Source organism: Dermacentor andersoni, chromosome 11, assembly GCF_023375885.2.
Source record: "Dermacentor andersoni chromosome 11, qqDerAnde1_hic_scaffold, whole genome shotgun sequence".
Taxonomy (NCBI): Eukaryota; Metazoa; Arthropoda; class Arachnida; order Ixodida; family Ixodidae; genus Dermacentor; species Dermacentor andersoni.
In genome coordinates, this window is record NC_092824.1 from 30,895,228 (window position 1) to 31,038,517 (window position 143,290).

Consider the following 143,290-nt stretch of genomic DNA (forward strand, 5'->3'; position numbering starts at 1 on the left):
AAATTCTGCTGTGAGACAGCGCTCTTGCCGTGCATTTCCTTCGTTGTCCCTTGCACTGGCGCGGATTTTTCTTAACTATGACTCATTCAATTATTCATCTGGCTCGAAGTGTTCCCAACAACAAGTATTTCGCCACATTGCACCGCACAAGCTACCCGTTCTAAATCATTAAAGCCCGATAACATAATTTTCACCAGCGGGTTTCGGTATAAAACAGCAGCAAAGATTATCATAGCATAAATTCACAATGAGGAAAGAAGACAACCGTACCACGACAACGATACATTCTACCATTTCTATGACTGGACGCAGGTCACGGAAAGCGCCAGTAATAACATTTTTAAACACTCAATGGCGAAACTAATTAACACTGCTAACAAAATTGAGAGCGTCGAAGGTACACGTGCATACGCACATGCACATAAAGAATTGACAATCCAGAGTTGCTTCACCTGAGCACCGGGAAAGAAACCTAATTCTAAACAAAATAAATCAATCTTTAGGTATACTATCAAGAGGAATACAAAATTACATTTCAATGAAAAATTACGGCTAGTAACATTGCTGCTGTTAAAAAGGCACGCCAGCAATTCTTAGCTGTCCTGTTCAGTCATCAAGCATAATAATCAATACGGGAGGTTCGTCTAGGTTCCTGCAAATTTCACCTATACTCGTGGCATTTTCGATAAAATACTATCAGGCAGGTCGGGCACCAGCCCCTGCATTTGGTACAGCCATTTACTTTTCCAGAGGCTGTGCATGCACATCAACATTGCCACATGAACGTTTAAGAAATAATCGCCGGTCACTGCTTAGTAAACTTGCTTTCTGCCGACAGATAAGACATGAGCAATGCCACCTCCACCAGTCTGCCGGCATGGCATCAGGCAATAAAAGAGAACCTTAAAAGATCTGTAGCACCTCTACCTGCTTTGAAAGGCTGACGCTCGGCATTCAGTGCTTGAATTTATATATTTTAGCCTAAGGGTGAGACTAACCCCAAGCTAGTAGTAACATATGACAGGCAAGCAGAAGAAAGAGGTCAAAGTACTGGTTAGGCTTTTCGGACGAGGAGGGCCACCTCGACAGTAAGTGCTGTGTTGCGCAGCAAGCACTTGCGAATTATTTGATTCGAACTGGTAGAGCATGAAACAGAGCAAGAATTACTGCGCGTAATGCGCCACCCCGATGCTACACACGATAGGACACGTGCTTAAGGAGTAATGATTGGCTACGACAGTGAGATTCGCCTACGATTGGCCGCTGATCAATAAAGCAACACTGACCTGAAACAACCTAAACGAAGCCTGTGATAAAAAGTGAAATGCACAGTAGGACATCAAAAACAGAAAAGCTATTTATTTCCACTTCTCCACCAGGAACACTAGGTACATGAAGCAGCAACGCAGGGTCCCGGCAGTAGGTATACGTGGTAACAATCTTGTGTGGCAGCACATCTAAAGAAAGGCACATTGGCCGAGCTAGCGTGGTTGCGTTACTTACGCCAAGTGCTCCCATTGTTTTGCTAGGGGTTTCAGTTGTCGTTTTATTAGTAGAGCTGTTCTCGTGAACATAGTGCTTAGGGGGCTCCCCCTATTTAACCATTAGCCGAGCGGTATTGAACGATGTGGGCGAATGCACTCAGTGTACTGCGGTATGTTTCTATGGCAAGTGCTAACATATTTTTCACAGCGAATGAGTGTAGTAAGTAGTGTTGTCAAAGCAAGCGTTTTACCATTTCCTTGAAAAGCCCCTCGCACTGTTTTGGAGCAAAGGAACACACTCAACATGCCTTGCGCTTGTTCAGTGCGGACTTCGGGGACATCGTTTTCATGAATGAAGTTACTTTCAAGATTGCTGGCATTATCCTATTATAACCATGCACCAACTAGCAAAACAAGCTACTCTCATGAGTGGAACGACCGACGTGGACCTTTCAGTTATTTAGGGCCGTGATTAGCGGAGCAACTTTCTTGGTTATTACGAAGAGGAAATTATTATTGAGAAAAGAAAGAATAGATTGTATCTTTTGTTTGATGCTGTGTTGGTTATGATACCCATGTGTTCAGAAAAGTTTATATTAGCAAGAGACGATACGAACACTAAGTCGCAATCACGGTAGAAAGGGATGGCCACCTTGTACCGCCAACGGAGACAGTTATTTGACCAAAAGGTTCGCAACTTGTATGCTACACGGCCACCGAAGAAAATCAGGTGTGCTGTGCAACTTTTCGACAATTTTTCACATGCTTTCAGTGCAGTCGTGAGTGTGTTCAAATATGGTAAACAGAAACTCTATGAGCATACGTCTTTAAAACAACGCCCGTTTCAATACACATTCTAGGTGCTTAGGCATTGTCAAGATGTGTGCAAAATATCCATGCACCGATCATCAAGGACACTAGGGAGTTCATGACGCCGCGCTAGCTTTGCGGACAATGAACATGAAAACTACCACGTACTGAGTGATTGTGGCACAAACGCCTTGAGCGTCGCGATATCAAAATAAATAAATACATCCAATCACAGAAGTACACGGGCGACTACATGGCAGAAGAAATATGCATATCCCACGCACTGTAGGAATCAATCTAAGCCAAGCTTTGTCTGCTGTTTGCGTCATTTGACGTTATTTGGCAGCGATATATCGACGGCATACGACAGTCGTGACGGGATGTGAAATGTTGCCTTGCCTGCTCTGCTCGAAGCTTTACGCGAGCCTTCGTCTCGTCGGCACTAAGTGCACGCTTCGCCGCCATTTTGTGTTCTAGCGCTGTAGCTCACAATACTGTCTACTCTCTCTCTCTCTCTCTCTCTATTCCCTCACTAAAATTCTCGTCACCTCCTCCCTGTCATATCGTTGCTTGTGCGGGTAAACACGGAGCTCGTCAGCTACTGCACAGAATTTGTGAGGGATCACGGCTTGTTATGGCGCTCAGAAGGCATTGTGCAGATTGGACGCGGCGTAAATCTTGACACGAGCTTCTCTGATAGTCTTCCCTTTGCGCCACACTCCTGTCGTATTCTAACGCGATAGCGTTAAGAGGAAGCTTTAGCTTGGGTGTTCTTATCTAAATACATGTAATAGGGGAATTCGTTTTTCTCGGCAACCACAGCACCAAATTTGGTAATGTTTGTTGCATTTCAAAGAAAAAAAAATGAAAGTTAATGACAGCCAGTTTCAGATTTTTGATTTAGGACGTCTACTTTTTATTAAAAAGTGGCAAAAAAACTACATTTTCAGAAAACAAAGCGATTAAGTTCACAACTGTGCAAAATGACGTCATAATTATAGCTGCAAATAATAGTACATCGAAAACGGAAGAAATTCGTATGTTACACATGAATCTGAAAGAAATTCGTCATATGGAAACACAGCTTTTGCAGAGCCCTTGTACATAACGTAAGAAATTCACGTAATAAATGGAATGACAAAGCAAATTTGTCCGCTTTCAATGACCTAGAGGATGCCGTTTACAGAACCGCGATATCTGTTATTCATGCCGATCAGTTAATTTGTAAACTTCGTGTTTCTATTCTTTCAAAATTTCGAAAGCTAGAAAACATTTTTAACAAAATTCAGGCTCAAAATCGAACTTCCGCTTCCAACGATCACTAGAATTTAACTTTTTCTTTCAAATGAAACAAATTTCATTAAACTCTGTCAAGGGGTTATCTCATAAAAATGTTTTACGTTTTACATGTATTTGAATAGGGCGCGTCGGTGTTGGGGCTCAAAGTAAAGCTTCCACTTACGGGCCCCGTGTCGCAGAAAATCCGGTGTGGAGGCGTCGCAATAGTCATTCTGAACCACAACCGCGCAGGCCCTCCAGGTGGCGCAGGCACTGTCTTAGATTCATTACAAGGTTATTCCTCGGAATTTTGAAAAATGAGAGCTCATAAAGAAAGGTCATGAAAGAAAACACCGACACCGCATGCCTTTTGTCTTTTTGAGACATGGCCATGTGACGACCACGCCCCGACCCGGCCACCGTTATTTGCGTGCGTCTCAACTACGTCCTGACGTGGCAAGCATTACAGCAGCAGCTGCAGCAGCGCGAAAGTCGAAGGATGTGGCAAAGTAAGCTTCTGTGGGATTCTGTGAGAATCGATGCAAACGTTGCTGTCTGTGCTGTTTGCTTGGATCGACGATAATTAGCGGTGGTGTTGTCGTCTAATGTTTAATTTCTTCAACGTTTAATTCAACTCGAGTGGTGATTCGATGTGAAGTTATCGTGCGTGCACCACTGCTGTCTGTCTGCGTAGTACACAGAACACACAGGGGGAGGTGTTCGCTTAAGGCCTTGTTGTGCGGCATACTTCATAACCTCTGAGAGGGTTCAGCGTATTAATTGCCTCACAAGGCGCACTGCATCATGGGAGAAGTAATAAACTTTAATCGAATTACGGGCCTACACATGATAAAATCACAATCAGTATATGACGTACGCCGGTAGTTGCAGACTCCGGATTACTGTAGCACGATGGTGTTGCTTTCTGGCGTTCCTAATTTTAACCCAGTGAAATGTGACTGCTGCGGTCGAGATCATACCCACGACCTACAGTAAGTTCATAGCCGGAAAGCTGTCGCGGCGGGCACAGAAGTGTTGATTTAATGTGTGACCACTTACGCAGTGCCGCCTACTCCTTATGTCGGCCTAAGTGGGGCTTTATTCCACTTTAACGCGGCTCTGTTTCTGCACGCCCTACGTATGTTGTGCATGTGAGAAATTTAAAATTTTGTTATTTTTCGGAAGTAGCACACACGCACCATACCGTACGTTTTTGTAAAGCTCATACCGCTTACGAGTAGCATTTTCTTGCGTTCTCACGTCACGTTTTCCGTGTCACCCTTCTTGTATGGGAACAGCGAGCATGGATTGGCAATGCTGTTATTCACTCATTTCGCGACTGCGGCTGTTCTACCTCTTGCTTCCTGCTTACGCTCTGCCTCCTCTATCACACCTATCCAAGCGAGACATAACTGAGCTAACGTGAGGATCTCAGCTCATGTTTTTATTGGAAGGTGTTGCTAGCGCTTCTACAGTATAAACTATTTCAATGTTTCAGTTGTTGCACTTTATCCCTGGTTTTACAATAAACGAAGTTTGAATCGCATGGAACACAGCTTTTTTCGGAATATATTAATTTGCAGCGCTTCATGTGCTAAGATTTTTCATAGTTCCCTCAATAACCATGATCTGGTACTGCATGTCGCTTCCTTTAAATAGGAGGCTTGTGTCATCTACATACGAAATATAACTTGCTTTGTTGCTAATGGTAGGTATACCATTTATATAAAGCAAAAACAATAATGGGCAAAGGATACTTCCCTGAGGGACTCCTGTTGGGATATTCTGGCAAGTAGACACGTGGTTTCCTATCGCAACGCACTAGCATCGATATACCAAATAATTCCAGTTTTTCCCGTAGTATTTCATAGTAGATCCGATCAAACGCCTTCGAGTAGTCCACAAATATTCTTTATAGAAGTATTCTTTACATATTCTTTAAGTGTCCTAAGTTAGGTTTTCTTGCTATGAAGATCCTCTCCCTACCCCGCCTACTGCGTTATCCGTTCCCGTCTTTTAATTTCTGAGTTAAGTATTACGGATAATTGCTTGAAGCTACGTGCATACTCGTGGAATGTCTTAGCACCAACCAAATCGAGACAAGCATATTGACGCCTGCATTCGTAGAGCCTTAATTTCGTTTTGCCTCTCCATCCTTCTACAAGCTTTGCCTAAGTCAGTTCAATAACATCATCTTCTCAAATAACCCTTCGAAAAGCCTTCATTGTGCGGTATTTTGTTACGATCGCTGGAATCTTCAAGAAGTGAGGCTACGTTGGATGGCTTTCCGTACTGCATCTTGTCGCTTGGTTCCGACAGAATGCCACCACTAGCCGTCTTCGTGATTTTATACTCTGGCTCTAGGGAGCTTTATGCATTTTACTAGAAGAAATGCGAAATCATTCAGGCTGTATTTTCTATCTTGTACTGTGCATTACATGATATCCGGGGAAGCTTTTCTTTTTCGCTGCCAAAGAACAGATAAACATCATCAGTCCTCCCGGCCTTGGGAGAGCGAGAGGAAAGTGAATTGTTCTGCCATAGATGTATGCCTGTTTTCCGCATAGTTATGAGTTACGCACCACGGAGCCCTACAAGGGGTCACGAAAAGACCATGATCTGTGTGCACCAGTCCTACAGTTCTGATAGAACTCAGTATGTGTAACCAAGGGTGGTTATGACACACAAGGCTATTAATTAAATACATTCTCGGGTTTTACGTGCCAAAACCACTTTCTGATTATGAGGCATGCCGCAGTCGAGGACTCCGGAAATTTCGACCACCTGGGGTTCTTAACCGTGTACCTGAATCTAAGTACACGGGTGTTTTCGCATTTTGCCCCCCATCAATATGCGGCCACCATCGCCGGGATTCGATCCCGCGACCTTGTGCTCAGCAGCCTAACACCATAGCCACTGAACAACCACGGTGGGTACACAAGGTTATTAACCCTTAACGGCTGAAAAGTTGGAAGTGAGGAAAAGCGTATGGAAAGCAGGAAAGGAGTAAAGTGTGAGTGAAAGAAAAGAGTTGCTGAGTTGTGACAGTGAGAGGAGATCACTGATTTCGCTCAGATGGGTCGGTCCGGCGCTGCCGTCAATTTGACGCGGAGGCCAAGAGGTGGGCTGCCACCACGGAAGCGCCATACAGGTGCAAACACCAGGCATTGGCTCCAATCTCAGTTTCCCCTTTTCCCTGGTCCCGGTGAAGCCGCGCATGGCTTATCGCGGGTGGGTCCGACCCTCATGTGCTCGGTTTCGTTCTGTCGCTACACGCCAAACGCATGCTGAAGCATACGCCCCTGAGGGGCAGCACGCTATGAGCAATAGCTGAGATATTGCACTTTGCAGGCATCATCGCTCCCCTCCTCCGAGCATATTGGGGAGTGGAGTCATGATTGCACTATGGGCAGCATTTCGTGCCGTCTTTGGGTCGCTTTTTGTTAAGGAACATTTCTAAATGTGGGCTCACCTCTCAATGTCTTCCGGAGGATCAGCCATCGTTTTTCTCCACGCCAACACGGCTTGCAGTAGGCGTGGCGGGATCGGCGCTGGTGCTGAACACCATGGACGGGTAACTGGTGCTTCCGCTGTCAGTGGTATCGGTATGGCCCGGAAAAGCAGCGGAGCTGTTTACTTAGCGCTCTTTAGAGGTAATTCATAGAGTATGAAAATTTCGCGCGGATATGGTGCCATGCAAATGGTTTTGGTTAAGCGCTCTTCGAAGGGAAACTTGGCTGCAGTGTTGCTGTTTGTGCTGTTTTTTTATGTTCTGCATTTTATGCAAGGAGGAACTTTGTAACCAAGAAAGAATCAATCACGGTCAAATCCGTGGAATGTTGACTTGTCTAAATATAAGTACGCTGTGTGTAATGCAGGAGAATACAACATGACTGTGTTCTAAGCGAAAGACGACAGGTAACTATTTTTAGTGCACTGCAAAAGTTGTATATGCGCTTTTAATTTCCAGTAAAAGCGGATTCCATGCTTCACTAAGGTGACAATCGGTGAGATGGCAAGTTCAGTGAGCTGGCTTTCGCGTACACCAAACTTGCCGTAACCAAGAAGGACGCTTTCTCGTTATTGTATAGCCTTATTTGGCAGTGCACAAAACGAAGTTCCAGCTCGGAGGCTGTTGTGTAAGTATGGATGAACAGAGATGTCGTTTCTCTCGGTCACCCCTCCACCAACTTTCACGGCACCTATCGAATACGCAAGAAAATGAAATCTGACCCGTGAAGCAAACTATATCTTTCTTTAGGCTGTGAACATCTTTATGAAAAATATTGGATGCGAAAAGTTTTGTTGAAGAAACAGTATCAAGCTTACTGCTCTGTAATAGCGCTACAAAAAGATATCACAATTCTGGAAACCTTATGTAGTTTTAATCTAAATGTACAACATACTGGTATATCTAAATATACCAGTACGTTGTAGTTAGTACTTTTGCAAAACGCTCCTAAACATTTTTGTAATTTTTGTGTGTTGTCAATTCATAAGTCGAAGTTGACCGCTATAGGTAGTCTAAGCCATGCAGTTTACATAATTATAATATTTGTTTGCGGAGCGGACTTGCTGAATTGTAGAGGCTCTGTTCAAAGTCTTTTAGAACGCAGCTCTTAAGCCTATATCTTACGTACGCTTCCAGACGCGTGCAATCTCGTGTATACGTGCCTTGCACCTGTCGCAGATCGCGAGGAAAGTGGTTTGCGTCCACAAAGAAAGTTGTAATAAACAGTTGCAATATTCCACAGGTGGCCGCGTGCTTATCCTCTTGAAGGAGCCGTGCTTTGAGAGAGGCACTGATGGTCCCACAAATGGATATCTGTGTGCGATGTGAACTGCTTGCAACGGCACAACCCATAGCACGCGAGTTCAGTTGATCATCCAATGCCTGTACACGCAAGGAGATGTGTTGTGCGGCCAAAAAAGATACGGAATAAAATGGAGGAGAGGCTCATTACGTTAACGTGACGTAGGCCCTCGGCTCCTGTCTGCGAGAGGGCGAAGAAGGAGCACCGCTTGCTGACGCCAGTCCTAATCGAGGAAAAAGCGTAGAGTGCCTGTACACGGTTACACTCGCTTCTTCGCGGCACACCAGCAGGACAGTTTCACGTCTATCGTCTCCGATAAAGAGATTGAAAAATTGTCTTAATAATACGCATCGCTGACGGCGGCTGATAATTTTCAGTGTATAAACAAAGATTGCAATGGCGCCTGGGAAGGGGCGCCTTAACGACAAACTGCTCGAGAAAGCATACAACTTGACGAATAAAACATGTGATTGGCCTGCTATGCAATGCAAGGCTCGCGACTATGAGCGCATTCCAAGGGCATATTTCAGACAAATGGCCAATCTTCCATTGCTTTTATGAATTCATTGCCTTCAAAATAAATTCATTCGGAAACTTGAGGCACGCAGATTGTGTGTAGTGTTATCTCTATTAGCACTCAATTAATCGGTATGCCTTTCACACTAAGGCTGCACAAGCAGAAACCGACCCGAAGACGCTGGTAAGGTGTCCTTATTAGCAATAAGTGCACCGCCTTCGTGATCCACGTAAATGTTCTCTCCTCTGTGTGTTGTTTGATGTCTTCGCAAGTGGTAACGATAGTGGAAAGCCAGACCGTACTCAACTTTGACATCCGTGGCATCGGCCCGGCTGTTCAACGCGTTCCATGGGTCATCGAAGAAGACGTCACAAATCCTGGAATTAGACATATGTATTGGTCTCCCACTCTTCGCGTCCCGGTAAGGCAGAATATATCTGAACAATGTTTTGGTCAAAACTAAATTTGGAATAACGAAACTGGTATTTTGTTTGCGAATGTGATCCATTTATTGTTTTATTTGACATAAACTCTCACTTTCCGGCTAGCATAGAGTGAATGACCCTCTTGACGCAAAATCTGGAGTATGGAGTTCACCAACCTTAGTAGAAATGCCTGCTTGAGATGCAAGAACTGTATCAACTTAACATTTTTAGTTCGCTTACAACGAGTTTGATTGGGACTTTGTATTTACCTACATAAGTTGTGCTCTACGTTTGTCAGTGCGTCAATAAATCGTGCGGCACAATGAATAGGCTGCAGAGAATATTTGGGAATATTTTAAACTATTTCCTTAATAAAATAGATTAAGGCCTCAAAGAATCGATAGCGGGAACTCTGCAGAACGGGAATGCTCTTTCATACGTTCCTGCAGGAATTTACTAACAGCATGCTGATATGAGCGTTTTTAATGTAAGTTCAACAACTGACCAATTCCGGCACTACGATAAAGTGAATGTATCTTACATAAAATACGAATTGAAAAACAGCCAAGATGGCTTCCACTGAAGTATACAGAATCAATGGTTGTCTCCTAGGCAAGTCTCATTTTGAACGCTTGTGAACAGGCTGACGACGACCAATGGAATGAAGCCTACAGCGCATAAATATATCGTTGAAAGCGACACTAAGTTTGCTTTACATATGCCACTCTCAGCTGCCTCTCAGAAAGACGCAGTTTAGCGTTAAAGAGGGAGGAACAAGGCGCAGTTGCTGATAAGAGGCTTACAAAGAACGTAACTGTAAGGGACGCGCTAGCGCAACTTTTCGCAAATGGTAAAGACTACTGTAAAGTGTTATAATTAGAAAGAATATAAGTTCGAGTACGTTGGTATTGTGATTTAGCCTGCAGCGCACAAGAGACACCTGGAAAGTGTAGACAGACGCAGACGAAACGCTGACTTTCAGTGATCGTTTACTATCAAAGACATCTCACACATTTGCAAGACACAAACAAGCGCCTTGCGAAGGCGCATTTGCACAATTTCATTATTCATGATATGAAGCATGAAATGATTGAAGCGTGAATGGTCAAGCATGAATGAAATGAAGCGGCAAATGATTTTAGAACCAAGTAAGGAAAGTGCTATGTTGCAAGGTAATCAGATTTTTCTGTACTGCCATCACACTTAACCCACCCGAGCCGCCCTTTGATGTGGTTAAGATAATCTAGTTCTTCAGAAAGCTCATCAAATGGTGCACTAACGAACACATCCCCCCGAGTACCAACCCTTGTTGTGTCTATGACCTCCTGTTTCGTTTGCAAGGTAGATCCAAAGCAGTCCAGAACAGATTGTCACCGACACTTCCAAGGGCAATTAGGGGAATAGCGATTGAAGCGCGGCTGTATAAGGATGAAACAAACATTCAGAAATAAAAACCAGTTTTATGGAAAAAGTCTCGCTACTTGATGTCATTCAACAAAAATAAAATTCCTGATATATTTCAAGCATTTTTTTCATTTCATTTCATTTATTTAACTTAAAGACCCCACTAGGGGGTATTACATAAGGGTTGGGTGTACACAACGAATAAATAAAACACTCAAATTTGCGACAACAGGTACTCAGTCACATTGGCAGAAGAAGATGATAGACAGGTGAGAACGACGATATTGCGAAGAAGGCTGTTCCAGTCTTTGGCTGCACGAGGAAAAAGAATTTGTTGAAAAATTAATAGTTCTCACACGTGTACGGGAAACTTGCAGTTGCCGACCAGTGCGAGGAGATATGTACGCGGGTGGTGTGAGGTAAGGCGCACTGTTAAGTGATGAATAATAAAGCTTATGGAATAGACAAAGTGTTGCTATGCGTCGGCGGAGGGATAAAGCTTGCAGCCCAGATTCCGCTTTGAGAGCGGTAACACTAACTTAGTCAGAATAAGATGAGTGAACAAATCTGGCGGAACGATTCTGTAGCGCTTCAAGGTGATCTACGAGGCATATTTGATGCGGGGACTATATGGCTGATGCATACTCTAGTTTTGAATGGATAAATGACTTATAGGCTAGTAATTTGACGTGTTGGGGCGCGTTACGAAGGTGACATTTAAGAAAACCGAGAGTTCTATTAGCCAATGATATGACGTTTGTAGTATGTGCATGCCATGAGAGATCATTGGACAAAGTAACGCCTAAGTATTTGAAAGATGTTACTCCTTGTATAGGTTCGTTAGCAATTTTGTACGGGAATGTAACGGGGTGCTTTTGGCGAGTAATGGAATGAAGTGCAGCGACGAAACGAATGAAAGCTCTCTTACTTTATCCTTAACAAGAAATGGCTCCATTACAGTGCCCACTACAAAAAGGAGGTGCCAACGCAGCTATCAATAGCAATGTAAAGGAGCGTTTGAAGGCGCGCATGTAAAAATAAGCCTGCTATTACACGCCCCCCCCCTAGCACTTTGTGTAGCTTTGCCCTCTTTTAATCTTTTCCTCACATTTTCCCTTTCCCCATTGTAGAGTAGCCAACCTGACTCACTCCTGGCTAACCTCCCTGCTTATCATTTATCATTTGCTATCCATCTCTCTTTTTTGCCTTTGAGTGTTTGTCTGAATTTTCGCCGCGCGGGGTTTGCGAGGCGGGTGTCCTGACCTACGGGCTGTGCGTCCGACAGTGTTACCAGCACTCAACGCTCAAAGCTACTTTGGCCTGTAAAAAAGTTATGTTCTCTGCGTGGGTGTCATTTCGGCGCTCGTAGCCTCGCGTTCTGCGGCATGGCTCTCAGTGCCAAAAGCTCGAAAAGCCCATCGATGTCGAACTGCGGGGCTTTAGAAATATAGCGCCAACTGAAGGCCACCTAAAGAAATATCGCGCCTTTAAAAGCAAGAATGACGTCACTCCTGTTTTTAACGAAAAGGGAGTCAGATTTTCTTTTTACGCCTGATGTGTTCTTCATCATAAAGATGGCGCTGAGCCTCATGAACTGCCGATGCGCCGCCATGTTTTGTACTTATGAGGGTCGGTGGAAGGTTCGCAACGACAAGTTAGGCTCAGGCTTACCTGTCTGCCTTTTTGCAAATAATTTTCTCTCTCTCTCTGGCTAACAGATGTGGTGAGGCGGTCATGCTTGAAAGTTTCCAGCAAGTGACCATAGGCCCACTGAAATGTAGAGAGTACGTGTAGAAATTATGTATATCACACTGAAGAATACAGTAATTTTGTGTGCTGTGCCTATATTCATAAATAACTAACAAAACCAACTCTCCGCATTTTTTAGCAAAGGTTCGGTCACAGAGGTCATCAGCGACTGCGGAAACCCGGCATCTTCAAAGTCGTCAGACTGCACTGAAACTGCTGAGAAACTTGTGAAAGCAGGAGCGATGAAGTACATTCATTAAAGTTGACTTGTCGGTGCACAGTTTCAAGAGCTCAGAGCGACCCCACGAAAACGACAGCTATAGATAATTGAATCGGGGCTCAAACAGCTACTAAAATTGGTCGCTTATGAAGCACAGCCGTTTATTTAGGAATCTTAAACAATTTCACTCCAGCGTTTCATGCATGATCAAGCGTAGACATGTACTAAGTGAAAAGTTGAAGCATCTGGGATGAAACCACCTGCAGTAGTATAGACTAGCATAATCGCCAAAATACCGTAATATTTTTTCAACTTTTAAACGATCTGACTGACTTTCCAATGTTCTATTAACACGGGCGAGATACAGGTCCCTTAATGTGGCCGTGATAGCAGAATCAATAAAAATATCTTGTTTCTGAAGCAGGATGTTTTCATCTCATTGAGCAAACGCGACTCCCAAATAAAAAAAGGTATTTCAAGAAACTATTCTACAGGTAAGTATTCGGTATTGACATACTTATATTCATCATGAGCAATAATAGATTTTGTAAGGTAGGCCAACCGCTAATTTTGTAGTAATGGGTTTGCTAAAACTTTTCAAACACGCCCGCCAGTATTCTCAATCTGATATGCGCAGAAACTGCGTGAACGCAAAAATATAAAAGAAAAAAGATGCGCGGTGGTACCATATGTTCACGATGTCTCACACAGGCTAAATAAGATTGGGAACGGCGCCAAAATGAAGGTCGTCTTTGCGCCAAACAAGCTTTCATATCTGTGCAGGGCCGTTTACCGCAAAGCTACCAAGCCAGGTGGCCAAATAAACAACAAGGAAGGCTTTGTTAAATGCGATAACAACGCTGTTTATCAGCTGCCGTTATCATGAGACGAAAATTGGAGCTGCTTGTGGGGCCGTGCACGAATGACAGGTTTCTGGAGCACGCAAACAATGTGCGAAACGGCACCGGGGACCACCTTACCCTCCTCCTGTAGAAACTGTTGGTGTGAGCCCCACTATGCAGAGTGCTGCATGAAAAGACGAAGTGACACGCAAACCACACGACAGATGATAGAAGTGACGACAGTCACTTGTTTGGGGGGGGGGGGGGCTGCGAAAGTGCACCATCTTTTGACCTTTCTAAAGAATAAATGGAAACACTCGCAGGGAGCTGCCGGCAGGGTACGGCAGTATAGTCTAATCGCGTGATCTTGAAACTTAGGTTTCAAGATCACGCGATTAACTAACTTAACTTAAGTTTTAGCATTACTTGCTGCTTTTATATTTTTATATAAGCTTTCATATATTTTACGCTTCCCATCATGTCTTAGGAAACTGTACTAGCACTTGAGAAAGCTGGCTGTTTGTCTCCTATAAACGTATGTGATGCTTGTCAAATTAACGATTGCGGGAAGTGCTCGCGTTGTCTATACCTCTCTCTACGCTGTTCAAGAGTTCATTGTTTCACAAAGTGGTTTCATGCTTTGACTGATGTGGAGTACAAGAGGACGCGCCATAATCAAATACTGTATTGGGGCCCCTACTCAGAGTGAGGTGCAGATCGGAATGACTGTACGGCAGCAAACTTAAGCAGAATCATGCTATTAATATACTGGTCATATAAATGTAGAACAAATATAAGACAGCACAAGGAATACGTACATGAATTCGAGGAGTATGATCAAGAACATCTTAGGATTATTTTTTTAAATTCTATATGTTGTCCTGCACACATACCTTCCGCCAAGGAGTTTCACAACAAAGTTCAAGAAAAATGAAATATATTATGTATCATCATTAGCGCACACTTTGGGCAAGATAAAATTTCTTGTTACGCGCAAATCTCCTAATGTTTGCATGCAGAGAAGACGATTCTGTAATTAGGTCAATTAGAAGCTGCTTCTTTAGCATCTCTTGAAAGAATATGTCCAAATTATAAACAAATAGCAGAGATACGGTGCTGGTGTCACTAGTTCGGAGCAGTTGTGTAGCACGTCATTGTAGGAGCTTAAATTAGTACCCGTGAGACTTGATTTTGATTGACTTCAAGAGAGCCAATATCACATTTAAATCTCTTTCGCTCGAGGGGCCACAGAATAGATACGTAAATGAATGAGCCAGTGAATGAGTGTGTTAAGGTTGAAATGAGAATCGACTCTGATGAGGACTTTTGCATGCCGTAAGCTATTTTCGTTTTCACATTCTATATGAGGGAATATAAAATTGCAGTGTAACCTGACTCAACGGTACCTGGCATAAGCATTCCTGGAGAATGGATGGTGCCCAATTCGTACAGGAGGTGTGCTACTTATTAGACTTTAGTCACAGTTGAAAATAAAGAAACAGCATTTTCGAGTATTTACGTGCAGTTAATTTTAATTGCACTGTTCTTAAATGTTTGCAATATCAGAGTGAAGTTTCGACATGAATGCAGAAACGCAATAGAATTTATAGTATCATCAAGAAACCACTGTAGTGTTAGTTGGGCGTGATTTTGATAGTTACGTATATTATTTTTACAATGAGAACGAGCAGAGGACCCCGAATAAACTGAGTACACCTAAATCAGTTGTTATCTTATCCGAGACAGGATCAGCTAGGCTGACAATTTCAAATCTGCTATGCAAAACCAAGAGTAGCACAGCAGGATCACCAATGCCAATTAAACGTTTTCAAAGAGTATGAACTCGTATATTGTGTCGCATGGTTTATAGAGATCGATAAATATCGAGCCGGTAAAATTATGCTCATCGATAATGTTCCTCAAAATATGAGCTCAAGAGACCAGAGCTAGGACAGTTGATCATTCCTGTCGGAATCGAAACATGCGTTCCTGAATCCAAACTGAAGTTTGTGTGCTCTTTGTTTGCTAAAGGTTTAAATAATGATTAGTACAACTTCCGGCTTCTTTATCGCTGCGATGAAAAGCATCTAAGTTTACTCTTTGGAAAACGATAGAGAACTATGTATGCTTATGACATTGAGTTCCGCTGGTAAAAGAACAAGCTTCTCAAAAACACACGAACAAATAAAATGCTTTCGTCAGGCAATCCGATAAATGGTAAGTGCGAACAAGTTCAGTGTCAGCTTGTGCAAATGTGCGTTTTCTGTTTAACATGCATGATTAGTGCTTAGACAACACCGTCAAATGAAGCATTTATACGTGTGTACAACTACGACATCATGATAGTCAATAGGAAAGAGCTCGCTCTATACTCGCGGACAACTTTTCTTGGCTATGAAGCGGTAGCTATTTCACCGCTACTGGAAGTACTGCCACAGTTGTGTATACGTTTTCTTACGTGGGAAATAGAAAACAATATTATTTTTGTTTTTTAACAGCACCTAATTTGAAACGATACATAACATTCGCCAGTTAACTATTGCTACATGTTTTATTTTTGTTTTTGTCTTTCGAGTTTTCGCACACCCCAAACCATTGCACTGCTTGCACTTTAATCAAATGCAAAATGGCGCCCATGTGTTCCGGCGAGACTCTGTCGCCTGCTGTCCAGCCAATCAACTCCCTGAGAGGCCGTTAACCAACTTCAGCTATAAAAGAGTGTTGAAGCACACACACAAAAAAAAGTGTTTGCAGCGTCTACACAGAAACCCAGCGTATCCATGTGGACATCGCAACTTTCCGCATGCACTACACAGGAGTGAGCGAGAGAGCTGACTGATGCGCCGGCTCTTCCGACGCCAGTGTCGGTTGCGTGTCCAAGTCCTAACCGATGCCATATGGCTGCTTCGCAGCTCTGACGCAGGCTGTGACAGGCTCGCTGTTAATAACTTAGCACATATCGGATGTGAATAAACATTGATTCACGCCGAGTTAATTGTATCTGTCATCACAAAAGAAGTTATGAGAGGTTTGCGAAACCGAAACCAGTGCAGAGCCCAGACTACATTGCGTACGAGTACAGTCATGTGCCGAAGCTACGCCGCTGTAATTTTCCCTTCATAGCAAAGAAAAATTGTCCGCGAGTAAACATCGCCATGAGCATGGCGCGTGAATGGTGCCCGAGAGCTTAAGACTATGCGTTAAGTAAGGCAACCTTATGTTACGGTTAGCTACGTCAGATTAGCTCTCGTAGAGGAGCAGCGCCAGTCGGCCATATTGGTCACCCAGTCATGTCCGAAACAGCTCTGAAAATTTGCGGCCAGGCTTCCTGAAATTTGCGGTGGCAATTGTTCTCGCCCTTTCACGATTGGGTCCGCACGCTCTGCTATAGCGGCTGTTCGCATTTGCACCAAAGTGACGCGGGCGTCGAGGCATCAAGATAACACTTTCCGGCTGGCCTCACATGCCGTAAAAATAAATACAGCATTCAATTAGGAGCCATGTGATGCTTCTCTTCAATCACACCCATTAGATTTCCCGAAAAACAAGTAACAGCAACAATTTCGAAATGAATATACTCAGTTCACCACATATTTCTTGCATTTTCGGCAAATCGGGATATTTGTGCGCTATTTAGCGAGCCTCCTAGATTATGCTCACTCGACCGCCGAAGGAAGCGTGAAGCACGGATATCATTATATCTTGGTGGTTTACGCTTCCAACCAAGGTCTCATTATGACTGCGTCTTGCAGGGATCTCAAATATAAATTTCGCCACCTTGGTTTCTATAAGGTGCCCAGGAATCCGAGTAACTGAAGTTTCTTGCATTTCACATTCAGTGGTGATAGACCAATGTGCGTGGAAGATTACCCATGACGTCGAGGTCAGCAGCGCAACATCCTAGCCATTGGCCTAATGCTACAGCTAAGCGATGCGATGAACTGACGCAAGCAAAAACACATACTTGGATGAAAACATTTGCTTCAAGTAGTGGCACTCGTCTTTACTGTGATAACACGCAGCCGCAGGTGCGCTGCCTAGGAGTTGTCGGCGAAAGCGTCTACTTTGATATGGGAGAAAATGCATGGCTGTCAAAGCATGCATTCCAGGTTCATTCTACAGGTCAGACTATTCCATGGAAGTTTTACAACCGAGAATACTGACGTATTGTAATCATCGAATGTGCTTGAAGCACCCTGGGCGCCTTCACGGCTTGTGCTCGGGTTTGATTCTTCGCAGAAGGCATACGCGGGAGGCGGGTGTCCACTGCTTGTTTCTTCACTCATGCCTGATGCTGATGCTCTGGAGTACTAGCGAATTTTCTAGACAGAACGATGCTGAACCATCACGCATGCGCAGTCTGTGCCAAAGATGAAAGACAACCTACAAAACGTTGGGCTTTTGGGCAACTCGAATGAAACCGTAAAGCCCATCTGAAAAATGGAGACGATAGTGCGCCACTATTCGATGTCAAAGTGCTAACATCCCAACAATAGAAGAGGCGCCCCAATGAAGCGTGCTATATTTACGCCAAGCTATCAAATCAAATTTATGCAAACCTTTCGCCCGGCCAAGAATAGTAGGCATGAATAAGTGTTTATTATTGATTCTTTGTTTCAAGGTAAGTACTATGCCTACCGGTTTAGATATTCAAAGGTGCTGCGCAATAAGCGAATACACAGAATGAATGCAAGTCGAGACAACGTTTATTCACACATGTTTAGTTCCCGAATTCCTCTTCGGAAAGCGGGCGTAGCTTGTTCCAGGTCTTTCTAGAGCCGCTACAGTCGACGGAAGTGTTGTCGCGTGGTGACGATGTTGTTGCGTGCATTTCGGCGTTTGTTGCTTGGCCAGTGTGTATAGTTGTCATCGCGTTTATTTTTAATTTTTTCTGCTGGCTGTGCGAACAAGTAGTCACCACTGACAGTTCGGTGCATTCAGATAATCTAACACTCTGGGCTCTGGACCATAGAATCTTTCCTGTAGAATGATGCCTACTTCCTTCGCAACAAGAAGTACCGGCCACCTGGTGGCGATGCATGGCAACGAGCGTTGATGAAGCGCGCCTCCTCCGCTGTGATTGGTTGGCCTATTTGGCTACAGGAAAGCCCCGCATCTCGCACGGTCGCGAAAACCCGGCGATTTTCGCAAATAAAACCAACGCATTTGAACCTTCGCCCAGCTTCCTCACCAGCCTGTCATTGCGTCGGCCTACTCTGTGACGCATTTTTTTAGTTCGATAAAATTTTCAGTGTCTGGATACCGATGACGTAGGCCCGAGCTTTTATATAGAAGCGTACGTTTATAGAAACCGTTTATTTTTGCTCGTGACTTGCGTTGCCTTCTCCAACCTATGGTGTTCTTTCTGTCATGCATAATGACGCTAGTTATTTTGGAAGCACTTCGTTGTCTTTTGCAGTGCTGTCACCTAAACCAATAAAAAGTGCTCAAACACCTAACAACGATGGCTTTACATCACGTACCTTGCAGCAATTGTCCGATTTGTCTTTTCTTGGTTTATACAATGTGTTACTCACGTGACTCTTTTTTACAGCGAAGCTGTATACCTCTGCGGTGAAATGAAATTTTCGTGTCGTTGTTGGCGTGGTAATCATTAAACTCTCCGTACGCGGACCGATCCCGGATATAGTGCAATACCGGCCGGGCACGCTGCGTTGGTGAAGCAGGCGTTAAGCATTCCCCACGCGTGGGCCGATTCCGAAGCTAGTGCAATGCCGGGCAGACTCGCGGCGGAGGTGGAGCAGGCGTTAAGCAGTCCCCATACGCGGGACGATCTCGAAGATATTGCAAAGCCGCGCTGACCCTGTGCAGTTCGCCATTAAGGGGCCTACATACACAGCTTCACTGGTCATCCTTCTTCACAAAGTGCAAGGTACCGATGTTTTTGTTTGTTTATTCTTTATTTCCCATTTTCTGTGATGGAGGAGGTCGAGGTAAAAGTTTCATGCAAGCAGCTTGTGGGGTCTTGGACCCCCGCACAAGCAACAACAGAGGGCAACTTCAGAGGGAGACACGTACAGATAGAATACGGAATAAGAATGACAGTAGAGAGAAAAATTGTAACGAAGAAGAAGCGCTGGTTAGCCCGGCGCATCTCCAGCGTATGAAATGTTACGAAAAAGTGCCGGTCAGTCATGCGCACCACCAGCGCTTGACGCACGGGTCCGGTTCTGACTGCTCGTAGGAATTTGACTACCGCACCGAGTTCGACCTCTCATTCCTTACGTATCCCCAGTCAATAAGCACCTTGACGAAATGTATTAACGAAAACTTCAAAATGATCTGATTGCTTCAAGTTAAAGTCATAGGGAAGTGCTGAAGCATTTTCACAGAGCAACAGATCAATATGGATTGAAATACACTGGAAACAAATGTACATAATGGAAGCTTCTAGATGATATTGTAGCTTCAAAGAAAGCAGTTCAGGAGTACGTCAAATAACGTGACCCGCCGTGGCAGCTTAGTGGCTACGGTGTTGGGCTGCTGAGAACGAGGACATGGGATCGAAGCCTGGCCATGGCGCCCGCATTTCAGTGGGGGCGAAATGCGAAAACACACGTATACTTATATTTAGGTGCATGTTAAAGAACCCCAGGTGGTCGAAATTCCCGCAGTCATGCACTACGGCGTGCCTCATAATCAGAAAGTGGTTTTGGCGCGTAAAGCCCCATAAGTTTTTTTTCTTCAAATAACGTGGTCATATTTATGCAGTGTTCGAATGTGTTAGGGAGTGGTGGAAAATAACGACTAGGCTTGACGGTTCATGAGCAATTTGACATCTGACATAGTTTGGTTGCGAATTTCTATGCGTCTATCGTGGAAACTATTGAAATGTTTAGTAAGCAACACTGAAGCACTTCATTGCCATAATTATTTTGGGCCCGCAAAACTTTCCACATTTCTGTGTGACGAGTAAGTCGCGCAGATTGACATTGTTCTAAATGTGTTATTTCGGCGAATGTCTCGCAGGGTCTGCGATGACTGAGATAAACATTCTTTCATAGAGTTTGGGTATATACTTGCTAACTTTAGAAAGGTTATGCTTTTCAAAGACAGGTTCCGTTGCCCCTGTATATGGTAATTTTTCAATAATACGCAATTTTTTTTTTTAGTTGCAACAGTTCGTTGATGTTCTACTCATTTGTTGAACACCATACCAAATGGCAATAGTTTACACGGGAGGAGAATAATGCATAATAAATTAAGAGCGTTTGTGCCGCAGGAAAAGTATATGTATTTCGAACTAATATGCATACAATGCGGCTAACTTTGTGGACGATGAAGTGAACTTGGTCATTCCACAATTGATGGCAGGAAAATTATACACCAAGAGTCTTATTAGTACTATCTCAATCTGTCTTGAATTGAAGTTCTGAATGCAGCACATACTCAGCTTTCGAAGAAATTCATTTGCTTGTCGAACTAAATTGCTGGGACAGGTGGAGGATAGAGACGCGCTAAGAATGTCAGCGTACATTATGAGCTTTGTTCCTTCATGAATATATGCAACCTCATTTACCTAGAGGCTGAAGAGCAATGGGCCGAGTACGCCTCCTTGAGGGACACTTGAAACTATTTACTTTAAATGTAACTTTAGTTCAGTTATTGACACAAACTGTTTGTGAGGTAGGACTAGACAAATTCTTCTGCGAGGCCTCTTATACCGTATCGTTGAAGTTTTTGAAATAATGTGTGGTGTATAATAAAATCTAAAGCCTGCGCAAACTCTATAAATATGCCAATGGTAAGAATGGTATAATGGACACGTTATGCGGCAATTGTGCGGACATCTCGAAGATAGTGAAGTAGATAAAGTCGCCCGATAGGCGACGCATCAATTGCAATAGCCCATTAGTAGACAGCCGTAGTAATTCTGGATAGCATGTTTATCGGCCGTGTAAACTTGTAAAAACTCGCTTACTAACTAAATTGCAAATCATGGTATCAGCGCGCACAGCCAAACATGCACACATCCCACTCGATAACCGCGGACGCTTGCTCTCGAAACGCTGGCGTGAGAAATCGCGGAAGCAGCAGCGAGCGAATTGACCTTCGGGCAGTTGATGCCTTTAACGTAAACTGAGCGGTGAGAACAAAGCACATGCAAAGGTACAAGCAGTCGGCCCAGCTAGACTCTGCCCCCAAAGCATATTGTTTTCAAGGTAAAGCCCGCGCGATCGCACGTGACCGCGTATGGCGCGGCCACATGCAATACAGCCCTCTGCCCTCACCCCTTCTCCCCTGGTTCCTTGCGCGCGAGGGAAAACGGTGAGCTTCCTCCCCAATTTCCTCACTTGCGCGTGCGCGATTCAGCCGTGATCGTCGGCTGACTCTCGCACTCTTTCACCGGCACATACAGCACAGCGCGCGGCGACGGTCTGATATTCCTTGGACTTTATACTTTACCTCAGGGTGACGGCGATGCCCTCGAGAACCGCGATGACGGCAGAAATGCGCCTCGAGTGTTCATATAATCGCCATCGTAAAACAAAATTTTTGAGCCTTCATCCGTAAATCACTATCTCACTTCAACTGAAGGTTGAGTCGCCTTCGAACTTCTTTCGGATACAATGGAACTCATTTTTGCCCATGAGAAGTTAATTAGACCAGAATAGAGATTATCAGTCTATGACGTCACTGTAAGCTGGCATGAGAACCCCAAGAAGACAGTGCCACCAGTATTTCATTTCTCGCCTTTTATTTCAATACCAATTCTATGGACACTCCAAACGACTTTCCACCGTCATCGTCACTATCACCGTCGTCACCGCCATGGTGTTCCGTATAAAGTCAAAGTGCAAGACGAGCGCGGCCGCGAGCCATATACAGTGGGCGCGAAGAAAAACATGCGAGGCGGAGCAGAGAACGATGGCAGTTTGTTTCGCCGGCGTCTTCTCGCGCATGCGAGGGAGCAAGACGGTGAGGGTACGCGCCGTCTTTTCATGCGAACAGAGTGGATGCGAGGAGATACCCGCCGTAGTGGCGTAGTGGATTCGGTGCAAGCCGAAGCCACTACGGTGCAAGCCCGAGGAGCAAGCCACTACGTTGCGGTGCAAGCCCGAGGACGCGGGGTCGAATCCCGGTCGCGGCGGTAACATTTCGATGGAGGCGACATACAAGAAGACCAGTGTACCGTGCATTGTGTGCACGTTCACAGGCCTCTCACCAGGGCTGCCCATTTTGAGCTGACAAGCGCAGTGCATACAACGTGCGCTTACGATCTTCTCTGCAAAGTATTACGTTACTACACGCCTCGCGAAGCGCTTAAATTTCAAACCGAACGTCGTTCGGTCTTGTCGCGGTCGCCGCTATCTTAGCAGGAGACTCAACGCATATTGCACATTGCTTGCGGGGCAGAGCTGTGACGTCGGTCACAGTGACAAGTGGCTTCGAGAATTATTGAAGGCAATGTCAGTTATTTGTTTATACTGCTACTTCAATAGACGAATTATAGTTTAGAGAAATATTAATACATCGAAACCGAATGTCCTTGCGTTTTGGCTTTACTTTGTATCGTGGCAAGAGCCGGGTTTTTCCGTATCTGCTTGTGTTCGCGGCGTGCAGTCGCGCACGCAAAGAAAGAAACTATGTCAATAGACAGTTTTAGTTGGGCGTCTGCAGTAGCTCTGGGTACGCAGAAAACCCGCGGAGGCGTCAGTGCGCATGCGCAGTGCGCAGGAGCATGCACGCTATCTTGCGTACGCCCGCAGCTTTTCAAAAGCTGCGTAGCGTCCACTGCGGGCTCAGTGGCTTTTGCGGAATTATCTCGCGTGTTCTGGCGTGTCCACGAGAGCGCATTTTTTGATATCACTCTTGCCGAATATATGACTAGGGCTTGTGGTTCGAGTTCCTGGCGGCTGATAGTGGCTACACGCTTTCAGAAGGTGGCATATGGCGGCGCTGAGTAGCACACTACTGGTTCCTACGCGTGCAAGTCAGCAATCCTCTTGTAAGCTTTTGCATTCGGCCAACTGTTGCCGTGTCGTGCGCGCGCGCTGCGCTGCGCACACACAGCCTCGGGCCCTGCGCACGTGGGTGGTTGCGGACGCCCAACTAAATCTCCCTAATTTCTACGGTCTTCCGTGGCCGTCCGCCTTCACGAGCCCTTTCATCCTGTCGCGCCTGCATCATTGCTTGTGGTTATCCCACTGATCAGGTGTTCTCATGCAGTGTGTGCAAAATTTTCCGCTGTGCGAAACGAGGCTAACGCAGCAGCTAGCGCACCAGACTGTCACCGGAAGTGCACCACTCCCCAAAAACACGACGGAGAGAGAGGAAAAAAATATAGAAGGTGGGGCCCGTGACATATTTGTCACACCATCCTCCGGCTTCGGTATGAGAGAACGCTGAGGAGGAATTTGGCTTCGGGAGTAATTGTAGTGAGTGGATTTGTTGGCGGGGACCGCCGTCTCCTGAAATCAGAGGTTCGCGCCGCTTCAAATATTTCCATCTCTGATATTAATCAACTAATTTGAAAAATTCTTACAAGGTACGTTCCAACTTCCAGCGTATTATCAAATTTGCTATGTGGCTTGGTGAGGGGTGCTGGGGAATAGTATTCCGTAGTCCCACACTATAGCGTGCCTCATAATCATATCCTCCTTTTGGCATTACGGACACGCAAGGGGCTGTCCGCTGTTCAGACGGACACGATAGGGGCTGTCAGTCGTTCAGGTAAACAGAGGTTGCCATTTTGCGTGCGCTCAACGGTATGGAGTGGATGCACATCCGACTACTATGTGGCTACGGCTTCAAAAATGGAGCGCTTGCGTTTGCATTTCTTTGGACTGCGGCAGCTTTTGCGTTGTAAGGTAACAAAATGAATTTGCTTTACGCAGCATGGAAGTCCGCTTTTAATAAGTGCCGTTTTACAAAGGAATTTGCTATACAGCCCCGGGAAAAGAGAATAGAACACGAAAGAAACATCCGGCCAATGAAGAGAGCTTCTGATTGGACGATCCAGGACACGTCGTGCCTACGTAACCACAATTTCCAAAATCGATGACGTCACGCGAAAAGGCATTGGCATGAAAAAAGGCATTTCTACAAAATCGCACCCCTGGGGCGCTATTCCGGACACGCATGGCGGCAGCGCGGCCGCCATTATCCGCCATGTTTACTCACTGATTGGCTGTCGAGAGGTCACGTGTTTTGAAATTTGTGCTGGGAAGCGGAAGTATTGCAAAATGCAATTTTGCGTTTTCATCAAGATGACGAAACCTGACGTGGAGCTGCAAATTTTATGGACTAATATATTATTTCGGTCCTTGGCAGGTATGTTATGATGTTAGCGCATCAAAAAGAATGTGAGCCGTAGCGTGCAGAAGCCAGTGCAATGCATCTGCAATCACGCGAATATGTGGCGGCGATCCAAGATATGCGCCATGCCAGCTTGCTGATTGGCTGAAGGAATATCTCGTGAGGAGCGTCACAGGAAGGGCTGTTTCGTAAACGTTATTTTGACCATGGGTGTCGTTGCGCTGGGCCGCCATTGCTGAAATTTTTCGCCATAATTTTTGCTGCGACGAGCCGCGTGAACTATGCTAATGAGAAGCCATATTCAATGGCAGCCGAGAGGAATGCGTGCCGCCACATTTTCCCCGTCGTTTGGCGCCAGGAAAATCTTTTGTTCAGGCACGTACCCAAGGGGGGGCCCGGGGGGGCCCGGGCCCCCCCCGAAATCAAGTGGCATACCCCCCCCCCCCCATCCCCACCCACGCCACCACTCCTCACACATTCCTAAAGCGCCGCCAGATCAATGTTGAGACTTGGCAGCTTTTCATCGGTCAGCATTATGCTGCCTTTTTCACTTCTTTTAGATGGCGGTAGTTATCGGCATCTCTTGCAATGTGAAGGACAGTTTTCTCATAGATTCCGCACCCGCGCGATTAACTCGAGATGCGTTCAGTTGTCACCATCTATTCAACCGTCACGCGCATAGCTGTTGCTTTTGTTAGTTCAACCTTCTTTGTTTAGGCTGATCCTCGGACCAGGAGAGGGATGCGGCTGTTACTCAGCTGGTCTGTACTCTCATGGAACGAGTTGCGGCGGGAGAGAACGCCAATTGCGCTTAACTTATCCCTTTGCTTCATTATTTCCTTGAGTTACGACTCGCCGCGACGCTGGCAGATGCCCGGAACCATATACACGTGATATGGGTTAGATAAGGTGGCAAATAAAATAATGTGAAAGAGCGTCCATCATGAAACCCTGTAATAACCCTTAAGCCCATAAGCAAGATCAATGTCGCCCGTTACCTCGTCTGTTTTTCCCTAACTGTATAGCACTTTTCGTGCAAAATTGGCAACTGGAAACAAAAATCGCAAGGAGTTGAGAAATTAAGCGATCTACTAAGGGAGAGAGCCAAGGCAACAACCGAACTGCAAGCAAAAGCGAATAATAAAAATGTTAACCGTTGTTTATGAGAATATTTATGGAGCAACATCTTTTTATTTAAAAAGGAAGTAGAGAAAACGCCGCCGGAAGTGGAGAACAATTACTTGTTTTGAATGACGCTTCTACAGTTATCGGTCGAACCGCCACACGTAGCCACTTCTCTGCTGTGCTTATGTGGGTACTGCGCTCACCGCGAAAGTTGAGCGCAGTACGTCTAGAATTGCAGAGTCCTGCGCTCTACGCGGTTATATGGGACTGGCGGCCGCACAGCGTTACGCAACTCGCGGAACTGTCCAAACTGATCAACAAGGCGAAAATAACTGATATTCGAACCTATAACATGAGAAAGGCTGAAGAAGCCGTAAAAACTGAACGCAGTCTGAAATCAGTAAAACAGAAACCTGGCATAGGACAAACCATGATGTATGTATGCACTAAAAGATAAGAAGGATAATATTATCAGCAATCTCGAAGATATAGTAAAAGCAGCGTAAAAATTCTAAGCTGACCTGTATACAGTACCCAGAGGAGTCACGATACCTCACTTAGATACAGTAATGAACAGGATACAGAAACTCTCCTATAATTAGCGATGAGGTCAGAAGGGCCCTGCAAGACATGAAACGATGAAGAGCGGGAGTAGAAGGTGGAATAACAGTCGATTTAATCAAAGATGGAGGAGACATAATGCTTGGAAAACTGGCGGCGCTTTACACGAAGTGTGCATCGACTGCAAGGGTCCCAGAAAACTGGAATGCAGACATTATACTAATCCACAAAACAGGAGACGTTAAAGAATTGAAAAATTATGGGACCATTAGCTTACTCCCTGTATTATATAAAATATTTACCAAAATAATCTCCAAACACTGGACTTTAGTCAACCAAGGGAACAGGCTGGCTTTAGGAAGGGATACTCTACAATGGATCGCATCCATGTCATCAATCAGGTTATCGCGAAATCTGCAGAGTACAATAAGCCTCTCTGTGTGGCTTATATAGATTACGAAAAGGCATTTGATTCAGTAGAGATACCAGCAATCGTAGAGGCACTATGTAATCTAGGAGTACAGAACGCTTACGTAAAAAGCTTGGAAAATATTGCTACATGCGTGTGGTATTTGTTTGTTTGAACGAGGCGCGTAGGCGCCATCACTCCAGAAAAGAGGAGGAAGAACGATCTGGGCTCGCGCTGTGAATCTAACCGGTCAGAGCTGCAACCGTTGTTGTAAATATATACTGTAAATAGTTTCTCGTCTTACTGACTCGTCCTTCGCGTAAGAATGTCTACAGAGGTTCTACAGCTACCTTAATTCTACACAAGAAAAGCAGGGAGATACCTATAGAGAAAGGGGTCAGACAGGGAGACACAATTTCTCCAGAGCTATTCACCGCGTGCTTAGAAGAATTCAAGCTATTAAACTGGGAAGGCTTAGGAGTAAAGATCGACGGCAAATATCTCAGCAGGCTTCGGTTTGCCGATCACATTGTTCTATTCAACGACAATGCAGACGAGTTACAAGAAATGTTTGGAGACCTTAACAGAGAGAGTGTAAGAGTGGGGTTGAATATTAATATGCAGAAGTTGAAGATAGTGATAAATAGCCGGGCAACGGAAAAAGAGATCAGGATCGCCAGTCGGCCACTAGAGACTGTTAAGGAGTACGTTTACCTAGGTCAATTAATCACAGGGAACCCTGATCATGAGAAGGAAATTCACAGAAGAATAAAAATGGGTGAGTTCGCATACGGCAGACATTGCCAGCTCCTGACTGGAAGCTTAACATTATCATTGGAAAGGAAGGTGTGCAATCAGTGCATTTTACCAGTGCTGACATATGGGGCAGGAACTTGGAGACTGACAGTGAAGCTTCAGAAAAACTTAAGGACAGCGCAGAGAGCGATGGAACGACGATTGCTAGGTATAACGTTAAGAGACAGAAAGAGAGCGGTTTGGATCAGAGAGCAAACAGGTATAGACGATATTCTAATTGACATCAAGAGGAAAAAAATGTAGCTGGGCAGGTCATGTAATGCGCCGGTTAGATAACCGTTGGACCATTAGGGTTACAGAATGGGTACCAAGAGAAGGGAAATGCAATCGAGGACGACAAAACACTAGGTGGAGCGATGAAATTAGGAAATTCGCGGGCGCTAGTTGGAATCGGTTGGATGAGGACAGGGGTAATTAAAGATCGCAGGGAGAGGCCTTCGTCCTGCAGTGGACATAAAACAGGATGATGATGATGATGATGATGATGATGATGGAGGTGGTGGGCCCCCCCCGAAAAAAAATCCTGCGTACGTGCCTGCTTTTGTTCATAACGCGTGCTCATAGTATTTGCATCGCTCTCGGGTGGTGTTGGCATTTGTGTTTGGGGCCATCATTTTTTAAACAACGCGTTTATACGACATAATATTGGTTGAATATAGCAAACTTTTGTGAATATTGTCCACTTTTCACTGCTGCATTTGTATTGTAATTAAGATTAATGCCTTTTCGCACAATCAAAAGTTATGACAACGGGCTCTTTCTAATTTATAAAAAGAAATGTACGGAAGGCGGCGCCTTGAAGTTTCCTCCCGCTGTGCGAGTAACCAGCGAAATGAACAAGAGATGGCAGTGCCGGCGCTTGCGTCCCGCTAGTGGATATCTCTTGCGCGCGCGATGCTGTCGGTGATATTCGGCCATTTATCATAGCGTCCTCGATCACCTTGCCCCGGAGTTGCCCCGAAACCAGAATGGTGCGCTTTGCCCCGCTGTGGTGGCGCACTGCGGAGGGTAAACATCGAGGACAAAACTGGACCCAGTGCAGGGTACTTGCCTGCAGCGCTACATTGCCCCTGGCGCGAATAACGCGCGCGAACACGCGCGCGCGCACATTTTATTGTTTGCAGGTGCTGAGTATCTGCGGCAAGCACTCGAACCTTGTCAAACTGCGTGCTCCGACATACCTGGTTGCAAGCAAACACCAATGGATATTATAATTAATCCTGACGACCCGTTCCTGACGACCCATTCAACGAACCTGTCCACTTTCGGCCGCTTTCCACCACATTGTCTTTGGACGGGGTCGATCAGCATCTCGCCTTCGCTGTCAGACGAACTTGAAAAAAGCTCATCGATTCCAGCAACTAGGAGCGCTTCCTTTCTCATTGCCGACATCTCCACTAGCTAACTCCGTCAAATTCGTTGCAACCGCAGCTTGCGCAGCTATCGGGCCAGAGCGTCCGCGGTTCTGCAGTCGGCAGTGCGCGCGCGCGTCGCACGTCCCGCAGTGCTTGCTGGGATGGCACCCCGGCGCACCGTCGATTTTCCCGGTGCTTGACGGGGCAACGGAAAACCGCTCCAACAGGGTGCGCTTCCGGTGATCGAGGATGGTCGGTGCGCACCGGTGCGGTTGATCGAGGATGAAAGTGCGCACCGAGGCGCCCCGGCGCGCACCGGTGCGGGTGATCGAGGAAGCTATCAGCCAGCCGAGTCGGGCTGAGTCAATTGCGTTTCACGAGATAGCGATAACGTGGCCTAGAAAGTGCGCGCATCACCACTGGTAGGTCGCGTATGTTGTCTCAAGCAAGAAAACATGCGCGTTGGCGCCAACATGCGATGACTCATTCCATTTTCAGGTGGCACGCATCTTAGCTATTGAAGCAGACGACGGCTTGTACGCAGCAGACGACGGAAGCAAGAAGCGCTTTCTACGGAATAATCATACGCTTTGAGATAGCTGCTTTATTTTTACTGCGGAGGAAAACTGTTTTGCTTTACCGATAACGCTACATTCAGTGCCTTCATTTCGGTTTCTTAGGCGAAACGTCAAGTTGGCGTCACGTTACGTAAACAAAACAGGTCCACCAGCGCCATTTTGTTTGCGTCACGCCTACGTCACGCATTGCAGAAAATGGCGGAATGTCCAGAATAGCGTCCCTGTTCGCATTCGATGGAGGATAGAAAGATAGTGCCCGAAAGAGGAGGCATGCCCTTGACGCGCCCGAGAAAGGCGTTTCAAGCGGCTCACGGCAAGTGTGCAGAAAGGCAGCGTGACAGTCATGGTATTGCTAAGTTGCGATAACCCGTTGATAACAATACACGGCGCTGGCGCGTTTCGTTGCGCAGCTGCGCTTGTAACGTGGACGCAGCGTGTCGCGCAGGGTGCGCTCATGTTGTCATACGCGGCTTTTTGTCTACATTGTTTTTTGCTTGTAGCTTTTGCACGTTCCGCGCTATCTCCCCTTACTGACTGCCGTCGAGCAAACTCGGGCAAAAGTCGGGTGAACGAGAAACTTGGCGCATCCTGCATAGCACCCCAGATTTCGGTTTTGAGGTGCAAACATTCTTAAATATGGACGAATCCCTTATTAGATGACTGAAAATCATATTCATTAACCAGCCTGTTTTATTCTTCGGAGTAGACTGGCCCTAGTTTCATATGCTACAAGTTGTCTTTGTAGACACATCGATTATCCCCTTAAGTGTACGTATTTGGTAGGTGCCACATGTTCGTTATGTGCGGGAGAGTACGAAACACCTATGATGACGCCTACCCAAACAATGCAAAACTTATCTCTTATTACGTTAAATAGATTATTACAAGATCATTTATTCAGTAGTAATACAAATACCATCATCGCAACAGACGCCTCACAGTGTGGACAAAAATGTGGAATTGCCAATTTCGCTCCTGCTCTAGACTAGACATTCTCAATATGAAATGCGCACTACTTATTCGCATTTCTGGCTAAATTTTTGGCTCTGATGTTCGCCCTACATAAAGTCATTAATATCGATGGGAGTTACAATAATGGATTCTTTATATTCATGTACTTTGCTCACAACAAATAGCGGTACTAACATTTTACGTACACTTCATTTTCCCGTGCCTGCCCAGATAAAGTTAAATAAATCACTTTGGGTGTCTCGTCATAGGGGAATATGCGTGAACGAAATGACTGACAGTCTCGCGAGAACTACTCTGAATAACCCTGTACTATCATTACATCCCTCATCAGCTTATCTACTTACTACTAAATTACTAGATATTAGAGATATGCAAAAGCTCACACGTTCTGAACCTAGCGATAGCAAATTTTTCAGAATATCGAGACCTTCTATTTCCTTGGCACAGAAAGAAGACCAACATTTTAAAAGTGCGAAACAATAACGGATGTCATACCTCAATGTAACGTAACGTTGTTGCCGCGATTGTGAACTACCTCCGGTATCGGCCCTGGAAAAAGTTTTGAAACATATCCTGTACGAAAAAGGTCGTGGAAAAGTGTGTAGGAAAGACGTTTACTTTATCTCACATAAATGAAATTGTTTAATGGCAGGGCTCAAACAGAGGACTCCGAGCACAAACGCTCATCTTTACCTGTACTCCGTTTCTGTACATAGCAGTCAACGCTGTGGAAGCAACGCAAAAAGTTCGTTCAAATAAGCTTATCACTCCGCGCGTTCGGTCCACGCTTCGCTGCGCTTCAACAGCGTTCGATCGGGCGAGCATGCAGTAAGGCTCCTCGCGACAGGTCGCAAATAAAAAACGCGGCTACAACAACAAAGATTAGAAAGATTAAAAATAATGAATTAGCAACCGTATACCACGTCTGGTTGTTCCGCAGGAATAAAACTTCTTTTATTCAATACTTAGATTACATAAGAAACAGTTGCGCACAATTGCGGTCCATAAACACAGAACTCTATCCTTATGCAAACGAAGCCACCGCAAGAAGTCTCTCTAGTCTTCACAGCGTTGACTGCTATGTATGAAGCACAGTGCAGACAGCTTACGTTTACATCAATTCATGCTGAAATTTCAAACCGAACGCCGTTTTCCCTTCTCGTCGCGGCCACCGCGCTTCAAGCCGGAGTATAGCGTACACGCGCTTGTGCGCCTACGTACAATTGTTCGCGCTGTGACGTCGCTCGTAGTGGCACTTGACTTCGAGAATTATTCGAGCCAACATCTCCTATGTGCTTAATCTGTTGCTTTAACAAACGAATTAAAGCTTAGAGAAATAATAAAACACGGAAACCTAATGTCTACATGTTTTTGTTTTACTGCACACCCAAGCACGCGAGAGGCACTTCCGCTTCGTCTGCTTTCCACGTGGTGCAGTCCACGTGGTGCATTTCCACGTGGTGCAGTCACGCGCGGGCACCGAAACTATGTCATTATATACCGTGTTCCAGCGAGTTATGATACTCCATGATCCGCTTGTGTGAGCCTCAGTATTCGTGTAGCACAAACTTATACCGCAAGTCAGGTTTGCTCGTGCACAGCGCGGAAAATCAAGTGCTGCCCGAAACGAGACAATCGCAACAGCTCGCACGTGAAGCCGTCAGAAGAGTGCGCGGCGCCGCAAAAAAAGTGAGGAGAAAAAAAAATGAAGGAGGGGCCCATGACTTATGCGTCACGTGATCATTGAGGTCCGCTATGGGAGAACGGAGGGAAGTAATTTCACTTGCGGAGGCTGGACGGGAAAAGTGGAGAAAGCGACTACGTTTGCGGTAAAGCTGCCTTCCTCAAATTGTGTGTTCGCTACACTATCTATATTTCTATCTTGGTTAATAATGAGCCGATTTGAAACTTTTTTTTTTCCGGCAGAACGCTCCCTAGAAGACACGTAGCAACTTGCAGCGTATAACCAAAGATTACTATGGGGTGTGGTGAGGGGTTCTTTAAAGGCTACTATTTAAATGGATGGTGTACGTATGTGTGCTTGCGCGCGTGTTTTTGTTGCTTTACAAATGTATTTGACCTTTTCTTTCTCCCTCACCTCCTCCAACGTTGTAATTTCTAATGTTCGTCGGCTAGACCATCACACATATTAAAGAAACTAGGACAGACAAGCCAGCAAACTGGAACACTTGAGATGCCATTGCACTCCGTGCCAGTCAAATAGCACTATGTCATCAAGTAATGGCGACATTTAGAAAGTGATGCTAAATGTTCCTTCTCGTCATACAGTTAGGTGTCATAAGCCAACTTCAGATATAAGAGGACTCCTTCTGCAAAATCAAGTGCATCTCGCAAGTGTCCTTGATGATCGCTGCATCGCTACTTCGCGCGCATCAAATCATAAGTCCCCCACTTTGAAACGGATGACAAGTCCTTAACATAAATATTCACCTATAACTGGAACGCTCACGATAGCACATGGAACCCTATCTCAAGAAACAACACACACTGTACACATGTATCGACACTGCACACTTCTTGATAACGGCATGTAACATGAAACTTAGGCGCGTAAAACATCCATTTAAATGGCACACCAACCACAAGTATAACGCGTCAAGATTGTAACAGCCGCCTAGCTATTGTAAAACGGCCAATATAGCCGGTATACAACCATTGAGTGCCGGAAGAGATGTACACTAATATCATTAGGATATTTTCCAGCGAAGCTGTATATAGCTAGCCGATTCCTCACTTCGTCTGTCATTCGCCTGTACCGCGAAAGCTCAGCCGGCGCCACCCCATGTGCATACCCAAAAAAAAAGAAAGAGAGGCACGCAATTGGCTGCACCAGTAGTTACGTCATTGCTCGTTGTCGCAGCCGATCGCGCGCGCAGCAGTTACCGGCTCTGGCCACGCCCCATACGTATTGCTGAGGAGTAGGCAGCTTTCGATCAACAACGTCGTTTACACCGTGACATTGTGCAGCCCAGGCACGAGAAAAGGTTCGCGCAACCGAGTGCAAACCACCAGTGCGTATCGAGGATCTGGCAGCCTACCATGCCGTTGTTTAATGAACCGTCGAGACTCACCCAGTGATAAACACCACGGCCGCACGTTTCAGTTTCGTTGGTTAACCATCTGTACGGACTGCTTCGGCGGTGATTATTTTTGTCTCAGCACAATGTGGAGCACCTGCCATTTTTGCATCAGGTAATCGTCTCTGGAAACGGATGTCACATTACTGTGACGCAGCTGAGTCACGCCATTCATACTGCTACACGAGTGTGGTATTTGTTTTAACGAGGCGTGTGGGCACCATCGCTCGAGAAAAAAGGAGGAAGAATGGACTGCGCGTGCGCGGTGAATCTAACCGGTCAGCACTGCAACCGTTGTTGCAAATATAACCTGGAAATAGTTGCTCAGCTTACTGACTCGTCCTTCTCGTAACATTGCAGTGGAGGTGGAACGTTCCGCGTCCTCGCCGGGGGGTTTCGAAGTGGCCGCACCGTCGTCTTCTCAGCCATGGGTTCCGGTGGAACCACCCCGTCGCCACATACACATGCGGCGCCATCCACAACGTACGTAGCGGTTCCCTGTATCTGTGATCCTGGGACATTCTGCGCCCAAAATGGGGCTGACGTTCATGACTGGCTCAGCATATATGAGTGTGTTACGCAAAGCCACAACTGGGACCCTACCATCATGCTTGCCAAAATGTTCTTTTACCTGGACGGGGCACCGCGTGTCTGGTTTCACACCCATGAAGTCGAGCTCTCCAGCTGGGACATATTCAAAGAGAGTCTTCGTGGCCTATACGGCAACCCATCAGGTGCGCCAACTGGCTGCGCGAAAAGAGCTTGCCACCCGTGTCCAGTCGTCGACCGGAAGTGCAGGACTAACTGGAAGTGATCGCGCTTTCCCGTAACGTCGACGAGCACATGACCGAGGTTGACAAGGTGGGCCAGATCCTAAAAGGCATCGCCGACGACGCCTTCAATTTGCTCGTCTATAGCGACGTATCTACCATCGACTCCATCGTCAAAGAATGCCGCCGCTTCTAGGTAGCCAAAAGCCGCCGCGTCGTGACACAGTTTTCCCGGCTCCCAAACACCCCTGCCACGTCCTCTTGCTCCGCTCTTACCGCCGCACGATCATTTCAAGAGAATGTGACACGTATCGTTCGCCATGAGATTGAAGCGGCGAGTCCAGCCCGCCTTATTCCACGACCCCTTCATGGTACCTATGACCAAGCAGCCCCCATTATTTCCGTTATTCAAGCAGTTGTGTGGCAAGAAACCTTGGTTCGCTACCGCCTGCTCTGACTCCATGACCATTACCATGACCAGCGTTCGCAACAGCCAACATGAGAAGCGTCATGAGCTTTACAAACAAGGGAATCTGGATCCCCGACTAGTCTCGTAACAGCCACTGATGTTAGATAGCAATGGACCAAAGGAACGCGTGTAGAGTCCTACATGGTAGTCGCTTAATAAAATGTTCGTCCCATTGACTTTGTCTTCTTTAAAGACACTGTGCTCAGGTAATAAACTGGTCGAATTGGTAACCCCAATATCGTAATTCAGAGTCACAGCTCGAAAATACCCTCTCCTTTTCTGCAATGAATAGACGACACCTTCGTGCATCTTTAGCTTCTTCAGATTCTGCATAAGTGACTACGTTTATTGAGGTAAATTTGCGGTTGTAATGAATGTGTAATCTACATACGGTCGTTACAGAGTCGATTTCACCTTCTCCGCTCTCACTACTATCACTTGATGAAGTACCCAGAATCATTGGGTCTGGCGCGGTGACTTCTGAGAGAAACAGACGATGTTTTTCTAAGTAGGCTGGCTTAGAAACAGTGAACAGTGAGGGAGCTTCGTTGCCCGTATTACCCTTCGCATGCTTCTTCCGCAACACTTGATGCAACTTCAATCGCCGTGACACAGATCATTGTCAACATTTTCTGAAGGCATCCTTTCAGTTGTTCTTCTGTGAGTCCCAATCTTATTCTTATTCGGGTCAACTCCACGGCATTCATATTTACGGTGGTGCCAGTTTTTGCTGTACAATGAAAGTCCTTTAGTTACAGTCGTCTAGTCCTGCCACGGACGCCATTTGTAACGAATTTGCTCATGTCTTATTTAACAGGCCGAGGTATTGCCTCGGTGCCAGGAAGAAACAAAGCCAGCTGCCAATTAGCAAACACAAAACACATTTTATATTGAACAAAAATAAATATTTACGAGCAGTGGAGCGGTCATAATTCACCGAACCTTGACGCCAAATGAGTAATGTCATAACACAACCTTTGAGCTCAGCAGAGTGGAAAATGATACTAAATATACAGTCATGGTTGTCCTTGAAAAAAATGTAGGAGAGAAAGTTCAGCGGTTTTAAGTTTCTGCTGGTCTGGACGATGAAGGTAGAGCAGCGACGATCGCAGACGCTCCCGTCTGGCCGAGTACTGCAGCGGTCTGCTTGTCGAAATGCTACACGCTTCGTCTTACAATGTGAGGGATGCTGCTGGTCTTCGGGGAGACAGGTTGCTCCGGGTGGAAGGCTTTGCGAGCCGGGGTCCAGGCGCCCATCAAGAGCGCGCTCCTCCGCCCCCCCCCCCCCCCCCCCCCACAACCACCTTTCTCCCATGGTTCATGTAGTGTAGTTGTCGGGAGGTGACAGGCCATCGGGAAGAGCTGAATGGACTGGGTAGAGTTCTCATGAGCTGGGACCAAGCGCCTCACAAGCTCCAACCTATGCGCTCTCGCCGTCTTTCTGGATCGCAACCACGGACGCGTACCAGACACTCTCCTTCTTCTATTCTTTTAAAGCGTAGGTTTCCTTGTCTCTTCAGTCAACTTTCCCACTGGTGGTGCTGCTGTTGGTATTGTTGTTGTTGTACTTGGTGGCAGTGGCACATACGCTGCTGCTTCCGCCACCGCTTCCGCCACCGCACTGCTGCTTCCGCTTCCGCCAAGACGTCGTCTGGCACACCTCGTCGAGGGCTGGTTCAAACACTGTGTATACATGAGAGGAGTGGGGCAGAGACGATAGCTGGCGCGAGAAGCCCGTTTAGACCTTTGTACTGCGTCATATGTGCAGGATGCCCTCTGGAGCTACATGAGTGTCACCACGTTAGCCTCTTGATAGCTGTAAGTCTCTTTGACCCCCCGCAAGAGCTTTGCAGAAATTGCAGCGCTTACTTACCTACTACAGTGCAAGTCCAGAGGGAAGCTAGAGAAAATGGCAGAGAGGAGGAGAGAGAGGAGGCAGAGAATGGGTAGAACAGGGGCACTCGCAAAATGAGTGAAAAACAGCATTGCCACTCCATACTCGCTTTTCCCATACAAGAGGGGTGATAGAAAAAACGTGACGTGAGAAGGCAAGGAAATGCCACTCGTAAACGGTATGAGCTTAACTTCAAGGTACAGTACGGTGCGTCTGTGCTACTTATAAAAAATAAACAAAATTGTAAACTTGTCACATGCACAACATACGTAGGGCATGCAGAAACAAAGCCGCATTAAAGTGGAATAAAGCCCCATTTAGGCCGACCTAAGTTCTATGCGGCACTGCGGAAGAGGTCACACATCAAATCAACACTTCTGTGCCCGCCGCGACAGCTTTCCGGCTATAAACTTACTGTAGGTCGTGGGTATGATCTCGACCGCTTCAGTCACATTTCGCTGGGGTAAAATTAAGAACGCCAGAAAATAACACCATTGTGCCACATTAATCCGGAGTCTTCAACTACGGCGTACGTCATATTCTGATTGTGATTTTATCATGTGTAGGCCCGTAATTCGATTAAAGTTTATTACTTCTCCCACGATGCAGTGTGCCATGTGAGGCAATGAATACGCTGAACCCTCTCAGAGGTTATGAAGTATGCCGCAAAACAAGGCCTTGAGCAAACACCTCCCCCTGTGTGTGCTGTGTACTACGCAAACATCAGTTGTTGACGTAGTAGTTCTGCGGAAACCCGCAAGGTGGAGAGAAGTAATTTGAGTGAGTGAATAAACTTTTATTTGGTCCAGCAAAGCGCGATAAAAAGCGCACCCGGCTAATCCCACGACGGGACTGACAGATCTAGTCTGCCGGCCCGATCGCGGGCGCGCTGGACAGCCAGGATTTGATCCTCAAAGACAGGACTTCGCAGGAGCGCGTCCCACTCTTCCTTGGTGAACTTCGGGCCCAGCGACCTGCACTCCCAGAGCATATGAGGCAACGTAGCTACCTCACCACAGGCCACGCAAGAACAATTTGGATAAATCTCTGGATATATGCTATTAAGGGACGCCGGATTTGGGTACGAATTAGTTTGCAGAAGTCTTAGTGTGACCGCCTGCGACCTGCTTAGCTTGGAGTGAGGCGGGGGGAAAACCCTTCTCTCTAAGTAAAAGAATTTCGTGATTTCGTTGTGTGTGAGAGGAGCGTCTCTGTGTCCGGGGAGAGAGGCGCCCGATCCGAGGGCAGCGCGGTCGGTAAAGCCACGCGCAGCCTCGTGGGCAGACTCGTTTTGGTTCAGAGGAACCCCCTCAATCGCCCCGACGTGTGCAGGGAACCAACGGATCGAGTGCATGGAGGTGTTGCCCTGCTTGGCGCCTTTCAGAATTTGAACTACCTGCCGGCCTACCCGGCCTTTCTGGAATGCCCTGATGGCGGCTTTCGAATCGCTATACACCCTGTCTCTCCGACCGTCTTGCATGGCGAGTGCAATGGCCACTTGCTCGGCCACCTCTGGGTTCGTCGTCCGGACGGAAGCACAGTTGATGACTTTGCCCAGCGTGTCAATGACGAAAATCGCGAAAGCCTTGGCGTCTCGGTATGCAGCTGCGTCCACGAAGCTTGCTGGGATTTTGTCTTTGTTTATTTGCTTTAGTATATTAAATGCTCTTGCCTTGCGACGACCTGCGTTGGGAACGGGATGAACGTTGCGGGGCAAAGGGGCGACCACGATCTTCTTACCTATTTCTCTGGGGATTTGGGTGTCTTCAGCCAAGTTCTTGGTTGGTGCGAGTCCGATCTCGTCGAGGATACGCCTGCCGGCTGGCGTGGTGGACAGCCGAGTTAGCTGGGCCCGTTCCTAAGCCTCGGCCATCTCCTCCATGGTGTTGTGTATGCCGAGCCGAAGGAGGTCCTCTGTATGTGTTCTGACGGGCAGCCCGAGGGCTCTCTTGAAGAATTTTCTAATGAGGGCATTAATGAGAAGTAATTGATACAGGGGAAATCAGACATCCACCCGTTCGTAGCAATTGCTACAAAGGTGGATCAGTGGTGCACACGCGATAACTTCACATCCAATCACCACTCTCGAGTTGTACTAAACGTTGAAGAAATTAAATATAAGACGACACTGCCACCGCTAAGTATCGTCGATTTAAGCAAACAGCACAGAAAGTAACGTTTGCTTCGATTCCCACAGAGCATGGGATCCCCATAACATTAATTTAAAGTTTTATTTGCCTCCTCCTTCGACTTCCACGCTGCTGCAGCTGTTGCTGTAATGCCTGCCACGTCAGGACGTAGTTGAGACGCACGCAACTAACGGTGGCTGGGTCGACGCGTGGTCGTCACGTGGCCATGTCTCTAAAACACAAAAGACATGCGCTGTCGGTTTTTTTTTTAATTACTTTTCTTTATGAGCTCTCATTTTTTGAAATTCCGAGGCATAACCTTGTAATGAACCTAAGACAGTGCATGTGCCACCTGGAGGGCTTGCGCTGTTGGGGTTCAGAATGACTATTGCGAGGCCTGAGGCGTCCACAACGGATTTTCTGCGACACGGGGCCCGTAAGGGGAAGCTTTAACTCGGGCCCCAACTCTGACGTGGCCTATTCAAATACATCGAAAACGCAAGAACATTTTTATGAAGTGGTTCCTAGACCGATTTTAATGAAATGTGTCGCATTTGAAAGAGAAAGTTAAATTAAAGTGGCCGTTGGAAGCGGAAGTTCGATTTAGAGCCTGAATTTTGTTAAAAATATTTTCTATATTTCGAAACTTGAAAAGAATAGAAACACGAAGCTTACAAATTAATTGCTCGGCATCAAGAACGGATATCGCGGTTCTGTAAACGGCATCCACTAGATCAATGAAGGCAGACAAATTTACTTTGTCATTCTATATCTTACGTGAATTTGTTACGTTGTGTACAAGGGTCCTGCAAAAGCTGTATTTACATATGACTAATTTCTTTAGATTCAAGTGTGACATATAAACTTCGTCCGTTTTAGATGTACCATTATATGCAGTTGATATTGTTACGGAGTTAAAAACAGTCGGACAAGTATATACAGATTATTTACAATTATAATAGCAGCTCACGAGATGGTAGACAGCGCGCGAAGACCAGAACATCGTCTTCATCCGACGATGGCAGTCAGGAAATCAACTTTATTCGAGGTCCTGCAGGCCACGAGAGCTTTGGGCTCTCATGGAGTGGGCGTCTCCCACGACGGAACCGGAAGGTTGAGTTTCCTGGCAGCGTCGTGGACCTGCTGGACGGCCCAGAGTTGGGGAGCGAGTTCTTCGCTTCGGATTGCTTCTTCAAACTTGCGCTTGTCCTGTTCGTAGTTTATGTGAGCTTGCGAGCACGGCCACAGTAAATGATATACGTTAAGGGATCTAATGCAATTGGTGCAATAAGACTTGTCGTAGAGCTCAGGCATGTAATGGTGTAGTTTGTTTTGCGTGGGGTATGTGTCTGTTTGTAGCATTCTGAGTGTAACCGCTTGAGCTCGAGTGAGCGTGCGGTGTTGCGTGCTATACTCTCTACGTCGTAGGTAGTAGTGTTCAGTGATTTCATTGTATGTAGTGGGGGCGTCCTTGTTCTTCGAGTGGTCGGGTGAAGCAGCGCGGTCTGTAAGCGCGCGCGCAGCCTCGTGCGCCGCCTCGTTAAGGTAGGGTACGTCGCCGATCTTTGGTCCTAAGTTGGCCGAGAACCAGTCTATGACATGTTTGTTAACCTCTTTCTATGTAACAGTTCTGACAGCCTGTGTGCCGCCTCGTTCAGGTAGGGTACGTCGCCGATCTTTGGTCCTAAATGTGCCGAGAACCAGTCTATGACGTGTTTGTTAACCTCTTTCTATGTAACAATTCTGAGAGCCTGTGCGCAGACCATGCCGTTTTGGAAAGCTCTGATAGCGGCTATGGAGTCGCTGTAGGTATGGCTAAGTTTGTCGTCGGTGAACGCAACAGCGATCGCAACCTGTTCCGCCTGTTCAGGCTTCCTTGCGATTACCGTGGCTGCATGTCTTGTGGATCCGCGGCCGTCCACAACGGCCACTGCGAAAACTTTGTTTCCCGCGTATGCAGCCGCGTCCACAAGAGCTGAGCGTTCGCGGTTCGCCGAGGCTTGGTTAATGAGGAATTGTCCTCTCGCTTGTCGTCTGCCCTTGTTGTTTTCGGGGTGTACATGTCTGGGCACAGGTCGTACCGTGATCTTGGCACCGATGTCCCGTCAGAGGTCCGCAAAGTGTTTTTCTATGTTTCCTTGAGCAAAGCCTAGCTTCTGACGATGATTAAAACATCTTCTTTGTCAGCGTGTCACATGACCCCCGGAGGCTGAAGCACCGGCTCAGTGCAGGTTAGGAGGCGGGCGAGTGATACAACATGAGACGCGTGACATGGACCACGTCGGAGCGATGCTGAGACACGGTTGGTTCAAGAGGGGCAATTTCGTACGTGACGTCAGTTACTTGAGGCAAGACACGATAAGGGCCGGAGTAGCATGAAACTAGCTTCTCCGAGAGGCTAACGCTTCGCGATGGCGACCAAAGGAGAACCAGGGCGCCCGGTGTGTAATGGACGTTACGATGGCGGGCGTCATATAAGCGCCGCTGATTGTCCTGCGACTCCACAAGTCGACGTCGAGCAATATGGCGTGCTTCTTGTGCTTTGAGGATAGCTTCGCGGGCGTACTCGGATGTGGAATTCAGACTAGCAGGCAGAACGGTGTCGAAAAGTAACGTGGGGTCACGGCCAAGCAAGTGGAAGAATGGAGAGAAGCCTGCGGTATCATGGCGAGATGAATTAAAGCGAAAGTAACGAACGGTAGCGCAAGGTCCCAGTCGCGATGGTCATCGGAGATACATGGACAGCATGTCAGTAAGGGTGCGGTTAAGGCGCTCGGTTAGACCGTTTGTTTGTAGATGGTAAGCAGTAGCAAGTTTATGATTAGTCGCCCACTAGTGTAGAATGTCATTGACAACTTTAGAAATAAAGTAGCGGCCTCGGTCGCCGAGGAGCTGTCGAGGGGCGCCGTGGTGAAGGATGACGTTTTCTAGGAGGAAGTCGGCGGCATCGGTTGCACAGCTTGTCGGAAGAGCCCGTGTCATTGCATATCGGGTGGCGTAGTCTGTTTGTAAAGCAATCGACTTGTTTCCCGAAGCAGATGTAGGAATAGGGCCTAAAAGATCAACACCTAGATGGAAGAATAGTTCTGATGGTACGTCAAGCGGTTGAAGGCGACCAGCAGGGAGTGTGGCCGGCTTTTTGCGTCGTTGACTAAGATCACACGCAGCGACATACGGCAGACGTCACGGTATAGACCAGGCCAAAAGAAGCGCCGACGAGCGCGGTCATACGTCCGTGACACGCCAAGGTGACCTGCAGTCGGTACATTATGAAGCCGGGCGAGAACAGTCTGACGCAGATGCTCAGGCACAACGAAGAGCCGGGCAGGGCCGTCCGGGCGCATGTTAGAGCGGTACAATATACAATTTGAAGTTCAAACATGCGAAGGGAAGGATCGGGCGTCGTTGAAGTGAGCCTTGAATAAGGTGTTGGAAGGAGGCGTCCGGACGTTGTTCAGCTCCAATGTAGCAAAAAGCAGCCAGAGAGAGAACGGTGACAGGTATGCTGGCCGCAGAAACGTCAGGAGGGTTGACAGGATGGCGCCACAAGCAGTCCGCATCTTGATGTAACCGGCCGGTCTTGTATACAACTGAGTAGTTCTATTCTTGGAGGCGCAGAGCCCAGCAACCAAGGCACCCTGAAGGATCTTTGAGGGACAAAAGCCAACACAGAGCGTGGTGATCAGTGATGACTGGGAAGTGGCGGCCATAGAAATAGGGGCGGAATTTACCCACTGCCCAAACGAGAGCCAGGCACTCGCGTTCGGTGATAGAATAATTGCTCTCCGCAGAGGAGAGAAGGCGGCTGGCGTAGGCAATAACACGTTCTCGCTCTTGTTTTTTTCTGTGCCAAGATAGCTCCAATACCGTGGCCACTGGCATCGGTACGGACTTCTGTTCGAGCTGAGGCATCAAAGTGAGCGAGAATGGGCGGGGACGTAAGCAGCCCAATCGGCATGGTGAAAGCACCAGCTTGCTCAGGGCCCCGAATGAGTGCAGCGTCTTTCTTGAGGAGCTGGTTGAGGGGGCGCGCAACGTTCGCAAAATTTCGGACAAACCGACGGAAGTAGGAGCAAAGGCCCAAGAAGCTGCGAATATCATTGGCACATGTTGGCACGGGAAAGTCTTTGACTGCCCGTATTTTATCTTCATCAGGGCGTACACCAGAAGTATCGACGAGATGCCCGAGCCCAGAAATTTTACGACGACCGAAGTGGCACTTGGACGAATTTATTTGTAGCCCTGCCTGACGAAAAGCAGAGAGGATCGACGACAGGCGCTCGAGGTGTGTCGCAAAACTCGGAAAAAAACGATCACGTCGTCCATGTAACAGAGAAAGATGGACCACTTGAAACCGTGTAGGAGGGCGTCCACCATTCGTTCAATTGTGGCCGGGGCATTACATAAACCGAAAGGCATCACTTTGAACTGATACCGGCCATCGGGAGTAATAAAAGCTGCCTTCTTGCCAGTAGCCGGAGCGAAGGTCGATGGACGAAAAATATTGTACTCCATGCAAGCAATACAAGGTATCGTCAATGCGTGGTAGCGGATAGACGTCTTTCTTTGTTACCTTGTTGAGGTATCGATTATCGACGCAAAATCCCCAACTGTTGTCCTTCTTTTTAACTAGTACAACGGGAGATGCCCATGGGCTGCAAGAAGGTTCGATGATGTCTCGAGAAAGCATCTTTTCAACTTCGTGTTGGATGATATGCCGCTCAGTAGGCGAGACGCGGTAGGGTCGCCGATGGATCGGGCTCGCATCACCGGTGTTCATTCGATGCTTTACGACAGATGAACGTCCTAGAGGGCGTTCTCCAAGATAGAATATGTCCGAGTATGAGGCAAGGAGGCAACGTAGTTCTTGAGCACGCTCCGGAGCAAGGTCGGGAGCAATAAATTTTGTTAGGGCATTCAAGTGTGAAAGGACAGGGGGCGATGCAAGAGTTGAACACGAGGAGCTGTCACAAGTTAAAGCCGAAATGTGGTAGTCTCTTGCTGACGTTATTTTCACCAGGGATATTCCGCGCGGGAGTACTTGTGTACAGAGTCCAAAGTTCACAAGCGGAAGGCAGGACGCGTTGTCCGAAATGGTAATGACTGTGTGAGGAAAAGCGACGTTACGCGAGACCAGGACATCCGGATTAGTAGATACAATGTAGTCACCGTCTGGTACGGGTGAAACGGGGGACACACCTATGTAGATAACGGCACGGTGAGGGAGGCGAATATGCTCTGTGGAACTTAGCCGTATCGGATCACTATCGGGAGGGTGAATAGCAGCAGGTAGAGCGAGTTGCCCAAAATCAGCAGAACAGTCTATCAGAGTGGAATGTGTAGACAGAAAGTCAGGGCCCAGGATGAGGTCGTGAGAGCCCCAGTGCTCTAGTACATAAAATAAAACAGAAGTATGATGTCCGGTGACACCCACGCGAGCCTGTCACATGCCAATAATGGCTGGTGTTCCACCATCGGCGACTTGGACCACAGGCGAAGATGCAGGAGTGAGGGCTTTCTTGAGACGATTCGGAAGCTCAGCATTCATCACAGATACGTGCGCGCTAGTGTCAATCAGAGCCCTAACATGTACGCAATCCACGTTCACGTTAATGAGGTTCCGATGTGTGGGCAAGGTCAAAAAAGGATTTTTGCGTCAGGTCGGTTTGACAGCATCACCCGTTAGTTTTCCGGAAGGGTGCGCCGGAAGGAGCTAGGGGACGGTGATCGGTGATATGGGGGCGATTGGGAGAGACGGTGACGTGGCGAAGGAGAGCGGCTAGAGCGGGAAGGACGAGAAGTGTCGCGAGAATTGGCTGGCTGCGTTTGCAGGGCGAACCGAGGAGCAGCATAAGGGCTGTGGGATGGGTGGTAGGACCATGGGGTCGAATTCCACGAAGACCGTCAGTGACGTGAAATATATCTGATACGGCCACAAGTAAAGCATATAGGCCTGTCGTCTGGAGTACGCCATTCGGCCGGGCTGCCATACCGCTTTGGTGCATTCAGGCTGCGGGTGCGTATGACAGTGCTGGACGGAGTGTAGTCAAGCCGATTAACTGAGCAGACGTTGGTCAAGCCAACGTTGGCCAATTCTTGGAGCACGACGGACTGTATCAATGAGACGGTCGCCTGGCAATTGTCGGGGCCATGGGTTGGGGTAGTGACAGGATATGCGTCTTCTATTTCACGTCGGATGACATGGAGGATGTCATCAAAGTGATTGGGTGTGGTCGAAGTGCGGAGTTCTTCGCAGGTGGACGTAGCAGCATTGTTGGGAAGCGGGGAAATGGCTGGGCAATGCGGGGACGCTGGCTTCTTCAAACCGCCGGGTTCGGTAATGATGGCTTGCACAGTGGAAGAATTCTTGAAGATAAGGAGATAGAAGGCATCATCTGCCATGCACTTAATGACATGTGCAACCTTATCAGGTTCGCACACCTTTGGATCCACTTTGCTGCACAGAGCGAGCAGGTCCTGGATGTATGTGAGATAGGATTCAGCGCACGTCTGGACACGCGAAGCGAGTTCTTTTTGGGCGGCGCGCTGACGTCGAACAGGCTTGCAAAACAAATCTTTGAGTTTCTGTTTGCAAATGTCTCAGCTGGTAAGTTCTTCCTCGTGTGTCTGAAACCACACGCGTGCCGTGCCCACGAGGTAAAACATCAGATTCGCGAGCATGATGGTCTGGTCCCAGTGGTTGCTGGCGCTCACCCGCTCATGTAGTTGAAGCCAGTCTTTAACATCAGTGTCGTTGGTGCCAGAAAAGGTTCCTGGGTCGCCGGGTTGTGCTAGAATGATGGTGGGCGTAGGTGCCGACGGGCCCAAAGCATCCTCGCATAGAGCTGGCATTATAGATGCAGCCAAGGAGCGCCCACTGCATAAATCCGTCTTGATAATGATCCCGCAACCTCCAACAAAATGTTACGGGTTTAAAACAACCAGACGTGTATGTACAGAATATTTACAATAATTAAAGGAGCTGACAAGATGTTAGACAGCACGCGAAGACTGGAACATCGTCTTCTTCCGACGATGATTAAAACCTCTTTTTTCGTCAGCGTGTCACAATATAATTATGATATCATATTGCAGAGTTGTGAACATAATAGTTTTGTTTGCTGAAAATTTTGGATTGTTGCTACTTTTTAATAAAAATCGACTTCCTAAATCAAAATTTTGAAGCCGGGAGTGAGTAAATTTAAATTCGTTCTTTTAAGTGCAACAAACCTCACCAAATTTGGTGCTGTTGTCCGAGAAAAACGAATTCCCCTTTTACACGTATTTAGATAAGAATACCCTAGCGGAAGGTTCCTCTTAACGCTATCGCGTTAGTACACGACAGGAGTGTGGCGCAAAGGAAAGACTATTAGAGAATCTCGTGTCAAGATTTACGCCGTGTCGCATCTGCACAATGCCTTCTGGGTGCCGTAACAAGCCATGAGCCGTCACAAATGCTGTGCAGGAGCTGCCGCGCTTGTCTCCATGCTCACCCGCATTAGCAACGACATTAATTGGAGGAGGTGGGGATAATTTTAGTGAGGGAATAGAGAGAAGGAGAGAGGGAGAGAGAGCAGACAGTTTTGTGAGCTACAGCGCTAGAACGCAAAATGGCGCCGAAGCATGCACTTAGTGCCGAAGAGACGAAGGCTCGCATAAATAGTCGAGTGGAGCAGGCAAGCTAACATTTCACATCCCGTCACGATTGTCGTATGGCGTCGATTTATTGCCGCCAAATAACGTCAATGAACGCAAAAGTAGACAAAGCTTGGCTTACATCGATTCCTACTGTGCGTGGGATCTGTATATTTCTTCTTGCGTTTTGTCACCCGTGTACTTCTTTGATTGTATATTTATTTTTTTTTTATCGCGACGCTCCAGGTGCTCGTGCCACACTCACTCAGCACGTGGTAGTTTTCATGTTCATCGCCCCAAAGCTAGCGCGGCGTCATGAACTCCCCAGTGTACTTGATGATCGGTGCATGGATATTTTGCACACATCTTGACAATGCCTGAGCACCTAGAATAATTAAAAAAACGGGCATTGTATTAAAGACATATGCTCATAGAGTTTCTCCTTAACATATAAGACCACCACTCACGATGCACGGAAAGGATGTTAAAAATTCTCTAAAAGCATAGGACACCTGAACTTTTCCGTGGCCGTGCAGCATACAAGTTGCGAACCTTTTCGTCAAATAACTGGCTCCGTTGGCGCTACTAGGTGGCCGTACGATTCAACCGTGATTGCGACTTAGTGTTCGTATCGTCTCTTGTTAAAATAAACTTTTCTGAACGCATTTAGTGCGCATGTGTATCAGTAACCAACACAGCACCAAACAAAACATACAATCTATTCTTTCTTTTCTCAATAATGATTTCTTCTTCGTAATAACCAAGAAACCTGCTGCGCTAAGCGCGGCTCTAAACATCTGAAAGGTCCACGTCGTTCGTTCCACTCATGAGAGTGGCTTGTTTTGCTAGTTGGTGCATGGTTATAATAGGAGAATGCCAGCAAACTTGAAAGTAACTTCATTCATGAAAACGATGTCCCCCAAGTCCACACTGAACATGCGCAAGGCATGTTCAGTGTGTTCCATTACCCCAAAACAGTGCGAGGGGCTTTTCAAGGAAATGATAAGACGCTTGGTTTGACAAGAGTGCGTACTATACTCATTCGCCGTGAAAAATATGTTAGCGCTTGCCATGGAAAGATACCGCAGTACACTGAGTGCATTCGCACACATAGTTCAATACCACTCGGCTAATGGTAAAATTGGGGGAGCCCCCGAAGTAATACGTTCTCGAGAACAGCTCTACTAATAAAACGAAAACTGAAACCCCTAGCAAAACAGCGGAAGCACTTGGCGTAAGTACCGCAACCACGCTAGCTCGGCCAATGTACCTTTCTTTGGATGTGCTGCCACACAAGCATGTTACCTCGTATACCTACTGCCGGGACCCTGCGTTGCTGCTTCATGTACCTAGCGTTCCTGGTGGAGAAGTTGAAATAACTAGCGTTTCTCTTTCTCATGTCCTACTGTGCATTTCGCTTTTTAGCACAGGCTTCGTTTAGGTTGTTTCAGGTCAGTGTTGCTTTATTGATCAGCGGCCAATGGTTATCCAATCTCGATGTCGTAGCCAATCACAACTCCTAAAGCACGTGTGCTATCGTGTGTAGCATCGGAGCGGCGCATTACGAGCAGTAATTCTTGCTCTGTTTCATGCTCTACCAGTTCGAATCAAATAATTCGGAAGTGCTTGCGGAGCAACACAGCACTTATTGTCGAGGCGGCCCTCCTCGTCCTAAAAGCGGAAACACTACCTGACCTCTTTTCTTCTGCTTGCCTGTCATATGTTACTACTAGCTTGGAGTTATTCTTACCTTGAGGCTGAAATATATAAATTCAAGCACTGAATGCGGAGCGTCAGCCTTTCAAAGCAGGTAGAGGCGCTACAGACCTTTTAAGGTTCTGTTTCATTGCCTGATACTTTGTCGGCAGAGCGGTGGAGGTGACATGCCTCGTGTCTTATCTGTCGGCAGAATGCAAGCTCTATAAGCTTTAACGTTCACATGGCAAGACTGATGAGCATGCAAAGCCTCTGCAAAACAAGAATGACTGTTCCAAATGAACCTGCTGGTGCCCGACCTGCCTGAGAGTACGTCATAGAAAATGTCACGAACATAGGTGAAATCTACAGGAGCCAAAACGAGCCTCCCGTTTTGATTAACATGCTGGATGACTTGGTGCCATTGAACTGCTTTTCATTTCAAGAGGATAGCTGAGAATGGCTGACGTGCCTTTTTAAGAAGAGCAATGTTACGATTTCTTAGCATATGCATCCATACTGTGTTTAGTGTCCACGAAAAACCGGCCGCATAGAAGGAAAAAGAACAGAGTGGTATAGAGACAACACTTCCACCTTGCAATCTGCGGGTCCGCAGTTCGAATTAAGTTTGAGCTAACTGTTTCTTCATTTTAGTTTTCCGTAAATATATAGGAGAGTTTTCTGATCCTGTTTTAGCCCAACCTAATTTGACATGAAGGAAAAACAGCGGACAGGTGACAGGATGAGCCCCAACTACCCACTGATCTTACTCCGTGATCCTAATGGGTATTGAACAGCCCGCTAAGAGCACACGTGACAGAAAAATCGAAACAGTATTACAAGGAGCACGAGACTACATTTCTCTGAAAACGCACTCACCGTCTGAGAAAGTCAAGTCCCTTGGCTGACAAAAGGATGGACCACGCGCTCCTTAGCGCATTTTGAAATGGCATCAGCCGCAAATATCTCGTGTGTCAGTTCATTGTAACGCTTCCTATGATGACGCAACTATCAAACCGTAGTTTGCATTCACAAGTTTTGCAAAGAGTGCCAAGGAACACGCTTGAGCAAATTTTGTTCGTAACATCGTAACCATGCTCACGCAAGCACTCATAGATCTGCCTTACGGTCTGCCCAATGTAGACACCTTTGCACGACAAGGGAAACTTCTATACCACTGCCAGATTGCAGTCAAGATATCTATTCACGTTACTGCAATTAAGAAATTTCTTTCTTTTATTTCTTTAAGATCACCGTGTTGTAAAGAAGACTACAGAGCACTTTCGTTGTTGTGGAAGGAATTGCCATTTTTAAACGTTTCTTTTGCCAAAGAAACAAAATTGTTTTCTTTATGTTTTCATAAATGGCATGCTACTCAACCTTTCTGTAGAATATTCATTTGGTAGGAGCGGAAACACATTTGTAGAGATGAGCAAATTTTGAATTGTTCGTTGCCAGTGGCAGTTTGAGATATTCGTCAAAAGCGTTAAAGTCGTCTGTCCCGGTGCCAACCCCCATAAGGGAACATTTCCGATCTTTAAGAAACACGTCTTGTTGGCTCATGGATTTGCATTAAAACAAACGCGGCTGCACACCAGAACTCTGCAAATGCTCTGTTCTGCAAGCAAGCAACGACCAAACATCGTGTCAACTAACAGACGTGTTTTTTCATTGGGAAACCCAAATGCGCATGCGTCAGTCACGAACCACTATCCTTACACGACACGGTGTATTACTAGATTGATAATTTGTTAAAGACTGCTTGTGCCGATCGTGAGTGCGTCACGTCTGCTGTTTTTGTATCTTCATTGATTGCTGCATGGTGGTTCGTTCTGTCTTTTTTTTTCTGTGCTCATTCCTCTGTTCTCTTTACCTCCTTTTGTATGTGTATATGGCCAGGGTAGATACGAATGAAAATTCTGCTGTGAGACAGCGCTCTTGCCATGCATTTCCTTCGTTGTCCCTTGCATTGGCGCGGATTTTTCTTAACTATAACTGATTCTATTATTCATTTGGCTCGAAGTGTTTCCAACAACAAGAATTTCGCCACATTGCACTACACAAGCTACCCGTTCTAATACATTAAAGCCCGATAACATAACTTTCACCAGCGGATTTCGGTATAAAACAGCAGCAAAGATTATCATAGCATAAATTCACAATGAGGAAAGAAGACAACCGTACCACAACAACGATACATTCTACCATTTCTATGACTGGACGCAGCTGACGGAAAGCGCCAGTAATGAAATTTTTAAACACTCAATGGCGAAACTAACTAACAATGCTAACAAATTGAGAGCGTAGAAGGTACACGTGCATACGCAGATGCACATAAAGAATTGACAATCCAGAGTTGCTTCACCTGAGCACCGAGAAAGAAACCTAATTCTAAGCAAAATAAATCAACTTTTAAGTATGCTATCAAGAGGAATACAAAATTACATTTCAATGAAACATTACGGCTAGTAACATTGCTGCTGTTAAAAAGGCACGCCACCAATTCTTAGCTGTCCTGTTGGAATGGAAAGCACTTCAATGGCACCAAGTCATCAAGCATAATAATCAATACGGGAGGTTCGTCTAGGTTCCTGCAAATTTCACCTATACTCGTGGCATTTTCGATAAAATACTCTCAGGCAGGTCGGGCACCAGCACGTGCATTTGGTACAGCCATTTACTTTTCCAGAGGCTGTGCATGCACATCAACATTGCCACGGGAACGTTTAAGAAATAATTGCCGGTCACTGCTTAGTAAACATGCTTTCTGCCGACAGATAAGACATGAGCCATGCCACCTCCACCAGTCTGCCGGCAAGGTATCAGGCAATAAAAGAGAACCCTAAAAGATCTGTACCGCCTCTACCTGCTTTGAAAGGCTGACGCTCGGCATTCAGTGCTTGAATTTATATATTTTAGCCTGAGGGTGAGACTAACCCCAAGCTAGTAGTAACATATGACAGGCAAGCAGAATAAAGAGGTCAAAGTAGTGGTTAGGCTTTTCGGACGAGGAGGACCGCCTCGACATTAAGTGCTATGTTTCTCCGCAAGCAGTTGCGAATTATTTGATTCGAACTGGTAGAGCATGAAAGAGAGCAAGAATTACTGCCGTAATGCGCCGCTCCGATGCTACACACGATAGCACACGTGCTTTAGGAGTTGTGATTGGCTACGACATCGAGATTCGCTAACCATTGGCCGCTGATCAATAAAGCAACACTGACCTGAAACAACCTAAACGAAGCCTGTGGTAAAAAGCGAAATGCACAGTAGGATATCAAAAACAGAAAAGCTATTTATTTCCACTTCTCCACCAGGAACACTAGGTACATGAAGCAGCAACGCAGGTTCCCTGCAGTAGGTATACGAGGTAACAATCTTGTGTGGCAGCACATCCAAAGAAAGGTACATTGGCCGAGCTAGCGTGGTTGTGTTACTTACGCCAAGTGCTCTCATTGTTTTGCTAGGGGTTTCAGTTTTCGTTTTTTTAGTACAGCTGTTCTCGTGAACATACAACTTAGGGGGCTCCCCCTATTTAACCATTAGACGAGCGGTATTGAACTATGTGGGCGAATGCACTCAGTGTACTGCGGTATGTTTCTATGACAAGTGCTAACATATTTTTCACAGCGAATGAGTGTAGTAAGTAGTGTTGTCAAAGCAAGCGTTTTACCATTTCCTTGAAAAGCCCCTCGCACTGTTTTGGAGCAAAGGAACACACTGAACATGCCTTGCGCAAGTTCAGTGCAGACTTGGGGGACATCGTTTTCATGAATGAATATTACTTTCAAGCTTGCTGGCATTATCCTATTATAACCATGCACCAACTAGCAAAACAAGCTACTCTCATGAGTGGAACGACCGACGTGGAGCTTTCAGTTATTTAGGACCTTGATTAGCGCAGCAACTTGCTTGGTTATTACGAAGAAGAAATCATTATTGAGAAAAGAAAGAATAGATTGTATCTTTTGTTTGATGCTGTGTGGGTAATGATACCCATGCGTTCAGAAATATTTATATTAAGAGGAGACGATACGAACACTAAGTCGCAATCACGGTAGAAAGGGATGGCCACCTTGTACCGCCAACGGAGACAGTTATTTGACCGAAAGGTTCGCAACTTGTATGCTACACGGCCACCCAAAATGTTCAGGCGTACTGTGCAACTTTTAGACAATTTTTCACATGCTTTCAGTGCAGTCGTGAGTGTGTTAAAATATGTTAAACAGAAACTCTATGAGCATACGTCTTTAAAACAACGCCCGTTTCAATACACATTCTAGGTGCTTAGGCATTGTCAAGATATGTGCAAAATATCCATGCACCGGTCATCAAGGACGCTAGGGAGTTCATGACGCCGCGCTAGCTTTGCGGACAATGAACATGAAAACTACCACGTACTGAGTGATTGTGGCACAAACACCTTGAGCGTCGCGATATCAAAATAAATAACAATATACTTTCACAGAAGTACACGGGCCACTACATGGCAGAAGAAATATGCACATCCCACGCACTGTAGGAATCAATCTAAGCCAAGCTTTGTCTGCTGTTTGCGTCATTTGACGTTATTTGGAAGCGATATATCGACTGCATACGACAGTCGTGACGGGATGTGAAATGTTGCCTTGCCTGCTCTGCTCGAAGCTTTATGAGAGCCTTCGTCTCGTCGGCACTAAGTGCACGCTTAGGCGCCAATTTGTGTTCCAGCGCTGTAGCTCGCAAAACTGTCTACTCTCTCTCTCTCTCTCTCCCTCCCTCTATTCCCTCACTAAAATTCTCGTCACCTCCTCCCCGTCATGTCGTCGTTTGTGCGGGTAAGCACGGAGACAAGCGCGTCAGCTACTGCACAGAATTCGTGAGGGATCACGGCTTGTTACGGCACTCAGAAGGCATTCTGCAGATGGGGCGCGGCGTAAATCTTGACACGAGCTTCTCTCACAGTCTTTCCTTTGCGCCACACTCCTGTCGTGTACTAACGCGATAGCGTTAAGAGGAAGCTTTAGCTTGCGTGTTCTTTTCTAAATACATGTAAAAGGGGAATTCGTTTTTCTCGGCAACCACAGCACCAAATTTGGTAATGTTTGTTGCATTTCAAAGAAAAAAAATTAAATTTAGTGACTGCCGGTTTCAAATTTTTGATTTAGGACGTCTACTTTTTATTAAAAAGTGGCAAAAAAACAAAATTTTCAGAAAACAAGGCGATTAAGTTGACAACTCTGCCAAATGACGTCATAATTATATCAGCTGCAAATAATAGTACATCTAAAACGGAAGAAATTCGTATGTTACACATGAATTTAAAAGAAATTAGTCATATGAAAACACAGCTTTTGCAGAGCCCTTGCACATAACGTAAGAAATTCACGTAATATATGGAATGACAAAGCAAATGTGTCCGCTTTCAATGACCTAGTGGATGCCGTTTACAGAACCGCGATATCTGTTCTTGATGCCGAGCAATTAATTTGTAAGCTTCGTGTTTCTATTCTTTTCAAGTTCCGAAACAGAAAATATTTTTAACAAAATTCAGGCTCTAAATCGAACTTCCGCTTCCAACGGCCACTTTAATTTAACTTTCTCTTTCAAATGCGACACATTTGATTAAAATCGGTCTAGGAACCACTTCATTAAAATGCTCTTGCGTTTTCGATGTATTTGAATAGGCCACGTTGGAGTTGGGGCCCGAGGTAAAGCTTCCTCTTACGGGCCCCGTGTCGCAGAAAATCCGTTGTGGACGCCTCAGGCCTCGCAATAGTCATTCTGAACCGCAACAGCGCAAGCCCTGCAGGTGGCACATGCACTGTCTTAGGTTAATTACAAGGTTATGCCTCGGAATATTGAAAAATGAGAGCTCATAAAGAAAAGTCATAAAAAAAAACCGACAGCGCATGTCTTCTGTGTTTTTGAGACATGGCCACGTGACGACCACGCCCCGACCCAACCACCGTTAGTTTAGTGCGTCTCAACTACGTCCTGACGTGACAGGCATCTGACAGCAACATCTGCAGCAGCGTGGAAGTCGAAGGAGGAGGCAAATAAAACTTTAAAATATTGTTATGGGGATCCCATGCTCTGTGGGAATCGATGCAAACGTTACTTTCTGTGCTGTTTGCTTGGATCGACGATACTTAGCGGTGGCGTTGTCGTCTAATGTTTAATTTCTTCAACGTTTAGTACAACTCGAGAGTGGTGATTGGATGTGAAGTTATCGTGTGTGCACCACTGATCCACCTTTGTAGCAATTGCTACGAACGGGTGGATGTCTGATTTCCCCTGTATCAATTACTTCTCTCTACCTTGCGGGTTTCCGCAGAACTACTACGTCAACCACTGATGTGTACGTAGTACACAGCACACACAGGGGCAGGTGTTTGCTTAAGGCCTTGTTTTGCGGCATACTTCATAACTTCGGAGAGGGTTCAGCGTATTCATTGCCTCACATGGCACACTGCATTGTGGGAGAAGTAATAAACTTTAATCCGAATTACGGGCCTACACATGATAAAATCACAATCAGAATATGACGTACGCCGTAGTTGCAGACTCTGGATTACTGTAGCACGATGGTATTGCTTTCTGGCGTTCCTAATTTTACCCCAGCGAAATGTGACTGCTGCGGTCGAGATCATACCCACGACCTACAGTAAGTTCATAGCCGGAAAGCTGTCGCGGCGGGCACAGGAATGTTGATTTAATGTGTGACCACTTACGCAGTGCCGCCTACTCCTTATGTCGGCCTAAATGGGGCTTTATTCCACTTTAACGCGGCTCTGTTTCCGCACGCCCTACGTATGTTGCGCATGTGACATATTTACGATTTTGTTTATTTTTCGGAAGTAGCACAGACGCACCGTACCGTATGTTAATGTAAAGCTCATACCGCTTACGAGTAGCATTTTCTTCCGTTCTCACGTCACGTTTTCCCTATCACCCTTCTTGTATGGGAACAGCGAGCTTGGATAGGCAATGCTGTTAATCACTCGTTTCGTGACTGCGGCTGTTCTACCTCTTACTTCCTGCTTAGGCTCTGCCTCCTCTCTACCCAAACCCAAACCAAGAACCAATAGCTAAGGTGTGATAAGAAGAGTCTGTTATAAATTGACAATTTTTTACGGATACGGGAAGTATTTGCGAAATTTTGCCAGCCCACCAACACACCTATCCAGGCGAGACATGACTAAGCTAACGTGAGGATGCCAGCTCATGTTTTTATTCAAAGGTGCTGCGAGCGCTTCCACAGTATCATCTATTTCAATGTTTCAGTTGTCGCACTTTAACCCTGGTTTTAAAATAAGCGAACTTTGACTCGCATGGAACACAGCTTTCTTTTCAGAATATATTAAAAGACAATTTACAGTGTTTCATGTGCTAATATTTTTCATAGTTGCATTAATAACCAAGATCTGGTGCTGCATGTCGCTTCTTTTAAATAGGAGGCTTGTGTCATCTACATACAAAATATAAATAGGATTGTTGCTAATAGTTGGTATACCATTAATATATAGCAAAAACAATAATGGGCCAAGGATACTTCCCTGAGGGACTCCTGTTGGGATATTCAGGCAAGTAGACACCTGGTTTCCAATCGCAACGCACTAGCATCGATATTGTAGGTATGTTTTTAGGAGGAGCGCTGCGATTCCAGAAATACCAGATAATTCTAGTTTTTCCGATAGTATTTCAATGAAGATCTGATCGAACGCCTTCGAGTAGTCCACAAATATTCTTTATAGAAGTATTCCTTACATATTCTTTAAGTGTCCGAAGTTAGGTTTTCTTGCTATGAAGATCCTCCCCCTACCCCACCAACTGCATTATCCGTTCCCGTCTTTTAATTTCTGTGTTAAGTCTTACGGATAATTGCTTGAAGCTACGTGCATACTTCTGGAATGTCTTAGCACCGATGAAATCCAGAAAAGCACATTGACGCCTGCATTCGTAGAGCCTTAATTACGTTTTTGCCTCTCCATCCTTCTACAAGCTTTGCCTAAGTCAGTTCAACAACGTCACCTTCTGAAATAACCCTTCGAAAAGCCTTCATCGTGCGGTATTTTGTTACGATTGCTGGGATGTCCAAGAACTGAGGCTACGTTGGATGGCTTTCCGTACTGCTTCTTGTCGCGTGGTTCCGACAGAATGCCACCGCTAGCTGTCTTCGTGATTTTATACTCTGGCTCTAGGGAGGTTAATGCGTTTTATTAGAAGAAATGCGAAATCATTCAGGCTGTTTTTTTTTTGTCTTGTACTGTGCATTACATGATATCTGGTGAAGCTTTTCTTTTTCGCTGCCAAAGAACCGAAAAAGATCATCAGTCCTCCCGGCCTTGGGAGAGCGAGAGGAAAGTGAATTGTTCTGCCTAGATGTAGGCCTGTTTTGCGCAGAGTTATGACTTACGCACCACGGAGCCCTACAAGGGGTCACGAGAAGACCATGATCTGTGTGTACCAGTCCTACAGCTCTGATAGAACTCAATATGTGTAACCAAGGGTGGTTACGACACACAAGGTTATTAAATAAATTAAATTATGGGGTTTTACGTGCCCAAACCACTTTCTGATTATGAGGCACGCCGCAGTCGAGGACTCCGGAAATTTCGACCACCTGGGGTTCTTAACCGTGCACCTAAATCTAAGTACACAGGTGTTTTCGCATTTTGCCCCCATCGAAATACGGCCACCATCACCGGGATTCGATCCCGCGACCTTGTGCTCAGCAGCCTAACACCATAGCCACTGAGCAACCACGGTGGGTACACAAGGTTATTAACCCTTAACGGCTGAAAAGTTGGAAGTGAGGAAAAGCGTATGGAAAGCAGGAAAGGAGTAAAGTGTGAGTGAAAGAAAAGAGTTGCTGAGTTGTGACAGTGAGAGGAGATCACTGATTTCGCTCAGATGGGTCGGTCCGGCGCTGCCGTCAATTTGACGCGGAGGCCAAGAGGTGTGCTGCCTCCACGGAAGCGCCATACAGGTGCAAACACCAGGCATTGGCTCCAAACTCAGGTTCCCCTTTTCCCTGGTCCCGGTGAAGTCGCGCATGGCTTATCGCGGATTGGTCCGACCCTCATGTGCTCGGTTTCGTTCTGTCGCTACACGACAAACGCATGCTGACGCATACGCCCCTGAGGGGCAGCACGCTATGAGCAATAGGTGAGATATTGCACCTTTCAGGCATCATCGCTCCCCTCCTCCGAGCATATTGGGGAGTGCAGTCATGATTGCACCATGGGAACCATTTCGTGCCATCTTTGGGTTGGTTTGTGTTAAGGAACATTTATAAATGTGGGCTCACCTCTCAATGTCTTCCGGGATCAACGTTGCTTTCTCCACGCCAGCAGGGCTTGCAGTAGGTGTGGCGGGATCGGCGCTGGTGCTGGACACCATGGACGGGTAACTGGTGCTTCCGCTGTCAGTGGTATCGGTATGGCCCGGAAAAGCAGCGGAGCTGTTTACTTAGCGCTCTTTAGAGGTAATTCATAGAGTATGAAAATTTCGCGCTGACATGGTGCCATCCAAATGGTTTTGGTTAAGCGCTCTTCGAAGGGAAACTTAGCTGCAGTGTTGCTGTTTGTGCTCTTTTTTTATATTCTGCATTCGATGCAAGAAGGAACTTTGTATCCAAGAAAGAATCAATCACGGTCAAATCCATGGAATGTTGACTTTTCTAAATATAAATAAGCTGTGTGTAATGCAGGGGAATACAACATCACTGTGTTCTAAGCGAACGACGACAGGTAATCATTTTTAGTGCGGTGAAAAAGTTGTACATGCGCTTTTAATTTCCAGTAAAAAGCGCATTCCATGCTTCAGTAAGGTGTCAATGGGTGAGATGGCAAGTTCAATGAGCTGGCTTTCGCATACACCAAACTTGCCGTAACCAAAAAGGACCCTTTCTGGTTATTGTAAAGCCTTATTTGGCAGTGCACAAAACGAAGTTCCAGCTCAGAGGCTGTACGGATGAAAAGAGATGTCGTTTCTCTCGGTCACCCCTGCACCAACTTTCACGGCTCCTATCGAATGCACAAGAAAATAAAATCTGACCCGTGAAGGAAGCTATATCCTTCTTTAGGCTGCGACCATATTTATGAAAAATATTGGATGCGAAATGTTTTGTTGAAGAAACAGTATCAAGCTTACAGCTCTGTAATAGCGCTGCAAAAAGATATCACAATTCTCGAAACCTCATGTAGTTTTAATCTAAATGTACAACATACTGGTATATCTAAATATACCGGTACGTTGTAGTTAGTACTTTTGCAAAACGCTCCTAAACATTTTTGTAACTTGTGTGTGTTTATATTCATAAGTCGAAGTTGACCGCTATAGGTATTCTAAGGCATGCGGACAGGCCGCCATTGGAATATGAACCTGGCAACGTTTAACGCTAGAACGCTATCTAGTGAGGCGAGTCTAGCAGTGCTATTGGAAGAATTAGAGGGCAGTAAATGGGATATAATAGGGCTCAGTGAAGTTAGGAGGCCAAAAGAAGCATATACAGTGCTCAGAAGCGGGCACGTCCTGTGCTACCGGGGCTTAGCGGAGAGACGAGAACTAGGAGTCGGATTCCTGATTAATAAGAATATAGCTGGTAACATACAGGAATTCTATAGCATTAACGAGAGGGTGGCATGTCTTGTTCTGAAACTTAATAAGAGGTACAAAATGAAGATTGTACAGGTCTACGCTCCTACATCCAGTCATGATGACCAGGAAGTCGAAAGCTTCTATGAAGACGTGGAATCGGCGATGGGTAGAGTGAAAAGAAAATACACTATACTGATGGGCGATTTCAATGCCAAAGTAGGCAAGAAGCAGGCTGGAGACAAGGCAGTGGGGGAATACGGCATAGGCACTAGGAATAGCAGGGGAGAGTTATTAGTAGAGTTTGCGGAACAGAATAATATGCGGATAATGAATACCTTCTTCCGCAAGCGGGATAGACGAAAGTGGACGTGGAGGAGCCCGAACGGCGAGACTAGAAATGAAATAGACTTCATACTCTGCGCTAACCCTGGCATCATACAAGATGTGGACGTGCTCGGTAAGGTGCGCTGCAGTGACCACAGGATGGTAAGAACTCGAATTAGCCTAGACTTGAGGAGGGAACGGAAGAAACTGGTACATAAGAAGCCGATCAATGAGTTAGCAGTAAGAGGGAAAATAGAGGAATTCCAGATCAAGCTACAGAACAGGTATTCGGCTTTAACTCAGGAAGAGGAAATTAGTGTTGAAGCAATGAACGACAATCTTGTGGGCATCATTAAGGAGTGTGCAATAGAAGTCGGCGGTAACTCTGTTAGACAGGATACCAGTAAGCTGTCGCAGGAGACGAAAGATCTGATCAAGAAACGCCAATGTATGAAAGCCTCTAACCCTACAGCCAGAATAGAACTGGCAGAACTTTCGAAGTTAATCAACAAGCGTAAGACAGCTGACATAAGGAAGTATAATATGGATAGAATTGAACAAGCTCTCAGGAACGGAGGAAGCCTAAAAGCAGCGAAGAAGAAACTAGGAATTGGCAAGAATCAGATGAATGCGTTAAGAGACAAAGCCGGCAATATCATTACTAATATGGGTGATATAGTTCAGGTGGCTGAGGAGTTCTATAGAGATTTATACAGTACGAGTGGAACCCACGATGATAATGGCAGAGAGAATAGTCTAGAGGAATTCGAAATCCCACAAGTAACACCGGAAGAAGTAAGGAAAGCCTTGGGAGCTATGCAAAGGGGGAAGGCAGCTGGGGAGGATCAGGTAACAGCAGATTTGTTGAAGGACGGTGGGCAGATTGTTCTAGAAAAACTGGCCACCCTGTATACACAATGCCTCATGACCTCGAGCGTACCGGAATCTTGGAAGAACGCTAACATAATCCTAATCCATAAGAAAGGGGACGCCAAAGACTTGAAAAATTATAGACCGATCAGCTTACTGTCCGTTGCCTACAAAGTATTTACTAAGGTAATTGCAAATAGAATCAGGAACACCTTAGACTTCCGTCAACCAAAGGACCAGGCAGGATTCCGTAAAGGCTACTCAACAATAGATCATATTCACACGATCAATCAGGTGATAGAGAAATGTGCGGAATATAACCAACCACTATATGTAGCTTTCATTGATTATGAGAAAGCGTTTGATTCAGTCGAAACCTCAGCAGTCATGGAGGCATTGCGGAATCAGGGTGTAGACGAGCCGTACGTAAAAATACTGAAAGATATCTACAGCGGCTCCACAGCCACTGTAGTCGTCCATAAAGAAAGCAACAAAATCCCTATAAAGAAAGGCGTCAGGCAAGGAGATACGTTCTCTCCAATGCTATTCACAGCAGGTTTACAGGAGGTATTCAGAGACCTGGATTGGGAAGAATTGGGGATAAGAGTAAATGGAGAATACCTTAGTAACTTGCGCTTCGCTGATGATATTGCCTTGCTTAGTAACTCCGGGGACCAACTGCAATGCATGCTCACTGACCTGGAGAGGCAGAGCAGAAGGGTGGGACTAAAAATTAATCTGCAGAAAACTAAAGTAATGTTTAACAGTCTCGGAAGGGAACAGCAGTTTACGATAGGTAGCGAGGCACTGGAAGTGGTAAGGGAATACATCTACTTAGGACAGGTAGTGACTGCTGATCCGGATCATGAGAGTGAAATAATAAGAAGAATAAGAATGGGCTGGGGTGCGTTTCGCAGGCATTCTGAGATCATGAACAGCAGGTTGCCATTATCCCTCAAGAGAAAAGTTTATAACAGCTGTGTCTTACCAGTACTCACGTACGGGGCAGAAACCTGGAGGCTTACGAAAAGGGTTCTACTTCAATTGAGGACGACGCAACGGGCTATGGAAAGAAGAATGATAGGTGTAACATTAAGGGATAAGAAAAGAGCAGATTGGGTGAGGGAACAGACGCGCGTTAATGACATCTTAGTTGAAATCAAGAAAAAGAAATGGGCATGGGCAGGACATGTAATGAGGAGGGAAGATAACCGATGGTCATTAAGGGTTACGGACTGGATTCCGAGGGAAGGGAAGCGTAGCAGGGGGCGACAGAAAGTCAGGTGGGCAGATGAGATGAGGAAGTTTGGAGGGTCAACATGGCCACAATTAGCACATGACCGGGGCAGTTGGAGAAGTATGGGAGAGGCCTTTGCCCTGCAGTGGGCGTAACCAGGCTGATGACGATGATGATGATGATGAAGGCATGCGGTTTACGTAATTGTGATATTTGCTTGCGGAGCGGACCTGCTGAATTGTAGAGGCTCTGTTCAAAGTCTTTTAGAACGCAGCTCTTAAGCCTAGATTATACGTACGCTTCCAGACGCGCGCAAGCTCCTGTATACGCGCCTTGCACCTGTCGGAGATCGCGAGGAAAGTGGTTTGCGTCCACAAAGACAGTTGTAATAAACAGTTGCAATATTCCACAGATGGCCCCGCGCTCATCCTCTTGAAGGAGCCGCGCTTTGAGAGAGGCACTGATGGTCCTAGAAATTGATATCTGTGTGCGATGTGAACTGCTTGCCACGGTACAGCCCATAGCAAGTGAGGTCAGTTGATCATCCAATGCCTGTGCACGCAAGGAGATGTGTTGTGCGGCCAAAAAAGATACGGAATAAAATGGAGGATAGGCTCATTACGTTAACGTGATGAAGGCCCTCGCCTCCTGTGTGCGACAGGGCGAAGAAGGAACACCGCTTGCAGACGCCAGTCCTAGTCGAGGAAAAAGCGTAGAGTGCCTGTACACGGTTACACTCGCTTCTTCGCGGCACACTAGCAGGACAGTTTCACGTCTATCGTCCCCGATCAAGAAGAGATTGAAAAATTGTGTTAATAATACGCATCGTTGACGGCGGCTGACAATTTTCAGTGTGTAAACAAAGTTTGCAATGGCACCTGGGAAGGGGCGCTTTAACGACAAACTGCTCGAGAAAGCATACAACTTGAAGAATAAAACATGTGATTGGCTTGCTATGCATTGCAAGGCTCGCGACTATGAGCCCATTCCAAGGGCATATTTAAGACAAATGGCCAATTTTCTATTGCGTTTATGAATTCATTGCCTTCAAAATAAATTCATTCGGAAACTTGAGGCACGTAGATTGTGTGTAGTGTTATCTCTATTAGCACTCAATTAATCGGTATGCCTTTCACACTAAGGCTGCACAAGCAGAAACCGACCCGAAGACGCTGGTAAGGTGTCCTTATTAGCAATAAGTGCACCGCCTTCGTGATCCATGTAAATGTTCTCTCCTCTGTGTGTTGTTTGATGTCTTCGCAAGTGGTAACGGTGGTGGAAAGCCAGACCATACTCACCTTTGACATCCGTGGCATCGGCCCGGCTGTTCAACGCGTTCCATGGGTCATCGAAGGAGACGTCACAAATCCTGGAATTAGACATATGTATTGGTCCCCCACTCTTCGCGTCCCGGTAAGGCAGAATATATCTGAACAATGTTTTGGTCAAAACTAAATTTGGAATAACGAAACTGGTATTTTGTTTGCGAATGTGATCCATTTATTGTTTTATTTGACATAAACTCTCACTTTCCGGCTAGCATAGAGTGAATGACCCACTTGACGCAAAATCTGGAGTATGGAGTTCACCAACCTTAGTAGAAATGCCTGCTTGAGATGCAAGAACTGTGTCAACTTAACATTTTTAGTTCGCTTACAAGGAGTTTGATTGGGACTTTGTATTTACCTACATAAGTTGTGCTCTACGTTTGTCAGTGCGTCAATAAATCGTGCGGCACAATGAATAGGCTGCAGGGAATATTTGGGAATATTTTAAACCATTTCCTTAATAAAATAGGTTAAGGCCTCAAAGAATCGATAGCGGGAACTCTGCAGAACGGAAATGCTCTTTCATACGTTCCTGCAGGAATTTACTAACAGCATGCTGATATGAGCGTTTTTAATGTAAGTTCAACAACTGACAAATTCCGGCACTACGATAAAGTGAATGTATCTTACATAAAATACGAATTGAAAAACAGCCAAGATGGCTTCCACTGAAGTATACAGAATCAATGGTTCTCTCCTAGGCAAGTCTCATTTTGAACGCTTGTGAACAGGCTGACGACGACCAATGGAATGAAGCCTACAGCGCATAAATATATCGTTGAAAGCGACACTAAGTTTGCTTTACATATGCCACTCTCAGCTGCCTCTCAGAAAGACCCAGTTTAGCGTTAAAGGCGCAGTTGCTGATAAGAGGCTTACAAAGAACGTAACTGGTAAAGACTACTGTAAAGTGTTATAATTAGAAAGAATATAAGTTCGAGTACGTTGGTATTGTGATTTAGCCTGCAGCGCACAAGAGACACCTGGAAAGTGTAGGCAGACGCAGACGAAACGCTGACTTTCAGTGATCGTTTACTATCAAAGACATCTCACACATTTGCAAGACACAAACAAGCGCCTTGCGAAGGCGCATTTGCACAATTTCATTATTCATGATATGAAGCATGAAATGATTGAAGCGTGAATGGTCAAGCATGAATGAAATGAAGCCGCAAATGATTTTAGAACCAAGTAAGGAAAGTGCTATGTTGCAAGGTAATCAGATTTTTCTGTACTGCCATCACACTTACCCGCCCGAGCCGCCCTTTGATGTGGTTAAGATAATCTAGTTCTTCAGAAAGCTCAACAAATGGTGCACTAACGAACACATCCCCCCGAGTACCAACCCTTGTTGTGTCTATGACCTCATGTTTCGTTTGCAAGGTAGATCCAAAGCAGTCCAGAACAGAATGTCACTGACAATTCCAAGGGCAATTAGGGGAATAGCGATTGAAGCGCGGCTGTATAAGGATGAAACAAACATTCAGAAATAAAAACCAGTTTTATGGAAAAAGTCTCGCTACTTGATGTCATTCAACAAAAATAAAATTCCTGATATATTTCAAGCATTTTTTTCATTTCATTTGATTTATTTAACTTAAAGACCCCACTAGGGGGTATTACATAAGGGGTGGGTGTACACAACGAATAAATAAAACACTCAAATTTGCGACAACAGGTACTCAGTCACATTGGCAGAAGATGATAGACAGGTGAGAACGACGATATTGCGAAGAAGGCTGTTCCAGTCTTTGGCTGCACGAGGAAAAAGAATTTGTTGAAAAATTAATAGTTCTCCCACGTGTACGGGAAACTTGCAGTTGCCGACCAGTGCGAGGAGATATGTACGCGGGTGGTGTGAGGTAAGGCGCGCTGTTAAGTGATGAATAATAAAGCTTATGGAATAGACGAAGTGTTGCTATGCGTCGGCGGAGGGATAAAGCTTGCAGCCCAGATTCCGCTTTGAGAGCGGTAACACTAACTTAGTCAGAATAAGATGAGTGAACAAATCTGGCGGAACGATTCTGTAGCGTTTCAAGGTGACCTACGAGGCATACTTGATGCGGGGACTATATGGCTGATGCATACTCTAGTTTTGAATGGATAAATGACTTATAGGCTAGTAATTTGACGTGTTGGGGCGCGTTACGAAGGTGACATTTAAGAAAACCGAGAGTTCTATTTGCCAATGATATGACGTTTGTAGTATGTGCATGCCATGAGAGATCATTGGACAAAGTAACGCCTAAGTATTTGAAAGATGTTACTCCTTGTATAGGTTCGTTAGCAATTTTGTACGGGAATGTAACGGGGTGCTTTTGGCGAGTAATGGAAAGAAGTGCAGCGACGAAACGAATGAAAGCTTTCTTACGTTATCCTTAACAAGAAATGGCTCCATTACAGTGCCCACTACAAAAAGGAGGTGTCAACGCAGCTATCAATAGCAATGTAAAGGAGCTTTTGAAGGCGCGCATGTAAAAATTAGCCTGCTATTACACGTCCCCCCCCCCCCCCCTAGCACTTTGTGTAGCTTTGCCCTCTTTTAATCTTTTCCTCACATTTTCCCTTTCCCCATTGTAGAGTAGCCAACCTGACTCACTCCTGGCTAACCTCCCTGCTTATCATTTATCATTTGCTATCCATCTCTCTTTTTTGCCTTTGAGTGTTTGTCTGAATTTTCGCGGCGCGGGGTTTGCGAGGCGGGTGTCCTGACCTACGGGCTGTGCGTCCGACAGTGTTACCAGCACTCAACGCTCAAAGCTACTTTGGCCTGTAAAAAAGTTATGTTCTCTGCGTGGGTGTCATTTCGGCGCTCGTAGCCTCGCGTTCTGCGGCATGGCTCTCAGTGCCAAAAGCTCGAAAAGCCCATCGATGTCGAACTGCGGGGCTTTAGAAATATAGCGCCAATTGCAGGCCACCTAAAGAAATATCGCGCCTTTAAAAGCAAGAATGACGTCACTCCTGTTTTTAACGAAAAGGGAGTCAGATTTTCTTTTTACGCCTGATGTGTTCTTCATCACAAAGATGGCGCTGAGCCTCATGAACTGCCGATGCGCCGCCATGTTTTGAACTTATGAGGGTCGGTGGAAGCTTCGCAACCACAAGTTAGGCTCACGCTTACCTGTCTGCCTTTTTGCAAATAATTTTCTCTCTCTCTCTGGCTAACAGATGTGGTGAGGCGGTCATGCTTGAAAGTTTCCAGCAAGTGACCATAGGCCCACTGAAAAGTCGAGAGTACGTGTAGAAATTATGTATATCACACTGAAGAATACAGAAATTTTGTGTGCTGTGCCTATATTCATAAATAACTAACAAAACCAACTCTCCGCACTTTTTAGCAAAGGTTCGGTCACTGAGGTCACCAGCGACTGCGGAAACCCGGCATCTTCAAAGTCGTCAGACTGCACTAAAACTGCTGAGAAACTTGTGAAAGCAGGAGCGATGAAGTACATTCATTAAAGTTGACTTGTCGGTGAACAGTTTCAAGAGCTCAGAGCGACCCCACGAAAACGACAGCAATAGATAATTGAATCGGGGCTCAAACAGCTACTAAATATGGTCGCTTATGAAGCACAGCCATTTATTTAGGAATCTTAAACAATTTCACTCCAGCGTTTCATGCATGATCAAACGTAGACATGTACTAAGTGAAAAGTTGAAGCATCTGGGTTGAAATCACCTGCAGTAGTATAGAATAGCATAATCGCCAAAATACCGTAATATTTTTTCAACTTTTAAACGATCTGACTGACTTTCCAATGTTCTATTAACACGGGCGAGATACAGGTCCCTTAATGTGGCCGTGATAGCAGAATCAATAAAAATGTCATGTTTCTGAAGCAGGATGTTTTCATCTGATTGAGCAAACGCGACTCCCAAATAAAGAAAGGTATTTCAAGAAACTATTATACAGGTAAGTATTCGGTATTGACATACTTATATTCATCATGAGCAATAATAGTTTTTGTAAGGTAGGCCAACCGCTAATTTTGTAGTAATGGGTTTGCTAAAACTTTTCAATCACGCCCGCCAGTATTCTCAATCTGATATGCCGCAGAAACTGCGTGAACGCAAAAATATAAAAGAAAAAAGATGCGCGGTGGTACCATATGTTCACGATGTCTCACACAGGCTAAATAAGATTGGGAACGGCGCCAAAATGAAGGTCGTCTTTGCGCCAAACAAGCTTTCATATCTGTGCAGGGCCGTTTACCGCAAAGCTACCAAGCCAGGTGGCCAAACAAACAACAAGGAAGGCTTTGTTAAATGCGATAACAACGCTGTTTATCAGCTGCCGTTATCATGAGACGAAAATTGGAGCTGCTAGTGGGGCCGTGCACGAATGACAGGTTTCTGCAGCACGCAAACAATGTGCGAAACGGCACCGGGGACCACCTTACCCTCCTCCTGTAGAAACTGTTGGTGTGAGCCCCACTATGCAGAGTGCTGCATGAAAAGACGAAGTGACACGCAAACCACACGACAGATGATAGAAGTGACGACAGTCACTTGTTTGGGGGGGGGGGGGGGGGGGCTGCGAAAGTGCACCATCTTTTGACCTTTCTAAAGAATAAATGGAAACACTCGCAGGGAGCTGCCGGCAGGGTACGGCAGTATAGTCTAATCGCGTGATCTTGAAACTTAGGTTTCAAGATCACGCGATTAACTAACTTAACTTAAGTTTTAGCATTACTTGCTGCTTTTATATTTTTATATAAGCTTTCATATATTTTACGCTTCCCATCATGTCTTAGGAAACTGTACTAGCACTTGAGAAAGCTGGCTGTTTGTCTCCTATAAACGTATGTGATGCTTGTCAAATTAACGATTGCGGGAAGTGCTCGCGTTGTCTATACCTCTCTCTACGCTGTTCAAGAGTTCATTGTTTCACAAAGTGGTTTCATGCTTTGACTGATGTGGAGTACAAGAGGACGCGCCATAATCAAATACTGTATTGGGGCCCCTACTCAGAGTGAGGTGCAGATCGGAATGACTGTACGGCAGCAAACTTAAGCAGAATCATGCTATTAATATACTGGTCATATAAATGTAGAACAAATATAAGACAGCACAAGGAATACGTACATGAATTCGAGGAGTATGATCAAGAACATCTTAGGATTATTTTTTTAAATTCTATATGTTGTCCTGCACACATACCTTCCGCCAAGGAGTTTCACAACAAAGTTCAAGAAAAATGAAATATATTATGTATCATCATTAGCGCACACTTTGGGCAAGATAAAATTTCTTGTTACGCGCAAATCTCCTAATGTTTGCATGCAGAGAAGACGATTCTGTAATTAGGTCAATTAGAAGCTGCTTCTTTAGCATCTCTTGAAAGAATATGTCCAAATTATAAACAAATAGCAGAGATACGGTGCTGGTGTCACTAGTTCGGAGCAGTTGTGTAGCACGTCATTGTAGGAGCTTAAATTAGTACCCGTGAGACTTGATTTTGATTGACTTCAAGCGAGCCAATATCACATTTAAATCTCTTTCCCTCGAGGGGCCACAGAATAGATACGTAAATGAATGAGCCAGTGAATGAGTGTGTTAAGGTTGAAATGAGAATTGACTCTGATGAGGACTTTTGCATGCCGTAAGCTATTTTCGTTTTCACATTCTATATGAGGGAATATAAAATTGCAGTGTAACCTGACTCAACGGTACCTGGCATAAGCATTCCTGGAGAATGGATGGTGCCCAATTCGTACAGGAGGTGTGCTACTTATTAGACTTTAGTCACAGTTGAAAATAAAGAAATACAATTTTCGAGTATTTACGTGCAGTTAATTTTAATTGCACTGTTCTTAAATGTTTGCAATATCAGAGTGAAGTTTCGACATGAATGCAGAAACGCAATAGAATTTATAGTATCATCAAGAAACCACTGTAGTGTTAGTTGGGCGTGATTTTGATAGTTACGTATATTATTTTTACAATTAGAACGAGCAGAGGACCCCGAATAAACTCAGTACACCTAAATCAGTTGTTATCTTATCCGAGACAGGATCAGCTAGGCTGACAATTTCAAATCTGCTATGCAAAACCAAGAGTAGCACAGCAGGATCACCAATGCCAATTAAACGTTTTCAAAGAGTATGAACTCGTATATTGTGTCGCATGGTTTATAGAGATCGATAAATATCGAGCCGGTAAAATTATGCTCATCGATAATGTTCCTCAAAATATGAGCTCAAGAGACCAGAGCTAGGACAGTTTATCATTCCTGTCGGAATCGAAACATACGTTCCTGAATCCAAACTGAAGTTTGTGTGCTCTTTGTTTGCTAAAGGTTTAAATAATGATTAGTACAACTTCCGGCTTCTTTATCGCTGCGATGAAAAACATCTAAGTTTACTCTTTGGAAAACGATAGAGAACTATGTATGCTTATGACATTGAGTTCCGCTGGTAAAAGAACAAGCTTCTCAAAAACACACGAACAAATAAAATGCTTTCGTCAGGCAATCCGATAAATGGTAAGTGCGAACAAGTTCAGTGTCAGCTTGTGCAAATGTGCGTTTTCTGTTTAACATGCATGATTAGTACTTAGACAACACCGTCAAATGAAGCATTTATACGTGTGTACAACTACGACATCATGATAGTCAATAGGAAAGAGCTCGCTCTATACTCGCGGACAACTTTTCTTGGCTATGAAGCGGTAGCTATTTCACCGCTACTGGAAGTACTGCCACAGTTGTGTATACGTTTTCTTACGTGGGAAATAGAAAACAATATTATTTTTGTTTTTAACAGCACCTAATTTGAAACGATACATAACATTCGCCAGTCAACTATTGCTACATGTTTTATTTTTGTTTTTGTCTTTCGAGTTTTCGCACACCCTAAACCATTGCACTGCTTGCACTTTAATCAAATGCAAAATGGCGCCCATGTGTTCCGGCGAGACTCTGTCGCCTGCTGTCCAGCCAATCAACTCCCTGAGAGGCCGTTAACCAACTTCAGCTATAAAAAAGTGTTGAAGCACACACACAAAAAAAAGTGTTTGCAGCGTCTACAGAGAAACCCAGCGTATCCATGTGGACATCGCAACTTTCCGCATGCACTACACAGGAGTGAGCGAGAGAGCTGACTGATGCGCCGGCTCTTCCGACGCCAGCGTCGGTTGCGTGTCCAAGTCCTAACCGATGCCATATGGCTGCTTCGCAGCTCTGACGCAGGCTGTGACAGGCTCGCTGTTAATAACTTAGCACATATCGGATGTGAATAAACATTGATTCACGCCGAGTTAATTGTATCTGTCTTCACAAAAGAAGTTATGAGAGGTTTGCGAAACCGAAACCAGTGCCGAGCCCAGACTACATTGCGTACGAGTACAGTCATGTGCCGAAGCTCCGCCGCCGTAATTTTCCCTTCATAGCAAAGAAAAATTGTCCGCGAGTAAACATCGCCATGAGCATGGCGCGTGAATGGTGCCCGAGAGCTTAAGACTATGCGTTAAGTAAGGCAACCTTATGTTACGGTTAGCTACGTCAGATTAGCTCTCGTAGAGGAGCAGCGCCAGTCGGCCATATTGGTCACCCAGTCATGTCCGAAACAGCTCTGAAAATTTGCGGCCAGGCTTCCTGAAATTTGCGGTGGCAATTGTTCTCGCCCTTTCACGATTAGGTCCGCACGCTTTGCTATAGCGGCTGTTCGCATTTGCACCAAAGTGACGCGGGCGTCGAGGCATCAAGATAACACTTTCCGGCTGGCCTCACATGCCGTAAAAATAAATACAGCATTCAATTAGGAGCCATGTGATGTTTCTCTTCAATCACACCCATTAGATTTCCCGAAAAACAAGTAACAGCAACAATTTCGAAATGAATATACTCAGTTCACCACATATTTCTTGCATTTTCGGCAAATCGGGATATTTGTGCGCTATTTAGCGAGCCTCCTAGATTATGCTCACTCGATCGCCGAAGGAAGCGTGAAGCACGGATATCATTATATCTTGGTGGTTTACGCTTCCAACCAAGGTCTCATTATGACTGCGTCTTGCAGGGATCTCAAATATAAATTTCGCCACCTTGGTTTCTATAAGGTGCCCAGGAATCCGAGTAACTGAAGTTTCTTGCATTTCACATTCAGTGGTGATAGACCAATGTGCGTGGAAGATTACCCATCACGTCGAGGTCAGCAGCGCAACATCCTAGCCATTGGCCTAATGCTACAGCTAAGCGATGCGATGAACTGACGCAAGCAAAAACACATACTTGGATGAAAACATTTGCTTCAAGTAGCGGCACTCGTCTTTACTGTGATAACACGCAGCCGCAGGTGCGCTGCCTAGGAGTTGTCGGCGAAAGCGTCTACTTTGATATGGGAGAAAATGCATGGCTGTCAAATCATGCATTCCAGGTTCATTCTACAGGTCAGACTATTCCATGGAAGTTTTACAACCGAGAATACTGACGTAGTGTAATCATCGAATGTGCTTGAAGCACCCTCGGCGCCTTCACGGCTTGTGCTCGGGTTTGATTCTTCGCAGAAGGCATACGCGGGAGGCGGGTGTCCACTGCTTGTTTCTTCACTCATGCCTGATGCTGATGCTCTGGAGTACTAGCGAATTTTCTAGACAGAACGATGCTGAACCATCACGCATGCGCAGTCTGTGCCAAAGATGAAAGACAACCTACAAAACGTTGGGCTTTTGGGCAACTCGAATGAAACCGTAAAGCCCATCTGAAAAATGGAGACGATAGTGCGCCACTATTCGATGTCAAAGTGCTAACATCCCAACAATAGAAGAGGCGCCCCAATGAAGCGTGCTATATTTACGCCAAGCTATCAAATCAAATTTATGCAAACCTTTCGCCCGGCCAAGAATAGTAGGCATGAATAAGTGTTTATTATTGATTCTTTGTTTCAAGATAAGTACTATGCCTACCGGTTTAGATATTCAAAGGTGCTGCGCAATAAGCGAATACACAGAATGAATGCAAGTCGAGACAACGTTTATTCACACATGTTTAGTTCCCGAATTCCTCTTCGGAAAGCGGGCGTAGCTTGTTCCAGGTCTTTCTAGAGCCGCTACAGTCGACGGAAGTGTTGTCGCGTGGTGACGATGTTGTTGCGTGCATTTCGGTGTTTGTTGCTTGGCCAGTGTGTATAGTTGTCATCGCGTTTATTTTTAATTTTTTCTGCTGGCTGTGCGAACAAGTAGTCACCACTGACAGTTCGGTGCATTCAGATAATCTAACACTCTGGGCTCTGGACCATAGAATCTTTCCTGTAGAATGATGCCTACCTCCTTCGCAACAAGAAGTACCGGCCACCTGGTGGCGATGCATGGCAACGAGCGTTGATGAAGCGCGCCTCCTCCGCTGTGATTGGTTGGCCTATTTGGCTACAGGAAAGCCCCGCATCTCGCACGGTCGCGAAAACCCGGCGATTTTCGCAAATAAAACCAACGCATTTGAACCTTCGGCCAGCTTCCTCACCAGCCTGTCATTGCGTCGGCCTACTCTGTGACGCATTTTTTTAGTTCGATAAAATTTTCAGTGTCTGGATACCGATGACGTAGGCCCGAGCTTTTATATAGAAGCGTACGTTTATAGAAACAGCGTTTATTTTTGCTCGTGACTTGCGTTGCCTTCTCCAACCTATGGTGTTCTTTCTGTCATGCATAATGACGCTAGTTATTTTGGCAGCACTTCGTTGTCTTTTGCAGTGCTGTCACCTAAACCAATAAAAAGTGCTCAAACAGCTAACAACGATGGCTTTACATCACGTACCTTGCAGCAATTGTCCGATTTGTCTTTTCTTGGTTTAGACAATGTGTTACTTACGTGACTCTTTTTTACAGCGAAGCTGTATACCTCTGCGGTGAAATGAAATTTTCGTGTCGTTGTTGGCGTGGTAAGCATTAAACTCTCCGTACGCGGACCGATCCCGGATATAGTGCGATACCGGCCGGGCACGCTGCGTTGGTGAAGCAGGCGTTAAGCATTCCCCACGCGTGGGCCGATTCCGAAGCTAGTGCAATGCCGGGCCGACTCGCGGCGGTGGTGGAGCAGGCGTTAAGCAGTCCCCATACGCGGGACGATCTCAAAGATATTGCAAAGCCGCGCTGACCCTGTGCAGTCCGCCATTAGGGGCCTACATACACAGCTTCACTGGTCATCCATCTTCCCAAAGTGCAAGGCACCGATGTTTTTGTTTGTTTATTCTTTATTTCCTATTTTCTGGGATGGAGGAGGTCGAGGTAAAAGTGTAATGCAAGCAGCTTGTGGGGCCTTTGACCCCCGCAAAAGCAACAACAGAGGGCGATTTCAGAGGGAGACACATACAGATAGAATACGGAATATGAATGACAGTAGAGAGAAAAATTGTAACGAAGAAGAAGCGCTGGTTAGCCCGGCGCATCTCCAGCGTATGAAATGTTACAAAAAAGTGCCGGTCAGTCATGCGCACCACCAGCGCTTGACGCACGGGTCCGGTTCTGACTGCTCGCAGGAATTTGACTACCGCACCGAGTTCGACCTCTTATTCCTTACGTAGCCCCAGTCAATAAGCACCTTGACAAAATGTATTAACGAAAACTTCAAACTGATCTGATGGTTTCAAGATAAAGTCATAAAGAAGTGCTGAAGCATTTTCACAGAGCAACAGATCAATATGGATTGAAATACACTGGAAACAAATGTACATAATGGAAGCTTCTAGATGATATTGTAGCTTCAAAGAAAGCAGTTCAGGAGTACGTCAAATAACGTGACCCGCCGTGGCAGCTTAGTGGCTACGGTGTTGGGCTGCTGAGAACGAGGACATGGGATCGAAGCCTGGCCATGGCGGCCGCATTTCAGTGGGGGCGAAATGCGAAAACACTCGTATACTTCTATTTAGGTGCATGTTAAAGAACCCCAGGTGGTCGAAATTCCCGCAGTCACGCACTACGGCGTGCCTCATAATCAGAAAGTGGTTTTGGCGCGTAACGCCCCATAAGTTTTTTTTCTTCACATAACGTGGTCATATTTATGCAGTGTTAGAATGTGTTAGGGAGTGGTGGAACATGACGACTAGGCTTGACGGTTCGTGAGCAATTTGACATCTGACATAGTTTGGTTGCGAATGTCTATGCGTCTATCGTGGAAACTATTGAAAAGTTTGGTAAGCGACACTGAAGCACTTCATTGCCATAATTAGTTTGGGACCGCAAAACTTTCCACCTTTCTGTGTGACGAGTAAGTCCCGCAGTTTGACATTGTTCTAAATGTGCTATTTCGGCGAAGGTCTCGCAGGGTCTGCGATGACTGAGATAAACATTCTTTCATTGAGTTTGGGTATATAGTTGCTAAGTTTAGAAGGGTTATGCTTTTCAAAGACAGTATCCGTGGCCTCTGTATATGGTAATTTTTCAATAATACGCAAAAATTTTTTTTTGTAGCAACAGTTCGTTGATGTTCTACTCATTTGTTGAACACCATACCAAATGGCAATAGTTTACGCGGGAGGAGAATAATGCATAATAAATTAAGAGCGTTTCTGCCGCAGGAAAAGTATATGTATTTCGAACTAATATGCATACAATGCGGCTAACTTTGTGGACGATGAAGTTAACTTGGTCATCCCGCAATTGATGGCAGGAAAATTATACACCAAGAATCTTAATAGTACTAACTATCTCAATCTGTGCTGAATTGAATGTTGCACTTAAGCGCGATTGAATACATGTACCCTTAGTATGGATGACAATGGCTTTCGCGTTGGTGACATTGACTTTAAGGAAGTTCTGAATGGAGCACATACTCAGCTTTCGAAGATATTCATTTGCTTGGCGAACTAAATTGTTGGGGCAGGTGGAGAATAGAGACGCGCTAAGAATGTCAGCGTACATTATGAGCTTTGTTCCTTCATGAATATATGCAACCTCATTTACCTAGAGGTTGAAGAGCAATGGGCCGAGTACGCCTCCTTGAGGGACGCTTGAAACTATTTCCTTTAAATGTAAGGTTAGTTCAGTTATTGACACAAACTGTTTGATTGTGAGGTAGGACTAGACAAATTCTTGTGCGAGGCCTCTTATACCGTATCGTTGAAGTTTTTGAAATAATGTGTGGTGTATAATAAAATCTAGAGCCTGGGCAAACTCTATAAATATGCCAATGGTAAGACAGAGTCCAAGTTCACTGAGGACGCATTCTTTTTGGTCAAGAAGCGTAAGCTCCGTTCACTTCCAGGGGCAAGCTTTAAGAAATCATAGGCGTTCGCTAAGGTTGGTATCCAATATACCACTTCGCAGATGTTTACATCTTCCAATAAATAACGACCACCCAAAACATAACATCAACAGGAGAGTTGCGCGAGCCAGGGCGTTAATGAAGAAAATGGATAAAGGGGGCAGAGGAGCCTGCTTTGTTGATTCGGCTGCTTACAACGATCGAACTAAGTTCGCGGCGGCAGTAGTGGATCATCAGGGCAATTGCACCAACTGCGCCACGGTCTACACTAGCAAACCTGAAGTCGCTGAACAAGTCGCCATTGCATTGGCACTAACAGACGATAGATTTACAGAAATTTATAGCGACTCGAAAACAGCTATTAGAGCTTTCAATAGGGGAAAAATTGCCCCACAGGCTGCGAAAATAATTAACAAAAGGCAAACAAATGTTACGCGTTTCATTTATTGGTTCCCGGCGCACCTTGGTTCACTTGATGGTATTCCTGTCAATCCAAATGAATCGGCCAACAGCGTCGCCCGCGACCTCACAGACCGGGCCGCTTCTACATATGGTTTTGATTCTGCTGGATTGGAGAACTTACAGAGAGATACCCTCATTACATACAATGAAATTACAAAACATTACTACATGGGAAGGAGGGAGTTTCCACCCCCTCACTATAGACTAAACAGAGCACAAGCAGTTACACTTAGGCAATTACAAACAGAGTCTTATTATTCACCTGCACAAATAAAGGAATGGTATGACATTGCAGATATGAATATTATATGCAAAGCATGCAAAAAGGAGATATGCACGCTTGAACATATGCTCTGGGAGTGTGGGTCGCTCGGCCCTGGCATTTCCCGGAATCGGTTTTTAGGAATGATAAGATCTCCAAATCACATCCCTCAAGTCCTGGCTGTCCAGTACGCCCGTGATAGGGCTAGGAGGCTTGACCTCCCGGTCCCAACATGGGACTAGCCAGGCGGGTGGCAACACCTTGTACAGGACAAGAATAAAGTTTATTCCTCCTCCTCCTCCTCCTAACGACTACAGCATGTGTTCATCACTGAAATAAAAGGGTGTCTGTCCGCATACACTCCTTCCAGGATATATTGCATTATGCTCCATGGCACGTGAAATATAGTTTCTTTCATTTCGCTTTACGATTGACGATAAGAAATTGGCGCACGTGGTAAGCACGTGTTGTGGAGAAAAATTTACTTTAACCGTGACATATCGTGTGAAGGATAGCCAGAAGAATGTTTCTTTTTCATGTCAGCGCCTCTAAATAGCAACATAACGATTTCCGTATCGAAGAAAAATAATGTTTCCTGCGTTATTACTAGATTGAACGTGGTTTCCACATCTCCAAGTATAGTGTAGCAAACTTCGCAAAGCCCAGTTAAGCGTCTCGTTGCCTTTCATTGCATTGTGGGCACTGGCAGCAGAGGTAGTATGGGGGCCAGGGCGATCGGGAAAGTCGTCGGGCTCTCTCCCGATTTGCAGTGAAGTAGTTAGGAATTTAACATGGTCGCGCGCTTCTCTATGGACGTGGAGATTTAGCGCACAAAACATGCTAGTCCTATCTCACGGTATGGGTATCGACACTAGACGTGGCCTGCATTTCCGTTGTGTCAGCAGAGCGGGCGGTGGTCGGGTTCAAACCATACGTGTGTCTTTCTCGGGGAATTGAGCGAGCTGGTGGCCGGCTAGGTTTGCGGCTGCAACTGGCGACGGAATAAGAGTTCCAGCACTCTGGTGCTGGCATGGAGGGAGACGTCGACGTCGGACGACAGCGACGTAGGTCATGACGTCCTGCTTGAGCTGCGAACACCCATGGACTCAATGAATGCTGGATATGCCCTCGGACGATGTCCGGAATTAAGGCTGCTTGAGACAGCGTCGAACAAAACATTCTACGTGCTAATTCGCTTACAACGGCTCCAATGAGTTTTGGGAGCATGTCGGAGCCTGTGCCTGTATTCTTCACTTCAGCGATAGAACTAGGTGGCTATGTTGCCGAGTACGCCTTTCCAGCGTCTTATCGATGTGGCTTCTGTTAAAAATTTCGCGACGGTCTTGGCCAAAAGTTTACGGGTCAGTCTGGCGCGCATGACGGAACACACTTTCTTCGCGGACATGTTCGGGTCGGCGTGAATAACATACCGTTCATATCTTCCGTGAAGATTGCAATGTGCTCATTCGGTAGCTGCACACAGGTTTATAGCAGTTTTGACCGGCTCCTTGCGCACGGCCCTCGTGAATGCTTATAGGAAGCCCCTGCAAAACAGCTCCCACGCTGGTACCTGCACCCTCGCTTTTCAAACCACGTCCTAGCAGTGTCTTTCATAGAAAAATAGTCCTGACACAGCTTTCAATTCTTACACGTGGCGATTCCTGCGTAGGTTTCCAGCCAGCTTTCCGGGTCTTAATCGATGATCTCTGGAAAAACGGCGGCTCCATTGGCTGTTACAACGCGATCATTGCTGGCGACACAAGGATCGTCATTGGGAGTGCTGACTGGGCCATGATCTTCCTAGTATTCTCGATCTGGCGACCGTACTCGGTCGGTAGTCCTGGGTTGCACCAAGCTCGCTGGCCGTTGACAATACTTACGTTGTTTTCATGGTTTGCAGGCTGTATCCGGTCACAACTAAACACCTCGACGAGAAGCCACGTTGTAGCGACGTTGAACAATACACTAGCAAGAACCGTGAGTCACGAATCTAACTCTTTATTCGTGGACGGGAAAGCACAAAACGATTTGCACTCGCGCAGATAGTTCCGTGAGTATGCGCCGATCGTCCAATAAGTGATAGGGGGTAGCGATCATGGGATATTCATGCATGTTTCGTTGAAGATTCTAGCATAATCGTTGGTTCTTGCATGCCTTTAAGGATGCACAATTTTATTCGCATTGCGCATGCAATTTGACTACAAAAGATTCGACTGCAGCATTGAAAAAATGTATAATCGGTGAGAAAGATGGACAATGTTCTGATACACCGGTGATTTGCCGGTGAAACGCGTTCAGATAAAAAATATATTCACGATAGCATGTAAACGTATGTGAAGACACACTTGTCGAACCTTCATTCGTATTGCACAGAGAGCTTTGTCACATCAGACTAAAGAAGAATCCACGCCTGCAATCAGACAGCAGTGCGAGTCAAAACAGACGTCTTCCGACTGGATAAGAAACAGTCACCTAAACTTCAAAGATTCCACCACAACAGAACATGACTAATTAAAATTTTCTAGTGGGAAACCATATCATATTGTGAACATCTAAATAATTTGAATAATACAGTGTGACTGCCATCATCAGCTTAGTTTATGGTATAGAATAAACATTTGCGGTGTGAATACACGCACCAAAGAAAGAACAAAATTTCGAGGGAATAATTTTCATACGCGCACAATTTTGCTGTACCTTCTCGTAAAAGCATCTACAAGTGCGGCCTCTCGAAGGTAACTTGGCCTTTCGACCTCGAATAATGGCAGAAATTACTTTTGATTGACAAGAGCACAGTAACTCCTTTCTCAAATGCTTCCTAATGAGAGATATTCCATTCTGTGTACTAAAATAACTAGGAATATGGTTCAAAAAAGCTTGTTTGCTAGTACACTGTCAAAGCACCTGCAGAATAGTTTACCTAACTGAATATGGAGTCTAAGATCTTTTGTGGACATTTTACCCATCTAGTTACAGAAAACAAAAACATGCAGCCCATTAGGGTTTGTCTTGAAATCACTGATTAAAAAACGTTCACCAACAACGCACTTGATGGAACAGTGAGCGCTGGCCAGCACCGGCATTATTTTTCGACATTGAAACACCCTGGCGACGACCTCTTGCCACGTAATTTCAAAAAAACCAGACAGCATTGTTCACATCTTGCATTCTTTCTGGCACACATGCCTATAGCTTGTTTCTTTGTCTGCAAAACGACATCCGCACTGCTTACACATGTACGGTGTTTGATCCACGTGCTTTGTTCGGCGGTGACGACAGATATTTTAATTCTTCTGAAAGGATCGATCAAAGATTTCTCCTACGAAAGCGTCGTTTCCACATTCAGAGTCTACATGTCTCTCGAGATCATATTCGTTTTTGAATGACTTAGCACATTTTTGGCATACGCAACGTTTCTCCTCTTCGTGAGCCTGCTCATGTTTTAGGAGATTCGCCACCCGCGTGAATGATTTACCGCATGTTTTACAAATGTACACTTTCTCACCTGTGTGCGTGAGCTTGTGGCTATCTAGATGAGTAGCCCGTCGGAACGCTTTATCACATGTTTCGCATTTGTATGGTCTCTCGTCTGTGTGTGTGCGGTAATGTTCAGCTAGATGACCAGCCCGGTGGAAGAGTTTATCACAGGTTAGGCATTTGTGTTTTCTGGTAGTAGGGTTGTGGCCATGATCTACAGACTTAGACACCTTCACAGACGACTGATCACATGCTTTGCAGAAGTGGGCTGTGTCGACCGTGTGTTCGTTAGCGTGCCCCTGTGAGGCGCCCCGTCTGCTCGAAGCATTGCCGCAGATACCGCACAACTCTTGCTGTTTCCTTCCTCCTGTTGCAGTAGAGTTCCTGCAAGTAGACGGACAAAGGAGCTCAATATGGATGACTTGTTATGGGAGGATAAAAACACTTCTTGCCAATCGAGAGATTGACAAACTAAAACGCGCGCTAATGGTAAGGCGACTTTCTGAACCTGAGCGCTAACTTGCTGTATTTAATCTTGGCGATCGATTAGGGATCGAGTTAAACACAAATTCAACACTGCCGCTTTTTATGGTGCGTGTGGCTAAACTTGAAAATAAGAACGATCTCAGTTGGAGTGGGAAGAAATACAAAAACCACACTTTAATTATTGCATTATGTATATCCTAAATAAAACAGGTACGTGTAAGAAGAAATGGCTATCAGTGATGGTTTGGTAAGGAGCTTAGCAAGTCTAAATATTTAAAATACACGTGCCTCTTCGACACGCTCAGATGGAATATTCAGTCAAAAGAATAGACTGTTTTGCATCAGCTAAGATACGTCTGCGTTTTCAGGACATCTTGTATGTTAAGAAGAGTGGAAAAAAGTTCGACAGCATGTTACACTTCTGTAACAAGTGAAGGCGAAAGCTTGCGGCACTCGTGGTGATGCAGTTAGTTATGCGATCGGACGGTCAGACTTCTCTCAAAACATAACCAGTCACTGTGGCATATGACGCTGTATGTCGTCCTCATCAACGACACACGCGAGAAGCTAATGCGGTACCTAAAGGTTCTATCGTTGTTTCTCTCATTCTTTTTTCTTTTCTTAACCAGTCATGGTTGCTTAGTAGCTATAGTGTTGGGCTGCTAAGCACGAGGTCGCGGGATCGAATCCCGGCCACGGTGGCTTCTTTTCGATGGGGGCGAATGCGAACACCCGTGAATTTATATTTAGGTGCACATTAAAGAAACCCAGGTGCTCTAAATTTCTGGACTCCTCCACTACGGCGTGCCTCATATTCAGAAAGTGGTGTTGCACGTAAAACCAGATAATTTAATTTTCCTTCCTTCCTTCGTTTCATTTCTCAATTATTATTCAGCCATTACATATTTGCTTGATTACGCAGATGAGCCTCATCATGATACCTTTTGCGTCTCTGGACTAGCGCCGCTTTTTCCGGGTATATATCTACCCAGCTTCCATGTCAGGCTTTTGTCGGGGTCGTTCCTCAATTGATAGCCCCATTGATGTAACAACGTTTGTGCAACGCGAGAAAAGCCGTTAGCGATATCAGTTGCGCTCTTTGTCGACGTGAAATGCACATATGGCAACGTTGCACATGAGGCCGTCATCAACTCCCTGGAGACTATTGGAATTGGCGGCCGCATGTCTTGCTGGTTATCTGACCATGTAACTCGCCGGTAGTTATTTGTGCAAATAGAAGGTAGCCCCACAGCTGAATATTAACCTAATACGAGGTGCTTCATGGAGGAGTATTCAGTCCCACGTTGTTAAATGTGACACTCATTGGGCTAGCTGAAATTGTACCTAAAACAATGTACATCTCGATATACGCAGATATCTGCGTTTGGATTACTGCGGTAACTCGCCTTCAGGTTCGCGTGCGATCGCAGCGGGCAGCAACTTTGACATCAGCATACCTTCAAACACAAGGCTTGACTTCGTCGACATAGCAATGTGAGTTGATTTCATTCACACGTAAACCTATGACACCATACCCAGTGTCCATTAATGGACACACTATCACCTATCGAAATACCCATCGATTCTTGGGTGTAATAATGTACCGAACCATTTCCCGGAGCCCTCATTGCACGTGCCTGAAGAAAAAGCAGTTGTCGATTGATCAGGGTCTGAGATTCATATGCGGGAAAACATGGGGCACGTCTGTAAGCTCCACCCTTCAGCTGAACAGAGCTCTATTAAAAAGCTATTTACACCACAGCCTTCCAGTGTGGCCAGTACGTGCAAGTCAATTTCGCTCATTGTAGAGCTTACAGGGCCAAGCATTCCTCGCTGTGCATCAACAGCTGCAACAATTGTGCTCGCCAAAGATCATTATATTCAAACATACGTTGCTGTGGATTGTCTCAGGATGCATATCCGCCATCTTTCCTGCGTCCCTGATAATCAGTTGGCGTTCTTGCCATCGCAGAGACCGCGTGCAACCTTTTCTGAAGTTATAATCAGCCATACTGATTGTCTTTCATTAGCATACATACCAGCAGCAAGGATTTCATTGCCCTTATGGTGTCTCCAACAGCTTCGGGGTGCGTCTAAGTATTACGGATGGGAAGAACAAAGCCAATCACCCAACAACAGCTCTGAAACAGATCACGCTGCTATAAGTCAATGAGACATACGGGTCACGAATACACACCTATAGTGATGGTTCGGTCTGACCTACCACCTCTTCATTTGTCGTTGGCATTCCGGCTACGAAAAAAGTCCACATGACAAACAGTCCCACATGACAACATCAACGGCAGCAGAGCTTGCGGCCCTGCCTGTTGCTGTCAAATATCTCCTGCAACGGACACCTCAGAAATGGGTCATATTTTGCGACTAAGGCAGCACTTCAGTGCATTTTGCCATATATCATAGGACTCGCGAGCAGCTAACATATGAAATAAAAGAACATCACCAGGAAATGATCGCTACAGGGCATGAAATTATATTCCAGTGGCTACGTGAACATACCGGCATTGCTGGTAATTACCTTGCCGAGGCAGCCAATCTGGATGCCTGACAAGTTCCAATCCCCTTATCAAGAACCGACGCTTGAAGAATGCTTCATATTGTGGCTAAAGCTATGACACACAAATACTGGTCTTCTCCCAACCTCCCGAAGTGTCATCTTCATCGGCTGGATCCACCCTTAAAGCTACAAGTGCCATCAAAAATTTCGCGTATTGAGGCAACAGTATTGTGCCGTCTCTCGCTCGGGGTTGCATTTACGAAGGCCTACTCGTACCGCATTGGAATGGCGAATACGCTCATGTGCAACTTTTGCGGAACCACAGATACGATCGAACACATCTGATGCATCTCTCCCCAATGCGACGCCGAGCGCAAAGTTCTCCGGGCAGCACTAAGCCAGCTGGACTCCAGACCATTTTTAGTAATGAAGATCCTTGGACCCTGGACGTTCGCATTTATGGGACAGAAAGCTACTAAAGTGCTCTTGAAATACCTCAAGTCCACAGGCCTTGTGAACCGTGTGCAGACTGTGAGAAGCTACCACTGTGCGCCAAACTGTGCTCTCTCCATCCCTATACCCCCTTTCCGCAGGGCAGGGTAGCAAACCGGACGTGCTTCTGGTTTACATCCTTGCCTTTTATTTCTCTGACTGTTTTAAAATATTGCGCGAAAGTCGGCCAGAGTGCCCATTAGCTCCGCATGATTAACTGAACTACTGAGGCGATCGAGAACGTGCGCGCATGCGCAGAGCGTAGCCCAGAACAAGTGTCTTCGGTTAGACTTTCCTGCTATGAAAACCCTCCCCCTACACCTCCTACTGCGTTATCTGTTCCCGTCTTTTAATTTCTGTGTGAAGTCTTACAGATAATTACTTGAAGCTACGTGTATAGTTGTGGAATGTCTTTGCACAGGCGAAATCGAGACAAGCACATTGTCGTCTGTATTCGTTGAGCATTAATTACGTTTTTTGTCTCTCCATCCTTCTAGAAGATTTGCGTCAGTCAGTTCAATAACGTCATCTTCTGAAGTGGCACTTCGAAAAGCTTTCATTGTGCCTTGTTTCGTTACAGTCGATAGAATGTCCAAGAATGAGGGTGCGTTGGATGGCTTTCCGTACAGATTCTTGTCGCGCAGTTCCAACAGGATGTCACCGCTAGCAGTCTTCGTGATCTTATACTGTGGCTCTAGAGAGCCTAATACATTTTGCTAGAAGAAATTGGAAAACATTCAGGGAGTATTTTCTTTCTTGTAACTGTGCATTACATGATATCTGGAAAAGCTTTTCTTTTTCGCTGCCAAAGAACAGCAAAACATCATCGATCAGCCCTGTATTGTTTGGGTGAGAGGAAAGTAAATGGCTCAGCCATAGATGTATGCCTGCTTTCTGCTTATATATCAGTTACGCACCACGGAGCCCAACAAGTGGTCGCGAAAGGACCATGACATCTGTGCGCCAGTCCTACAGCTGTGCTACAACCCAATATGTGTAACCAAGGGCGTTTACGATCGGCGAAACGAGAACGAGGTGAAAGCAGGAGCCAACGTTTCGAGAAGTGAACTTGTATTCTTCAAGGCGACATATGTTTTCCTCGCCACAGTATATAGAAGTGGCGTTCTTCTAAAGGGGAGAGGGCGTAAGGAGGGTGGGCACAGCAACGAGTGAAGGTGTGTCAGCGTGTCGAATTGAGAATAAAGCAGTGCAGTGGACAAGGCCAGGGACACGACCATCTGACAATCATGCGTCAACGCCCCTATGTCAGCCGGCGTGTCAATGGCGTGCACAGCAGCCCTCTATAACCTGTTTGACTAGTGGCCGTAGGCTATCCTGTCTCTGGAAGAGATAACTGAAGGAGTGGCAGAAACCGGTGCTCGTAAAAAAAGAAAAAGAAAATACTGAAATGGTACAAATAAATAGAGGCAAAAAACAGGAAGGAAAAAGTAAGGAAGAAAAAGAATAACAAGCAAGGAAACGCTAAGAGACCAAACTAAGTGTTGTTGCCTATAGCTTGAAATTTAGCATATCGAATATGTAAAGCTCCCTTTGAAACGTTTATGCCTATAAGTTTCAATGTCTTGAACATATGGATAGGGTATGATTCGCTGTAATTTCTTTCTCGTTCATAGCTGAAATTTCACTGCAAGATGTACAGTTTAAGTTCAAAGTTATGACCTGGTTGGTAATGCTCGGCGACGTCTTTGGGAAGCTTTTTAGCTGTGTCCGCGCGATGTCCGCTTAATCTGACGTTCATTGGTTGTCCTGTTTCACCAATATATTTTTTCTTACAGAAGGAACATTGAAGCATATAATTCACATCCGTACTTGTACAAGTGAAGCTACATTTGACTTCGTGTGTACAACTATTTGTGGTGCTGTTAATTTTAATGTCACTTTGAAGGTGCCTTGAGGTGTTGCTCCTGGGGCGACAAATGCTTTCATTATGGCGGAATGCTGTTGGCTGACTTTTGCGTGCACTAACATGTGTTTAATGTTCCTGTTGCGGCGATAGGTACCCTAGGTACATTCGGGAACGCGTTTCTTAGACGCTTGTTACTTGATAATGTTGGGTGCTATTTTCGTAGGAGGTTCTTTATGTTTGGGAGTGCATGGGAATATTTTGATATTAAGGTCGGTGGTCTGTAAGATTCAGGTGTAGGCTGTTACTTCGCCAATGCCGACTGTCTCTCCAATCTTTACGCGACCTCATAAGCTCTATCGAGTGAAACATGGGGATAGTCGCTTTCTGCTAGCGTTTTAAGGTCATTTAGTTGGTGGATATAATCGTAGTCTTTGCTGAAAATTCTTCGTATTCGTTTCGCTTGTCCGACAAACATTCCTTGCTTGCAGTGTCGCGGATTATCACTGTTGTGTAAATATTGCTGGCTATCCGTAGGCTTCAGGTAAAGTGTCGTTCTCAGTTTTCCGTTTTCTATGTAGACCACCGTGTCCAGGAAGTTGACCTGAGTACGAGAGGGCTGAGCAGTAAATTTATTGCTCGGGTGAAAGCAATTGAAATGGCTCATTAAGTCGGTTAACGTGATTGTGCCATGTTCCCATATTATAAATATGTCGTGAATGTAACGAAGGTAGGTGTGGGGTTTCAAAGGGTAGAATTTCAACAAGTCTGCTTCAAGCTGTCCCATGAAAATGTTCGCATACGTGAGAGCGAATGGTGCCCCCATGCTAGCGCCGAAAGTTCGCAGGTAGTGAGTAGAATTGATTTCGAAAAAGTTGAGCGTGAGAACTAACCTAAGCAACGACAGGTAAACTTCAGGAGCGCGCGCTTGGGGATTGATTGCGAGGGATTTAGAAACAGCTTCGATTCCTTCAGTCATAGTTATATTGGTGTAAAGGGCAGAAACATCCTTAGTAACTAGAATAGCGTGGTCAGACAGAATTTGGTTGGCGTCGATGCCGCCAATAATTCGAAGAAAGTGCGGAGTGTCTTGAACAAAAGATGGGAGGGTGGTGGGTATGTTTGACATGTGGTGATTTAAGAACTTACTAGCTGAGTAGGTGTGTTGTTATTAGACACAATAGGCAGACCTGGGATTTCTGCTATAAATATTTTTTCGACTGGATATTTATATATTTTAGGGAGGAGATAAAAGCGGTCTGCTTTTTTGTTCTTGGGCATCATGAAGCGATGTTCAGATTGCGTGATTAGTTCCCTGGATATGAGCTCCGCTATTTTGTTTAGCACAGTATTGCTGTAATCTGAAGTTGGGTTAGAGTCACGTTTCGTGTAATGGGTGGGGTTGCTCAGTGGTTGGGCGCCACATTATTGTACTTTTCTATAGACCAGATTACAATACCGCCGCCTTTGTCTGCTGGCTTTATTACAATAACATTTCTTTTCACAAGTTCTTTAAGGATTTGGTGTTGATCGAGGGACAAATTTTTGCGTTTCCGGTAATGCCGCGGTGACGAGACCCAAGGTTAGTAACCCTTGATGGCTAAAAAGCTGGAAGTGACGAAAAGTGAATAGAAAACAGGAAAGATGTAAAATGTGTGTGAAAGAAAGTGTTGCAGAGGACCGACAGTAAAAGGTGATCACTGCTGTCGCTCAGATGTGTCGGTCCGGGGCTGCTGTCTAGTTGAAGCGGAGGCAAATAGGTGTGTTGCTTCCACCAAAGCGCCATGCCGGTCCAAACATCCGGCATTGGCTCCAATCTCAGGCTACCCTTTTATCTGAACTCAGCGAAGCCGCGCACCGCTAATGGCGGGAGGGTTCAACCCACATCTGCTCGGTTTCGTGGTGTCGCGACACACCGAACGCATGCTGACGCAAACGCCCCCGAAAGGCAGCGTGCTATGAGCAACAGCCGAGATATTGCACTTTCAGGCATCCGCGCATTTGTTTGCTAAGTAAATGACATAAATTGAAAATACAATTCCTTCAATACCTATATTATCACATTTCTTTAAATGCCACTCACTTCCCCAAAGTTCATGCTATGTTTGCAGAGCAAGGCGGTTTCTCAGTTCGCATGTGCTACCTAGGTAGTAGAGCCTCAGCTGAAGGTTTCCGATTACGCGAGCGCCATATTGTCTGAACAGTAGCTGACATCTGACATTTCAATCATCAGAACTTGAATCACTCGCAAAATTTGTAAGTGCGAGCATATTGTTTCTTGGAATTTAGTAATAATGGCATTCTTAGAAAAATTTGTCTCACCTAGGGTCGCTTCGCGAAATTCCCGATGCTGCTTCCATGCCAACGTAGCTTTCACTAGCCACTGCTTCGTCGCCGCTCCTGCTGTTGACCGGAATCGTGTAACCGGAGCTTCCGCTTTCTGGCTCGTCTGGTTGTCCTGAAATCAGAGGTGCCGATTCCTCACTGCGCGACATTCTGGGCTAGGAACGCGCGGGAAGCGAGAAGCTTTCGTAGTTTATTGATGCCAAAAAACCCCAACACCCCTGATGCCGTCTGAAGTGCCTCTTCATGCAAGCAGGAAGCCACAAGGTGATGTCACGACGAAGACATGTATGCGTTTTGGGAGTTTGTTTATTTACTTGCTTTTTTTGTCTAGACAAGGGCTTGGATGATTTTGCAATGCCCCATTTTGCTTTGTCGCTTCTTGTGGCGTTGTGACTGTGGATATGCGCTCTGATTGGCTACTCTGTGTTAGATGCCATATGCACGGACCATTCGGTACAAGCAGGTTCGCTACTGTTATTGAAAAAAGTCATGGCGGAATATATTTTATCGACGGGGTTTTTTATCCGAATTTATTGTATACGAATGGCTGGTTTTGGTCTCTAAATGCCAAAGGTTTTCCGACAATTATCGGCTGTCATTTAGGTACAGGTGAAAAAATCAAAGTGCACTCTGCATCTTTTAAATTCTAAATCGCTTGATCAAGATTGCACTCTTGACAATTCAGTTGATCCCGAAAGGCGGTGAAAGGTTCGTAAGAGAAAATTGTCATCCGCCTAGACAAGAAAAATTCGTGCTTATCCGGCATGCTGTAAAATGAAAAAAAAAATTATTTACTGCAAAGCTCTTATTCTGAGAAACCCACGGGGGTTCTCTATGATTCTATAGACATTCGTGGAATGGGCGGAAGCATAGCAATTTTTTGTTTGGAAATTTCACCTTAGCTTCGGATAGCTGATCATGTCAAGTGCGGATCGAGGGTAGCATCCAGATTTGTAAAACAGTTTTATCTCTACAAAAAAAAAAACGAGCGCAACTTGCACTACTGGTGCAAGGCTGTAATCAACAGCGGAGCTTTTGATCACCGAGCTTTTACGTACCTTGCCTAGGTTTATAGGCTCTGCGAGGTTAAGCGAGGTTTTGCTAGTTGTTGGTAGGCTCGGCTAAGTCGTTTCTAGTGAAGAACGTACACGATAGTGCAGTGGAACATTCCGACACATTTGAGCCAGAGCAATCACTTTACTCTGACTGGTGATTATTTAGAATAGCTTTGTCAATGATACATAATAATATGAACCTGACATATTGCAGACTGTATGACAACGTGAAATTGGTAACGCCTAGTCACAAATCACATATTAGAACTGACGGACAAATAGACAAAGAAAACGCAAGTTCAAGCTTGCTGTTACGTGTGCCACTTGAATATTGCTCAGATCGGTAAGGAAAGGTCAAAGGTTAATTACAGGCTATTTTAATAATTCGCAAATGTGCTCACATTATTAGCGATGGTTCGATGCAGATGGAATCACGAACATGGTTCGTTTTTTTACTCTGAATTTTTTCGTTCGTGCTAAAATATCCTTTCGAAATTTTCGAGTACATTTACTCGTAAAAGCATATTTTCGATTTTCCTTTGGCTAAAATCAATTAGGCCGATGCGTACATTCTACATCACCTCTACCTGGAGCCCATTCAGTTCTCCCATACAGCAAGAAAGAAACTTAGATGGGGAAAGTTCCACAAAATAGGCCAAATGATTTGTTGATTTGAATTCAGTGACATGTACGATCTCCCAGCTAAACGCAACTAATGTTTTCAAAACCAGGGAGTGTGCTAGGTGTGAAAGCACTGAGTTAGTTTCAAACCCATAGCTCGCTGGGTCATTTTTAAATCAGGGGTTGCTTTTAGCTGGGACACCCTGCATTTAAAACTTAGAGAATGTTTTGTTTCACTCGAGGTTCACGACTCACAATTACATGGCGCCAAACAGACGAGCACAAATAATATGCCTGGCTCGCCAAGTTCCACTGGCTTTAAATGAAACGCGAACAGTGCAGCGCGTGGTCTAATAACAGAAGGTATGTTTCAGTCATCACGATTGAAAGGCGGAGACATCCAGTTTGACAGCACTGCGGGAGGACACTCCCCCTATACATCGATATTGTCGTTTATGTTCTGGTTCTCATATCTGATAGCGCGAAAGAAAAAAAATGACAGAAAACAGGACCTAGATTATCGAAGTATAGAACGAGTATGACCCCACTTCGGTGACACCGTATGCGATGCAGGCGTCAAACGAAACGTTTACGCCTCGATCATTGCCATGTCCTCATATTTTTTTCTCGCATTCAAATAACAGATACACATAACGTGGAAGGCAGTACAGTAGTATAGGGGGAGCATCATCGTGCAGCGTCTCAAACCCGACGTGGCACCATGCCAATGGTAATGACAACGCGCGGAAAGTACGTTCAGTTACGCACCCTGTAGATGGAGTCTTTTATTTTTTTTTTTTTGACGCCGACAGTACATACCCTGTCGTAAGTAGTCTTCGTTAGCGTCTGTTATTTCGCCGTTCCGTTGAATAATTACCACTATCTTCCAGCACATTTCTTTTTATGTACCGTCGAAGGTCAGGACAAGAAGCGCCACCCCATTGAATTTTTCATGTAGTTATCCACTTCAATACAGATCCCCCCAAAAAGGTACTGCAACTAATGGCAAATGATTAAGAGCCTTACTATGGTTGATATTTTTTCTTGCAACGTCGACACGATACCTCTAATAGCACACTGCGACTACCTGCTTCTCAGGCATTACTAACGCTTTTCACATATCCAGAAAAAGGTCTTCTGAAACATGTTGAATTCTGGCTCTCATTTTTCGCCCTACTCTCCTAAATGCAACTATCGCTTTCTTATCCCCGTCAGATGTGCGAAAGGGATTGCTCGCAGATAATCGGTGAACCGTCCTGGAGACTAGTATGGAATCGCACACGGACGAGAAGCTTTATGGGCGCAGTGATTAACCTAATTCCGAGAGTCAACAGTTCAATGCTGTCAGTAAGAAGCCATCCAGAATGTACAGCGTATATTGGCCTCGTAGACTGTGTGTAGATTGGCTGTAGATACGGAAGCAGGCGTCAGCTTACTCCATAGCCTGCAACGCGAGGCGTACGCATACCAGTGGCCTGAAATCCTACCTACACCTACCGCAGATGGTGGATCTGCTATGAGCCGGGTGGTACTGCCTCCTCAGTGGGTCAACCAAGGTGGTCTCAGGAATTCTAGAACAAAGGAGAGATATCCGTGTGAACACTGAGGCCCCGGGTGGTTAATACTCGTAGAAGACATTGTCTTCTACGACACGTTTGGGCAAGGGAACGCAACTTACAAGGACAAGTCCGTTTGACGAAACGCTTGCTTCCAGAATCCTTCAGGCATACCCAAATGTTGCTCTGAGGCACTTTACAACGAAGTATGAGATCAAAATTAAAAATATCTTGCGCCACTATAGACGGAGTCTTCGCCGAAGGGCGTAAGTAATACACCTATCGCATGACATTAGAACAATTAACAAAAGTAAGGCTCGCAGTATTATAGACACTGTATATTTGAGTAATAACCAGTATATTAAAAAAGCATTTGTTGTACGACGTGTCTAGTCACAGGCGTCAAACTTATCCTGATGGCCTCGAATACCCGCGGTCACAACGATGGCCTGATGGGGAGTATAGGCAAAGGAGACTAGAGCTGCTTGTCCCGAAGCGGTTGTTCCCGAATGTGGCTCCATATTACACACGATTTCCCAAGCACACATCAGGCCACCTACAACACTGGGTGAGCTAGAAGCCAGTGTGTGCCAAGGTGTTCTCTGCTCACCGTCTCTTGGTCAGCCTCCCACCCGCAGAAGTTCACGTGACTTCCGGGAGCTGCTTGGGCAACACATGTGTCGTGACAATCATAAAGTGTCCCTATCATAAAGTTTCTCAAATCACCTACTGGGAAATCTGGCTCCACCACCTATGCAAGTTTCCTAACGGGTGGTCTGCTGCTTTGAGAATGCCGGGATGTGGGAATCCGAGACATGGCATGGCCTGAAACATGGTGATGGCGTCACATACAACAAGTTCTTAAAATAAATATTTGTAAAATGTTTTCATTGATCGGCATTACATACTTCCATAAAGTTTACTTAAGTGCAGTACATAAACATACGCTAACAAGCTGTTGCAGTGCTTAACCCATTAGAGACCAGCGTGACCATATGGTCACGTTAGTCTGCACAGTGGATTTCAATTAATTAAGATTAACAAAACGGCCCCAAAATCACATTTGACGTGCCGTTTGACAGATTAGAGTTCCCTTTACGGATACGAAGTGGCAGCAGCTGTCAGTCGTTTTGTGGGATCCCCTCGCAAAGGCGGGAATAAGTGTTGCTCTGCGAGTAGCGTTGCCATGCGTCGCTCCAAGGGGTAAGTGTGTTTTTTTTTACTACTTGTTTAGGGAATAGTCAGATATCCTTACCTCCGTATTGCTCTTTGAATATGTGACCTTCGGTGACCATTTGTGAAAGATTAATGTTTATTTATCCATGAACGAGCGTGTTGTCTTGCGTGTTGCCATATGGTCACGCTGGGCCTTTAGGCTACCTAAATTTTTATTTTTTTAAACTGCATTCTCATCTCGTGCACGGCTGATGGCGCGTTCTCGCTTTGGGTATTCCTTATTTTATTGTCTGAATAGGTTGATGTTGGAAGAAACAGCGAAGATAGTCGTAGAGGAACATGACGATGTGCCAGTGATCTATGTCGAGCCGCCAGAGGGTAGCACCTATTCGGATGAAAACTCGGCCGATGAAGACTCAGGTGGGCTCATTGACAATCTAAGCAGCTGGCAGCTATCAGCCGGCGCTGAAACTGTTTTGTCTGACGGACGCCGCATTGGTGGATGCGACTCGCACGATGACGACCCCGGCGAGCAAGGTGACGGAATATCACAGGTTTCTTCTTCTGTAGTTGATGCGGCCATTCGTGCAAAATTATCCACTGCTTCTACGTGGACGAAGGGTGATCTCCAGATAAGCCTTGGCATATTTCCCGACCCAAACTTTGCTGCTTACAGGGATTTGCACCTGTTGAGTTGTTCGATGTTTTTTGAGAAAGCCGTCGTGGAGCTGCTAGTCGAACAAACAAGAAAGTATGTGGCATTTTTGAATGTGCCCGATCCGGGGGTTACTAAAGAAGGATTAAGTTTTCTTGGAGTGCTGGTTTTGTCCGGCTATAACCTCTTGCCAGGGAAAAAGTGCTATTAGGACAGCGTCCCGGATATTCGCAACACGATGGCCTACAATGCTATGCGAAGAAATCGCTTCGTTCGGATAATACGATTCCAGCTCTGTTCCAAATGCAAGCCTAGCATTTAGTGACAAGTTGGCAAAGTTGCGTCCATTGATGACACTTGATTGCAAGGTTTCTGGAGCATTTTCAACCTGTGCGTCACCTGAGCTATGACGAAAGTATGATTGAGCATTATGGTCGTCATGGGTGCACAGTTTATACGTGGAAAGCCTATCCGCTTCGTGTATAAAGTATGGTGCCTAAATGCCAAGAACAGATACCTTGTAAACTTCAATGTGTATCAAGGCAAGCAGGGGAACCCGGAACATCTGAAAAACATGAAAATGACTTCGGAAAAGCAGTGGTGCCACTTCTTCAAATAGTGGAAGAACTCGCAGCAGAGACGCACGACCTTCCTTTTTCTATTTTGATAATTTATTCACAAGCATGCAGCTACTCAGCGATATCAAGGTACATGGCTACGAAGACACGGGCACATTGAAGCAGAACCGTGTTCCCACAGAGTGCCCTATCGCTTGACCAGAATTCGTCAAGCGCCAACCTCGCGGGCACGAAGATCCCGTGCTGAGCGACAATGGAATAATTGTTGTCCGCTGGATGGACAATTCTGTAGTAACGATCGTAAGCACCGTTCACGACGTAGAGCCAATGTCATCTTCAGACAGGCACTCTCCAGTTGAGAAGAAGCGAATCAAGGTGACCTATCCAAACAATGTTGGTAAGTACAAGCTCTAAAGCCGGTACGGACCAGACGGATGCAAATGCAGGCGCCTACAGGATTGCAATCCGTGACAAAAAGTGGTGGCGACCGATTTTCACTTGAATTTGTGATGTATCTATCAGCAACGCTTGGGCGCTAATTCGTAGCGCAGGGTTCAAGGTCACGCAGGTGGAATTCTGAAGGCAAATTGCACAAAGCTACCTGATGCGATAGGACAATAAGCCTGGAGGACCTGGTCAACGCAGAATCCCAAAAACTGGTGATGTCCTGACTGGTACGCGGTATGACCAAGTGGCCCACTTTGTTGTACCAATACCTAATGGCAAGAGGTGGAGGTGTGCATGAGATAATTGCACCAGCGCGGGGCACACCCAATGCACAAAGTATGACGTCGGCATGTGTAGACCATGATTTAAGCCATATCACACTAAATAAGTGCTCGACTATTCGCTATGTATGTTTTTTTGTGATGTTTCATTGCTTGAAATAACTGTTTTTAACTTTGCGTAGTCTAAATATTTTAAGGCAGTTTGTCGTGTGCGTATCATGGCCACGCACGCTTATATCGCCTTCCGTTTCTCTACCACGGGTGCGCTTTAAAACCACGGCGCTGCAGTTTTTGCTTTCCTTTCCTTCCTTCTCCGCCCTTAAACTGGCTCTCTTAACTACTACACGCAGAGACAAAGCAACAGCGCGCGCATTAGATCCCATAGATGAGATGAATATTTACAATTATTATTAGGGTTATAATTATATTCGAGTGCTGATTGCCGTGCTATCGTTTGTTAACGAAGCTTTCCCAGAAGTCTAAATATTTTAAGGTGGTTTCTCGTGTGCGTATCATGGCCACGCACTCTTATATCGCCTTCCGTTTCCCTACCACGGTTGCGCTTTAAAACCACGGCGCTGCAATTTTGCTTCAGAGACTTTCCTTTCCTTCCTTTTTCTCCGCCCTTAAACTGGCTCTCTTAACTACTACACGCAGAGACAAAGCAACAGCGCGCGCATGCGATTCCATAGATGAGATGAATATATATATAGAAAACTATCAGTCATAGCTCTCGTAGTATAGCCCTCTGGGCCGTTTCCTTCTTTTTTCTTTAGAAAGTAGTCCTATTAGGGTTATTATAATTACACGAAGGTATTTCGCCCTCGTCAGCAGCAGTCCTTGAGATAGTTATTCTGGCGGCTAGCTTCCCACGCTATGCGTGCCGCCATCGCACCTGGTTATGCTTCTCCTAAACGCTAGAGTTATACTATGTCCGCGCAACCTTGAGCGATCGGAAAGCGCGTTTTCCCCTCTTGGCCGGCGGGGACGGGAAGCTTTGTTCCGGCCGCAAAGCCCTCCACGTCTCAGTAAGGCGCCTGGTGGTGGAATCGTACGGACGATGCCCTCTCGGTGAGCCCAAATTTCCCCCTCATCTTTTAAGAGGTTCAATACTTACAAGCATTTGTCTCGCAAACCATATTTATTTCAAGGGAATTTTCCACGTCTCAATAATTTCTCTCGTCGTATTCGAGTGCTGATTGCCGTGTTATAGTTTGTACACGAAGCTTTCCCTCAAGTCTGAATATTTTAAGGCAGTTTTCCTAGTCTCTAAAGCCGCTCGAGCTCGCTCTTCTTCTCGGGCTCGGAACTCGGAAGGCTCGGAACAGGAGCTGTGGCGCTTGAAAATAGCCTGGGGCCTGACGAACCAACCGACTGAGCTATCTTTCCGGGCAACATCGAAGGGTCAAGAGTTCAAATCACCCGTTATGTTCCTTTTTTCCCTCCTTTTTCTTTCTTTTTTTCTTTCTTTTTAATGTCTTTTCCTTTATTTTATCACTGTACGGGAACCCTCCTAAAATAAAAAAAGAAAGATATATATCTTCAATTATGTATGGCCTCACATGTGCAGGTCATAAATACCAGGTTCTCTAGCCGAGTGCCATCCGTGCGGTATAACCGAGCTCAGATTGGTCCACCTTGACTGATCAAATAGGGCACCACTGTATATTAAATGAGGCGTACAATTCCTGCGGGACCCGCCGTGGTTACTCAGTGGCTATGGTGTTAGACTGCTGAGCACGAGGTCACGGGATCGGATCCCGGTGACGGCGGCCGCATTTCAATGAGGGCGAAATGCGAAAACACCCGTGTACTTAGATTTAGGTGCACGTTAAAGAACCCCAGGTGGTCGAAATTTCCGGAGTCCTCCACTACGGCGTGCCTCATAATCAGAAAGTGATTTTGTCACGTAAAATCCCACAATTTAATGTTTAAATTGAACTCCTGCGGGGACGGTAGGGTATCCGCCTCCCGTGCAAGAGGACCGTGATTCAAATCCCGGGCCGCACAATTCTCCACCGGAAAATACCAGAAAAAACAACAACCGTGTGTTGAGAAAATTGCACAAACAGGCCTGGAGTGCGGCCTGATCCCGGTGACCAGAACTGGTAACGCACTCTCTCACCAGAGCAGGATTGGCCACGCTGGTGCAGTACTTGGCCACAACCTCCTATATGAACACAACAATCAAACCCCAGCCCTCAGTCCGCAGCAGCTGCGAAGCAACTGACCACGGCGGCGGTCAGACCTGCGACGCTGTGGAGGGTGCTAAGAAACCCTGGTTCCGGACAGGCCGCCATTGGAATATGAACCTGGCAACGTTTAACGCTAGAAAGTTATCTAGTGAGGCGAGTCTAGCAGTGCTATTGGAGGAATTAGAGGGCAGTAAATGGGATATAATAGGGCTCAGTGAAGTTAGGAGGCCAGAAGAGGCATATACAGTGCTAAAGAGCGAGCACGTCCTGTGCTATCGGGGCTTAGCACAGAGACGAGAACTAGGAGTCGGATTCCTGATAATTAAGAACATAGCTGGTAACGTACAGGAATTCTATAGCATTAGCGAGAGGGTGGCAGGTCTTGTGAAACTTAAGAAGAGGCACAAATTGAAGGTAGTACAGGTCTACGCCCCTCCATCCAGTCATGAGGACTAGGAAGTCGAACGCTTATATGTAGACGTGCAATCGGAGATGGGTAAAGTCAAAACAATATACACTATACTGATGGGCGACTTCAATGCCAAGGTAGGCAAAAATCAGGCTGGAGACAAGTGAGTGGGGGAATATGGCATAGGCTCTAGGAATAGCAGGGGAGAGTTATTAGTAGAATTTGCAGAACAGAATAATATGCGGATAATGAATACCTTCTTCCGCAATCGGGTTAGCCGAAAGTGGACGTGGAGGAGCCGAAATGGCGAGACTAGAAATGAAATAGACTTCATACTCTGCGCTAACCCTGGCATCATTCAACATGTGGACGTGCTCGGCAAGGTGCGGGGCAGTGACCATAGGATGGTAAGAACTCGTATTAGCCTAAAGTTGCGGAGGGAACGGAAGAAACTGGTACATCAGAAGCCAATCAATGAGTTAGCAGTAAGAGGGAAACTAGAGGAATTCCGGATCAAGCTACAGGACAGGTAATCGGCTTTAACTCTGGAAGAGGACCTAAGTGTTGAAGCAATGAACGACAATCTTATGGGCATCATTATGGAGTGTGCAATAGAAGTCAGTGGTAACTCCGTTAGACAGGATACCAGTAAGCTATCGCAGGAGACGAAAGATCTGATCAAGAAACGCCAATGTATGAAAGCCTCTAACCCTACAGCTAGAATAGAGCTGGCAGAACTTTTTAAGTTAATCAACAAGCGTAAGACAGCGGACATAAGGAACTATAATATGGATAGAATTGAACAGGCTCTCAGGAACGGAGGAAGCCTAAAAGCAGTAAAGAAGAAACTAGGAATAGGCAAGAATCAGATGTGTGCGTTAAGAGACAAAGCCGGCAATATCGTTACTAATATGGATGAGATAGTTCAAGTGGCGTTCCATAGAGATTTATACAGTGCCTGTGGCACCCACGACGATAATGGAAGAGAAAATAGTATAGAGGAACTTGAAATCCCACAAGTAACACCGGAAGAGGTAAAGAACGCCTTGGGAGCTATGCAAAGGGGGAAGGCAGCTGGGGAGGATCAGGTAACAGCAGATTTGTTGAAGGATGGCGGGAACACTGTCCTAGAAAGGTTGGCCGCCCTATATACACAATGCCTCATGACCTCGAACGTACCGGAATCTTGGAAGAACGCTAACATAATCCTAATCCATAAGAAAGGGGACCCCAAAGACTTGAAAAATTATAGACCGATCAGCTTACTGTCCGTTGCCTACAAAGTATTTACTAAGGTAATCGCAAATAGAATCAGGAATACCTTAGACTTCTGTCAACCAAAGGACCAGGCAGGATTCCGTAAAGGCTACTCAACAATAGACCATATTCACACTATCTATCAGGTGATAGAGAAATGTGCGGAATATAACCAACCCTTATATATAGCCTTCATTGATTACGAAAAAGCATTTGATTCAGTCGAAACCTCAGCAGTCATGAAGGCACTACGGAATCAGGGTGTATATGAGCCATATGTAAGGATACTGGAAGCTATCTATAGCGGTTCCACAGCCACCGTAATCCTCCACAAAGAAAGCAACAAAATCCCAATAAAGAAAGGCGTCAGACAGGGAGATACGATATCTCCAATGCTATTCACAGCATGTTTACAGGAGGTATTCAGAGACCTGGAGTGGGAAGAATTGGGGATAAAAGTTGATGGAGAATACCTTAACTTGAGATTCGCTGATGATATTGCCTTGCTTAGTAACTCAGGAGACCAATTGCAATGCATGCTCACTGACCTGGAGAGGCAAAGCAGAAGGGTGGGTCTGAAAATTAATCTACAGAAAACTAAAGAAATGTTTAACACTCTCGGAAGAGAACAGCAGTTTACGATAGGCAGCGATGCACTGGAAGTGGTCAGGGAATACATCTACTTAGGGCAGGTAGTGGCCACTGATCGGGATGATGAGACTGAAATAACCAGAAGAATAAGAATGGGCTGGGGTGCGTTTGGCAGGCATTCTCAAATCATGAACAGCAGGTTGCCACTATCCCTCAAGAGGAAAGTGTGTAACAGCTGTGTCTTACCAGTACTCACCTACGTGGCAGAAACCTGGAGGCTTACGAAAAGGGTTCTGCTGAAATTGAGGACGACGCAACGAGCCATGGAAAGAAGAATGATAGGTGTAACGTTAAGGGATAAGAAATGAGCAGATTGGGTGAGGGAACAAACGCGGGTAAATGACATCTTAGTTGAAATCAAGAAAAAGAAATGGGCATGGGCCGGACATGTAATGAGGAGGGAAGATAACCGATGGTCATTAAGGGTTACGGACTGGATTCCAAGGGAAGGGAAGCGTAGTAGGGGGCGGCAGAAAGTTAGGTGGGCGGATGACATTAAGACGTTTGCAGGGACAACATGGCCACAATTAGTACATGACCGGGGTAGTTCGAGAAGTATGGGAGAGGCCTTTGCCCTGCAGTGGGCGTAAGCAGGCTGATGATGATGATGATGATGATGATGATGATGATGATGATGATTTTGCTGTAGCGTAAGGGCCCAGTGTGACCATATGGTCACGGGCTATATTTCAAAAACTAATTAGGCAAGAGTACTAATTTCTTGCGTGTGAATTATTAGTATAAATGTAAGTTAATATATTAGATTTCAAGATAGCAAGAAAAAAGAGATACCGGTCCCTAATGGGTTAAGCAAATCTCGTCTGTTCTCCAACTTGAGCGACTCGCCGGGGCTATATGTTTTATTATAATTGTATATTCATGCAGAAGTCCCGATGATTGAATATTTTTTTGTGTGTTATCAATAAAAACAGCTCTTCACGTGCTCATTTCGTACAAAAAAGGTAACCATCATGCAGGACGAAACTGTACCTGCCAGGCGGGCATTGATGCTGTCCTGGCTCTGCAAGAACGATGCCGATCCTAAATCACCACATCTCGCACTCCCTTGCATGCATGAAAACGGTGCAGCGCGAGTTTATTATATAGGTCAGAACCACTATGGCTCCTGTGTTTGCAAGGTACAAAGAGAACGGGCTTAAGCGCCTACTACGATTTATCTTCCGGAAAAATACTCGATATACAGAAGTGCGAGTACGGGAAAACTCGCCTGCATATTCGCTTTCAAGAATGAGACATTCCGTGAACGCATGCCCAAAGGTATACGTTCTCTACGATTCCTATCGCAGAGTCGCCTTAAGGCAGTCGAATTTCTTGATGGTGAATAAAAGGACTCTGAATGCTGTAAGCCAACGGGAGAAATGTGTAGAGAATGACGTTAAGACCAAGGAAGCCACTTATTATTCCGTGGCATGCAGCTGCCGCGTATGCCACGGAATTTGACCGCTATAACCCCACTCGTCGACCACTATAACGCACGCCATAGTGGTCGCCTTCAGATTAATTTCGAACACTCTGCTTACGGACGGCGTACCCATGCTGCATTGCCTCGGTAAACTTGGCATATCCCCGTTTCATATTATGAGCCTTAGTTGAGTATCCTTCCTTCACAATCTTTATATATTCCATAATGGTTCGTGAGTAAGCAGGTTACAGACTTGGAAGTGTGCCAAACATTCCAGCGTGTTAACAGGATGGAAAATCGCGCGAGCTTGTGTAGCTTCGTGGTTGCGCCATGGGTTGTGCACACTGCCGTGTGATTTTCCCTCCTTACTCTGTCCGTGTCCGGTGGCGCTGTTGCAACGATGAAGCATGTCAAGACAGGCTACGCCGTCAGAACGCTCAAAACTGCTAATGCAATACATGTTTCAGCCATCAGAGCTAGCCCTCCCAAGGAGAAATTACCGAATAGAGCCATAGTTGTTACACGGATAGCCATCCCTGTTGTCTCTGGGTTGCTTTGCAATGGAAGTTTTCTAAATGTGAACTTACGTGGCGCCGTCTTCAAAATTGGCTGATGCTGCATCCATGCCAGCTCGAATTGTGCTTGGCCTTGCGTTTTCGATGCTGCTGACGCACCCCAGTTCCTGGTAACTCGTCATGCCATTTTCAGCGTCACCTGAATGGCATAAAAGTATAGTAAAGGTGTTCGTTCACCGTAGTGCAAAGGAAATTCATGGGAAATGGATATTCCATTTCCATGCTTATTGTGCAAGGCAAGAAGGTTTCAGTGGTAAAGAAGCTTTACTGTTGTGCTTCCGTACGCGGTGCTTATTCTTTTTGCAACCTTCTTGCATGCATGCAAGAATTTTGTGGAGATGGGAAAGCGGAGCACTATCAAGATTGTGCAGTATTGGATTATTTTGAAGATTAGCATGTTTTATGTCAAACCGCGAGCAGAACACGATAGTGTTCGAAGTGAAAAACGACATGTCGGTCTCTTGTGCGTCGGACTCTGCACCCATTATATTTGCTGTGTTATTCAGAAATAAGCACACTAGATGCCTCACGAAGTTCTTCCTTGTTGTTCATCTCTTACAAGCAGCAGACATAGCCCGTCGCAGAGAACGACAAAGAAAAATTGAAAGGACGCATTTTTGCCGAGAGATTTTAATTGTTTGTTTGACGCATGCCCTTAATTTGTTGGTCAACTAAGACAGATAGGTGTGTGATGCAACGACGTACTCGCCTTTCAGAAAATTTTTCGAAACCCGTTTGTTGACTCCGGTAGCTGAACGTCATAAGCACCGGCTGTAAGCAATGCATGTTTAGGAGCTCATTCCGAACGCCAGCATGGCACTTCTCGCCAATGGTCCTGTGTAGGCTATCAACAGACTATAGGGCAACTGTCAAAATATTGCTGAATGCGTATATGTAATAATCGTATTGCAGACATCACATCAGCTTGCAGAGAAATGCGGAAGTATTAATTCATGGGGCAAAGCCACTAAACGGTGCAAGGGAAAGCGTAAAAGCGCGTTAAAGGTGCGGACTGTGTGGATAGCGCTGCAAGTATTGCAGCTATGTAAATATCTTCCCTAAACTGCACAGAAATTGCGTGAAATTGAAAAAAAAATGCAAGAGACCTAAAAGAAAGGTGGAAATTACGGCATAACCGTCGTCAGCATGACCATCGACGCGACTGAATTTGCATTAAAACTGCAGGAGCCCACCGCAGTGTTGTACACCTCTATTTACAGTATTAAGTGGCGGGAAGGGAGTTGGCTAAGAATGTTTATGTCATTGTTCAAGCCCCATACCTGAGTCTCCGCGCCTTCCTACATCACAGAAAAGATTAAACGCGGATTCCGAACCACTGGAACTAAAGATTTGAGTTTCATCATCTTGGACTTCGGAGGAACTACAGTGTGACTGCATAGGCGTAATTTAAGGTACTAACTTTTATTGTCTGGTATTCTAAATTTTATCAGTCGCGCCGTTAAAGTCGCAACATTCATTAGGCTGGCGAAAGAGATGGCGACCATACTGGCAGAACGAATGATGCTTGATTTATGCAAGGAATGCTAATCGCCTTACAAAAAAGAACATTCAGTATGGAATGCCGTTGTTTCAGCTTGGCGTAGATTTCCTTGTTAACAACTCGTTGCAATTTCGAAGAAGTGGCACACTCATAGGAAATCATTGTGTACTTAGATTTGTGCTCTGTAAACACAAATATTGTGGCAGAAGTCTCTATATAGACTTGATTTGAGGTATTTGTTAAAGATTTATGGCACCAGAGCGTGAACAACAACCCAGCAATTTTGTGTTTCGTTGCGTCACATTTTCATAAATTTGTGAAGGTTGTTTCTGCTGCGGATGCGACTTGGTATGCTTGGTATGAAAGAACCAAGAGCTCCAATATAAACTGTTTTCGGGTGCCCCATGTTGTATGCGGTAACCGCTGCATTCTGCCGCAGCGGGATATGTCGGCTGCCCGTAACACGCTATGGGTGAGCGAATATCGCACTGTGCCGAAAAAGGGACAGAGCACAGTTACGACCGTCCTGTATAGACATCTGAAGCGCCGTACTAATTGCACATTTTACTCTGAATTCACATCAAAACATTTTCTTTGTCTACTAAGTTTGGTTTAGGGGAAACATCAGGATGTGAGCAGGGCAAACCCACTGAGATTCTGCTTGGCAAATAAACTTGTAAAGCAATGGTCAAGTGATGATTCCATTTACGAGTGAATTAGGCATTGCATGAAATGAACAATCTCGGCTTTTGCCATTATCTAGGAGCGTCTTTTACCAGCTGACCGATAAAAGAAAATAATAATTGAAAATCTTCTACTGCATTAGTTATGTATGAGTTTGCATATATTCAGATAAACAACAATTTCCCAGTAAGGAGAGTTTTATGCTGGCTCATGCGGAAACCATATTGACGGCGCTGGTCAAGTGCATTCTTATACGCAATAAACGTACCGCTACCACGGTAACCGTAGGCGCCATCTCCTGCGTTTGTTGTCAAATGCCTTCGCAAGTTCCACCGGTGGCAAATGGCCATCGCCTACGTACCTTCGACGCTGTAAGTCCCGTCGGTTATCGGCATGGGCTGTGTGTTCCAAGGGTACTTCCAGGCGTCATCAGGAATGCTGAAATTAATGAAGTATTGATCAGAAAACTACTAGCTGTGACGAAAATGGTTTAATTTATGTTTTAATAAAACAAAGTTCAAAAAAATAAAGTCGGGTTTTGTAAACGCGCTATTTGCAATGGTTTCTTCTCATCAATGACTGCTGTCTGGCATAGGATGAACGGCACACTTTGCTAGAATCCTAACAATAATTTCGAAATAAACTCTTGATGCATGGAACATATTTTTTACCTCAATAAGTCAGAGACAATTATAAGAATGAGAGTGCGCAGATACAATCTGCAATTATTATGCAAATCTGCAATAATATTTTTAAAAGTTCCCATTTGTGCCCGCCTGATGTGATTCGGTATAGCCGTGGTGAAATTGACCTTTTCGAGCCAATTACAATCACGACTCATAGATCCGGCAGCTATGAGTAATATGTCGCAGTGTAGGTATTATTTAAAGTTATGCGCACAAAAGACTTGCTCTGAAGAATACAACCTGATTTCTGACTTTGGGCCAAGTAATTTCAACACTTGGGAACGAAATGACGAGATCGAATGAAGTAATAATAAACTAGAATGGTGTTCAAAAATATTTGTTTTCGCGGGATCGAATCCCGGCCACGGCGGCCGCATTTCGATGGGGGCGAAATGCGAAAACACCCGTGTACTTAGATTTAGGTGCACGTTAAAGAACCACAGGTGGTCGAAATTTCCGGAGTCCTGCACTACGGCGTGCCTCATAATGAGAAAGTGGTTTTGGCACGTAAAACCCCATAATTTCTTTTTAATTTTTAAAATATTTGTTTTCGAGCGATGCTAACTTTACTTCTATGTCATTCGCTGGAGCCTACCTCAGCATTCTTTGAAAGATAAAGTTTATTGTGAGAACAGCAAGAAAAGTGTCCTAATAACCATACAATGCTTAGCAAGAAAACAGCTGAAATGCGACGTGCTACTGCATTTGTTCACAAATAGTAAAGGCTATACTGTAGAATACCATGACTTTCCACTTATTCATGGCTGTGCTTTAGGGTCACCCCCGTTTGCATTTATAAAAAAGCGATTTAAACCCAGTAATCTAAACTTCACTTGTCAAAAACAACAAAAACAAAGAAATACCTTCATCGACCAAACAACTCAAAGCGGGAAAAGTATGTTTGTTCTGTAACGCACATTTGTTGCTCTTAAACAACACGTGGAAACGGAACAGCAATCGTTTTAAACCAAGTTGTTGCCATTCATATACAGGTACTGTGTTTTCAAAAAATAAAGCTTTGAGCGGGCAGCACTCAAATCGTGAAATTTTTTTTAAATTGACAAACGGCTGTATTATTTTTCAATTTGACCAGTTGTCTAGAAAAGATAGTTCGGCACTTAAAGTGTTCACTGCGGTTAAAACTAATTCCGAGGTTTTTCGTGCAAGAGCCACGACCTGATAAAACGCATGCCACATTAGTGGACTGAACATAAATTTTCACTACCGTAGCTTATGTAACGATCGCAAATGCAATCACCGGCCTTTTTGCAGTGTGCTTTCATCAAAATTTGGTGGTTGCACCTGGAATTGGAGACAGGACTGCCAGATATAATATCCCAAGGCGGGTGTGCAGTGCAATATTCATCAATCATCGAAAAATATTTTCTTCTTTAGGTAGGTTAGATTCATGTCCTGAGAAATATTATCCTGACCGCTAAACTGCTGACTTGCACTGAACATGCCAATATTTTTGCACCAGCCGTGCATCGACGCGTCAAGATCTAAGAAAGCATCCGATTTAAAATTTCAAGTTTGCTGCCAAAAAGACCCGTTTGAGGTGGAAACAGATGTACAGATATACAAGCCTATTATATAGGTCTTGTTAAAGGGTAACAGTATTGAATGGAAAATTAACAAGCGCTAAAGCTCACGTGTTGTAGGCGTCCAAAGCAGATGAAGCGCCCGGGGTACCGCCACAGCTTGTGCTTGAAGTTGTCTCGTCCGCCATACTAAACTCAGGAGGCGTGTATTCGTAGCTTCTTTCATCAGCCATGCCCGATGCTTCGATGCCGTGTAACTGGCGTGTATTCAGGTATGCGCAGCGTCGAATCACCGCGCATGCGCACTCAATGCCAAGAAAGAACACTAATAAAACTTTTGTCACTTCAGGATTTCGGTTCAAATGACATCGAACAGCTGGAAAAAACGATACGTTTGAGTCCGCCACTAGCTTGACGCGACTGTGCAAATTTTCGAATGCTAGCAGAGGCGCCCCGATAAGCCTTGCTATCTTTCCACAGAATGATCTACCCAAACTAATCCTCACACAAAACAACAACAAAAAAACATTTATCTGATGATATCGCTACATTTTTCATGCTCCTCTCACACTCAAGTACATATCCTACTGGTAAGAGCTTGTTGCTCGTGTAAGCACTCGCGGAAGTGCTGGGGGTTAACAAGCTAAGTTATATCGTACTAGCGTATGACTACCAGATGCTGCAATTTTGCTGACTGCTGTGGCATTCTCTGGCCCAGTTGAAATGAGGCAGGTAGTTCTTCTCTGCTGACGAGTGGCGCTCGCTTGGTTCTGTTGCCCACAAATTGCCGTGCTGTCTTCACCAACATCTAGCAATGCAGAACTTCAACTGCTTCGCACTTCCCGCGCTGCTTCGGTAACGAACGCTCATGCGTCGTGCATAGCCGTAGTTCAGTCATACCCCGCATACTGGCGACAGCTTTGCGTGATGGCTCCAATGTTGTAAATTGCATTTCAAGCCAAGCATGACCAACGTTGATGTCGATAAACAAAATACGTTACTGCCCAATGCGCCCCTCGATAATGTTTGTTTTGGTCAAATTTTCACCGAGAACTTATTACAAAGAACCAATTTTGCGACCTTTATAATAATTAGGAGTATGGAGCCAAAACAAATAAGTGGCCGCGAGCACAAACAAGTCGAATCAGTTTTTCCTGTACTCTCGCCGTGAGTGGATTCACGTCCATGTTTTCACCGTCGTTTGAATTACAAGGGGGCAAGGGGTCATTTACTCGTGCTTCCAGGGTTTCACGAAAATGCTTGTGGTACAAAAGCTTCCACCGCGGCAAACACGAATGAATGTATTGAGAACAAATCCAGGAAAGTTAAGACGTCTATCGTTGTTGAGCTTTTTCTACAACGTGCAGGTTTCAGTATGCTATTTGTATTTACTGTAGCTGAGCCAGTTGAAATTATATATACTGGGAATCAACTGGTGATTTTACTGAGCTAATAGTTCAGACAACGCGATTTGATGATGTAAATTTTGTCTGTTTTCATTGCTTGAAGAAGAATAAAAAGTCTCGCCAAAGGGGTGATTGCAGCACAAGAGCCGAAGCAGTCTTTCAGAAGGACAACATTCTGCACTGACAATTTACTGGTTTCACATAGAAATCCTACAGATGCCTATTAGGTGATACAAGCGAAGTCCACTAATTGATTTCTTCAAGCGAACAGACAGGTGGGCTATAGCTGGTTCCACCAAATTTGAGGCAACGCGTGAAAAGGCATGCATGACAACAGAAGGGAAGTGCTGTCTTCGTTCACTTCTGTCGTCTTACGTATCTTTCTTGCGCTTTGCCTCAAGCAATTCATTTCCTGCTACTGCCTGATACGGGTATGCTTTTGGTTTTGAATTCCTTTCGGAAACTATGTACGTGACTGCGTGTTTCTTCGAAGAGTGATATCTGCTTCAAATACTAAACGGAACGGTATTGATTACCGTGCCTAGTTTTATTCAATGCTTTCTAAGTAAATCTGTCAATGAACATCCTTATCAAGTGCAAGCATAGCTGGACATTGGTCAAGTAATTACGCGAAGCTCGTAAGTAAATTTCTCACTTAAGCTGTGCAATACCTTTGCCGCTGCGTGACGCTGTCTAGAAAATACTTTAATTGATGCTATATCTTACTTGAAAAATGAATGGTTACAGTGTTTGTATTTCTTTGCCATGAAGTAGATGCTTGCTAAGCGTGTTCAACACAGTTTATACAAATCTACGTAAAAAAATGTTTGGCTGTCAAGGAAGAGCGTACCGCACCCATAGTTAACATCACGATTACCTGCCCAACTCAACAAAAATATGAATTGCGATGAAGTTTGGCTATTGAAACATTCACCAGCTTTCTCCTGAGCCCGCACTTACGCAGTACTCTACAACTTACCTTTTTCATTCGATCAAAGTTTTCGTGCTCGGGTATCGACGAAGTAAAGAAGTATGCGCCGTGTTTTGTTTTGCTCCTTTCGTGTCTTTCTGCAACCCTCATTCCTCGAGGAAACCCGTTTTCATCGTGCATTGTCTTTCGTTTCTGCAGCTACAAATTTTAACAGGACAGTGTTAAGCGCCCCGTACGTATTACACAAAATCCGGTGTCGGCATTCCGCACCGGCGTCCCCGTGAGCGAAAATTCCCTTATATATTAGAGCATGGCACGCGTAATGCGAAGACGTGCGATCGTTCCCCACCTGCAGCAAGTTGCTTCTTCAGTCACTTTCAATTGCATTACTTTATAATTTCTTTAATTCAGTCTGTAAACACAAGTAATTTTCCCTGTGTTTTCCTTGGTATCCTCGTTTGTTGGCTTCTTATGATATCATTCATAAAAATTGGGTCCCTAGGTTAACCGCTTTTCTTTTCGTTGCTTTTATAGTGAAGCACATGTACATAGCGCGCCTTGCGGTATGACTTGTTGTATGTGGGGATTATGCTGCAGCACCGTTGTATCACTTAGGTTGCTAATACCTCGTCTTACATTCTTGACAACGTTATTCCACGGAATTTTCAGAATGACAGCCCACAAACAAATGTCATGAACTAAGCACCGACAGTGCGTACCGTTCATGTTGAATCTTCTGTGCCTGAAATAATAAACATGCAAAAATATAGCGGAAACATAGAAATTGTGTTTTTCTTTTTTTTTTTTTTTGCTGCTGTGCCCAACCTCCAAGATCGGTCCACGCAAGAGGCTGCGTTTCTACCAGAAGGCTCGTCGTCGCGCATAGCATTCGCCGCCAGCGTTTCCCGGTAAACATTACGGTTGCATAAGTCGGGCTATGCGGGAAATCTAAGCCAAAAACGTGTGGTGCTTCCGACCAGGGGCCTTAAAGGCTCTGGCACTAAGCATAGGCTCAACTGTCCCGATCGTCATTCCTCCGGACATGGCTGAGTCGTTCGCGATGAGGGAACGAAAGGTCCGATCCCCACGAGCTGGAGTCCTTGGTGTGGTGGCACACCAAACACCGGCCGACACATAAACACCTACGGAGCCAATTGTGCAGGTACCGTAGCATCGTGTACAAACAGCGGGATCTACATTAAACGTTACGCGAAATTAATGGAATAGTCTTTCTTGTTGTTCACTAGTATCGAGATGTGACCACTGCATGGCCCTTGGCGGTGCTCTTCGTAATTCCCGCTTTCCAAGACGTCCTCAGCCAATTCTCCACCATGTGGTACCTTTACATGATTCGCCGATGAACGAAGCTGCATATCCCCTGCGTATATTTTTTAATACTTAGAGGTATTTCGTAAGCACGCGCAATCACCACAGTTTTAGCGTTTTCGCACTTAGTGACAGTCCGCTACACGCCTCTTATTGCGGAAAAACTGGGAGCACATGTTTGGGGGTGCCAGCTCCTATTTTGTTTAGGACGCCATTTATATTGCTGATCTGTTATTTAAAACATTTTTGTTTGGTGCTTTCAAATAACCTAGTTTATGAGGCCCAATTGGCAATCCATGATTACTTCTCTTGTTCAGTGGGTTGATTAGTACGGACACAGGCACTTCCCCGTTCGCACACAGTACTTCAACATGGCGAGGGTGTCACGTAGTTGAGAATCTAAAAACAGCATTTATTTTTTGCTTGCGACTTATGCTGCAGTCTCCAACCTATGGAGTTGTTCCAGGCATGCGTAATGACGTTATATATATGCGCAGCAGTATGTTGTCTTTTAGGGTGTTGTCACCTTAACAGATGAAAAAGTCTTCCAACACCGAACAGCGATGGCCCTACATCACCTAACTCGCATCGATTCTACAATTCATCTTTCCGTGGTTTGAACTGTTGGGTATTCACGTGACATCTCGGGGTAACTTTTAAGAAATGAATAGGTATTCCTCTCCGTTTGAATCCACGGTATGATATGGCAGGTTTTTTTACATTGCCAAATAAAGCAATTACCGCAATATGGCTTCATCACTGAAATAAAAATGTCTCTGTCCGCACACCATTCCGTGCATTGCTGGTGGTCTTGCACGTTCCAGGATATATATTGCACTATGCCCCGTGGCATGTGATATGTGTTTAGACATTCATTTCGGTTAAGAACTGGCGACCATCAGAAAATTGAGGACATGGTAACCACGTGTTGTGCAGAACAATGTCCTTTAACCATGGAATTCCGTGTGAACGGTAGCCACGAAAATGTTTATTCTTGATATTAACGGCTCTAAATATCAACGTTACGGTTCACATACCCAAGCAAAAACATGTTGCCTGCGTTATTTCTAGATCAAGCATGCTTTCTGCATATTCATGTATACTGTAGAAAACTGAAGCAAAACCTACGTTACCCGCCGTGGTTGCTCAGTGGCTATGGTGTTAGGCTGCTGAGCACGAGGACGCGGGATCGAATCCCTGCCACGGCGGGCGCATTTCGATGGGGGCGAAATGCGAAAACACCCGTGTACTTAGATTTAGGTGCACGTTAAAGAACCCCAGGTGGTCGAAATTTCCGGAGTCCCCCACTACGGCGTGCCTCATAATCAGAAAGTGGTTTTGGCACGTAAAGCCCCATAATTTAATTTTTTTTAAAACCTACGTAACAATCTCGTTGTCTTTCATTCCTTGCCGGCCACCACTTTTGTCACTTGAAGAAATGCGCTAAAATGTTATCAAATGCTCTAAATGTTAAATCTGTTATCGCTGCCAAATGAGACGCGAGCAGCAGAGGGAGTGTCAGCAGCATAATCAAAACTTTACTGTCGACCATCCACAAGTCATGAGCATTCCCAGGCGGACACGTAAGGTTCGAGTTCACCGGACTGTGATGTTCGCATTATTTTTGTTTTATTTCGGAATACTGTCAATCCCTTTTGGGATTTTTACAGGAGAGGGCAAAACACACAAATGCAAGTTCCGTGCTAATATATTTTTGAGAGTCAAAAATAAAGGCAAAACATGCAATACATATGACAGTAATAAATAAAACTGATGATGACACTTGAGTATAATAATTACACTGAAAGGAACACTGTAATATAATATTATAAACAAGCTTATGCTGAGAGGAATGTAAGCACAAAGCCCTCAGCGAGGGTAATAAATTTGTCTATGGTGCGCTGGCCAGTAACTGATGGATGCAAGCGATTCCAATCTCGGACAACTTGTGGGAAAAAATTTATCGGAAAGTATTATTGTGACAGAAATATTCTTCAAGGGTGAGTACATGCTTGTGACGTGTTAGTCTTGAAGTGTTTATAAGAACAAAGTCTGTGGGAGTCATCTTTACCGCATTGTTAGACAGTAAAGACAAAAACTTTAGACGGTGTAATTTAGCACGGCTGGACAACGTGTGAAGCCCAGCTGTGCGTAAAAGATCTGTGGCTGAATGCATACGCCCATAGAAGCTGAAGATAAAGCGCACGGCTTTCCTTTGAACCATTTCGAGTGTTTTAACGTTGTTTTTAGGGTGGCCGAATCAAGCTATGTTAGCGTATTCTAAGACCGGACGGCTAAAGTTGACGTAATCAAGAAGTTTTTTATCAGATGTAGAATGACGAAGGGCTCTTTTAAGAAAAAAAAATAACTTTTTCCTTGCTTTGCTAGCTATGCTTTAACATGCGCAGTCCAGTTGAAGTCAGAAGTGATGACTAAACCCAAGTATCGATATTCAGTCACACCGATAATATTCATGTTATTGCAAGCGTATACATAATCTAATTTACACTTTTTCCTTCTTATAGACATAGCGACCGTTTTTTCGAAATAAATTGCCATCTTCCATTTATTACACCACTCTGCAATTTTTTCTAGAGCATTGTTAAGTTTTTCCGGGTCATTAGAGTCTTTTATTTCTTGGTATAGCACGCAGTCATCCGCGAATAGTCGCATTTTTACATTAGTTTCATTTGATACGTCGTTAATAAAAAGTAGAAACAACAGCGGGGATAAAACTGTACTATGAGGTACTCCTGAAAGAACAGGTACTAACTTGGAGGCATGATGGTCGTATTGCACAAATTGACAACGATTAGAGAGGTAATTATGGATCCATCGTACCAGTGATCCATCGCCAAACATTGTTTTAAATTTAAAGTGGAGTTTAGTATATGAGAATTGGTCAAAAGCTTTCAATAGATCTAGGAAAAGGGCATCGATTTGCAACTGATTGTCGAGGCTTCGTGCAAAATCATGGATAATTTCAACTAGTTGCGTAGCGGTTCACAAGCCACTACGAAATCCATGTTGTCTTCTGTGGAGTATGGTATTGACTTCGACAAAATTTGTAAGAAATTTCAAAATGAGGTGCTCCAGTAATTTGAAGCATGTACATGTCAGTGACATTGGTCGATAATTAGCTGCCGGTATAACATTACGAGATTTATGCACCAGAATTGTTGTCGCTAGTTTCCACTCAGCAGGAAGGCTACACTCATCGATTGATTTTTTATATATCAGGCAGAGGTATTTACTTATAGGCTCGGCATACCGCATGAGAAATTTGTTCTAGATTCCATCTGGTCCATCACATTTCTTGTCCTCCATGTTTAACAACATCATAAGCACTCCCGCCTTGGATATTAATGGACTACCTGTCAGCGTGGTCTTACATTTGAATTCCAGGGCAAGGTCAGAGCAGCCATTGTCATGCGTGAACTTTGTGACTGAAACTGTGACACTGTGAACACTGTGACACTGTGTGACTGAAAGTGAGTGTTAAAAGTGTCAGCGTCAATTCCATCGGTGGATTTTGTCTTGCTGTTTGTGCGTTGGAAACTTAGGTATCTCCAGAATTTGCTGGGTGCTGATTTAATGAAACCATTAAGTGTGCTAATACAATAAGTCAGTTTAGCAGCCTTAATTTTACTTTTTAATAAGCTAGTTAGAGAGTGAATCCGACTAAGGTAGTTTGAAAACGGGCGTATATTGTTTGATTTTCTGAGTCTTTTGATTTCATGCTTGAGGTGAATAGCACCGCGTGTTTTTCAAGGATTCTTTTTCTTTGTGCATTTTGTTACAGTGAGAATGAAATTGTCAATGCAATTCCTGACATTACCCTAAAACATGCCCATACCTGATCAACCGTTGACAAATCATCGATACACAGTTCGAGAAAATTGGCGTATTCATGAACAAGATATGTTATATTGGCTGCGTCTTTTGCCTCTCTAAATGCTAATATCGGGGAATTATCTTTTTTGACAGCCATAGGAACAGGGAAAGGCAGAGTGCACAACACAATTTTATGGTCTGACGAACTTTCTAGTATTTCAACCCTTACCCCCTGCACCGCCTGTGGCCCGCGCTGCACCCGTCGCCCGGCTGCCCATGGTGCGAGCACGAACGGGCCGATATGGCCCATGTGCTTTGGGAATGCCGACGCCACGTGGAACAAGGACGAAAAGGAAGGGGGAATAAAACAGCAGAACCCTCTGAAGCGGGGCGCCTCGCTGAGAGATGGCAAGCCGCCCTCCTCAGCGAGGCACCCGAAGACCAGGAGTGGGCCGTCCAGCAGGCCAGGGCCGTTGCCGAGGATCTCGAAAGATTTTCCTCGGGTGATGGACCCCTGGCAGCCTAGCCCCGGGCACCAACATCAACAACCGCGTTGGACAAATAAAGTTTATTCCTATCCTAGTATTTCAGTGTCTATTGCGGTTGATGAAAAATAATCACTAACAAAAACCAAATCGAGTATCGAGCTTGACGACCCTAGAAAGCGAGTAGGTGTGTGGACAAGTTGATCCAAGTTAAATGCAAGTATAATGTCCGAGAGAACATTATTATAAAGTGATCTCGGGGTTCGAGAGCTCCAGTCCCATTACGAAATATAAAAGTCGCCAACCAAAATACTTTTGTCACATGATATGTGCCGGTGCATGTAATCGAGTAAGGGAACCAGGTACTCTGAATAAGCGCTTGGTGGCCTATAGACAGCGCCTACGTGCAGGACGTATCCTTCTCATGTTTAGTTTGCATCGAATACTTTCGACGTTCGGTACATCAGGCATAGGCATGAAAGTATAAAAAAACCCCGCTGTTGTTGCTCTGTGGCTATGTTGTCTGGCTGCTGAGCACGAGATCGCGGGTTCCAATCCCGGCCACGGCGGCCGCATTTCGATGGGGGCGAAATGCGAAAACACCCGTGTACTTAGATTTAGGTGCACGTTAAAGAACCCCAGGTGGTATAAATTTCAGGAGTCCCCCACTACGGCGTGACTCAGAATCAGAAAGTTGTATCGGCCCGTAAAACCCCATAGTATAATTAATTTAATTTAAATGAAAGATAAATCGTCCCTCAAGATAATAGCGACACCCCCGCCTCTCCATGCTCTATCTTTGCGCCGAATAGCATAACATGGCGGAACAACTTCATTATCTGAGACGTTAGAGCGAAGCCACGTCTCGGATATAATCACCACATCCGGACTCAGTGCTATCATTAAAGCTTCCACACTTTCCACTTTGTTGAGAAGACTTCGCGCATTTAAGTTCAGAAGCGTTACTTTTGATAAGATTGCGTTGTTCTGCGGTCTGAACTGGATTTTTCGTCGGTTTTTGGTTTTATCTCAACCATATTGTCGCTATCTGAGTCCCATATAAAAAAGCGGCCAGCTATGCGAACTTTATCGTAAGTTAACAGTACCGTCTCTTTCTGGTCCCGATTTTCTTTCGTTTTATTCGAAAGCTTTTTCCTTATGGTTGCGTGGAAAATCTTCACCAGTAGAGTATCTGGCATTTTTCAGGTTCTTGCAATGTTGAAGGATTTTCGCTTCGTCTTTGTAGTCTTGCAACTTAAAAATGACCGGTTTATTATAAGTCTGGTCATCTGGTTTTGGTCTACCAAGTCGATGAATTCGATCTATTCCCGCAATGTCACCATCAAGAATTTCTTTCAAAATTCCATCTACAACTACCTCCTGCAGCGTTTCAAAGAATTCTTCCTCAGGTTCACTCAAGCCAAAAACAATGAGATTGCACCGACCATTCCTATTTCCAATATCATCAAGTTTCTTGGTCATAGTGCCCACGCGTTGCTCAAGTACGCTCACCTTCACGCACTCCGAGACTTGTTTTTCAAGAACGCCAATCCCCTCAAGTTTTTCGTCTATCGCGGATAGTTTTTGGTTGGTTACTGTTTTGCTCTTTTTAATTTCTTGTATGTCAGCTGCGATTGCTTTCAATTGGTCTTCTAGCGACGTGTCCCCCTGACCCAGATTTGATTCAACATCTCCTCCGAGCCGCAGTAAAAACCGCAGGTCACAAAACATTTCAAAAACAGGCACGAATGGGGGGCTGGGGAATTCAGTACCCTGTCCTGGCACAACTATTACTGGCACTGAAAGGAAATTTGATGGAGATAGAGAGGGAATACTATAGCCTTTGCGCATTCGAGTCGAACGCATAGGGCTCACTTTCGCTGCAATCCTTTGAGATAAAGGAGATTATGCCATCTCCATGATTAGAGTTCGAGTCGTGACCTTATCGCACTTGCCCTTTATGTGGAACCTCACTTTCACGCTAGGTGAAATTTCGCCGACGGCGAAAATTCACCTAGTGTGCCCATGCAAATAGTATCTCTATAGTAAACATAATTGCGTCAAGTTTGCAAAAGTGGTGCACAGCCCATTTCCAATGTTTCATATATTCTCGAGTTCACTTTACGTCACGCTACTCGCATTTAACTGAATCTACAGGAACTGCGTTCGTAAGTCCCTTTCATTAAGAGTTCCATTTGCAGAAATTTTGAGGCCAAAACTGCAGATAATGCTGCTTTATGAGCGGCAGATGCTTTAGTGCCAACAAACAAATATGCGTAGCTTCTTCGAAATTTTATAATTGCAAGAAGCCGTGCGTAGAGCACTTAGCACCGAATCTTACAATGAAATGAAATGAAATGAGCAATTCTTCCAACAAAAATTTGCCGTTTTCTTCAAGCAACCACTTTGGAAATCGTCCATAAGTTTAGCCATGCTCTAAAGGTATTGTCCACGGCCAAGTAACAAAATTAACACGGCACAACGAAAGAGACACGAAATGGACCTTTGGCACAATGGGTGAGATTGTGGTGAACTATCGTGAAAAACCTCTAAAACAATGTCGGCCAAACCACAAGCAGTAAAGCGTGTTTTTATTCAGCTGAGGTCATCGGCTCAGCGTCGTTTTCAGCATTAAATGTAGCTCTGGTTAACTAGAGACGGAGGAAAATATCGTGCCGTGTTAGAAAGTTCTTTTATTAGTTCCCTAATGGCAAATCAACCATCTACAAGGCTGTTGTTCTGTTTCAGTGGTTAGTTTTGTTTATGCAGCTTGCATTTGTTGAAATTCCATTTTATTTTTTCAAAAAATTCAGAACATAGTTTGTGTAACGTGTACAAGTATTTTAATGCGTCTTAAATAATTCTGAGCTATACGAATGCTTACTAAGCCTCTTATACCTCTAACCTCTAACCTCTAACCTATACACCTCTAACCTCTAACCTCTAACCTCTACCTCTAACCTCTAAACCTCTAATACCTCTAATACCTCTAACCTCTAAACCTCTAAACCTCTTCCTCTTATATTTATGCCCTTGCCATGCTACGTGAATAAGTCAGGTCGATCATATATCGTGGAAGTCGGAGGTATCTGATCGGTAATGTGCGCGGCAAAGTTCCAAGTGTTTGAGGAAATTAGCGCATTTGTAAAGTATGATGTCTGCAAGAGTTCTGGGTATTTGTAGGTGTCTTCTACGAACGATGTGGAATTTAGCGCCTCTATAATGAGAAATCTGTGAGAGTCATTGAGATCGAATATAATGAAGCCAAGTGCATCAGAGTTCCTTTCATGCCACTGGTATTTTCAGCGTTTGTAGAAACTGCAGTCTTTAAGGTGATTAACAAGTGCTTCAAGACGTTTTCCCACCGTTACCTTCGGCGTTTCCCAGTGCCACTAAAATGACTATCACTGGGACGAGGTATCGGGATTGACACCCTGCCACGGTGTCTGCATTTCGATGGGGGCGAAATGCGAAAACACTCATGTACTTAGATTTAGGTGCCCGTTAAAGAAACCCAGGCGGTCCGAATTGCCGGACTTCCCTACTATGGCGTGCCTCATAATCAGAAAGTGGTTTAGCCACGTAAAACCCCATAATTAAAATGATTGAAAGAACTATGTATCACACAAATTTCACATTATGGAAAAATAAGAGTATTGTTTGGTTCATGTGTAGGGTTATAATATATAATATATAAGTTGTGGCTACATATTATGGTAGTAACTAATTACGGCACCTGAAGATCTTCTGTAGATTTATGGGTTATACAAGGCGACTACGTGATGCCCTCGGTGAATGAGTCGCCTTGTTTACAATTTTGGGATATATGGAAAAGTAAGGGTGTGGGTGATGTGCAGACTAAGTTCCAAATATATGCGGTAGTAGGAAAACCTGAGGTGTTGGTACATGGGTACAGATGACGAAAAAGAGATTGATTTCATGATTCTTTCGGCATTCTACTCATTATTCGCAGCAGCGCCATTCTCCGAACGCATTTCATTTACCTTTGCCTGCTATTTTATTCCATAGTATGCTCCCCCACTACGGGTAAATGAACAAAGAGGAAGCGGTTATAACGAGCTTGATTATCGGGAGACGCGAGGTCGTGGAAGAGAGTAGGGACATAAATATGAGTAGGAATTTGAAATGTTATTTAATGATGCTTAGAATTTAAACCACAACTATGAATCAAAGTGTGGAATGAGCAAGCAAGATGTGACTGTAATTAATTGCGTAGCCAACTTTGTATATATGACATATGGTCACCCGTGGATTCTCCAAGCTAACATGACGATTGCAAATGTAAAAGCCAAACGCTACCATGTTTTATAATGGTACTTGAATATTAGTGCAAAGCATTCGTGAATTTCTATCAGGCGTTTCATGGAATTACCTCTTCATGTCTCGTTTCAGATGCAAATCTTGAAGGTACAGCGTGCATGTGGGATCAAGGGAAAACTTTGGTTGCACGCTTAAATAGAGGTTATAAAACCTAATGCGATGCCTACAATTGAGTTGTTTTCATCCTATGGAACGTGCAGTCTCAAGATATATTGTTTTATTGCTCCGCATAGGTACACCGTTGTTTTAATAGATTGGTTATGTTTATGCACAATATCGTTCACAGGCTATGAAGAAATTCAAAGAGCAGTTCATGCAAAGGCACGCTGTCGATCGAAGAGTGGGGAGGAATGCTGCATGCCGACAAATGTACGACGGGAAAGGCATTATTAGAAAGCAGCCATAGCTCGGGAGCCCCAATAGACAAATAGTTGTGCATAGAAAAGTAGTTTTTCTGAGTCACTTCTGCGCGGGTTTTCATGAGGTTTGTTGCCTTAGAAAAGTTCAAATGTCGCTACTCTCAAAGAAGACGTTACATTTAGGTTGTGAATATTTTTGCTCACGCATTTTTGAAAACTGCTAAAGGCGGAAATGCTCTGACTAGCTTATTTCTCTGCTACGCAGTTACAAAAACGAGAGCACATTACCGCATAGTGCGAATGTCAAAAAGTCTAAAAGGGACAAAATTTATGTATTGTACACATCATTGAAACATACCGATAATTTGGAAACTTGTATATTTCCCCAGTCTGCTGCAGGGCACCGCAATAGGCATATGGGGAAAGAGGCACAGCTTGTGATAAGCAATCCTTTTCTTTTCTTTCTCTGGAGTTTCAGTAAAGTTAGTGTCGACGCTATTACCGTGAATAGGCATTGGTGAATGATGCGTATGGCAAGTGTTTCAGTGCACCATTTGAATATGATTAACATTTGGTCTTATTTTATCAGAATATCGTGTCGTTAAATCTCACGGTATTTCATGTCACAAGGTTTCGCTAAAGTAAGATGAAAAAGTTCCCAAATTTCCACTCACTTGTCGGAGTGAAATACCATAAGCTAACTTGGTGCAAGTCAGCTACAGAAGAGGTTGGGCCAGTTGGTTGGTATTTATAGCAGGGTTCGTTAGAGCGCTACACAAGACAAGGACAAAAGTTGTCGTTTCAGACCTTCTATTGTCCTTGTCTTGTGTTGCGCTGTAACGAACCTTACCATTAAACTCATGTTGTAGTCGCCGTTTTGCGGCCTTATCAGTGCGTTAGTCTTACTTTTAAGGTATATCCTCTTTCACCGTGCTTCCCAACTCTGGTTGTGTCCAGCACATGATTGTTTGCTGCGTATCGACGGTGTATGCAAACGTAGCGTCCTTTTCACATTTGGCGCCACAGACGGCTGTGGTCGCGCTAAGCTGTGTGAAATGGCCCATGACTGAAGCCTGGGCTAGTTTCGAAGACATTTAGAGTTGCTAAATATAAAGATTAGAATACTTACAGTGAACAGCGAAAGAGAACTTACCAACACATTTACGATCGGCGAAGCAGCTCAAGAAACAAAAGAGGGAGACTTACGTGTCGCTTCTCAGTCTGTAACTTTAGAGCAGAGCTCTTCGGCGCCAGTTCCGGCGTTGAGGGTCGGCGTTACCGAGCAAACGAGCACAGAGAGGGCTAAAAGAGCTGGGTATGAAAGACAGCGATAGCACTGAGAGTGCGATGATAAGAGTGCCACGGCACCATGAGGCAGAAAGTGGAGCATGGTGGTACGGCAGAAGCGTGAGAAGAAAAGCGTAGGTCCGCACAAGACGGGCTCGGCAGCGACGACTGCTACGAGATGGCTCTAAAATAGCGCGCTATCATCTGTTTCCTGATGGCATGCGGAGAGCGTGTCCACCGATACCAGATATGGAAACAAAGCACTGCATAAGTGGAGGTCTGCACGCGGCGGCTGCTGAGAATCGCGCCTAAGCGTCACACGCGCGCTGCGTCTCGCAATCTCCACATTAGTCAGGTAGTCCTGATACACTTCGCTCTATTTGTAATTTCCCACGTAGCATTCTGCTACGAGGAAATGACTGGGCAATGAGCGTCTACTGCAACTGCACCCCCGAAGGCGGCGTTGAAATTGAACACAGCGTTCCAAAGCGTTAGCTGCCGTGAGGTGAGGATGGGATAAACTTATAACTCCCAATCATCGCTCAAGGAAGAAAATCATTCATTTCAGTGGCTGAACGGAAGCTACACCGAACACAACTGCTCCAGCTCGTCCTATGTGGGACGTCACGCATACGTGCCAGTAGTATCAGAGAAGTGTAAAGCAGTTGAACGCCTTTAAAACGGAGTGCTTGGGGCCACCAGAATCCTTCGTTATACCGGTCAGTTCACTGTAAAGGTCGCGCAGCGCACAACTCACACAAGAAGAGGGACAGAGTTATTCGTTCGTTATACAAGTCATCCTGTTCTAGAGACGTTCGTTATGGAGGTGCTAGACTGTAGTTGGCGTAGGCATGAAATATGCATGCGTACGGTTTGAACATCGCGTTGCTATGCCTGCGGCATCAGCGGCTCGATCCAACCATCTTTGTGAAGGTACGGCATATGAATTTTGCTGATATTGGAGCCGAATAATAGACGCACAATCCTACGTGATATTGCTCAGACCCAAGCATCCACTCTGGTAACCTTTGCATCTTCTGACAAATACTTTGTTATGGTGCGATTATCGAGAAAATCGGAACAGTCTATTTGAAAAGCTCCGGTAGCAGCGAAGTGTCCTTTACATCTCCTACACAAAGCCTGTAAGGATCACAAATGCGATCTTGAAATTCATATTTAGCAAAAACGCGCTTTTTCAGAGCCGAAAAAAAAGATATCACCGTAGACACAAGAAATATCGCCTCGCGGGAATGTCAACGTGTAGGTGTTATGTGATACTCGCAGTGACCCAAGTTGACGTCAAAAAAGGTTTACTGAAGAGCGGCAGATTTCCTTTTGTCCCTTGGGCACATTCCTAATGGCCTCATGGCTACATAACCAGTGAAATGTATGTTATACATTTTTGATACGTCGACGGCGAATTACTTTGTGCCCTTTCCCCATTTGCGTGATTAGGTACAAGACAGTGTTATTGTGCACAGCAAATTAACACGCCGAATATAAATTTTGGTCCTCCATGCCTGATCTTGCCACGCTGAGCTCTGTCAGTGGGGTGCATTTGCATAGCGATTTGCATTAATAAGGTATATATTACTTGATACCAGGAATATGGGCTGCCTCGTACAAATGGGGACCTTTCTCAGAATCGGACGCACGAAAGTGCATTTCGCAGTACGTCAGGCCTTAAAACCCGCAGTGTGAAATCACTGAAAGCACCGTGAGCACAAGAGACTGCTGGTGACCAGCCCTTAAGAACGCAGTTCTTTTAAATAAAGTACAGGCCATCCAGAAGGCCCACAATATGGCGCTAAGGTCAAACCTTACTGCCCCGACATGGCAGCCGCCTGCGTCAACCTTAGGGTTGATCTTCAGGACGTGAATAAAGTTAATCATACCATACCATACCGTGAGCGCTGTCGTTCCGTCGTCTGCTTCACATACCTGTGCTCCCATTTCTGCTGTTCGCCAACGCGTCGCTGGCGCGTTTCGACGGCCGCCCGGTGTCTATAAGCTCCCGCTAAAAGTATCATCCAAGAGTAAATAACCTATTCGCTAAACTTTAATACATGCTGTACCATGAGACAGAGACACTGTAGCAATGCCGAGAGATAGGCGAATACATCGCTGCACTGTGGATGGAGCCAGCCTTTCATGAGATTCGCACCCACGCTACGTTACAGAAACTCTGTTCGTGGCCTGCAATCTCTTCATAACTTTATACTTATTTCTGAAAAATTCCTGTACATGTGCAACCACTAATCTAACCGTATTTATGTAAAATATCCGCAGCCTACATCTTTATATGGACAGTTTTTTTTTTCGCCATAGAAAAATGCTAGTGTCCTCCTTTTTATTTGGAAAGTATTCTTCGCTATCCACTACGTAGCTTGATCGCGCAACAAGGTGCGACATCGTCGTGATCTTATCGCTAAACATTTATAATAAACCTGGGTGTATAAAAACCGTCAACTGCAAAGGGGCCGCCAAGTTGCTACCTCCGATATTTGTGATGCTCCAATTTTGCGAAAATGCTATGCGAGAGCTAGCATCTACACGAGCAGGTACGACTGCACCAGGTGCCTATACCAAAGCCAAGGCGAGGGATCCGCGGCACCTTGAAAAGGCACGTCGAGTTTCCAAATACCAGAAAGCTTCTGTACCCTTATACGATACGCCCGAAGAAATGAAGTTTCAGTACATTCAGATGGGGGGGATGTTCCTACTTGGCGGCGGCAACTGCGCCTTCATTCTGAGTCTAACAATAACTTCTTTTAATTTTTGACACTTCATTTAAACATACTTCCCCGATTTCCACATCGCTGCGCATCAGAACACATAGCTTCTAGCAGCAGAGCGAGACAACCCTTCGAAAATTCAAATATGTTTAATAAGCTCGCTTTCTGTGGTAACTACCAAAGAGGAAATCATGGTACTCTAGAGGGCTGTATATATAAGTGCCCGTAAAACGACTAAGCCTTGCTCACGCTTGCTAGACTTACAGGATACCTGAACCAGCCGCCGGCATTGGTGAAAAAAAAAACACGCCGGGGATAGCATAAGATGTGGTGAACATCTCAGGCGGATTTTGTACCCATGAGCAACGCGCGGGGACCCCTAACGGAGCGTTAAGTCACCCTTTTCTCGAAGAAGTGTGTGACCTGTCGGGCAGGGAACCTACAGATTTGGTTTCAGTGGTGGAAACCTTTACAGCCTGTTTTACCGGAAAAATTGTGAATAGCCAATTAACATCAAATCAGACCATGACGTCATCATGAATAGGAACAACCCGTCGTACATATTCAATAATGTCACCAGAGTTGTGCACGTGGACACCACTTTTTCTAACAACTGCTGAAATAATCTGGTGTACGAAACCGGAAATCTTTTCCAGAAGTGAGCTACCGGAGTCGACAATGGGTCACATAGTAACACCTGGCTTGTGTAACTTTGGTAGGCCATAAAGTGCAGGAGCTGATTCGTTGTGGCAGAGCCGTCAGTAATAAAGTGTTTAGGCTGAAGCGGGACCTAACGCAAGGCGTCAGCTCAAATTTCCAGTTTTCCTGTGGTATCAAGCGTCAGGCCAGTATATGTGGTGGCGTCACTAACCAATTTAAACGTCGTCTAGGTGCTGTTGCCGTAATCAAGCAAAACAGTTGCGCCTCCTTTATCAGCCGGAAGAATGATGATGTCTGGATTGCTTCGAAGCTGGTCGATAGCCTCAGGTTCCTCTAGCAACTGCGTGGAGTTTGAAGAAGCGTTTCGAAGCCTAGAAAGTACATTAACAACACGCGTGCCAGTTGAAAAAACGTTCTAGAAAAGTCATCGAGCTTCGCTTGTAGGTAGGTGGTCTGAAACTTTTGGTGTTCTTACCAGAAAAAGCCAAATTTAATATATAGCAAGCATGGCGGTCATGCGTCAAGAATGCGGGCAGTCCCTGAAGGTACACGAGGGGAACGATGAGAATGGCGAGCAAATTGAGTCAATAGGCAGACACTGTGATTTCCATGTTAGACTAAAAAATGGAGGATGTCCAGGATGAGCTTGTGAAGCGGATCGAAGAGCTGAAAAATGAGCTTACTATGTAGCGTGATGCCCGGAAGACGGTAGACGAAAGGCTCCAAGCAGCTGACGAAAAAGTGAACAGGGCCTTCATAACGAACGAAAATGGAAGTGATGATGGTACACCGGTTGTGGTGAATAAATGCGTGGAGAGCGAAGAACATGCACTGTGGGCAAGTGGATGGAGGGTTACCTATGTTGAAGGCACCACAAAAGGAAAGCGGGAACGCAAGGGTCAATGCCCGATGTCAAATACGAATCACGCGGCAACAGTTGAAACAGGGAAACAAGAAGAGCCCTCGTGAATAGGAAATATTGAAAAGGAAATTATCGCCGGTGGCTCAATTCTATCTACGTGATCAGAGGTAGTCGTGGAGTGTGTAAAAGGCGAGAAAGGACTGGCAGTAGGGGCCTTTCTAGGGCTTACATTGGGTTATGTGAGAAAGCTAGCTAGAGAAAATGTCGCGGGAATCCACAGGGATAAAACTTGTAGTAGTAGCGGGTGGCCTCAATGACGTGCGAAAGAGGAAAGCGGTGGGGCTAGAACAGCCTTTGGCGAAGGGTGTAGGCGACCTGAGCGTGAAGTACCATCTGTCACAGATTGTGGTGGGCAAAGTGCCAAAGTACCGTGTACTTGATACTAAGGTACCAAGAGCAGTGTGGCCACAAATCAGGAGATCTGGAATGTGAAGTAAGTTGAAGGATTCTGGGGTGTAGTAGTCAACAGGGAAGTGAAATGGTATGACGGGTTTGAACCAGTCGGAATGCGCTTCACTCATCGGCTTTGACGAGAAGTGGGCAGGCAACTTGCTGGTCGTGAATTTGCTTTCTTCCTTGTTTTTTTTTTGGGGGGGAGGCACACGGGCGCCCAGGACGCCAGGGTAAGTAGTAATAAAGAAGGCGCCCTAAGGGCATTTCCGGCTAGAATTACCGGCAACAACAGAAAAACGACAAAAAAGAAAGAAACGACCTCGACTTGCAACAGTTTACTCAACAGGTAAATACAACAATGAAACACCGGCCCTCAGTCCCCAGCAGCCGCGAAGCAATTGACCACGGCGGCGGTCATATCTGTGAGGCAGCAGAGGGTGCTAAGAATCCCTGGCTCCAGACAGGCCGCCATTGGAATTTGAACCTGGCAACGTTTAACGTTAGCACGGGATCTAGTGAGGCGAGTCTAGCAGTGTTATTGGAGGAATTAGAGGGTAGTAAATGGGATAATATAGGGCTCAGTGAGGTGAGGAGGACAAAAGAAGCATATACAGTGCTAAAAAGCGGACACACACTGTGCTACCGGGGCTTAACGGAGAGACGAGAACTAGGAGTCGGATTCCTGATTAATAATGACATAGCTGGTAACATGCAGGAATTCTATAGCATTAACGAGAGGGTGGCAGGTCTTGTTGTGAAACTTAATAAGAGGTACAAATTCTAGTCATGAATCCTAAATCCAGTCATGAGGACCAGGAAGTCGAAAGCTTTTATGAAGACGTGCAATCGGCGATGGGTAAAGTCAAAATAACATACACTATACTGATGGGCGACTTCAATGCCAATGTAGGCAAGAAGCAGGCTGGTGACAAGTCAGTGGGGGAATATGGCGATGGCTCTAGGAATAGCAGGGGAGAGTTATTAGTACGATTTGCAGAACAGAATAATATGCGGATAATGAATACCTTCTTCCGCGAGCGGGTGAGACGAAAGTGGACGTGAAGAAGCCCAAATGGCGAGACTAGAAACTAAATAGACTTCATACTCTGTGCTAACCCTGGTATCAAAGAAGATGTGGACGTGCTGGGCAAGGTGCGCTGCAGTGACCATAGGATAGTTATAACTTGAATTAGCCTATACCTGAGGAGGGAACGGACGAAACTGGTACGTAAGAAGCTGATCAATGAGTTAGCGGTAAGAGGAAAAATAGAGGAATTCCAGATCAAGCAACAGAATAGGTATTCGGCTTTAACTCAGGAAGAGGACCTTAGTGTTGAAGCAATGAACGACAATCTTATGGGCATCATTAAGGAGTGTGCAATAGAAGTCGGTGGTAACTCCGTTAGACAGGATACCAGTAAGCTATCGCAGGAGACGAAAGATCTGATCAAGAAACGCCAATGTATGAAAGCCTCTAACCCTACAGCTAGAATAGAACTGACAGAATTTTTTAAGTTAATCAACAAGCGTAAGACAGCTGACGTAAGGAAGTAGGATATGAATAGAATTGAACATGCTCTCAGGACCGGAGGCAGCCTAAAAGCAGTGAAGAAGAAACTAGGAATAGGCAAGAATCAGATGTATGCGCTAAGAGACAACGCCGGCGATATCGTTACTAATACGGATGAGATAGTTCAAGTGGCTGAAGAGTTCTATAGAGATTTATACAGTACCAGTTGCTCCCACGACGATAATGTGACAGAGAATGGTCTAGAGGAACTTGAAATCCCAGAAGTAACGCCGGAAGAAGTAAAGAGCGCCTTGGGAGCTATGCAAAGGGGGAAGGCAGCTGGGGAGGATAAGGTAACAGCGGATTTGTTGAAAGATGGTGGGAACATTGTTCTAGAAAGACTGGCCACCCTATATACACAATGCCTCATAACCTCGAGCGAACCGGAATCTTGGGAGAACGCTAATATAATCCTAATCCATAAGAAAAGTGACACCAAAGACTTAAAAAATTATAGACCGATCAGCTTACTGTCCATTGCCTACAAAGTATTTACCAAGGTAATCGCAAATAGAATCAACAAAATCCCGATAATGAAAGGCGTCAGGCAGGGAGATACGATCTCTCCAATGCTATTCCCAGCGCGTTTACAAGAGGTATTCAGAGACATGGAGTGGAAAGAATTGGCGATATATGTTGATGGGGAATACCTTAGCAACTTGAGATTCGCTGATGATATTGCCTTGCTTAGTAACTCAGGAGACCAATTGCAATGCATGCTCACTGTCCTGGCGAGGCAAAGCAGAAGGTGGGTCCGAAAATTAATCTGCAGAAAACTAATGTTTAACAGTCTCGGAAGAAAACAGCAGTATATGATAGGTAGCGAGGCACTGGAAGTGGTAAGGGAATACATCTACTTAGGGCATGTAGTGACTGTGGATCCAGATCATGAGACTGAAATAACCAGAAGAATAAGAATGGGCTGGGGTGCGTTTGGCAGGCATTCTCAGATCATGAACAGCCTGTTGCCACTATCCCTCAAGAGAAAAGTGTATAACAGCTGTGTCTTACCAGTACTCACGTATTGGGCAGAAACCTGGAGGCTGACAAAAAGAGTTCTGCTTAAAATGAGGACGACGCAACGAGCTATGGAAAGAAGAATGATGGGTGTAACTTTAATGAATAAGAGCAGACTGGTTGAGGAAACAAACGCGAGTTAATGACATCTTAGTTGAAATCAAGAAAAAGAAATGGGCATGGGCAGGGCATGTAATGAGGAGGGAAGATAACCGATGGTCATTAAGGGTTACGGACTGGATTCCGAGTGAAGGGAAGCGTAGCAGGGGGCGACAGAAAGTTAGGTGGGCAGATGAGATTAGGAAGTTTGCAGGGACAACATGGCCACAATTAGTACATGACCGGAGTAGTTGGAGAAGTATGGGAGAGGCCTTTCCCTGCAGTGGGCGTAACCAGTCTGATGATAGTGATGATGATTATGATGATGATGATGATGATGACTCAACCATGTAAGGCGGCTGAACAAAATTGGTTAGGGATTGAGGAGCAGTTAAATAGAGAATAAAGAGGTGTCTTTGTGAATACGCAAGCGCACGTTAGAGACCTGCAAGAGCAACCAGTGATTCCAATCGTGTTTGGCCACGTTGTGAAAGAACGAATTGGGAAAGAAAAGGTGGGGGAGTCCAAATGTTTATACATCCTGGAGCGAAAAGCAAAGACGATACTCAAAGTGTCAAGATCATCTTTGGTTATCAGGCGCATTCAGCCGAAACAAGTTGTGTAGCCGTGACGTATTTATGGACGCGTAGAAATTTCCAAGACTAGAATAAGCAGTTAGTGCGATGCCTGAGTGGTGATATTAGGAGTTTCAGGAATGATACTGGAGTTATCCTGTTGGTTGGCATTAATGCTCACATGCTGCATCTAGACGGTTATAACGACAATAACGTGAATTTTATGCTAGGTTTATGTGAGCAACGTAAGCTCGTTATCATGAATACGTAGCCTAAATGGGATGGCCAGATCACGCGAGAAGGCAGATTTAGGCAATTCACCATCGATTACCCTCTGGTGATGGAGCAGGTTGTGATACGTTGAGAGATATTATCATTGAGGAGGAAGGTTGTAGCAGTATAGGGATTAGACAAAAAAGCATAATTGTGAATATTGGATATGTTGTTGGGAAAGAGAGCAAGCAACGAAGAATTTCCAGTCCAAGTGTGATCACTGAACTAACAAATGTTGTGTCAATAGTCGAGGAAAACTTGCCACATGGAACAAGCAATGAGTAGCAATACAGTTAGCTTTCAAGTCTAATGACGAGAGAAATGAGGAAAGAGACGGCAACATTCTTGCTGGAAAGGAAAAAGGAAAGCGAAAAGTCAGTGGTACATCAAAATTCGGGAAGCGATCTACGAACAATAGAAAGGATCTCGAGGGCATAGGGAGGCAAAAGATGCACAGTTGCCGCAGGATGAAACAGACAGTAAATGAGAAATATACCGGTGGAAAAAAACTATGATTTGGACACTGTTTCAAGCAAAAATAAGGGTAAAGTGAAAGTTGGTTTTGAGAAATGCGCTAGGAATAGAATGCGGCAACTTGGATATTTTGGAATCACATTAACTTACTGGTGAGAAAGTTGGGTGCAGTACAATATTTAGACGAGCACGGCAGCAAACTGGAAGGGGATGTCGAGTTAAATTTAATTTGAAAGAGAACAGCCGAATCATTTCAAGGCAATGGCGATGTAGCTTGTGAGGACGTAAGAGAATGAGCGAGAACAAGACAGGAAAGCAGCTGGTGTTGAGAAATTTAAACTGGAAGAATGCCGAAAGAAAACTCCTGAACGCACATCCACAAGTTTAGACGAGCTTCCAGTTAGGCTGAATAATAATCTGGGACCAAAAAGGAAGGAAGCTCTGTGGAAAGCGGTAGAAAACGAAGCTTACATCGTAGGGGAATACCTGACTGTTTCCTACGAAGGAGAGTGAAGTTAATCTATAGAGGTAAGGTAGAAACAAGAATTACCGATACAGACCGTTGACCACTACATCAGTAGTGTACAGGTTGGCAACGAAGGCGAGTAAATAAAAAATGCAAGCATGGGCAGAACAAAATGGCTTATTGGGAGAACTACAGGATGGCTTCAAGATTGAATGGCGTTCTGCATCGATGTATTGGAATATCGAGGTTACAAAGAGGACCGTTACATGCGGCTCTTTTCTACATGGCCGGAGCGTATGACAACGTAGACCGCCACATTCTGTATTATATTTTGGAAGGAGGATGTGTAGGCAACGACTGTATACAGCTTTTGAGAGAGATTCACCGAGAAAATACAGTTTGCTCTGAATTGTAAGCGATGAGAAGCAAGCCGGAAGTTGATATCACCAAGGGACTTAGACAGGGGCGCCCTCCATCACCACTGCTGTTCTTGGTGTACATGGTAAGGATGCAAGGGACGCTAGAAAGAATCACTCTCGGTATTAGCGACTCATGCAAACAAGCAGGAACAATAGTTGAGCAGCAGGTACCAGCTTTATTCTTTGCGGGAGACATTGTGTTGCTTCCTAGCAAGCAAAATCATATGCTACGTCGGGCTGACATCTGTCAAAACGAAGGTGAGAATTTAAGATTAAAAGTTAGCTTCCAAAAATCAGGTTTTATGGTAATAAATGAAAACAGTCAACGGACAGTGTTATTATAGTGCCAGGAAATACTTCGGCCAAGAGAATACAAGTAGCTTGATGTATCGATAAATGAATGCGATGCAGTTCCGGAGACACAATCATCCTAAAGGACAGCGTCCGCGCCTTCGACCTGAGGCACAGCGTCTCATCGACAGCATCTGAGAGCTTCTCATATCCCTAGCTGTCATGAAGGAAGAATGTGGGAATCTTTCCTTAGCACTCTATTATTATTATTATTATTATTATTATTATTATTATTACTTGTTTGGAAAATATATACACAATAGACATAGAAAACGGAAAGCGAGGGGTGGGCTAGCGACTGCCGCCGGAAGGGGCGCACCAGCTGCCCACTCTTAGAAAGAAGGGACAGATACTTGGAAGTGGAAGAGGAGAAGGAAAGGAGGCAAGAGGAAATAAAGTTGCAGATGACAAGCATCAGAGTTACTCAGAACACACAGGGTTCAGGTCATGCGCAGTAGCACAGGTCACTGCAGGTCGTGCCCCAAAATAATGCCGAAATACAGCCAATTGTGTTTCAGTGCCGATAGTCGATGTATAAGAACACTAGACGCGCAAGCGACTGGAAGCAGCGAGCACGCACAGCGAACTCCGCGGCGTCGGTGCGGACGGAGCGAATCCCTTCTCCACTTCCAGGCGCCTTCCTCCTCCGGCGGTCGCTTCCCTTGCAGCGACAAACGTAATTTCGTCGCTTTGACAGACGGGGCATGTACGCTTTCTTGTCAGAAAATTCAGTGGAGGCACTTCAGAATTTCTATGGGTGAGAATACAGAATCACATGAGTCCCATTGGTGATAGTTTCTATTTCGCGCGTTCCTGGTTTGAGCTAGCTCTCGTCCATGTTCTAACTACACCTTGGTAGGGGCAAGAACGCGCTGGCTTACCCGTGAGGAGCTCATACATTGAAGGACGCTCAGCAGCGTTTAACTGGACTATAATTATTTGTGTTTTCCACGCTCATTTTACACACTCCTGACGCGGCGCCACCTCCTCCTCGTTGGCTCCGCCGTCACGTAGAGGACAGCGATGTGACGTGCGCAATGACGCACTTACTAGGCGTACCTTCAGTCAACCGTGTTGCGTCGGGAAAGTGTGCTTGTCTCACATCACAGGTGCGGTTCGTTTCTCACCCATACCAAATTTTACCTAATTCTATTATAACAGGTATAATCTAAATTTTGTAGACTATCTACCTTAGAAAGTTGACGCCAATCCAAGCAAAATTTCGGTGTTTTTCTTTCTGCGCTGTCGTCCATTTTTGATAACATGATCAGGTCACGGCCCAGAACACGACGGATTTTTGCGTAATTAGGCTTATAATGCTTCAGAATTAATAGTCCGCTATGCTCCCTGAAACTTGTTCCTCTAAAGAAAGGGACCAAAAATCTAGCCTTTTGGGAGCTTGGAGACAGTTATAGCATACAGATAGTTATCGTCCTGTTCACTTACGGATAGCTTTGCTGCACCCAACATTTAGTTTAGTTATTTTTTTTTGTAAGTAGTCCATGTCAAAGAGTATAAGCAGAAACGTCTGCTTTCCCGTAGTGGGGACGTATTCTCCGACGATCACTTTCGGCGTTATCATCTACTTTGGGTGAAGCAGTGCTAAATTAGCCAATAAGCTCGCACTGAGCATTATATTGTTTGCTAAACTTTACACATGTTTGCACGTGAGTCAAATGTGGTAGTGAAAAGGCGCGAGCCTATATCGCTCACGCCTTTTCATTTGATTTGGTATAACGCTCACGCCGTTTCACGCGCAATGAAGCCAGGCAGTCTTTAGAAAAGCTAACCCTTGCTACTTCTTTACATAACTTTGTTTTTCATTCCCAAAGGGTACTGGGCAAATGCAAATGGTGATCAAATAGTATTTACGTAAAATATTGATACGTGTACTTATCTTTATCGGGCGACCAGGTTTCGCCGCTTAACAAATGCAATCGCACAGCGCGGGACGCGCCTGCATGTATCCGACGTTTCTGGAAAGTTATCGATGCTTCTACCCGGCTGTCTGTTGTCGCCGAACCTTGTGTTATCTGATTTCATCGCGTAGCGCGAATGGTGTAGAACTTTGTGGAAAGCACGCGGGTCCAAACGATTAGTCTGGAACATTCGACGACTGCTCTATAAAAGCCGACGCGCTTGACCCGCTGAGCAGATTTTCGACGATCGCCGAGCGTGTTCGCCGCTATCGTTGCGCTATAAGTGTAGCCTGTTTTGTGGGCACAGGTTCGCCCAATAAAAGTTAGTTTTCTTGTTCACAGTATTGCTACTGTGTTCTTTCTTCAACGTCACCACCACGTGACATCTGGTGGAGGTGCTTGTGCGTTCATGTGCCGAACGCCACCGCAAAGCCGCGATCCAAGCCCGAAGCCCGAGGACAAAACCGACACCGCCCAAGACCAGCGTGCTAGCCGCAGACTGCAAGGCCTGCCCCCAGAGCACGGACTTCTACCTGAGGCGACAAAGAAGATCGTGGTCAAGACAACCTCAATGGCTGCCCCAGCGTCCCCCGTTATCCTACAACAACCCCGGGACCCACCGACCTTCCATGGAGCAGCGACTGAAGACCCGGAATCTTGGCTGGAGACCTACGAGCGAATCGCGACACTCAACAACTGGGACTCCGACGACAAGCTGCGGCATGTCTACTTCGCCTTAGAAGACGCCGCCAGAACGTGGTTTGAGAACAGGGAGTCGACCTTGACTACGTGGGACCTGTTCCGTAGCGGCTTCCTGTGCACCTTTACAAGTGTCGTGCGCAAGGAAAGGGCCGAAGCTATGCTGGACGCCCGAGTGCAGCTACCAAACGAGAACGTTGCCATCTTTACGGAAGAAATGACCCGTCTGTTCCGCCACGCCGACCCGGATATGGCCGAGGAAAAGAAAGTTCGCCTACTCATGCGTGGTGTGAAGGAGGAACTTTTCGCCGGGATGGTAAGAAGCCCACCGAAGACCGTCGAAGAGTTTCTTCGTGAGGCGACGAACATCGAGAAGACACTCGAAATGCGGAACCGGCAATTCAACCGCCGTACAAGCTCTACCCCCTACGCAGGAATTCAATCACTGGCCACGGACGATCTGCGCGAGACCATCAGGGCCATTGTGCGCGAAGAACTGCGCAAGGTCTTGCCTTCGTCGCAGCCTCAAGTGGCTTCGATCGCCGACATCGTAAAAGAAGACGTGCACCGATCGCTTGGAGTTCCTGAGGTGCAACCAGAACCACCGCAGCCTCAGCCGCAAGCGATGAGCTACGCCGCCGTCGCCCGCCGTCAAGGTCCCTTTCCACTACCGCGCCAGGGCCCCGTAACGCCGCAATTCCGTCGACCACCACCGCCGCCGCCAGCACGCCCACCCGTTGCCCAGCGCAGCTACCCGAGGAAGACTGACGTTTGGCGCGCTCCTGACCACCGCCCGCTCTGCTACCACTGCGGAGAGGCAGGTCACGTCTACCGACGATGCCCATACCGAGAGATGGGACTGCGAGGTTTCGCCGTTAACGCGCCGCGTCCACAGCTTGGAGAGCGCCCACGTGACATCGCCGACTACCTCGCCGCTACTCAATGGAGCTCTCGACGACCGTCGCGTTCGCCATCACCAGGCCGCTACCTGTCGCCGCAGCGCCGACCATACAGTGGCCCAGCCCGGGGCCGGTCAGCGAGCCCATATCCGGAAAACTAAAAGCAGCAACCGATAGAGGTGCGGTTGCTGTTCGTCGAACTGACGAAGATCCTCCGCCGCCGACGAAAGCGCCGAAGAAACCATCTCGACGACATAATGACGACGCGCCACCGTCCCGAGGAAGTCAGGAAGCCAAGACTGCACCGACGAAAGACGACTTCACGACGCGACGTACTAGCTTCAATTCAACACGACGCAGCCGTGATCCGACGCCAAGACCCAACTGCAACGCAAGACAAAGAACCACCGACCTCGACGTGCTTCTAGACGGCCACGCAGTCACCGCCTTAATCGACACAGGCGCCGATTTCTCAGTCATGAGTGGACACATCGCCGTCCAGATGAAGAAGGTTAAGACTGCATGGGAAGGCCCTCAAATTCGGACCGCTGGAGGACACCTCATAACGCCGACTGGAATGTGCACGGCAAGAATTACCATTCACGACCGGACTTACCCTGTCACCTTCGTTATCCTCCAACAGTGTTCACGAGACGTCATTCTCGGTATGGACTTCCTGGACCAACACGGCGCAATCATCAACCTGAAGTCGAAGTCAATAACGCTGTCGGAAGATAAAGCGATAGCGCCGGAGACCCCTCGTAGTCACCACGCCTTGAATGTGCTCGAAGACCAAGTGAGCATCCCGCCCCGCTCCAGCATTGTTATTTCGGTCGGCACCGAAATACCCGCTGACGTAGAAGGCGTCATCGAAGGCGACCAACGTCTACTGCTAGACCGTGAAATTTGCGTCGCAAGAGGGATCGCTCGACTGCATGGAGGGAAAACTGAAGTGTTGCTGACAAACTTCGGCCAGGAGTTCAAGCACCTCAACAAGGGCACGACGATCGCGTACATCGAGGAAATTCTGGAAACAAGTAATGCGTTTGTCCTCTCGGATTCCGCCGCATCTACCCCGACGACCATGGTTCCCGAACCAGACTACGACATTAATCCAAGTCTCCCAGTGATTAAGCAACAGCAGCTCAGAAGTCTGCTCCGACGATACAAAAGCTGCTTTTCGACGACATCGAGGATTCGACAAACACCAGTCGCCAAGCATCGCATAATCACCGAGGAGTACGCTCGACCACTCCGCCAAAGCCCTTACCGAGTTTCGCCGCGAGAACGCGAAGCTATAAGAGAACAAGTCGACGAAATGCTGCGCGACGACATCATCCAGCCGTCGAAAAGCCCATGGGCATCCCCTGTTGTCCTGGTGAAGAAAAAGGACGGAACCCTACGTTTCTGCGTCGATTATCGTCGTCTGAACAAGATCACGAAGAAGGACGTATACCCCCTTCCACGGATAGACGACGCATTGGATCGGCTCTGCAACGCTAAGTACTTCTCCTCGATGGACCTCAAGTCTGGCTATTGGCAAATAGAAGTCGACGAAAGAGATCGCGAAAAGACCGCCTTCATCACCCCAGACGGCCTCTACGAGTTCAAGGTTATGCCATTTGGACTGTGCTCGGCGCCTGCAACGTTCCAGCGCGGGATGGACACGGTTTTAGCGGGATTGAAATGGCAGACCTGTCTCGTTTACTTGGATGACGTCGTTGTATTCGCCGGAAATTTCGACGATCACCTTAGGCGGCTTGCCACAGTACTAGAGGCCATCAAGTCATCAGGGCTCACTCTGAAGCCAGAAAAATGCCGCTTCGCTTACGACGAGCTTCTGTTCCTAGGCCACGTCATCAGTAAATCCGGAGTACGTCCCGACCCCCAGAAAACAGCTGCCATCGCAAAGTTCCCGCAGCCCACCGACAAGAAGGCAGTGCGTAGATTCCTTGGCATGTGTGCCTACTACAGGCGCTTTGTCAAGGACTTTTCACGCATCGCCGAGCCGTTGACACGTCTAACTAAATGTGATGTTGAGTTCAAGTGGGAAACGCCGCAGGCCGACGCATTTGAAGAACTCAAACGACGCATGCAGTCGCCGCCGGTACTTGCGCACTTCGACGAGTACGCCGACACAGAAATCCATACTGACGCCAGTAGCCTAGGCCTCGGTGCCGTTCTAGTCCAGAGGAGAAACGGAGTCGAACAGGTGATAGCTTACGCTAGCCGGTCGCTGTCAAAAGCGGAAGGCAACTATTCTACAACCGAAAAGGAATGCCTCGCCATCGTTTGGGCTACAGCTAAATTTCGCCCTTATCTTTATGGCAGGCCATTCAAAGTCGTCAGTGACCAGCACGCGTTGTGTTGGCTAGCGAGTATAAAGGATCCTTCAGGACGACTGGCACGGTGGAGCCTCAGACTACAAGAATACGACATCACTGTAACCTACAAGTCAGGACGAAAACTTTCCGATGCCGATTGCCTATCACGCGCCCCCATTGACCCGCCGCCGCAAGATGACGAAGATGACGCCTTCCTTGGCATGATAAGCGCGGAAGACTTCGCTGAACAGCAACGGGCAGACCCGGAGCTAAAAGGCCTGGTGGAATATTTGGAAGGGCACACCGACGTTGTCCCCAGGGCATTTAAGCGCGGATTATCTTCCTTCACGCTTCAAAACAATCTCCTCGTGAAGAAGAACTTTTCACCAGTCCGCGCCAACTACCTTCTTGTTGTCCCGTCAGGACTTCGTCCAGAAGTATTGCACGCCCTACATGACGATCCGACCGCTGGACACCTCGGTTTTTCCCGGACACTATCGAGGATACAAGAAAAGTATTATTGGCCGCGCCTGACCGCCGACGTCGCCCGTTATGTCAGAACATGCCGAGACTGTCAGCGACGCAAGACACCGCCGACAAGGCCAGCCGGATTACTACAGCCAATCGAGCCTCCTTGCCGACCATTCCAGCAGATCGGGATGGACTTGCTGGGACCCTTTCCGACGTCAACAACCGAAAATAAGTGGATCGTCGTGGCGACAGACTACCTCACCCGCTTCGCTGAAACTAAAGCACTGCCGAAAGGTAGCGCAGCCGAAGTGGCGAAATTCTTTGTCGAAAACATCCTGCTTCGACATGGCGCCCCAGAAGTCCTCATCACCGACAGAGGAACGGCCTTTACAGCGGAGCTCACCCAAGCCATTCTGAAATACAGTAAGACAAGGCACAGGAGAACCACGGCCTACCACCCGCAGACGAATGGTCTTACGGAGCGGCTGAATAAGACCCTCGCCGACATGCTAGCGATGTACGTCGACGTCGAACACAAGACCTGGGATGCCGTCCTGCCGTACGTAACATTCGCTTACAACACGGCGGTGCAAGAAACAACACATATCACGCCGTTTAAGCTGGTTTACGGCAGGAACCCGACGACGACGCTCGACGCCACGCTGCCCCACGTCACTGACGAAGAGAATGTTGACGTCGCTAGCTATCTCCAGCGAGCCGAAGAAGCCCGACAGCTCGCCCGCCTACGGATCAAGAACCAACAGAGGACCGACAGCCGACACTACAACCTCCGACGACGCTTTGTTGAGTACCAGCCCGGCGACCGTGTTTGGGTTTGGACCCCGATACGCCGACGAGGACTCAGTGAGAAACTACTCCGACGCTATTTCGGACCCTACAAGATCATCCGACGTATTGGCGCTCTGGACTATGAGGTCGTGCCAGACGGCATTTCGCATTCACAGCGGCGCCGCGCACGATCTGAAGTGGTCCACGTGGTGCGCCTTAAACCCTTTTACGGACGCTGACGAACTTCGTCATTTTGTTCTTTTCTTTGCTACGAGTGCTTTTGTTTATTGCCTTCGTTTGTTTGCAGCATCGGGTCGATGCTTTTTAAGAGGGGGGTATTGATACGTGTACTTATCTTTATCGGGCGACCACGTTTCGCCGCTTAACAAATGCAATCGCACAGCGCGGGACGCGCCTGCATGTATCCGACGTTTCTGGAAAGTTATCGATGCTTCTACCCGGCTGTCTGTTGTCGCCGAACCTTGTGTTATCTGATTTCATCGCGTAGCGCGAATGGTGTAGAACTTTGTGGAAAGCACGCGGGTCCAAACGATTAGTCTGGAACATTCGACGACTGCTCTATAAAAGCCGACGCGCTTGACCCGCTGAGCAGATTTTCGACGATCGCCGAGCGTGTTCGCCGCTATCGTTGCGCTATAAGTGTAGCCTGTTTTGTGGGCACAGGTTCGCCCAATAAAAGTTAGTTTTCTTGTTCACAGTATTGCTACTGTGTTCTTTCTTCAACGTCACCACCACGTGACAATATCCGCAGCGTATGTGTTTGTAGGGACTTCTGCTTCTTTTGCTATTGTAAAATGCTAGCCTTCTTTCTTTCTTTGCAAAATACGTTTCGCTATCCTCTACGTAGCTTAATCGAGCACTAAGGTATGACATCGTAACGATTTTATCTCTAGACGCGTAATAGTAAATCTGGGCGAAAAGAAGTACCAAACCTGAAGTCTCTGCCAAATTGCTACCTCCTTTTAGATCAGCCTGAAAATATTGAGAATATTATGCAAAAAGTAGCATTTACACGAGCACGTACGTATGGATCATGTCGGTATACCAGACACGCATGAGGGAAGGGGGCGGCTTCGAATCCACCAGCAAGTGCGTACTTTGCACGTCCGCGCACGGTTCCGTGCACCATATCCCGAATGCAATCTGCAGAAAGCTCATACCTTTGTGCGTGCAGTGTTCTCTACGCTCATTTTGCATTGAAGTGATACAGAGCACGAAGGTCACTGCACTCGCTTCTGCTGCCACACTTCTTCACGCCAGCGTTTTCACTGCGGGTGTCCGCGGTAGTCGTGTGTGACATGTTCGTGTTTGCATGTGCGCGCTGATGCCATGCTGGTTATGTTAGTTAGTAAACAAATGTTTCCAAGTTTAAGCGGGCGATAAAACTGCTATCCTTTCTTCGCATAGCTGTCGACTAATTTGCTATCGCAATTGATGCTTTGCTTACCCAGCGAAACTGCAAGTTTTTTCTGAAGAGCATTGTTTAGCTGGTGTATAAATACACGTAAATTTAATGGCACGCACGAATACTTGAATTGCTTATTTTTTCCAAGATATTTTGCTAGGCCAACAATGTTGAGCTGCCAGGTAAAGGGTTATATAGCGCTCTACAAAATGCCTTGCTGCAGGGCTGGGTCGGTCCCAAAGGATGGGTCCCAAGCCCAGTTCTTCGCGGCGCCACATTTCCACAAACCCGAGTGAGCCAATCACAGGCGCTGAAGGTGTTACGAGGGCGGTGAGATCAATGCTGTCGCTGGCAACAACGACTGAAACAGGCGGGAATTCTCGGTGGCTCCCGAGGCATCTCGAGAGAGGGAGAGAACTCTCGCGCTCCCGCCGCTTTCGGCGACCGCGAACGCGCTGTGGTGGGGCCTGCGGAACGCGGGGCGCGTTTTTAAGCGCGCTGCCTTGCGCCAGGTGGCTTTGCTTGCGCGCGCTTATTTCCACAAGTGAGGACGTACCTTAAGTCTGCAGCCAATGTTTATCTATTCTATCTGCGGCAGAGGGAAACGTTGGCAGAAACAGATGGGAGGGGAGACATACTTTCCGTCAGAATGCGCATTTTTGTTGTCGGGCATTTGACACCTTGTGAACACTGATATTAGGACCAGAAACACGGAAGGGGGAACGGAAAGCTAACCTCGTGTGACGTGCAGCGTAAACCTAGACACAAAGGAGTGATTAATGCTCCGCCTCCTTTGTCATCCTTGCCACAAAGGTTGATAAAAGAAATAACGATGATGGAAGCCGAGAACGGTGTGCTAGCTTTCACCCTCAAGCACCATGCCTGTTGTACTGCCGCCTCTTTGAGCCGATTTTACAAGTGTACCCTTTTGTCGAATGACGCCCAACCACATGATAGCTGGAGAGGAGGCCCAAAAGGTGGTGTTGAGCAGTCGGTGGGCATTGCAATGTCAAGCTCACTTGTGTGCCGTTTGTACTCGCTCATCAGCGGTATGCGTTAGTTGCCACATATTGGCACGTAGCACCGACTTGCAAGCTCCAGTGCGATGGCGCTTCTATTACTGATGGAATTTAAAGAAATTAACGAGTTTCTAGTAGCTTATTCTAGTGGCGGATTCACTGGTTTTTGAATAGACAATGAATGTAATTAATATTCAGTGCCGAAGGAAGCGTGTTATGTTAATGCATTTTTGCTTGTGTTTCTGTTTTGGTGTGTGGGCTGTTGATATTTTGTTTTCTTTCCCCATAGACACATATTTCCTGATCAGCAAACTTCTCTTTCGTCGCAGAAAGTGCAGCAACTTCTTGAATAATTCTGAACACTTTATCAGGTTGTCAATCAATTGTACGATTTCCTTTAGCGCCGCCTCTTATTACAAGTCTGCTTATTTCGCATGTAAACAGATCAGGGCGGCGCGATCCAATCAGGCACGTTCCCTGCCTTTTGTCGCGTCGCCCAAAGGTTTTCTGTTAGGAATCCATTTGTTAAATGAATCAAGAAAGAAATGAATAAAGAAAGGATGTCTTATTCATGGCGCTTTATGGCCACACTTGCTCCTTGCACCCGAAAACACCACATTCATCATCATCATGTATACAAACGTGATAACTCTGTCTTTTGTTTTATTTCAAAATTCCAAAAAGCAATACATCGTCAGAGTTCATTAAGAATTATGTTCGCCCTAAATCCGTGGCTCGCACACCAGCGCACAAATGTTGCCGCGTAGATTGGTAATTCTGGACACGGGAGGAATTAAATTGAATTCCTTGATTCTGCATGCCCAAACCTAGATTTAGTTATGAAACATAGCGTAGTCTGGGACTGCAGAATAATTATGCCCATATTGAGCTCTTTACCACGTGCCTGATGTACGGCACGTGGCCAATTTTTCATTGGCCCACACACTTAGAAATACTCAAACACAGAGTGCACCCTTACAAAAATTACTTTAGACTGTCTACAGAAAGTCTATAGACTTTTTATAGAAGACCTTGCCTTTCTATAGATTTGTACTTTTGTTGATACAATGTCTATAGAATGTCTATAGAAGAAAGTCGATAAAGTTTCTACTTCTTTTTGTCTATTCGAAGTATATAGACGGTCTATAGAAAAAAGCCGATAAGGTGTTCGTTTCTTTTTTGTCTACTTCCCCTCTATAGACTAGCTATAGACGAAAGTCGATACAGTCTCTATTAATTTTTGTCTATCATTTGTCTATAGACTTTCTATAGGCGAAAGTCCGCAAGGTGTAGAAAGCCTAGAGACGGTGTAGAGAAAGAAGTTATATGGTGTATATTTCTTCTTGTGTATTCCCATGGGCCGGTACAAAAAAGGTCCGCCGCTGGGAATGGACATGTTGACTTCGCATTTACAGGCGTGATTCGGCCTAAATATATACGGGAAAAGACTTTCTGATTCACCCTCGTATAAACGTTGGGTCGCCTTTTGTTCATTGTGTATTCACTAAATGCGTCACGACTGGCAATAGCTCCCGAGTAGCCTGAGTACTACTCCTCAAAGAAAAACAAACAATAATAAACACATGTTCGTGTCTACGTCTTTTGGCTGGGCGAGGACTTTACTTAAACTTTCTTTGACGGTTTTGTGTCAGTACATCACGGATCACTGCGGCGCCTCTTCTGTGTTCGAATATTAGCACTTTAGCGTCAACATAGTGGCGCCCTCTATCGTCTCTTTTTGGCAGATAGGCTTTGCGCCTTCATTCGAGTAGCCCAAATGCCCGATCTTTTCTTGCTTCTATTTCATGCTTAGCACAAACTGCGCATGCGGGATCATTCAGCAACGTTCTGTCTCAGAAAACGCGAGTACTCCAGAGCGCGAACATCAGGCATGACTGAACAAAGGAGCGGTGGACACACGCCTTCCGCATTAACCTTCATCGACGAAGCAACCCCGGGTACAAGCCGTGAATACGGTGAGGATGCCTTAGGAACTTCCGACGATTACCTTACGTGAGTATTCCCGTTCGTGAAATTCTTGTTGCATATTGTCAGCCGCAGAAACAACCTGGAATACAGACTTGAACAACTATACTTTTGTTTCCACATTGGAGTTGGCGTTTTCGAGGACAACTTACAGGCAGCGTGGCTTCAATGAGAACCCCAGGTGGTGAAGATTAATACCGCGATCCCTCCCAGAGGCCATCATCGCGAGATCGACATTTTGATAAATGAAACACAAGGACATAAATAAATAGAACAGTACGTCGCACTTCCTTTGGCGGTCGAGTTAGCATAGTCCAGGAGCCTCACCAAATATCGCACAAGTAGTAGAATTTGCTCAAAACGCAAGAGATATGTGACCAAGTGGGCTCACTTCTTGTGAAATTTTTGCTGTTACTTGTTTTTCACGAAATACAAAAGGTACGCTTGAAGAGAAACGCCCTTTTTCTTTGAAGTGAAGACTGTATTCATTTATACGGCATGTTCGGGTAAATAGGAAAGTACAACCGGGACGCCGCGACGGCCGCGTCAGTTTGGCGCAACTGCGAATGGCCGCGTTGGCAGAGCGTGAGAACGTAATCGTTAAATGGCGAAGACAGTTACCGCCCACCAATCTTAAGATGCATAGTCGCAGTCTAGCAGAGCTATTCCGGACGTGGCTGGGCGACCGATTCGGCCGACTGGCAACGCCCCTGTACGAGAGCTACTATAACGTAGCCAAACCTAACATACCGTTGCGTTACTTAAAGCACAATTTTAAGCTCTCGCGCGCTGTGAACGCACGTCGCTCATGGCGCGGCCGTTGTGTCGCAATTTGTTGACTAGCATGACGCGTGATGAACACCTCGGAGGGATGGCAGTACGTAATAATCTCGGGATCTTGTAGCTTACCACCTTCTTAACTTGGTTCTAGCATCATCCTTTGCTTTCTTATATTTCATCTTTAATGTCAAGATTTAAAAAAATTGCGTAATTTAAGATTATGCCGTTTGCCCTGGGCCGATCAGAAAGTGATCATTTTGACAAAATTATACATCACGGGTACAACCTTCATTAAAGAAGCAGGAGTTCCCTTGTTCCAAATTCTGTTTACCGAAAACATTCTTCGGATATATTCTGGCGTAATTTGGAGCTAAGTCAAAGGCCAATATGTGTGTCTCATTCCAGGTATATTGACGAGTACATCAATGACGAGTTGAAGGCGTCGAACCGCCATACCGGAAAAGGACAAAGGGAAGGAGGGAGAGGTAGGAGAGAGTGAAAGGGTGATTGTCGCCGGCGACTCAAACCTGGCTGGGCGCTCAAAACCAATTGTGGAGAGGGTGAAAGGCGAGAAAAGAGTGGCGGTAGGGACATTTCCAGGGTGTATGCTGGGTTCTGTCATGGAACAAGCGAATGAAAAGCTCGCCGGATATCGCCACGTGCGCAACCTTGTCATAGCAGCAGGTGGGCTAAATGACGTCCTAAACAGGAAAGGGCCAGTACTAGCCCAGCGCTTGGCAAAGGGGGTGGACGATTTGCGCCAGCTATCCCCTCAGGAGCAGATCGTGGTGTGCAGGGTGCCGGAGGTGCCTGTACGTCACAGTCACGTACAAAGAGCTGTGGTGACTGCCAATGAGGCAATATGGAAAATGAGCCGCGAGATAGGCTTCGAGGTTGTCGAAGTAAACAGAGAAGTGAGAAGTTGTGGTGGTTTTAAAAGGGACGGGATCCACTTCAATTAAAGGCTGGCACGAGAAGTGGGCTGGCGACTTGGTGGTCGCGCTGTTGCTTTTCTAGGGGGCCCGCGGGCGTTCAGGAGGTCAGAGTAGAGAGTAATGAAGAAGGTGCCCTAGGGGAACATCAGAAGAGCATCGCCGTCGATAACTGAAAAAGGAGGAAAGCAAGAAAAAGAGCTCGCCATGCAATAGGCTACATAATCATGCAGGGCGGCAGGAGAAAGGAAAAGTGGGCAGAGATTGAGGAGCAGTTACATACAGAACAAACAGGGGTGTATGCGGTTACAGAAACGCACCTTAGAGACTCAGAAGGGCCGCCAGTATTGAGAATTATGTTTGGGAAGGGTGCAACAGAACTAAGTCGGAAAGAAATAGAGGGGGACTCGGAATCCTCATCCATCAGGGAGCCAAATGGAAAAGAGTAAATTCACAATTTCAAGAGCACCTTTGGTTATCAGGTACAATGAGTGGGAAAGAAACTTGGCTGGGCGTTACGTATTTGTGGACCGGAAAAAATTGCACAGAGAAGAATAAAGAGTTAGTGGAATGCATAAGCGCTGATATTAAGGGTTTCGGGAGTGGTGCTGAAATTGTCCTATTAGGTGACATGAATGCCCACATACAGGATTTAGATGGCTATACCGACAATAACTGGAAGTCAATTATAGACCTTTGTGAGCAACATAACCTCGTTGTCGTGAATACAGGGCCTAAGTGTGAAGGAGAGATCACGTGGGAAGTGGGAAACCGGCAATCGACCATTGATTACTGTCTGATGACAGAAGGAATTCATGATAAGTTTAGAGAAATGGTCATCGATGAGGAAGGGTTTACCTGCATAGGGAGTGACCATAAACGCATCATTTTGAAAATGAAATATGTAGTTGGGAAAGAGCAAGGAGAGCAAAATGGCCAGTCCGAATTTTAACTCCGAACAAATAGCAAATATAGTCACCAGAGTTGAGGAAGAACTTGGCAAATAGCCAAGTAAAGAGTGGGAATATGGTGAGATTCTAAGTGTATTAACGACAGAAATACGGAAAGAGAAACAATATGTTCGTTGGGAAGGAAAAGAGAAACCGAAAAGCTGGTGGAACAAGGAGATACGAGAAGCGATCGCCGAACGAAGAAAATCATCTCAAGAGCACAGACAGGCAAAGAAGGCGCAGTTGCTGCAGGCTGAAGTAAGCAGTAAATGGGAAATATACTGGGAGTAAAAGTCTATGGTTCGAATACTGGTGCAAGCAAAATTAAAAAGGGAAAGTGAACGTTGGTTATCAGAAATACGTGACAAAAAGAAGGCCGCACCTAGAATATTTTGGAGCCACATAAAATTATTAGGCAGGAAGTCAACAGCAATACAACATCATATTCTAGACGAAGTTGAAAACAGACTGGAAGGGGAAGCGGCAATAAATTACATCCAAAAAGTAACAGCCGAAACTTTTCGAGGCAATGACGAGGTTGTATTTGAAGACAAAATGAGCATGAAAGAGACCCAAGTGGAAAAGGAGCTGCTGCTGACAAATTTAAACTGGAAGAACGCGGAAGAGAAAATTCCTAAGCGCACAGCCACAGGGCTAGACGAGGTTCCCGTTATGCTGAATAATGAACTAGGCCAAAAAGTAAGGAAGCTCTGGTGAAAGCAGTGGAAAAAACTTTAAAAGATAGACGAATAACAGACAGTTGGCGACAAAGTAGAATGAATTTAATTTGTAAAGGTAAGGGGGAGAAGGACAGAATTCGCTCGTATAGACCGTTGACCATTACATCGGTAATATGCAGGCTAGCAATGCAGGCAATCAAATTAAAGCTTCAAGCATGGACAGAGAATAATGGCATTTTGGGAGAGCTTCAGAATGGCTTCAGAATAGGTAGGGGTTTGGATGATAACTTGTTTGTTCATACTCAGTGTATTGAAATATCAAAAGCAGAAAGCAGACTGTTGTATGTGGCCTTTTTAGACATTACAGGAGCCTACGACAACGTAGACCGCAGCATTTTGTGGGATATTCTGGAAGGGGAAGGCTTAGGTA

At 45.6% G+C, this 143,290-nt stretch overlaps 1 protein-coding gene across 1 annotated transcript; it reads right to left on the reverse strand.

Moving 5' to 3' along the window:
- Nucleotides 1-36,492: 36,492 nt before the first annotated feature.
- Nucleotides 36,493-104,459, reverse strand: LOC129381437 (uncharacterized). Its single transcript, XM_072285172.1, has 5 exons — nucleotides 104,175-104,459; nucleotides 102,198-102,274; nucleotides 99,664-99,790; nucleotides 89,946-90,019; nucleotides 36,493-36,659 (listed from the first exon to the last, which is right to left on the reverse strand). Exons 1-5 carry the CDS (start codon nucleotides 104,294-104,296, stop codon nucleotides 36,493-36,495), a joined length of 567 nt encoding a protein of 188 aa, XP_072141273.1. The 5' UTR covers nucleotides 104,297-104,459.
- Between the last annotated feature and the right edge of the window lie 38,831 nt (nucleotides 104,460-143,290).

What these genes read in the sequence shown, in the direction of transcription:
- LOC129381437 (XM_072285172.1), bottom strand. Translation starts at nt 104,296, where the DNA reads ATGGCTGATGAAAGAAGCTACGAATACACGCCTCCTGAGTTTAGTATG. An exon ending in AATTTTGAAGACGGCGCCAC is followed by an intron (nt 90,020 to 99,663) that starts GTAAGTTCACAT and finishes CCTTTGTTCTAG; the next exon opens with AATTCCTGAGACCACCTTGG. An exon ending in TAGCAGATCCACCATCTGCG is followed by an intron (nt 36,660 to 89,945) that starts GTAGGTGTAGGT and finishes ATGTATACACAG; the next exon opens with TGTTTGAACCAGCCCTCGAC.